Source organism: Haliotis rufescens, unplaced genomic scaffold (genome assembly GCF_023055435.1).
Source record: "Haliotis rufescens isolate VD_foot unplaced genomic scaffold, xgHalRufe1.0.p SCAF_54, whole genome shotgun sequence".
In the NCBI taxonomy this organism is placed as follows: domain Eukaryota; kingdom Metazoa; phylum Mollusca; class Gastropoda; order Lepetellida; family Haliotidae; genus Haliotis; species Haliotis rufescens.
The window spans coordinates 627,618-749,127 of NW_025964268.1; the positions used below are offsets into that span (position 1 = coordinate 627,618).

Genomic DNA, 121,510 nt, shown 5'->3' on the forward strand with positions numbered 1-121,510 from the left:
ATAAATGTATATGTTTACTTATTAATGTAAGCAAGTTATATACATGTGCATGTGCGTATGTATACTGGCTTCTCATTTTTTACCAAGAATTATTCTTGATTTACTGTCTCTTTTACGTGTTTAATGCATCATGCTCCTCTGACTTTTATCGTCTTTATGTTCAAATGGTGAGAAATGAATAAACCACTTTGTTTGTTTGATTGATTATCAGATGGGGACTTAAGCTGTTCAGCACTGGGGGAAACCCTTGCTGAACGTCACGTGCTGAAAGGAACCGTCTGATCTCGTCCATTTTATTGTGATCGCATTTTACTTATGTCTGCCTGATAACTGTGTGGGAGTGGACCATTATTTGCCAATGATGTTAGGATGACATGGAGTCGTACATTTTGTCTTGATACTGTTATATGGCAGTGTATTTTATTATTTAACAATGATTGAAACTGTGTTTGGATAGGGATCAGTCGTCAGGAAGTTAATATATTTAGATGTTAGTGTGGTGTGTAAACTTCCGTTAGGCCGTTGACTCATTTAGGTGTTTTTGTAATGTTCTAGTGCCGCTAGAGTGGTGAGAGTACTGTGTGGAACTTTTAAGTAGCTAGTTATACTATAGAGATAGTGGAACAAGAGCGTGTTTACATATCCTTCACGCATCTCATCACGTCAAGACAAGCTTTCATGTGAGGATCACTCATCATCCCTGATTCCCTGCCTAGCCTATCTCGGAAGCTTGACCACTGTCGCCGCTGGGTGAATATGTACTATTATCACTGACTTTTGCTATCACCACTGTATTTGTGTATCTGATACTGACCACTGCCATCATATTATATATTGCCATTGACTATTGTACAACCACCCTATTGTGTACTGCCATTGTAATTGCTGTGCAGTAGTTTGTATTGATTTGCACACTTAGTAGATTTTTGTAATACAATAAAATTGTTAATTATGCCACGATTTTTTTGGTTTCACACGAACATCTTTTACGTACAGATTTCTGGGTTAACATATTGTTTGCATTTGGGCAAAGACAAGTAACAATACCTCCAGTCTATGCTAAGGTCGTTTCGCTGTGAGAGGCTGCGATTGTCCAGGATGGTGTCGTGAGAAACTGTGTGTTGTAGCTTTACTCTTAATATTAGCTCCAGTCATGAACTTGATGATACTACAGGTCCCATGAACAGATCCCAAAGTGATCATAGCACCACTAGTGTAACCCTATGATAATATATATGAGAGAGAGTGAGTTTGGTTTAACGTCATGTGAACATTATTTCTGGAAGGGCCAGTATTGATATAGGTCTTTCACTTTGTGTTCACAAATGTAGGAACAGTATCAGAGAGATTAGAACCCACAAGCTTCTGGCACACCTAATGGACGTAACTTTGCTGCAAAATAAATTCCGTTTCCTTAAGCGACAGGACCATCTATTTCTCATTTCTAATAGCTCTTTTTTATAATAAAAAAATTATATTGTTGTGTCTAGTGATGTAATTTTATGTTTCCGTGCTAGTTTTAAATCATAAACTGTGATAAGCCTAGTTATTTTTCTGTCCGTTGTTGACAGGTTTTTTTATAGTTTATATGTATGGCTGAAATATTGCCGATGTGACTTTAAATTTTAACTCACTCACTCATTTCAGCCAATATAATGTAGTTGATCATACCAAAATAGTATAACCAAAATAGGAAAGTTGTCAGCCATTTGAATAATTTTCCTAACTATTGTTTTCCATAAATATTAAATTTGATATTTTCATTATGTCCAATAGGGGCCATTTTCATACCTTGTGCTCCAGAGCATGGCATTCAATATTACATAAAACGTCAACGCCAGAGAATAATCAGTCTCGATTAACTGCCGAAACAGTTGCAATTACGGTGAGTGAGTGGGGTGTTAACGCCGCTTTGGACAGTATCCTAATTATATCACGGCGTGAAGTGATGCAGGTCTTAGACGTTTACCACTTTGGTGAAACTCACAAGCGGTGCTGACAAACCTAGAAACATAATTGGGGCGAACCGGGATTCGAACCCTCAATCACGGGTTTCTGGTGTGCCCAAGGTACGCATCTCTGCACAGAGATTTGCGGCGCCTTAGACAACAGGACCACCCGTGCCGCAAATGCATTTACACATTGTCTCACACTAAGTGAAACTGTTGTCCCGCTGTGATTTAAATCAGTTTCTAACGCCAGATTAAACAATATTTCAGACATATAAAGCCGGGTCAGTTTAATTTTGAAGGAAAGCACAAACGTGGGTCTATCTTGGTCTTTTCGAATTTGATGACACTCCCGGGCACAGAGCTAATGCCACAGATTCGAACCAATAGTCATTTGATCCTAGCAAAGGGTCATAAGTTGGTGGATTTCTAGAATGCCCTTACAAGCTGTTCTGAATAGACGTGTTCTATATTGAAAGTATTAAACGTTCAGGCAGCTTGATTATGTTGGACTTGGAGTGTATGAATTCATTCGTGACCAACTCGTGTTATTCCGGGACAAGCCGTCTTGCAGGTTACGGGGCGAGTGGTGACGAATGTGTATGAATTGTGCCTTCCATGATAATGTGACATTCTAAATTGGCCTTCACAACTCTTGCCCGACACTGTGTGACGCCAGACGTTATTTAGGGCAGCTGTCTGTATTTTCGGCCAGTTTCTCACAACTCACAGCTCATTGGTTCAATATGGCTAAATATCGCGAGACGATACGTGACCAACGCCATTTTCTAGGGAGAATACCCAGACAATCTCGGGCAAGTGTCGCACTAAGTCGTTCTATCTATATCTTCTTCATAACCATAAAAATAGCTGGCTTTTGAACTGGATAGCACTTGGATGCGTTTGATGGTTCATTTCATGCCGTTTGTGATTGGTTCTTTATAAAAACAAATTGCTTTTTTAGCCTGTCTCGATTTCAAACAGTATTTTAAGACCACAGCAGTACTAAAAGTGACGTTTATGCTGCTTAGTGCTGTCTGTGTTAAAGACAGCTCGGATCAAAGAAGAGGCTGGTTGGGTAGAAGTCGGTAACCAGATAGTTTTGGCGCATCACTCAGGTATGGCTCCGGGTTGTTTTATTCAATTTAATATGTTCATAAACTGAACCATGGCCATTGTAAAACACCAACAGCAAAAAATAGCGTCATTTCAACACCAAGTAATGTCGTTTTTCATTTTTCATTTTCATATTTCTGACACTCGTTTCCTAAAGTCAGCCTTGCTCAAACTAATTTTGCAATATTTTTTGTCATCTTAATATTAACATTGTAGTTATAAGTGTTTTAGTATTTCTGACGATGAATTGACTATAATACTCTAACAATAAAATTTCCTTGAAGTGTAAAATATCACGTCCCCTCGCCTTGAAGCAAGTTTTGTAATTGAAGGGAGGCAACTCTGTGAGTACAATTCTACTCGGCTTCCGTTTGTACAGTATCTGGCTTTTGAGCTGGTAAGCACTTAGGAATTTGATCTTTATCAAATGAATTTCAAATAGTATTTCAAAACAACAATTGCAATTAACTTGTTGTTCGTTCATTTTTCTAAAATACAGCTTGGTCCAAAACAAGGTACGCATAAGTTGGTTGGTTGGTTGTTTAACGCCGCACTCAGCAATAATCCAGCTATATGACGGCGGGCTGTAAACAATCGAGTCTGGACCAGACAATCCAGTGATCAATATCATGAGCATCGATCCAAGCAATTTGGATACGATGACATGCATCAACCATGTGAGCGAGCCTGACCACCCGATCCCGTTAGTCGCCTCTTACGACAAGCACAGTCGTCTTTTACAGCAAGCATTGGCTGCTGAAGACCTATTCTACCCCGGATCTTCACGGGTCGGTACGCATAAGTAAACAAGTACTTTTGACACACCACACGAACATTATTTCTTGTTTCTATAAACAAATGCCAGGTCCACATTTCGGATATTTGTTCAATAATCAATGTGACAGTCACGCATCCTATTTTATAACGTTAAAATAAATTATCCCCCTCCTCCTTTACTTGTGGAGCAGGAGGGATGTTAATCAAAAACGTTGTTTGTGTTTCTCAACATTTCTCTAACAACTTAACAACCATAATAAAACGGTTGATAATTTGTTTGTTTGTTGGTAGGTTAACGCCGTGCTCAGCAATATTCAAGCTACATGATAGAGCCCAGTAAATAATCGAATATGGACCAGATAACCCAGTGATTGATATTGTGAACATTGGGGTATATTGTCACGCTATCAACCAAATCAGCGAGCTGACCAACAGATCCATTAGGGTCGCCTTTTACGACCCGGTCCAGTGGATCAATGTGTACTCGATTTTATTTCTCAGCTCCCCGGGGAGTCTACACCCAAAGCTGCCTGTGAGGCGCTAGACGGTTAATGGTTACAATACCATCTTCTCCCACCAGGTACCCATTCAGGGTGAACAGGCATATTTCAAACAAAGTGACTTACCTACTGAGACACCATGTGCTGCATGTGATTCAGTATTGGTCAGAACTGAAGCAGTCAAGCCGCCGAAGACAACTACTGTCCGCGATCAACGTTGCTAAACTGCACCTGATTTGTGACCTGTGCGCTGCACACGACACCACCCAAAACCAGGTACCAGAGTATATCACGACTACCCGTAAACAGGTCGATTATGGGCTACACAATCTAGTGGTTGATAGCTTAAACAACACAATCACATATTAGTCGGACCTTGTAGCCACAGGACCCTAACTTTTGTCCGTTTCTGTCACACACATATTTCTTTAAATGGTGGTACAGAGATATTTCTAAAAAGGTGATGTACTTGAAATAAATAAAATGCCAGATACGTCCAAAAGTTTAATTCGGGATATAAACTGCGTCTGTGCGTTAACATGATTATTGTGGTACAAACGGAAGGGGCGCATCCATGCATCCTCCCCGATGCCACCTCGGCATCCCCCAATCCCACCATCTGGATCAGCGTATGTCCCTACAATTGCATGAATGTCGGCAAACGCAATCCTGCCTGTTGATATTGTTTCCGTGTATCTGTCACGTGGTGTGTCTAATTAATACCTATCTTCTCACATGATCTGTCACTGGGGGTAGCCTAGTGGTAAAGCGTTCCTCGTCACGCCGAAACCCCTGTTTCGATTCCCTACATGAGTACAGTGTATGAAGCCCATTTCTAGAGTCCCCCGTCGTGATATTGCTGGAATAACTGCTAAACGCGGCGTAAAACCATCCTCGCTCGTTCAGAAAAGTAATATTAATGTCATCATCGAACCAAAATAGTTTAATCCTTATCAAGTATACTCCTACCAGTATTATATTATAATTACGCAAATCAAACCGTTCTTGTGACAGCTGTTGATGAGATTAGTGAGTGGGCGCCAGACACCGCACGTCATATTCGCAGCATCAGCAAGAATGAAGGAGATTGTGTAACCACATGGTGACGTGATGACATGCCAAGCCGCGTGTCACGTGGCCCTGAGATGTACACGGCTCAGGCATAGGAAACATTACCACTGCATCGACGAAAAGTGAAACATGTTTTATTGACAGAAAAATGTCAGCAGTTTTTTTGTAAATGGTTAAAAACTGAAATCATTTTCTGCCGGAACATATCTATTCCATGTTTTATTGCGAATGTGAGAATACACGCATGGGTCGATGACGCACAGATATTGCACCCATCTTGTTGCTAGATTTTGTAAAATGACCATGATATTAATGTATTATGAAGTTTGAGCCGATTCTGAGGTTCGAACCCTCGGTGAGAAGGTCCGGATTTATTAAGAATTAGAGACGCCATCCAAAAGTAGGTGGGTTGTTGAAAGCTAGATATTCATTTCGTAGTTATAAGAGATAAATTCCATATAATTGTTGTCATGATAACAGACTATACTTCGATTCACAAGTAGTGAAAAATGAACGATAGTTTGGAAAGGGTCCAAATTTTGAGACTTTCATTCCAGGGGTAAGTTTAAGCAAAATTAATTCATTTTAAGTACAATTTTAGTTTACCAAGTAAACTACATGTAGTTGGCTTGTGACGAATTCCTCACAAGACATGTATATGCGATAAACGTGAAGTGAGCAAAGAACTCTTGAGATTTGGCTGGTTTAGCTGATAGAACTGGGTTGTTATTTGTCTAACTTTACTTTTGTGTCCCATCTCTGTCATCGGTCAGTCATTCGTCCGTATGGAAGAATCAATGACATTTTACGTTCGCTTCAAAAGCCCAATTCCTCATTGACTCAGTGACATTAAATATTGTTTGGGTGGTGTGTCCGATGGTGCTGTATTTTAAAAAGGAACTTGTTCTAGAAAACACTTGCAAACTATAACATCATAGAAAATTACCCTACCTTCATCAAATTTCAGCATAACTCAGCACACTTCACCCACCCCACCCCACCCCACCCAAACCGTTACCCAACACTGCCCATCCCCACCCACAAATATTAAAGGATATTAACCTTATTAGCGCTGTAATAAAACCTCCATTACTGTTTATATCGCGTTGAAGTCAGTCAGCATATTTCTGTATTGTGCCAATAACCTAAGCGGTATACTCACTTCACTTCGTACTGTAAATCAAAAACTATAATTTTATATCCATTTAAGAAACTTATGAAGGGCAATCAATACATGAACACTTTCCACCAAGGTATTGTATGTACTCCTGAAAGGACAGATTAACATACTATACAAAATATCAGTAGTATCATTGCACCCATTCTTGGAATATGTATTTGGGAATATGCGGTATAACTTGTGTTTCTTGGTTTCGTTATTCGCAGGAATACGGAATATACGATGGATAATCGATGTTGTATGATGTCAAGGATAGCGTGTTTTCTTGTTTAACGACGCACTCAGCAAGTTATCATCTGTATGACGCCAGCCTGTAAATAATCCAGTCTGGACCACACAATTCGGTGATTGATGTTATGAGCAACGAACCACGCCGTCAGGGTACGATGACACGCCAGTCACCTAGTCACCACCCGATCCATTAAGTGCGACAAGCACAGATAGATTTTGACCTGTTCTAACCCTGGTTCCCACAGGGGCCTGGGTAGCTGTTATCACCCTATAGGTGGATTTGTCATTCTCTCAAACAGACAACCACAGCACGTCAGAGTGTACCGACACACATAATGTCAACAGAGACATCCGTACGCTTGTGCAACAACCGCTCTGTTTCGAGTGAGTTGGGCCTTAACACCGCTTGGAACAGTATTCCAATTACATCACCGCGTGTCAGCTTAATGTGGAAGGAAAACCCGAAGTGATGCAGGTCTCCGACGTTTACCACTTCGGTGAAACCCACGAGCAGGGTTATGGTGCTGACAAACCTAGAAACATAATCAGGGCGAACCGGGATTCGAACCCGCAATCATAGGCCTCTCGTGCCAAAGGGACGCAACTCTACACAGCGAACGACCAACCATTACGACCAATCCCAGATATGTTAAGTCTTTAGTTGGTTAGTTGGTTACTTGGTTGGTTGGTATTCTACCCCGGATCTTCACGGGTCCAAGTCTTTTGAGAATAACCTTCACGTGAAATAATGTGAAAAGTAATTCAGACGGCACCAATAATCCGCGATTCCGACTTGCGAGTAGGTTATCCTGAATATTTGGATATGATGCCAGGCTGCTATGTTGGATTTCGGAAACAGTGTAAACAATGGGACAATTGTCATCGTCCAGCCAATCAGCATAACCCAAAGATTATGACGTTCAGTGATAATTTGATATTGAGGGGTTGGGGGGTTTGTATGGAGGCTAGAAATTCTTTTACAGCTACATCTGCTGTAAATATTTTAAATTAAAACGAGCCTAAATATTTCTTTTTCTTTTTAAAAAATAGAAGCATCTCGCAACAATGTTTTTATGTGGCAACATTCTGAAGCATAATTATTTTTTTTTAATTTTCTGAAATAATAATAAAATTATTATTGTTGTTGTTGTGACAGTGATATTTTCATTGCATGTACATAATACTTGATATTTAATTGCTGTGAACATAACACTTTTACGGAACCAGTGTCATACAAGAGTTACCTCCCCTCATATGGTCTCCCTTTATCGTTTGGTCTGCCGCTACACAAATGGTTTATTTCCTTTTTACGTTAGTTTCACATTGACAAGGAAAAATAATGACCGATGGACATTTATGGAGCTAATATGCCGTTTGTTATTGTCTTGAAAATATTTCGTTTTAAACTGTAAATTTCTCATTTAACTCGTCAATCGAGACTGATCGTTTCGCAAAGCGCCATTTTTGTTACTTGACCAGCGTGCATTATTTTGCTTCCAACAGCGGTCTCGTAATTTTCAAGAATATTATTTGTTTAAGTTGATTTTCTATATAATCATGTCTATATGTATGATACAGAATGTTCGTGACCCAAAATATTATTTGATACTTTTGTTTATACTGTCTAAGATTTTGCAAACACAAAACTACTTTTATACTTAAATATAAATACAAGGGGTGGTAAACCGTCCCTGTGTCTTAGGTAGAGAGAATTTGGGTTTCAAGGTTTTACATTTGTAATGAAATAATGTAATTTTCCGGTAGACAACTACACAAAAAGTATATAATTAATAGGATATGCTATGTGTCTCGTGAAATATCCTGTTTCTCTCATCTCGTGACGGGGGAAAAGAAGGTATGGCTACACTTAAGGAAGTGTCTGGTGAGTTCTTTCCCATAGATGCAGCTTGGCAACGAAGATAAACCCAACGACCGAGCGATCGCATACAAAAGCGGGAGAGATATGACAATCGTTTGTTTGTTTGATTGTTTGTTTGTTTGTCTGTTTGTGTCACACCGCACTCACAAATATTCCAGCTATATGACGGCGATCTGTAAACAATCGAGTCTGGACCAGACAATACAGTGATTGATATCATAAGCATCGATCCACGCAATTGGGATACGATGGCATGCTTCAACCAAGTCAGCGAGCCTGATCACCCGATCCCGTTAGTCGCCTCTTACGACAAGCATAGTCGCCTTTTACGGCAAGCATGGGTTGCTGAAGACCTATTCTTCCCTAGTTCTTCACGGGCCTAAGACAATTAGGAGAAAAGGTACAGGTCATCGACGTGAGGATTGTGAGAATATGCGGGAAATACCCACCTGTGCATTAAATGGAGTTGTCCGATATTATCGAGGTCGGATCCTTTTTAGGGAGTCATCATTTATAATTTATTAAAATGCGGGTAAATATTTTTAGAGTTTGTACATTTTATCATCATCCTTATAGAGGCCGTACATAATGTCAATATCTGCTCATGGTTTATTCTCCCTGCAGTGTTTCATTGTACGATATTGTAGGTCGTTTATTTCTTAAATTAACTTCACTTCAATAGGCATGTGTTTTTTTCTCTGAATATGTCGACGTCGGGTAGGCTAGATTCAATGTAAAACAGCATATGTCCTGTTGATTGAGTACAAGGATAGGGAGCCACCTGTCACCTTTGAACTTTGCATCGGAGAAAATATGCTAACTATGCGTGTGTAGGTAAGATGTGGGAAAGTGAAAGGAGGGATAGACGCCTCTTGTGTGTACCTGTCGCAGTGTGTTTATTGTGGGGTCACTGGATTGTGCGTCTTGATTTTTCCTTGGTCATCTCAATGAAGATCTGAAACAGATCAGTAAAATATGTACATTGTATTTGTGGGTGGCGTTGGGAAAGATGTAAGTACTTTAGATTGCAGCAGTAATTGCAACACCCTTTAACATCCTACAACCCCTACACTTGTAACCCATGTTCGCAGACACGACCCCAATCCCTGTGTCAAATACCACATTTGAAACCTCACTTCTAGATGCTCACATGACAGCTACCCGCCCTACAACCCATACTTCCAAGCACACCCAATACTTACAAGGCACTCCGACACACAGAGACGCGCACACACGCACGCACGCACGTACACGCACATGGTCCCCTCACATACCTGACACCTACATGTATTATTCTCTTGCTGAGAAACCGGGTAGGTGGAATAATCCCGCAACAATAGGAAAGCGGGGTACAGTCCATTCCACATAGTGAACGGTCCGGGGTTCAACCCCCGGCCGCGTCATATCAACGAACGTTATAAGACGGTACTTGTTGTCACCCTGTCTGGCGCACGGCATTAAGGGGCTCAAACAAGATCGGCTGGTCGGCTCGGAGTCAGTATACTGTGTCTGAGTGGGGTATTCATAAAACACACACACACACACACACACACACACACACACACACACACACACACACACACACACACACACACACACACACACACAAAAAACAACCTCTACCCAGTTGGTGGTCCTGGTCCATCTGTGGAGAAATGGGGATACATGCCCCTCTACCTAGTTGGTGGTCCTAGTCCATCTGTGGAGTAGTGGTGGTACATGCCCCTCTAACTAGTTGGTGGTCCTGGTCCATCTGTGGAGTAGTGGTGATAGATGACCCTCTACCTAGTTGGTGGATCTTGTCCATCTGTGGAGAAGTGGTGACAGATGCCCCTCTACCTAGTTGGTGGTCCTGGTCCATCTGCGGAGTAGTGGTGACAGATGACCCTCTACCTAGTTGGTGGTCCTGGTCCATCTGCGGAGTAGTGGTGATAGATGACCCTCTACCTAGTTGGTGGATCTGGTCCATCTGCAGAGTAGTGGTGCTACATGCCCCTCTACCTAGTTGGTGGTCCTGGTCCATCTGTGGAGTAGTGGTGGTACATGCCCCTCTACCTAGTTGGTGATCCTGGTCCATCTGTGGAGTAGTGGTGATAGATGACCCTCTACCTAGTTGGTGGATCTGGTCCATCTGCAGAGTAGTGGTGCTACATGCCCCTCTACCTAGTTGGTGGTCCTGGTCCATCTGTGGAGTAGTGGTGGTACATGCCCCTCTACCTAGTTGGTGGTCCTAGTCCATCTGTGGAGTAGTGGTGGTACATGCCCCTCTAACTAGTTGGTGGTCCTGGTCCATCTGTGGAGTAGTGGTGATAGATGACCCTCTACCTAGTTGGTGGATCTTGTCCATCTGTGGAGAAGTGGTGACAGATGCCCCTCTACCTAGTTGGTGGTCCTGGTCCATCTGTGGAGTAGTGGTGACAGATGACCCTCTACCCAGTTAGTGGATCTGGTCCATCTGTGGAGTAGTGGTGACAGATGACCCTCTACCTAGTTGGTGGTCCTGGTCCATCTGCGGAGTAGTGGTGATGGATGACCCTCTCCCCAGTTGGTGGATCTGGTCCATCTGTGGAGTAGTGGTGATACATGCCCCTCTACCCAGTTGGCGGTCCTGGTCCATCTGTGGAGTAGTGGTGATAGATGACCCTCTACCTAGTTGGTGGTCCTGGTCCATATGTGGAGTAGTGGTGGTACATGCCCCTCTACCTAGTTGGTGATCCTGGTCCATCTGTGGAGTAGTGGTGATAGATGACCCTCTACCTAGTTGGTGGATCTGGTCCATCTGCAGAGTAGTGGTGGTACATTCCCCTCTACCTAGTTGGTGGTCCTGGTCCATCTGTGGAGTAGTGGTGATAGATGACCCTCTACCTAGTTGGTGGATCTTGTCCATCTGTGGAGAAGTGGTGACAGATGCCCCTCTACCTAGTTGGTGGTCCTGGTCCATCTGTGGAGTAGTGGTGATAGATGACCCTCTCCCCAGTTGGTGGATCTGGTCCGTCTGTGGAGTAGTGGTGACAGATGACCCTCTGCCCAGTTGGTGGATCTGGTCCGTCTGTGGAGTAGTGGTGCTACATGCCCCTCTACCTAGTTGGTGGTCCTGGTCCATCTGTGTAGTAGTGGTGCTAGATGCCCCTCTACCTAGTTGGTGGTCCTGGTCCATCTGTGGAGTAGTGGTGATAGATGACCCTCTACCCAGTTGGTGGTCCTGGTCCATCTGTGGAGTAGTGGTGATAGATGACCCTCTACCCAGTTAGTGGATCTGGTCCATCTGTGGAGTAGTGGTGACAGATGACCCTCTACCTAGTTGGTGGTCCTGGTCCATCTGCGGAGTAGTGGTGATGGATGACCCTCTCCCCAGTTGGTGGTCCTGGTCCATCTGTGGAGTAGTGGTGATACATGCCCCTCTACCCAGTTGGCGGTCCTGGTCCATCTGTGGAGTAGTGGTGATAGATGACCCTCTACCTAGTTGGTGGTCCTGGTCCATATGTGGAGTAGTGGTGCTACATGCCCCTCTACCTAGTTGGTGGTCCTGGTCCATCTGTGGAGTAGTGGTGGTACATGCCCCTCTACCTAGTTGGTGATCCTGGTCCATCTGTGGAGTAGTGGTGATAGATGACCCTCTACCTAGTTGGTGGATCTGGTCCATCTGCAGAGTAGTGGTGGTACATTCCCCTCTACCTAGTTGGTGGTCCTGGTCCATCTGTGGAGTAGTGGTGATAGATGACCCTCTACCTAGTTGGTGGATCTTGTCCATCTGTGGAGAAGTGGTGACAGATGCCCCTCTACCCAGTTGGTGGTCCTGGTCCATCTGTGGAGTAGTGGTGATAGATGACCCTCTCCCCAGTTGGTGGATCTGGTCCGTCTGTGGAGTAGTGGTGACAGATGACCCTCTGCCCAGTTGGTGGATCTGGTCCGTCTGTGGAGTAGTGGTGCTACATGCCCCTCTACCTAGTTGGTGGTCCTGGTCCATCTGTGTAGTAGTGGTGGTACATGCCCCTCTACCTAGTTGGTGGTCCTGGTCCATCTGTGGAGTAGTGGTGATAGATGACCCTCTACCCAGTTGGTGGTCCTGGTCCATCTGTGGAGTAGTGGTGATAGATGCCCCTCTACCCAGTTGGCGGTCCTGGTCCATCTGTGGAGTAGTGGTGATAGATGACCCTCTACCCAGTTGGCGGTCCTGGTCCATCTGTGGAGTAGTGGTGCTACATGTCCCTATACCTAGCTGGTGGCCCTGGTCCATCTGAGGAGTAGTGGTGATAGATGCCCCTCTACCCAGTTGGCGGTCCTGGTCCACCTGTGGAGTAGTGGTGCTACATGCCCCTCTACCCAGTTGGCGGTCCTGGTCCATCTGTGGAGTAGTGGTAATAGATGCCCCTCTACCCAGTTGGCGGTCCTGGTCCATCTGTGGAGTAGTGGTGCAACATGTCCCTCTACCCAGTTGGCGGTCCTGGTCCATCTGTGGAGTAGTGGTGATAGATGACCCTCTACCTAGTTGGTGGCCCTGGTCCATCTGTGGAGTAGTGGTGATAGATGACCCTCTACCCAGTTGGCGGTTCTGGTCCATCTGTGGAGTAGTGGTGCTACATGTCCCTCTACCTAGTTGGTGGCCCTGGTCCATCTGAGGAGTAGTGGTGATAGATGCCCCTCTACCCAGTTGGCGGTCCTGGTCCATCTGTGGAGTAGTGGTGCTACATGCCCCTCTACCTAGTTGGTGGCCCTGGTCCATCTGTGGAGTAGTGGTGATAGATGCCCCTCTACCCAGTTGGCGGTCCTGGTCCATCTGTGGAGTAGCGGTGCTACATGTCCCACTACCTAGTTGGTGGCCCTGGTCCATCTGAGGAGTAGTGGTGATAGATGCCCCTCTACCCAGTTGGCGGTCCTGGTCCATCTGTGGAGTAGTGGTGATAGATGCCCCTCTACCCAGTTGGCGGTCCTGGTCCATCTGTGGAGTAGTGGTGCTACATGCCTCTCTACCTAGTTGGTGGTCCTGGTCCATCTGTGGAGTAGTGGTGATAGATGACCCCCTCCCCAGTTGTTGGTCCTGGTCCATCTGTGGAGTAGTGGTGCCACATGTTGCGGCCTCAATGACCCTCTACCAACTTCGTGGTGACATAGCGGCTGTTGCTCACAATGTCAGCATGTTGGACGCAGGGAAGAGTTGGGATGTCTTTGGTCCCAGAGGAGTACAGTGAGGTCTGTACACTGTGGTCGACCGGAACTTCGCCTACTACGTCGCAAGGGTGGGAAGCTAAAATGAAATAGAAACATTTATTTTATTTATATTCACGGTTTGACATGCTTAAATGTGATATGTTTTCAAATAATAAAATCTTGGTTTACAAGGACATTCTCATTACTCTGCATGCAAATTATGTTATCACACATGAAAATTTCCTCTCGATAGATGGCTGTTAGCAACGAGGGTGTCTACACTCATCTAAGCTGATCTGCAGGATGGTCGTTAGTCCTGCACCATGACCGTGGAATATATTTATTTTATGAAAAAATAATAATCTAGAAATGCATACAAAAGCAAGTCTAGCCAGCTCAAGCTAGCTCTATTCTGAAATCAGCATAGGGAATTTTTTTTATTTTTAGAGTCAAGAAGGATATTGTGTAATATAAGATTTCAGAGACTAAATGTTAGTCTAGATGGTCGTTTCGCTCGTCACGCCGAAGACCCTGGTTCGATTCCCGACATGGGTACAATGTGTGAAGCTCATTTCTGGTGTCCCCCGCCGTGATATTGCTGGAATATTGCTAAAAGCGGCGTAAAACCATACTCACTCACTCACTCTAGATGGTCGTGTTTATTTCTATACCCCGACACGATGCCGTCTTGACTGTTGATAGTTGCCCGACAGGTGTGTTTGCAACATCTCCAGTGAACAGTCTGACCTCTCCTAGACTTCATGCTGAATCTGTACCAATCACTCAAGTTACTTTGCAAACTACCACACATGTTACATGAATAGATACTTAAATACATCAATCATACTTTTAAAGAAAGTAGATGTATTCAAAACATTATATTTGATCTTTTTAATTATACTCAAGGTAAAAGTACTTGTACAATAAATCTGGCCCAATTTAATGGAGTAATTTATATATTTTAAATAATTTTGGCGAGATGAAAGATTTAGTAGAAATTAAATCGAGTCAATGTTGGAGAAGAGCTTCACATCTAAAGAGATAGTGTAACTCGCCTCTAACTGCAGTAGAATTACATAACTGACAATGTTGATTATCTTCAGTAAACCACGCCATCGGCCTGTCTCAATGGGTATGTTATGATTAGATGTTTGGAACTTTAGAATGTGGATGGACATATTTTGGGGGAGAAGATAACGTCAAAATATCCCATGTTCAACAAGTGCTGACCGCCTCGACCTTTAGGAATAAATTTCATGTTAATTTGAGCGTTTGCCATGGTGCAAAGAATGTCGACTAAAGATTGATTCATGATTATGGTCATCTACATGTAACAACTGACTGGGATTAGTTCTAATCATCACTTCATATGATTTAATTCTTATTTGTTTTGTTTAACGCCGCACTCAGCAATATTACTGACTATATGACATCTAATATCTATATCATCCCAACGCATCGACACCCTCCAAGAAATACCCACAATTCCACTTGGGACCGATCATTTGAATTTGATGGGATTTTAACGAAAAATATTATTGTATTGAAAATTCGTGAAAAAAATAATTATGCTTTGGACTGTTGAAAAATAAAAACAAATTGTCTGACAATAAGTACATTGCTGAAAGGTGTTTATTTCAGAAAAAAATGTTTAGACTTATAGTTTTAATTAAAAGAGTATCAAGTTTTGAAGCTTTAGCTGAAAAAATATCTAGTCTCCATACCCACCCCACCCCGTACAACCTCAGAATATCAACTGGTCGGTCCCTTACTTATATTCCACATTCACAACCCCACGACTCGGAACACCACGACCCGGAACCCCACTCTCACATACCACGTATGTTCACATATACCACGTGACCATGATAGCTGAGGCCAGAATAGGCGTGAAATATTTCAATAGCGGGGTGTGGGGTAGTTTACAAGCTGAATGGACTGATAGCAATATCAATACCGACAGACAAATCATGATGAGAAATGATACTAATCGTTATTGGACACAAGTCAGAACGACCCCATTCAACGTGATAGCATTGCCGACCTTGGTTAACCTGTAATGCTGTATCTATGCAAAACGAATTTGAAAACAAATAGTCCAGTTTGTCGATGTTTCAGTCTACCAATTTATGTGAAAAGCATGTGTGTTAATAAAACACAATAAGCTTAAAACATTCTTAATATGGTTATTTTTACAATGTTTAAAAATATATTTTTTAAGCTGAGAAATTTAGTTCGCCATGTAATAACTGACTATTTGATAATACGTATGTGACAATACAACTGGATAATTCTGCAAAATTCATAGTTATAATTATATCAGCTAAGAAAATAATTAAAAATGCATTGATCAATTTGTACTACCGCGATGTTTATATCCGAGATGTTTTTGTGGATACCACACGGAAGAAGCACTTCATTTCTTTCTTACGTGTCCCTTAATCAGTACATTGAGGCAAATTTTGTATTATTTCGTGAAAAGCTACGATTTGAATTCACATTTAACGACTGTAACAATTCTTGAAATTTTGAAATCAGTGCACAGTGTTTTTCTATCTTCTTCCCGATTTCGAGACTTTGAGTTATTTTTGTTTTTGTGTTGTGTTTTAATGTTGGCTTTGCCATATGATACTGCGATGTTGTGCTGGATGTAAATAATAACGTAGCTGCAGTAACGAAAGATAAAACACTTACAGAACAATACTTATCTTTAATGTCATTTATGTGTTGTACGCTATTTCTCATGTCACCTTAAATACATTGTAATTTGTATATGTATCATGTTTTGGAGAGGCATTCAGATAAGCAAAATTTGCTTGCTGCCAATGGTAATAAATATGTTTATATCATATTTTCCTATCAACAAAGGGTTGAGAATACTTACATGTCTAACATGGATAATATCTTTTATTGTTCAAGTGCTTCTGGCAGTTGCCTTGAAATTGATTATTCTACCAACATCTGTTGTTAAATTCACTGTCACGCCGATATTGGGTTACGCTGTTCTCTGACATTAAGTGGAATAAAATAAAGTATTGACATAGTTTCCTTTCCCTCGTACAAACACAGTGCGCCTGTAATGAATTACAACGTATTTTAGTTTTCTGTTAAAAAATGAGTTCCTTCTCGTGACGAAGCTGTACGTGGGATAGGTGTAAGTTGTTAAACATCGTGCACGGATATAATCTCACGAAGTCGACCTTTTGTTATTTGAATATATGTGAGTCGGAACGCTTGCTGCATTATTTTAGAAGACTTGTTAATTGATGTAACTTTTTCATGTCCTTTGGCCAATATAAAGCCAGAGACGCACTCCTTCAGCTATCCTAAACACAGTCCTGTGTGTTTTATATCTTTGATCCGCATTCATGAATACCAAACATATTCAACATGTGTTACGCAACTCAGACGATGCCTCTGTGTATTACTATACGGTCCTGATCCCTTTTATTGTTAATGTGTGTCACATTTCTAATAGTCATTTAAAATTCATCAATTCAGCTTTCAACTCCTACATGTATGCGTGTCAATTTATAAAAAAAAAAAATATATCTTTTGTTGGGTTGTATACTAAATGCGCAGTTAGACACATTTTGACCTTGACCTCTACCCTGTGTCACTTCATCATACTTGTATAACAATACACCCACCCAAAGGCATCTACCCGTGTCGGATAATATCCTGTTTCACGAAACAGACAAAACAAGTTCAGTCCCAAAACACGGCCCTGCAGTAGACCAGTCTTCTTCCTTTTTTTAAATACGCGCGGGACACGGGAGATTTAACACGTACATCATCGTGTGGTGTATCTTTCACCAGCCACACACGGTTTTCTCTGACTTGTAAGCCTACCGCTACAGGTAACAGCTGTAATTCCAGGTAAAAATACGCGCGTGTGTACCTGTAATTTATTGCTAGCTTTGAGAGAGACGACTCGATCGATGCGGCTGGATATCACCACAAAGGCCGGTCCAGCGTATTGTGTATAGGACAGCTTTAGGAGACGAGCGATTTAGAGATTTGGCATGGACTTTTCACCCTCTTTCGGATATTAGCAAGGTAACCTCAGGGGACAGTCAAGGAACATTCGACAACGGTTTGTCTTCACCAGCTGTTTAAAGGTGTATGAGGGACTTGATATGCAGATCAATACGTGGCGTGATGCAGTAGATGACAGAAAGCGGATAGTGTGGTAAGCAGTGAGAGGTGAACAGAGCATTGCTGGAGCCAAGGATAATAGGATATTGTTCATCAACCACCTTGCGGATTGTGACAGGTTTTGTGGTAAACGTTCTGGGAATTCTAAAGAGGAGACCATTGTGGGGGTATTTGTTTTAATCAGAAGACAAAATACCAACCAGTGAAACTGATTTGAGATTTATTTTTTTTCAAAAAATTATGTCAGATTCTTTCCCGGAGGATGACATCCCAATAAAGGACCCATACCAGTTTTATAATAACAGGTATTTAAGGAGGCATGATGGCAGTTCTCCTCAAGTCCATTCCTATACAGGAGAGAATGGGACGGGACAATATCGGGAGAAGAGGAAAATCAAGCTTTTCCCGGTCTTGGGGGACATGGGCTCCGATGGAACCTTTGTTGCCACCGATAACAAGATGGATGGGACATATTCAAACGGGGACCAAACCTACGAGCCCAGCGATTACCTTCCTGCTCAGTTAAACGTTCAAGACTTGTTACCAGGTAAACAAGATGGCGACAAGCAACCGCTACCGAATGGAGATGTTGTCATAGTAACCGCTCATGACTCATCAGTTCTTGGAGAGATGAAAGTAAACTTGGCGGCTCAAGATAACCCGTACAATCAGATCAACCAAAAGTTCCACTCAGCGCTTTGGTTTCCGTTATGCATATTCCTGTTTTTCCTGTTCTGCATGCCAGCTATGATGCATATGAGGAGGTCAGATGAAGCTTACGCCGACCATGACTTCAAACTGGCCAGAAAGCATGGCGCCATGTCAACCGCACTATATATTAGCGGAACAATCTTTGGGTTATGTTTCTACGCTTTTGTCATATTCGTTGCAATCTATTTCACAAAATACTACTAGACTTAGACTGTTCCTTAAGGGAAATGAAACAAGGTCGTCATGATGATTTCTTTGAAATTAATTTCGAGCTATAAGCTGCCATAACCACGGCAGAAGAAGAAAACTATTTTTTTAAGGCTTCGGGACGAAATGAATGCATTGTAAATATTAAACGTCAAGCCCAGAGGATAACTAGTCTCGATTATCCGACGAACTAATCCATTAGACGTAAAAGGCAAAGGCACACGGGACATGGTCATTTTTAGAATTAGAAAAGTTTCAAATGACGCTTTTAAACAACTAATGTTTGTAGTAATAGCATGGGCTCCTCCGTCCAAGTTAGGTCCTTCTACTGTATACATTGCTGGCAATGTAAACCTGGAAGGCTATTTGATCAGCCTTAGTGAGCCCTTGAGGAAATTAATGGTACCAGGATTTTGAATTATGTATTGGGTAATTTTGGACGGTTGTGGGTTCGTATATATTTTTTTATTTGAAGTTAGCATTTTGTTTTTGTTTACTCTAATAATTATCATGTGGTAGTGAAATTGTTCCTCATACTGGCCCTGAAGACACGATATCAGACGTGATAAGGATCTGGAAATGAGCTATCGACGTGGTATCAGAGACGCTTTTCTCATTGCTGGTTTGGGAAACACCATTTCAAAATGTTTTGAAGACAAATTATCGAAGTGGTGTTGGAGACACTCCTTCAATGTGGCAATGGGGACACAATCCTCATACAGATACTTAAGACACACTTGTGGTATTGACGACACACCTTAAACGTGGTATTAAAGACACACTTTCAGTGATGCATTGGAAAGACACTGTCAACGTGGTATTAGAGACACACTTTCAATATGGAATTTGAGACACTTTCAACGTGGTATTAGAGACACACTTTCAATATGGAATTTGAGACACTTTCAACGTGGTATGGGAGACACACTTTCAATATGGAATTTGAGACACTGTCAACGTGGTATTGGAGAGACACTTTCAATATGGAATTTGAGACACTTTCAACGTAGTATTGGAGACACACTTTCAATATGGAATTTGAGACACTGTCAACGTGGTATTGGAGACACACTTTCAATATGGAAATTGAGACACTTTCAACGTGGTATTAGAGACACACTTTCAATATGGAATTTGAGACACTTTCAACGTGGTATTGGAGACACACTTTCAATATGGAATTTGAGACACTGTCAACGTGGTATTGGAGAGACACTTTCAATATGGAATTTGAGACACTTTCAACGTAGTATTGGAGACACACTTTCAATATGGAATTTGAGACACTTTCAACGTGGTATTGGAGAGACACTTTCAATATGGAATTTGAGACACTTTCAACGTAGTATTGGAGACACACTTTCAATATGGAATTTGAGACACTTTCAACGTGGTATTGGAGACACTGTCAACGTGGTAAGGAAGACAAACAGCCAAAGTGGTATAAGTGACACAGTATCAAGGTGGCACATTATGTCATATTCTTTTGGGACACACATTCTGTAATTCTGGAGAAGAGACATACTTTAAGCAAGGTTATTGGAGAAACACTTGTCAACGTGCTTTTGGAAGCAAACAAGTGAATGTGTTCTTTCATAACAGTACAGCTGTGTCCTCTAAATGCGGTGTTTCGAGTTTGGAGCTTAAAACAACGGATATGCTGCACAACTCGCCACCGTGTAAGCATTTGGTAATACTATTGTAAAATAAGTCCACTATATTTTGTTATCTATCGTCCAGCTCGGATTATGAAAAGTGTTGATGCAAAATGAAGTCGACGTCCCTTCACCGTAACACGTTGTGTTGGAAGTCATTGTATACAGGACACAAAATCCTATGCCCTATATGTCGTGTATATGTTATTGATTTGTTTACTCGATATGTATGGCTAGGACTTATATAAACTTACATGTTTAATATTAGAAAGAGAGTTTATGGATGTCAACTTCTTTATTATGAGGAACACAACGTTTCGGACCATCAATAGTACTTTTGTTGTTCTTAAATTTACATATATATGCTCTCTGCCTTACAGCATTCATTCACCTTATGAAGGAGAAAGTATATACTCTGAAACGTTGTGTTTCCTCATAATAAAGAAGCTGACATCCGTCAACTTTCTTCCTTGTGTGTATCACTTCTAAATGCCTTTCAAAGACATGTAATTTTTTTTTTAATTTCCACGAACCTTACAATAGCCATAGTCTAGTTATTTAATTTAAGTATGTCTTATCTGCCGACCGATCGTGTATTCCCTACCGATCCTGTAGTTAGTAAGATGTATATAGAATATTCATTAGATGTAAGATTAGCTTCGCCTAGAATAGATTAATTATTGAATTACGATGCATGTATAAACAACCTTTTAAGATCAACGAAATACCAGCCACGTCAATGTATTAAGGTACGAACTTTTTAAAAATACAGGTCGGGTATTTTTGGAAGATGAACGTGTGGAATTCTAAGATAATAATAAATTATAAATCTTAGGAAGACAACTGTTGTGGATATTTGACTTAAGTCCTTTAAAATATCAATATTTGCACCATTTATGACTTTATGAATTATTTGCGTTACATTGAATAAACAAGTCGACCCCTAAAGGACCGTTTAGGATGTCTGAACATTGAAATTAGGCATTCTAAAGAAACATTAATACTCCCTCGACACTAACCATACTTCCACATGTTCCACTACCATTGTTTCCACATGTTTCACCTTCTATACAGGGGGAACCCGTGGGGTTTCCGGGTAACATAGGGCACTTTCAATCTATGCTGGTCTACTAGGGAGATCGGATGGTCAGGCTCGGTGACTTGATTGATTGCATGTCTATGATGTCAATCACTGGATTGTCTGGTCCAGACTTGATCATTACAGACCGCCGATATATAGCGGGAATAGTGCAGAGTGCGGCGTTAAACAAGCAAACAATTTATACAGTGTTCCGATGAGCTTTATTTACACGTAACAATGAAAACCCGTTGAGTATTCAGACTGAATACAGTGATAAGCTTCCATTATTAAGTATTTGTAGACTAGAGATAGATCGCTTAACCTTCCAACACATATCTTCCTGTTTAAGAATTAGATGCAATAAAACATGTGTTGTAGATATTGGTGCTAAGAACTAAACGAAACGCACATTTATAGCAGAAATATACAATCGGATATAGTAACAACTCGTCAAGTCGAACTCTTTTAACTCGATATAGCGTTTGAGGCAAAGTTACTTCATATTCTCGGTAGAATCCTTTAAGACAACATTTTCTTCTATAGCACTCCGCTTGTCTCGAAGTACGGATAACTGTATTTGAGTACGGTCCACAACGATATATCGAGTTCATGGGGTTCTAATTTACGAGGCACGGTTCGCCCTATATATTGCTGGCTTTGAAACCGTGTCGACGTTATCATCATAACTGTTTCATTGTGCCTGTGACGTATTCTTCTGTTAAACACGTAACATTGTAAATATTTTCACCTTCTGTTCGTACATGTCGGCAACAATGTGTTGACACAAATATCCAAAGGAAAGCACGATACGTATCCAATATATCTCGATCACTATCTTTAAGTCGAATAGTAAGGGGAACAGGTTCGATCCTTGGTATGACAATGGTTAGATAAGGATTCAAAAATGGATGCCAACGTTAAACAATTATTGATATACGTCAATTGGATGTAAAAAAATTAATTCATCTGTGAAATACATCTAGTTCGCCATTTCTGCTGCCTCACAGACCAAGCGTATATTAAACGCGAATGTATTACAGAAAATACCGTGACAGTGAACACAGTGCTCTGTCAGCCTAAACACAATTATCCGACTATTCGCACGCTGTTAAACTTGCACCAGTCACTAAGGCAATAATGATTAGTTTAAATCATAACGTCTAGATTATATAAAGACTAAGAACAAGTGGTCCTCATAAATGACAGGCGTCCGCTTATCTAGGGTTGTTATTATAAGGATAGATTTACTATACACCCATGGACGTATTATTCAGTAGCGCAAAGCTAGTACGCTGTCCGAAACACAGCCTTGTCATACAGCCCCTGAAACAAATATATCCAATACAACCAATAAAAGTCTATAATATTTGGCAAGTCTAGATAACTGCAGTATCTGAAAATTAAGAAAGTCTCTTGGCCCCTTTTTTATTATTGTTTATAACTATAACTTATCAACTGTTTTTGCTGTAAAATATGTTCCCTTCAGAGACTAGATGTCTATGGAAGAGCGCAGTGTTATGACTGGCGAAGCGTGTGTCACAGCATTATCTTCACGGATCTTAGTTTTCTAGGTCGCGCAAGTGAGACTATAACAATCTTGGTCACAGACTTCAAGGTTCGTACATAAATCATGATATGTGAGGATAACCAGGGTAGGATTATGGAAAGCGGCACGGACTTATATAAGTTATTCAGACCCGTGATAGCGGGTAGATTAACCCCACAGGCACGTTAAGGGATGTGTTACAAAATGGAACATAAACAATCGAACACGGTTAAGTGATATTGTATGGTACGGGTGACCAAGTCGTCTTAAGACACTGCCTTTTGTTTTTCGGAGTAGCCTCCCTTGGTAGACAGTGGGTTCGAATCCTATATTCGACACGTTTATGATGCTTGATTTGTTTGCACCATACACATGCTCTTGGGTTTTAGCAAAGTGGTAAAGGTCTAAAACTTGTATCACTTGTAACTATAATACTCAAAGCTTGTATATATTGAGGAAACGTGATTCTGTAATCTGTAATAGCGGCCAGCGTTATATGTGGAAAACTTCATAATTGTGTCGACTTTTTGTTTCCTGAACAGTCAGTAATACCTATTACTATTTATAAGTAGGGATGCAATAAAGATAAACTGATTCAGATTAATTTTATAGATTTAAATGATTGAAAAAAATCTAATTCAGATTCATTTATTTGCTCAAAAAAGGCCGCGAGCAATATATTAACAGAATAAGATAAATATACATAGCATCATTCAACGGAGTAATGTCATACATTGTTAAATACCCATGTACATTGAGAAAGGGAACAACAAGTCATTATTATCTTTCTAAATTGAAATGAATATGAGGGGATAAAATTAGTGATCAGAACTCATTTGATCTTATGTTTGGTATATTTAGAAAGGTTTCTCAGATGTTTGGTACTGTTGTTTTGCAGAATATGATTACTAGTTATGAATATAGGGAAATATATAATAATATTGAGGAATATTGGGGTGTTTTTTTAAGAAAGCAAAGAATTAACATGTAAATGAATAAAGAAATTCACCAGCTACACCAGGGGAATAATAATATGGTCCTTCTACACACATTGATGTGAATCAACATCCCTAAAATCAACCTGTCAACAATCTGCCCGTGAATACAATGTACTGTTAGGTTGAAAACAGGACTGATAATGATTTACATCATTTATATTATGTTGGGTTCGGTGTCATTTTAATTCTTCTTTCAATGCACGAGAGGTTAATATTCAAACTTCATCTGGTGTTATGCCATGTCGATGCCGTATTAACACGGTGTATATGATCTTTTCTACTCAACTTTTCATAGGTATTCTTAGATTTAGATTTCACACCGTTCCGAAACTCAGGAACGGTTAATGGAAATTAGTACTTTTTTATTCAGAAATGAGGCTGAAAGGTACAAAGGTAATGTCTTTTATCAATCGTATGACATTTCCAAACCATCAGTCGCATTCAGTCCCGAAACGGAATATACCTTATCAAAAATTGAGTGGTATATGGTATTTTATCTCTTTTAGATCACTGTCACTCAGGCATTTACATCCCGTAATAGCAGTTTCGAACGTCTCTGTGTACATGTAATGTATTAAGATTAATATCTGCCGACCTATTTACAAATGATATGCCACAACCATGATATGCTATGCTATGATATGATCCCGTCCAGAAAAGACTATATACTTGATTCCGATATATACTGTGATTTAATGAATATTCTCTTCACGTGTTCATTCCAGTGCCTAAGTAATCAAAACTGTCGGCCAAAGAAAGTATACACCCATGTTTGATGGTGGAAGAAAAATAAACCAAAATGTAATGAGGAAGAGAATATACGGATGTCAACTTCTTTATTATGAGGAACACAACGTTTCGGAGTATATGCTTACTCCTTCATCCACCTGATGCCTGATGAAGGAGTAAGCACATACGTTGTGTTCCTCATAATAAAGAAGTTGACATCCATATATTCTCTTCCTTATGTGTATGACTTCTTAAAATGCCTTTCAAAGACAAAATGTAATGGTTATTCGATGGTGATGTATTTGATATGGGTATCATCGTTGTGTGTTGGACCTTAAGGTTGTCGTGTTTCGGTGACTGTTTCCACTAAAGTGACGTTTTCATAACGTTTGTAAGTCTTGGGTCGAATCCAGTTTTCAGGTGTATACTTTCTTTTGCCTTGCAGTTTATTTCAAAGAACAAGTGTTAAACTATTTTAAATGCCATTGTAAACACCAATTGTAATTCCCTAAAACATGAACTGAATGTCTATAACAAAATATATTTTTATTACGTTTTTCCTCTTTGATCTTTTACCGTCCATTGTACAATGGTGTTCATTGCTCTACGCCACTGCAATATGTTGCCTTGCCTGGCGAGCAATCAATACATTTACTGTAGGTATCGAGTACGCGCGTTGTGGTTAAGGAATATGGATCTATGTTTATTATGTATGTGTGTATATCAATATATGTTAACGAGACCTACACACAAGTGTATGCAATGTGGCTGCCATTGCGGCTGTAAGCTTGGTGGTCTGGGACAGCAGAGGTCTGTTGGCCTTACATACGAATAAAGAATACAAAATATCCTTTCGTTTTTTGTTGTTTATGTTTAGTGTGGAACAATATTAGGTGAAGTGTGATGACACTGGGTTGAATGTCGTGTTCAAGATTATTGCACATAAATAGCGGCGTGCATCCACGCGTGTCTGTCTGTCTGTCTGTCTGTACTAGTCCGAGCTACAGTTCCAGCCAACTGAGATACCAGTTTAACATGGTTACTCAACTCGTTAAACTGGCTCCGAGACGACCAGAACTTGTCTTATTCCCTTAATGCCGACGCCAGGGTAATAACAAGTGCTACTTTTAAACGCCTCTTATCACGCGGCCGGGGATCGACCCCCCGACTTCCCGCTCTCCGGGCAGATGCTCTATCCACTTCAACACGGAGGCAGTCAAACAAACTAAGGCAGATTCATGGGGGGAATGCGTCTTTGCAGTGGTACCTAGGACACAATTAGTCCGGACGCGAGTGTAAAGTACGGTTCACCCTTTCGTCTTTTTGCAAGATGGCAGCAATGATGGGAAGCGCCAGAAGCGGAAATGCCGCAATAATGACAAAAATAAACTGTTAGTCATGATATCTGTTAATCTGGACGATATCACTATGATAGACAGCATCCGGATTTGATTGGAAACACAGACGAGCGGATTACCAAATATTCTCTGTAATCGATGTTCCGTGGAAATAGTTTTGTTTTTTTATCTGTCTGCATCATCGATGTGAATGATAGCATGAACATTGCATCACGACGTCGGGAACAGATCACATACAATGAGACAAGTAGAGTCCTAATTATCGGTCAGTGATAGCATGAACAATGCATCACGAGGTCGGGAACAGACCACATACAATGAGACAAGTATAGTCCTAACTATCATAATTTGTGTAGGAGTAGTGCATTAGGTAGTTTGCAAATATGGGAAATATCTCATAGGTTTTGCCAAAAAACATGATATAAATATTCTATGAAAATATGGGAAATATCTGACAGGTATTCCCAAATACCATGATATGAATATTCTGTGAAATTATGGGGAATATCTGACAGGTATTCCCAAATACCATGATATGAATATTCTGTGAAATTATGGGGAATATCTGACAGGTATTCTATGAAAATATGGCGATTCTGCTACAAAGCAGCTGACGTCGACAGAAAGGTAACACTGCGGGATACCAACAACCTGTTACCTTGTGTTCGTCACCGTCAATCAATATATTGAGGTTATGGGGTATAGGACTGTCTGTCTGATACAGAAGCGAAATCCATACGCAATGCTCTCTTACTGCAATACCATTTCATATGACGAGATACGTATTTGTATATCTACAGGTGTCAAATGTGAATTGGTATAATTATAGGTGTCAATTGTGAAGTAGTATATTTACAGGTGTCAAATGTGAATGAGTGTATCTACAGGTGTTAAATATGAAATACTGTATCTACACGTATTAAATATGAAATACTGTAACTCATGTTTCTGGCACGCCTAAGGGACACAACCTGTAGACGACGGTGCGACATGTACCACCTCTCCCTCACAAGTATCTGTGTAAGATATGCATTTAATTTGTACACATGCGTAATATTTGCAATAGAATGTATATTTGTCATGTGAACGCATTTGCTTTCTGTCTCCCAGATCCAAGAAAATAAATTAAGAAATTAATCTAACTAAAATCTAGAATGATTTGGCAAGTATAGATTGCCTCAGATCTGAAATTAAAGCATTGTTCTAGTCTCCATTTCAATCAATTCTTTTTGTTTACAGCTATATATTGTTAAATAAGATACCTCTATTTCTGGGTCTCAATGTTAGTCCAGCATTTGCAAACGTGTGCATAGATACCACTGGGGTAAACTTATTGCTATGGAAATAGTGAATTGTTTGATAGGCATACATTTTAGAAGTTGACGGAATACAAAGTTGTTATCCATGATTGTTTTTATTTGTGCACACAGTGCCACGTGACTGGGGAGTACAATCGGTGGACAGCGGTCACCATGATGATCCATGCCCAGTGGATTATTATTATCATCTTTATTCCTCCACAGGAGAGTTACATGCAATTCAGTACGGTTATACAGATATTAACAAGAGAAATAACAAGATTAGGTTAAGGGTCAGGATATAGTGTCAAACGCAGTTGGTGTATGTTCTGGATCACAGTTCTTGCAAACAGCTCATTGTCTTCTTCACTCGCTTGTACAGGAGGTGTGCATGACAGCAGACTACACACTAGGTCAACGTCACACATGGAGTGTAAGGTAACACTCAATTCAACTGGACAACAGTTGACAATTTCACACCACATACGATCCCTGATGAATTCTGATGCTCTGCAGTGGCATATCATATGGACCAGAAGATCATTATAACCTTTGTCACAACGTTCGCAGTGACCATGTACTTTGCCTGGCCGCCAGAGCGCGCACCTGTCCACAACAAATTTGCAGGAGTCTTTTAGTAAGGGCCTTTCCATGCTTTGTGAGGTTTGATTTTGTTGTGTATTTTTGAAAAATGGTGTAGGTCCGGGTCTGTTTGTAGACGCTGTTGCCACTCCGAGTCATGATGTTCTTCGATTTGCTTCTTGACCTTTTTCTTCCAGAGTGATGGTTTGCAAAACTGCCCTGTGTCCATGAATGCTGTTAGATGCTCAAACATGTTGTACTTCTGTAGAATCTGAACAATGTTTGGTACAAAGCCACGAGACCTTTTGGAACATCCATTTCTTAGCAGGAATAAGCGTGTGGTGAACAATGTTCTGCTGAGGTAGTGTGTTGGGTTATTACACAGTTGTCCCAGAAACAGTAACTTTTTAGCATCGATGTAAGATTCAATTGGATAGAATCCTATCAAAGCGTTACAGATATCTGTTCGCCTTGTTATAGGTAGGCCTTGAACAAGTTTTACAGAGAATCTCTGAGCACGTTCTAGAGCAATTAATTCCGTTTTATTTAAATCTGACCAGAGCTCGCATCCAAACATAGATTTGGGCAAGGACACCATTTTTAACAATTTCGAACTTGTCAGCGGATTGAGGCCTTTACAGTCACAACCTAGTCGCTGAAGGGCCATGGTGCTTGCTTTCAATTTGGAACAGGCATTTATGGTTCTGTCCCAAGAATTCATATTGTGATCCAGTTCTATTCCAACATGTTTGGCACAAGGTACCTCGGGTATATCTTTGCCGTATAGTGAAAGATGACAAGGGCTCATTGATTTAGAACTTGAGAATGTCATTACACTACTTTTGGCTGCTGCACACAGTGCCACGTGACTGGGGAGTACAATCGGTGGACGGCGGTCACCATGATGATCCATGCCCAGTGGATGACACAAGCAAGGCTTGGCAGGACAAAGAGGGACGAAGTTCTTCACATAGAAAAAAACATTTTCTTTTTGTTGTGCGGAAGGTTTGAACTGATCGTGGTCAAAGATTTCCCAAACAACACGATTCCACCGTTCACGGGATCTTTCCTTCATTGATATTCTTTGTACCCTAGGCTGGCTCTTGAAAGAGGAAGACCCGTTTTCAAAAACGTAGTATGTTCTACACGACTGGTGTTGAAAGACTCGGAAGCGATAGCCCGTTCGCAAATATCATATTACACCATAACATTAATCAGATATGAACAGAAACTAAATATGCTTTTGCTTCCATGTGTATTTTTACTTCATGTGCTACAATATCCGCATCAGTAGAAGTCTGCACGTGGATGGGGCTAGGATGTGACGTTTCCAAATTTATCCAAAAGTGATGTCCGATGTAATTCCATATTTTGATGTTCCCGGTTTTTTCAGGTGAACAATTGGCTTGCCTTTGAATGACGATTGTAATGGCGGGGTTGATGACGGGGGTGGGTGGACATGATACGCTCACCTTTTCGAGTACACCCTGGTATCATCACTATCATCACTATTTGATAATGTCAGGTCTCTTCCTTATTTGAGACCGCCTCCGTGGTCTAGTGGTAGAGCGTCCGCCCGGAGAGCGGAAGGTCCGGGGTTCGATCCCCGACCGCGTCATACCAAAAGACGTTAAAAGATGGTACTTGTTGTTACCCTGTCTGGCGCTCGGCATTAAGGGGCTAAAACAAGGACTGGTCGGCTCGGAGTCAGTATACTGTGTCTGAGTGGGGTATTCATGTTAAACTGCGGCATGGTATCTCAGTGGGCTAGCACTATAAATCGGCATCAGTCCGGACTAGTACAAGCAGCCACACAAACACACACACGTACATGCACGTCGCTATATAAGTGAAATAATCTTGGACGCGACGTTAAACCCCATTTCACCTCACCTTATTTGAAGGTGATTCATAAACACATGATCAAGATCTAGTCGGAATCGTACAATCGACACAGCACAGATTTCTTATCAATATGGAAAGGTTTTGTCGCTTTTATTTAGCTTTCGGCATACATAACTTCCCTTTTCACTCAAAGGGTTAAGATGATACGATACTGATCCCATGATGTCTCCAACTAAGCCGACAATATGTACGTCCCAAGGCAGAATTAGCTATAAACTGAAGAACCAGGGGCTGAGGTCGGCTAACATATCCAAGTGGACAGCTAATGTGCTCTGATAACTGTTGACACTGCAGGTGTAAAGTACAATCGTAAATATGAAATAACCGTTAGAATGTGGCGTGTTTGCATATCCACGTTAATGCGGAGCGATACGCATCACTTATATGTAGATGCGGCCTGGAGATATTCTATATAAAGATGTACGTTGTAATAAATTGTTATCAACCTACTATATTCGAATCCACGCATGTGTAATAGTGCCTAAAGTATGAATCGTTGTCTTCAACATGGCTTAAACTGAAATGTACAGCTTATTTGTCGTTTTTATAGGTTTTTTAGATATCGCTATACATTTGTTTCTTTTAATTTGTGCCTGCGAGATATAGGTTGACACACAGTGAAACACGTATTACGTGAGGTTAGCAAGTATATGTTGCACCGCGAACACAGCAATGTTTGTAACATTAGGTTTTGTGCAAAAAGGGAAAAGAAAAATACTTACGTTTTTGTGGGACATTTATTTGTTCAGAGCTCAAATTAATGTGTGAAGAACTTTGTGACAGTCGGTTTTGTGTTTATTTAGAGCTCGACACAATGTGTGAAAATGTTCGTTCGATTTAGGAATGACAATAATATTGATTATGATGGATGTAAATTATGCAGACACAAGTTAAACATGTGCACTGTTGTTCCCCTAAAAATGCATTCCCTCCGTACGTAAAATTTAAAATGTGACTGGAAAAATTCTCAGCTCTCTTTTATGAAAAAAACACCTCCAACCCCCAACATCGATGCCCCCTCTCGGCCACCATAGGTATGGCAGTCAATGCATTTGGAATGGGCGATCGATAGCAGCCTGGGTAAAAGAATAGAGTTACGTCCCTTTGTGCGTCTGCTCGGCCTGCTTACCCGTGACAATGCCTTCCCGCCAAGGTGAACATGTATTTACGGACATACACGGAATTTAGAGATGATTTATGAATGGATACATTTTACAACTTGGTGTTATGATATATGATAAAAAGGTAATCTTATGGCACATTTAATACCATACCCCATATCAACCCTCGACCCCATATTCGCTCTCTTGTCTTCAGCCATCGGGCTGATATGTGGGTCTCGGGTTGATATGGGGTAGGATATGAAAAGTGCCATATAATAATCTCTAAATATTAACGCAACACAACGTGTGGTTACATGAGTAACACATATTTTTCCTCTGCATGACAATTAGTTTTACAGCCTGTGAAAAGATAGATGTTCATTATAATTGGGCAAAAACACACAATCCAGCTGTGTTGGGAATCGAACCCGGATCTTATGCGTTGATAACGAATGTGTTTGCCACTCCCTCGGCGTAAAACCACTCACTAACTCACTAACTCACTCACTCACTCATTCACTCACTCATTCACTCAGGCGACTAACGGGATCGGGTGGTCAGGCTTGCTGGCTTGGTTCATGATGCATGTCATCGATCCCAATTGCGTGGCTCGATGTTCATGATGTCAATCACTGGACTGTCTGGTCCAGACTCGATTAATTACAGACCGCCGTAATATAGCTGGAATAGTTTGCTGAGTGCGGCGTTAAAAACAAACGAACGAACGAACACTCACCCACTCACTCACTCCGAGTGAATAGTTATGTTTTCTAGATTAAAGAGTTTACAGAAGAAAGAACATATGGTGAATACACTCCTAGCATCAATCTTCAGGTTAACGAAGTAGCGGTGTCTCGACTAGAAAGGTGTCCGTAGTATCCTGGTCAGGGGGCCTGTTTCGGTTACACAATAACAAGTATGCCGTCCAACAGCGTTAACCCCAGGTACACAATTTACTGCCTCTGATCATTTCATTGCTATGTCAAACGAGGGTCAGCTGACACTTTATTAGTGAGTCCCCGACGCTCCTGACAGGGAGTCTTAAAGTGTAGAGACTTAGTGGGAAACAGATCCGATGTTATACAAAATCACAGCGTTTAGCTTGAGAACGGTGTTGATCATTACTGACACTGGATCTAGTGTAACCACAAAGGCAGGCATTCATGGGATGGTTCATTGAGCTTTAAGTGTACCCGTCTGACAAGATTGTAACCATTGATTTCAAACCCTGGCTTTAACCCTGGTATCTGAATTTGATACCTTGTCACAAACAGACAGGATTTGGAATATATGCAGTCACGTTAGTCCAGAACTCGTTAATCCGGAACACCCTATATTCCGGACATTTGGTTCTATAGGGACCTCTATTTGTATGAAATGACACAACGCCGAAACAGTGATTCGTTAATCCCTAACACCCTCGATTCCGGACACTTGCTTCTCTAGGGACCCTACATGTATGAAATAACACAACGCCGAAACAGTGATTCGTTAATCCGGAACACCCCGTATTACGGACACATTTCTCTAGGGACCCTACTTGTATGAAATAACACAACGCCGAAACAGTGATTCGTTCATCCGGAACACCCCGTATTCCAGACATTTGGTTCTAGGGACCTCTAATCCGGAATGATGAGAATCTTTTCGGGTCATGTGACCTGCATAATTTACGAAATTAGCAAGGACTGGGTATTCTCCTATGATGCGAAGAAACTGAGGAAGCAGCTGAAGAAATAAGCAAAGCAACTATTGTCATGGAATAGTTACAAAATATGTCTTTCCATAATCAATTTCGGATTCTGTGTTTCAATGTTAGCCACGTTATAAACAGAAACAAATGTGCTTGTCGGAAAATAAATACAGTGCGATTTATAAAAAAAACTAATATCGATAAAGTTGTTAATTATTTTCCAGGTGTGTGTATATAAAAGGACATTATCCATCATTCGTTAATCCGGAAAATGTGTTCATCCGGGTTTTGTCCTGATTAAAGACGTCTTATAGTATATATCACGTGCAATTTCTAATTTCACACCCAGCAATGACATAAATGATTTTTTTTTCAAAACCAGAAGTGTCGCAGTATGACATGAAGCATGCACATACTGTAACTTGTCACACAACGGATCTATGTGGATTCGAACTCGGAAAACTTTATACACACACCAACACAATGACGTCTGGTCTCGGTAACCGCCTCGACATATATTATGTCGTCCAAAATCGCTTGACTTAATGACGCAGAACCGTCACTTCCTGGTTGACAATGGTCATGTCAGCAGTGAATGCATTATTAACCGTTCATGGACCTGTTAACGAGCCAGGAGAAATCCATCTCTCGACAAGCCATATTTAGTTCAAAAGGAACTTCAAGATATTGTAAAGTTTTTGTGGGTTTATTTAATGGGCATTCCTGTGTGTAAGAGCTCAACACTGGGAATATACGACCCGTGAAAATCCCGAATAAGAATTGGTCTTCAGCAACTCATGCTTGTCATAAGAGGCGACTAACGGGACGGGGTGGCCATGCTCGCTGACTTGATGCATATCATCGTGTCCCGAATGCCAAGATCGATGCTCATGATTGTCTGGTCCGGACTCGATTAATTACATAGCCCCGTCATAGCAGGAATATTACTGAGTTCAGCGTTAAAGAACAAACAAACATTGGGAATATAATTATAAGAGGAAGAGGGATGTACTTGTGTTTTAATTGCACTGAGGGTTAAACAAGATGCTTGAATAATAAACTGTCGAGCAAAAAAAAGTATACACTTGAAATATGGATTTGACCCAAACATTACAAACATTATAAGGCTGAAAACAGTCGCCGAAACACTGCAAAGTTCAAAGTCGTTACTCCTACTTCATTCAGAGCGTCATTATCCCCAACTCACTCACTCAAAGCATCGTTATCCCCCAAGTCACTCACTCAAAGCATCGTTACCCCCAACTCATGCACTCAAAGCGTCGTTACCCCTAACTCATGCACTCAAAGCGTCGTTACCCCTAACTCACTCAATGCATCGTTACCCCCCAAGTCACTCACTCAAAGAATGGTTACCCCCAACTCATGCACTCAAAGCGTCGTTACCCCTAACTAACTCAATGCATCGTTACCCCCAAGTCACTCTCTCAAAGAGTCGTTACTCCGAATTCACTCAAAGCGTCGTTACCCACAACTCACTCGAAGCGTCGGTACTCCTAACTCACTCAAAGCATCGTTACCCCCCAAGTCACTCACTCAAAGCGTCGTTACTCCGAACTCACTCAAAGCGACGTGACCCCCAACTCACTTATTAGTCATTAATGTATGATAAGGTATTGCCATTTAAAGTCCCATTGGGATAATAAAGATGTATCTTATCATGGATGACACAAAGCAATTCAACAATTCCTACAATCATATAACTTTTGACAACACTTAAAAACCGCCTCCGTAGTTTAGTGGATACAGCGTCAGTCTGGTGAGTGGAATGTAGCTGGTACGATACCGGGGACCCCCACTTTTTCATAAAAAGTACTTGTGTGAACCTATCGAGTTTCGGGTTTACTTCGTGATTTGGGGAAAGTAGGTACCTGTGTGATATACACGAGTACATCCGTGGTCAAACCTACACCCACAAGCAGGAACACCACTGATCTTATATACGATATCTGACCACGCCATACCCGTAGGCAGTGGTTGGAATCCCAGGGGCCATGTACTAAGTGTTGCTGGTTTGGCGTCAATTTCAGAGATTAGCGACTGTGTCAATTTCAGAGATTAGCGAGACATTCGGGACATCCGTGTAACCACTCAGCTGATAACGAGGCTGATACGGACTTGGTGTTGCAATCCGGGTCAGCACCAGTTGAAAACCAGCATTGCAAAATATTGATATCAACAAACACCAAATGCACTGTAGGTACGATGCAAGATATGACATGACCGAGTCAAGGGTGCGTTTGTTTGTTTGTTCTTGTTCTGTCGCCGCACCACTCAACAATATTCCAGCTATATGACGGGGGTCCGTAAATAAACGAGTCTTGATCAACTAAACTATAATGTTGATATTGTTAGCAACGTCCTGCGTCGTCGAGCAATACAGATTTTGGGGGAAGATAAATAAATGCTTGAAAGAATTAGCGATAAAATGAATGATTGAAAGAGTGGGTGACTGAATGAATAAAAGAATTGAACCAAATAAATAGATGAAAGAATGGTTGAATTTTTAATGAAAGAATTCCTGAATAAATGATTGAATGAATAAATAAATGATTAAAAGCAGATAAATGCATACCAACAATGAATGAGGAATTTACGAAAATAGTGTTAAACTAATCAACGGAAGAGAGAGAAGCATTCGTATAATTCCCATAAGGCGGCCTAGAAGATATGGACGAGAAACTGTCGACAAAGCATCGTTACGTGTTCATTCTGAAAAAAAGGCAACAAAGTACCATATGACTGAGCAACTATCAACACTTATCATAATCTAAATAACCAGGTCGGGACATATCATATTACAGTATATTTGGGTTCAGCCTCGTTTCCCACCGCAGTCAGCATAACAAAATTAACCTATCACGATGGCATTTAAATAATCGAAGTTTTAAAAAACAGTAATTGCTCATTGTATTAGCTGCACGAGCAACGATCCACGCCATGGGGCATCTGTACGATCCACGCCGCGGGGGATGTTGACACGATTCGACATACCTGTTATGCAAGTACAACCAATGACCATCCTCGGTAAACCAGTGTATAATATACCACGCATCAATTATGATACTAATGGATGCAAAGGTACTGCTCCGCAAGAAACAGTTCAACATGAGGAATGTCAGTGATCTGTCAAACTAACACTTATAATTTATATATTTCTGACTATCTCGGTTAATATTCTGCTAAATTTAAAAAAACAAATCGGTGTGTGTGTGTGGGGGGGGGGGGGGGGGGGGGTTAGGGTGTATACGTAAAGTATTTTTGCTCAAGAAGCAATAACTTTACTCAAAGCCTGCTATAAATGTCATCCATACGTGGCATACAGCTGTATATAGTGTTGTCATTTTAGTACGTGTGTGTTGTGCTCGACCTGGTATTAACACATGGGTGTGGCCTTTAAGAATTATTTATGACCTAACAGAGTGTTTATATTATGGTCATTGTGAATAATGGGATTTTCCCACGAATGACTACGACATACATTTTATGACTTTGTGTTTAAAGAATTTGGAATATATGTTTAGTAACTGTTATTTAAATACAATTTACAAAATGTCACACTGCCTCCAGCAGTGACTTAAACAGGTGACCGAAGTTACAGAACCTAACAAAACCGGAATAGTCACATGACACTCAAACACAGAGTAAGAACGGACTGTTGGACTACAAAAGTATTCAACGCCTGTACATAATTAATGTTGATTCAGAGTAAGGACGAGGTGTTGTACCACAAAAGCATTCAACAGTTAATTTAAATAATTCATGTTGACTGAGAGTAAGAACTGGGTGTTGGGCTACAGAAGTATTCAACACCTGTACATAATTAATGTTGATTCAAAGTAAGGACGAGGTGTTGTACCACAAAAGCATTCAACAGTTAATTTAAATAATTCATGTTGACTGAGAGTATAAGGACGAGGTGTTGGACTACAAATATTAAACACTTGTAATGTTGATGAAGAGGCTTAATTAGCCCATGTAGTAGGTCATATAAAACTTTAAGTAAATAGATGTTGCTATATCAATTATTTTAACAAAGATAGTCTTTACAAATTGAATTGATGAAATTACTTCTTTCTAATGTCACGAGATTCCCATTAAACATTAATGTGGTTTTTCTAAAGGGAATTTCAAATTTGTTGTCAATTTAGGATTTATCCAACCACAAATATCTTTAATAATAATATAGGGAAATCCAATACTTTCACAAGACGCCTAAAAATTGTGGGAATGTCAACAGTGGTTAGAGAGAAAAGGTGATTAATGGCAGTTGAATAACAATATATAATGTCACGTCACATTCATATCAGACCGCATATTTGTGTGACGGTGAGGCATCGGATTCATTTTGTAAGAGAGCGAAGTGCTTGTGGGTCTGGCTTTCTCAAGGTGAAGGTTGCTCAGATCACGTGACAACGCCATCTTGTTGGTTAGGTTATTTCCGGCCAAATAATACATCCGAAAAATCCACTATCATCGGGGTTGTTAATAGAAATCCATCCATTTTGGCTGGAGATTTTGGTCCACTGATATCTACCAACCAAAATGTGGAAGCTTCGTGAAATAACCGACAAGGTGTAAGTATATATCGTATTAATTTTGCTGAAGGTGTTGATGGTTGTCAACCGGTATCCTAAATTTGTATCATGGCGTTGATGACCTCATATGGGGGTCCACGTAGCATATGTGAGACCGACATGTCACTCTTGTCAGCTAAACATACATTTGCAATAAAATGGTCTCTTTTTTGTCGCGTGGTTAATATAAATCGCAGCCAAATAATCGTATTTCTGATTGAATGTCAAATCAATTATTTGACAGTTTTCATAGAGGGGAGGGGCAGTTTAGGTAAAACAGAGCATCTGTCAAACTGACCAGTAGCAATGGTCACATTTTAGTCAAGGTTTTGTTTCTGTGAGCCGATCATTAAACCTTTAAACTTATAAGTAATGATTGAGATCAAGATCAAACGGCGTGTACACCTAGACAATTTGTAAACACTCTGCATCATCTCGTTACAGAACCGTTGGGTTGACGAGCAGTTTCCAATAAATTGTTTACTTTAATGTCCTAACACGTAGATCTTATGGTATACGTGTGTCATGATATAGAAAACAGTGACATGAAAAAGAGGATTGGGCACAGTTGTTGACCCACATGGATACAGATCTTTGGAGTTTCAAACCAGGAATGCAAAGATGCTGTGTTTTATTGTTGTGTTGGCAAATTGTTTTGAAAATGAAACGATGTAAATATGAATTTATCACGTTAGGGGCCTAATGTAACTATCCTAATAATCCAAATGTAACTATCCACATTTGAATGGACTATATCCTTTCTATGATAAATGTAAATACTGTCGCTGACACATATATATAGAAATAACCCTTATCTCATGACTCATGCTTTGACCGACAACCAGATGTATATTTTTGTTTTTCTTAAGTCTTTGAAATCTGCTCTTTCCATTGATATTCAACATGACTATTCCTGCTGAAAAGAGTAGACTAATTTTGTAAAGTAACAAAGTTATGCTGTTCATTAATTTTCTGAGAACATTTTTGTGATCGTAAACAAGAATAAGATAATTTAGATATGCTAAAACATGTTTCCATGATAAGCGACTATGAGCTTTGTTATCAAAATTGAGACTCTTCATGAAATGCATGTATTACCTAACCATTAATATGACTGTAAAGACTTCCTGGAATTGATACTGCTTGTGATTGTATGCAATACTTCCCATCAATACAGGGAATAACATCAGCATGGGGAGCTAACTACTATGATCATAGGTATAAGAAAAGTTCGAAATTTTAGTAACCACTTACTGGAAACAGTCTATATCAAACACTTTTGAGTCTACTAGCCCAAACGTGTCTCTAAGATCATTTTCAGTAGATTTTAGTGTTATAATATGGACTTCAATTAGCTCATCTTTGCAGACCGAAGAAACTTTATCTAGACACAGGATTCAGACAAATGGCTAACGTCACAGTCTGCTTTATCTTATGGACGCCTTAACCAAATATGAATTTTGGATGCTTAGTTTTTATCTATACACAAGAATGGACCTCATTATGAACCCATGATGTGGACTAATTCAATCTTGTAGCAAATAGTTCAAATCTGGTAATCTGAACAAATTTGCCTGATGTTAAGGTGTGGTGCGCTAGGGGATTCCTCTGTGTTATCACTAATATCGGTTAGTACTAGTTGATTTTAAAGGTTAAATTATGTGCCTGCAAAATATTATGATGCACTTATAATCAGCTAACAGCGCTCTAGGGTGTGTTATTTTTGTGAGGGGGCCAAGCGGATCCTGAAAGCAATATTTTAGTAATCAAACCTCTGTTTTTGAGAGCCAACAGATATCTTAAACAGATATTGTCGCCAGTTATGTTTACTTTTAGGTAGCCAAGTGGTGAGCAGTCAATAAATTTAGGTCGCCAATCATAGATATAAGTTGCATTTGGCCAGCAAAATTGTATCTACTTGTTTTGGTTGTTTTGTTGTTTAACACCGCACTCAGCAATATTCCAGCTATATGACGGCGGTCTGTAAATAATCGAGTGTGGACCAGACAATCCAGTGATTGACATCATGAGCATCAATCCACGCAATTGGGATACGATGGCATGTATCAACCAAGTCAGCGAGCCTGACCACCCGATCCCATTAGTCGCCTTTTACGGCAAGCATAGTCGCCTTTTACGGCAAGCATGGGTTGCTGAAGACCTATTCTTCCCCGGCTCTTCACGGGTCTGGTCTCTACTTAGAGGGCTGGTTAATGTGGACCATGTTCCAAATTGAGCATTTGTTAAGTGTTGTCCTTGAGTTTGTTTCAGTTGAATATGAATCAAGGTATTCTGTTAGACTTAGTTTTTAGCATCAGGGTCATGACAAGGAATCCATGACATGTATGTTTAATTTCAAATACTGGTTATTGTGAAAAATTAAACTCTTGAAGTACATTTTGAGTCATTGTTACTATGTCTGTACTATGGGCCTGACTGCCTTCGCTCCTGAATTAAATGCAAAATACAAACAGGGATTTCTCTAGACCTGATTAGAGTCCGATTTTCAGTCAAAAGTCTGCAGCAAATGTCACAAAAATTACCAAATTGGAATGAAACATTTCCCATTTCAAGCTGTTATAGTCAGACTCCAGTATCTTGAACCTAGCGGGGCCGTATTGTAACTTCGCAATGAACACCCAAGACAGCACAAGTAACCATAGTAATAGATGATGGCATGCACAAGAAAGTAAGAACACAGCAGATGTATTCAATGACAAATTAAAGAGTTGGTTGAAAAATGTGTTCAAATTGCACTGTACGTTTACAGCGATGTTAGGAGAGGTCTTTTTTCTGGTCCTCAAAATTCGGCTTATCTGCGGACATATACGGTACTACAGATGATGTGGAGAATTGCTCAGTGCTGTGTGAAATGCACATTTGCAGTTCTCAATTGTGGCAGTATGGCAAATACCAACTTCGAGATAAAGGTACAAAATTCTGCAGTAAAGTCGCAGATACGACTAAGTCCAAGGTTTGTGGTAGTGCTATTTATTTTTATCTCAAATTCAAGATATTAGGTCAGATTTATGTAATTTGTTACATTGAGGCTGTGGGGACTAGGGAATAGGTTCCAGATATCGGTACATTCAAGATAACAGGGTCAGACTGTATTAATAACTGATGTTATGGCTTTGTAAGGTGATTTGTATTTCACTGATAACAGGATAATCGAGCAAGAGCTTAAATGCCTAGTGTAACATTATTGCATTGAATGCATTTTTGACATTCAATGTTAAAATACCTCTGAATGTAGGAAAATGAGAACCTTAAAATTATTCCCAATTCTCAACAAAGCAATTTTTCCCAGTTTGCCTGCCAAGGGCACTTAGATTGAAATCCTGGATAAATCCCTGCCTAATAATATTTCACCAACAGGGATACAACATCCAGAAACATGTTCTTTCCCATTGTGAAAACATATATAAGGACAGTAGGACACCCACTGAAAAGCCTGAAATTCTACTAGCCCTTAGGTAACCTTTACATCAGACTGACTGACCCAGGCTAGGGGCTGGTCATAAGTTGCATCCCTGCACCAACTTTATGTCAACCAGTGATCAGCTGAACCTCTCCTGGTGTTGTCAGTAATATGTAATTCTTCATATCCTCAGTTGTGAGGTTTTGTTGAGTGATGTAGGTTCTCTAGTCTCCACTGACTGCAGCCTCAGGCTTATTGTCATGCTGATGTCAATGTTGCCCTGTGGGCTGTTACATGTGTTTGCATCAGATGTTTGCTGTGTGCAGCCAGGACCATAGATTTAATACTGATATTACTCACTGTCCTTAGTGACCCACTTTGTTTGAACACTTACCACTCTGGTCATGGCTACCTGTGTTTGGAGAATCTGAAAATGTGAGCCTGATCACCTCAATCCATTAAGAAGATCTGGGTTAGAATAGGTCTTCAGCAACCCATGTTTGCCATTAAAGGCTACTATGCTTGTCGAATGAGGTGACTTATGGGTTGGGCGGTCAGGTGCATCTCATTGTATCCCAATTGCATGATCAATGCTCATGATGTCAGTCACTGGATTGTCTAGTCCAGACACCATTATTTACAAACCAATGTCATATAGCTGGAATATTGCCTAATCCGGCATAAAATAACAAAGTTGAAAATAATTCTGCTGAAGATGCTGTTTCATGCAACTTCAAATTTGTATCTGTTCGTGTGCTCTGAGTTTGTAGCATGTCACATACGTTCACAACAGCGAAATACATGTCTTATTAATACCAAACAAAACTTTTTCATATATTATTCTCTGCAGTTGAGTTCAGGTATGTGTGATTCCTGAATTTGATCAGTAATTATAGGTCTGTAAATTGGTAAATTACGCAGAGTTGACATTCTTAATGCATAGTTGTACCCAAATAAGCCTAAATTGATCAGGTCATGGTGATTTCTGCAAACAATTAACATGCAGCTGCCTGGAGTTCTGTTGACATGTGGTTAACATATTAAAAGGTTAAAAGTAATAATTGTATGCAGAATATTTTCACTGTACCATTTTTTGAAAAATAAAGTCTTAATTTGAAAGTCCATGAGTTAAGTAGCTAATACTGATGTCGATCCCTGCTTTTCCCTTATACTATACCATCTAATTAAATAATATGCAGCTAGTTAGAAAGTCCAGCCCCCATGGGGATTGTGGATTAATACTGGTCCCTGTCAACATATCGGTATGCTTAAGAGGCTTGATGACTTGGATGATTGCATGTCATCGTACCCGAGTTGTGTCATAAGTGAATAAATCAGATGATTAGTTTTGGTAAGCCAGGACAATCAGGACAATTTGCAGAAGAGTATATGTGATGATGACATATATAATTGATGATTTTTTTGTCGGAGACCTGAAACACTTCATTTTTAACCAAAACAGCTTTTAAGACTTTTTTCAATTCTGTTTTTCTGTTAAAATGTAGTGAACAGTGTCCATACTGATAGCAATAGAAGAGGTACAGTGCAAAGTTTTATTTTGATATGTGTATTTTCTGAGAAAATATGAAGTTTTACATGTTTTGGACTTAGAATGTTTTTTACTTCAATATTTGTGAGACCTATAACTTATAACTACTTCATGAATTCTACTTCATGGGGGTACAGTTTCTAAACTACGGTAATAGGAGAGGTGCAGTGCAAAGTTTAATTTGGATAAGTGGATTTTCTGAGAATTGTCTTCTTTCTTTTTCATGTCAAGTGTGCCATATCTGGCAAAGCTTGCCGATGATTATGGCTTCATTTCCTGTGTGCTATTTGTTATTCTTGTTGTACATTTGGCTTCATCCAAGTAACTTTATGCTACTTGTTATCTATTAATTGTTGTTGTCTATGTTAATCTGCTGTTTATCACAACATCTCATCCATATGTACCTCACATCCCTTGTTTGTTGTCACACTAGCTTCATTACGGTGTAAGAACCTACGTCGAAACATTGCAATAAAGCGGAAGTTGTTATCCATAAAGTTCAGTTGTATGTTTTTTTGCTTGTCTAGATCTGCTTCAAGGCCAATATTATCAGCAGTAGAAACTAACATTTTTAGTCCACTAGTCCTAATAATGATAACAAATAGCAAAACACTTGTAAATGGCATATTTCTACTTGTCCTTATGATACCTTAACTATTGGGCAGTTTGGCAAGGACTACAGGACTTGTGCCAGTTTCTAACCCTGATATTAAGCCCCAAATCTGCAGCAAGTGCCTCTACAAAATTCCCAAATTGGAATGAAACATTTCCCAAGTCATGTTATGTGTTTTGTAGAGGTGACTTGTATTATACTGATACAGGATCAATATAGAGGAAGCGGCTTTTGTGATTAGTTCAACACTGTTGCATTGAAGTTGAATGCAATGTAAAAATTCTATGTGAAAAAAAATCTCAATTTTCAACAAAATTGCAAGTTTTCCCAATTTGCCGGGCAAGGGCACTTACTTCGAAATCCAAGATAAGTGCCTGCTGGTTTTTTAATGCCTTCATGACACGCTCTCGTAGTAGTAACACAGCACCAGCAGAAGCTCAAGGTGTAATTTGAATTGACAACCGCATCAATTCCAAGTTCGGGTTTGGTAAATGGTTTTAATTATTTATTTCAATTTGTATCTGTAATCAGACTTGATGAATTGTGACCCAAATGAGAAGAATTAGCTTCAATGTTGCCTTTGTTTTCAGCACCAATGTGGTGATGAACTACAGTGAAGTGGAGGCCAAGGTGCGGGAAGCGACCAACGATGATGCATGGGGTCCACACGGCTCCTTGATGAACGAGGTCGCCCAGTACACATTCACGTACGAGCACTTCCCTGAGGTGATGGGCATGCTATGGAAGAGGATGTTGCATGACAACAAGAAGAATTGGCGCCGTGTCTACAAGGTTGGTGACTAACTTTTAGAAAATTAAGAACATATGGATTGATCAGCCTTAGAAATTTGGTTAATTTTGAGGCTAGTCCAGAAGACTAGTGGAAACCTTACTTCATGTGTCCTTGTAGCTAGCTGGAATGAAACAGATATAGGAACTATGTTTCCATTTTCTATCAGTTTTGCTCAGTTGCAATTTGTAGCAAAATTGAAGCATTGAGAACTGGTTCAGAATTAGAGCCCTCAATGAGGACTGCCATCATTGAAGTTAACTTGTCTTCAGCCGGTGTCCGAAATAAGTGCCTGCCCACCTTCCCCGGCTGGTGACTTTTCTGTCGGGCTTCATGAAATGTTCCTTCACCTGCCCAACTGTCTGGCAGAGAATTTTAAGCCAACTTACATCTTCAGTTTTGTCATAACTCCTCGTAGATTCTCAGGAATTATATTGCATTATTTTCAACTGAATCTAGATGTGATTTGTCTCATACTGTCATCGGCATTCCATTATTATATCAACTATTAACGATTGATGAGAGGAAGTGACTAGGCTTTCATTGGTCAATCTAGTCTTAATATCAGTGTATTTGGATTGATATTAAGACAGAAATACTTTTTTAGGGGCTCGAAAACACAGTACACTATTCAATATTGTCATAATGTGGGGACGTAACCTGAAGATGGGCATGCAACATTTATGGGTCACCTGCCCAGCTGTCTTTTTTTGTGTTATGAAATTATTTCAAACACTGGCCATCCACACAGTTTAGTAGTCTTGGGCTAGCGGACAAGTGTGATTTTCAAAGACTGTTGACTCAGTCCATGGTTTTACTGCTGTGTCCTATGTATACACATACAAAACATGAAGGGACACAAGTAAGTTACATTGCAAGTCTTGGGGGACACAATAAAGTTTGGCTGTTTGAATGAAAATTGTTGATAGCATGTTACACTTATCTGACGTTTCTATTCTGGTAAGAAATAAACTAGAAGTTCAGTGTGTCATTGGTTGATTTTCTCCAATCTAACATCGAATGTATGATGAGCTAAAGGCTTCTGAGCATGTCCATGATATGACAACTGCGAAAGTTTTGGAAATTCAAGTGTGTCACATGTCACCAGACTTAGAAGCCATGTTCTGGCCTTGAACCGCACCAACTGTAACTGAGAGTCCCTTGTCAGACCAATCTACAGGAGTTCAGGACCCCGGGGGGATTCCAGTTTTTACGATTGCTGCGATTGTTGCATCACAACAAATTGTTACAAAATCCCTGATTTATCGCTTATGTTATCATATAAAACGTATGTAACAAACTCTTGCCAATTAATGTATATAGCGAACTGATATTTGATCCCGACAAGCCCAAATACCACTAATTTGTGACGTATATGTAGAGCAGAATGAAAAATCTCACTCACTCAGTGTCAATTAGTGTCACTGATAATTGACTGATAATAGTCAATCAGCGGTGAGGATTCAACCTTCTTAAAACTTGCTTTATGTTAATCTTACCTGTAATTTGACTAGTCATGTATGTAAAATAGATACTATTTGACGTATATAACAAACAACAAATATGACAAACTGATTTCTCTGAACCCTTGTAGTTTGTTATATCCATGTTCTACTGTACATGCTGTATTTATGTTATGTGACATGTTTATAGCTACAATGTGTGTATTGGCCCACAGAATGCTTCGAGGTGGAATAATATATCACAATTACTGTATTTGACGTAATAAGCGCCCAGGGCGCTCTCAAAATTAGAAATAGGGGGCCCTTATTAGAATATAATTTTGGTAAAGAGTTGAAAGATCGTATATTATGTGGTTTACGCTGACACCCTGAAATAATACAAAAGAAAAGTCTGTGCGTATTATACTCAACAGATATATTTTTCCAGAATTTAATTGCCCGTAATTAAGGGTGCATATAACACACGAGTGCATATTATACATGAATAAATATGTCTTGTGTACATTGATCAATCGGGAGGGTGCTAATTGGGATTGTTCACTAGCCGATATATTAGCAAATATCGCCGTGGGCACTTATTAGAGCGGGGCGCTTATTGCGTCGAATACAGTATTCATAATTCTTTTGAGAATTCCCCAATATAAGGCCCAGGTTGAGGTAAACTCTTGTTTGACAGACATTTGTTTCTGCTTTAAGACAAAAGAATGAAAAGAGTTGTGACAATCTTGAAACACACCTTTTCGTACTCAATTACGTCGACAACCAATCTAGACCAATTTAACATGACTCACTGCCTCTGCTGTGTCACAAGCTGAGGGATTATAAGAAGTAGTGGTGTATGTCTGTGACTTTGGCTTCTGAAACATGTTCAAGGAGCTCTGAATGTTATGTTTAGGAGTGTAACAATATATCAAACTATCACAATTGTTTGCCCTACGATAGTCCTATGACCTACCATGGTGGTTTCACAGTTAGTATACATAACAATCAATAGTTTCAATAGTTGCAATTACCGTATTCGACTTAATAAGCGCCCAGGGCTCTCTCAAAAATAGAAATAGGTGGCTCTTATTAAAATATTATTTGTGTGAAAAAATCAGAAGTTGAAAGGTAAATTTCGTGGTTTATGCTGACAGCCTGAAATGTTTATATCCGACCGATGTATTTTTCCAGAATTTAATTGCCCATAATTAAGGGTGCATATATGCGCCTTGTGTACATTGATCAATCGGAAGGGGTGCTAATTGGGATTGTTCACAAGCCAACATATTAGCAAATATCGCCGTGGGCGCTTATTAGAGTGGGGCGCTTATTACGTCGAATACAGTAGCTATAAATAATATGTATATTATGCGAATTTCAAACCTGCCTGTGGGGTTAGTTAGCAAGGATCACACAACTTCAGATTTAGATCACTTTCCTTTGGTTTGGGTAGTAACAGGAAGGAAAATTGCCATCTTTGAGATTGTCAGCAATACTTTATTCATTTCTATTACATTGATTAATATTATTATCAAGCCTTAAAGTTGGTTTACTACTATTGCAGTACTATTGCCATAGTTGACAACTATCGCCATTCTATTGCATTAGTGCAGGGTACTATTGCAACACAATTGCAATAGTGACAATTGCCCCATTAGTCACCCCTAGTCTTGTTATACATGGCTAAAACAGGGGTTTACAGGGGTTTATTTGGTCCATTACTCATTCAAATTGGGAATGGACTCAAATAATATCCATTGCATGTCCTTTGGGATGCAAAACAGTATGGCTGTTAATTGTATTGTAGATAGCATCTTACTTGTAACTGAGAATTCTATTCTGATAATATACATGTGATACCTCCTGATCTGTCCGGGAAGCTGCGTGATTAGTGGCCCTTATCAAGGTCAATCGCCAAGGGTTGACCCCGGATGAGTCTTGTAATTAACTGCTAATTAAATCCATGTGGTGAACAATTTAACAATGTAAAGAAAACTCTGATACTAGTCCTAATAGTTGTGTGAAAGGAGTACTTATCCCTTCCTGATATGATCTGTTCTCATCTTCATGTTTTAAACATGTTTATTCCTGCATAATTTAATACAAATGTACATATGAACAGCCCAGTCATACATGGCTATATTGGTTGTCAGATTTATCAGAAACTGTGTTATTAACTTGAGATACATAGAAATACACTAAAAGTTCAGCATGTCAGGGGTTGATTTCTGTTCGGGAGATATGCTGATTTATATGGCTGTCCAATGAGATTACACTTGAGGGAGAAATCCTGTGCTTCATCAATAACAAGGATATTGATTGAGATGGGCACTTCTGAAAGTTATGTAACAAGCACCAGATAATGTACTAATGGCCTTTGGTCTCATCAGTACCATGAATGAGGATTGATTGATTGAAAGCTTTGGTGACGAATGGGTTTGGAGTATTTGTCATAATAGAATGTACCGTATAGTGCGCACCCATGTATAATGCGCACCCTCCTCTTGCGGGTTGAATATTTTTTAAAAAAAGAAATTTGAATATTATGCGCAGAAAAAATTTACACCGTACCCTTTCGTCAAAGTCCGGCAAACGAACGGGTGCTGAGAAACTTCGTCAGTACAAATTGAAATTTGAGATAAAAAATCACCAGACATGTTTATTTACCGTTTAAATAGTATTTATTGTTCTGCTAGGCATTGTTTTATATCTAGGGATTAAGATTACCTTGCGTATTTTCTCGTAAACTAAGCCGGAAACAGCAATCAGCTGTACACACGTTTTCTTGGAATCGACCGGTGATTCGGTCAAGACACACCCAATGATATAACTTTATAAGATTTTTAATGCAAGGATCGGCAACAATTGTATCTGAAACTATTTTATTTATCAGGAATAATATATTCCATTATTTTCTTAATTATATGCAGCCTTTACTAAACATATTTAAAATAATAATAACCCTAAGCGAAGCAGCTGATCGCTATTCCCGGGTATTATTTTTTACATGGAACATGTCTGACCAGTCACCGTCAAGGTTCACGTGTACGTGATCACGTGATATGATACCCTTGATAATGGAGGATAATTTAGCACAGGGGCATTAAATCTGGAGTTGACTCAGATTTGTGTTCAACATTTTCAGAGTTTGATTCTGTTGACGTACCTGGTGCGGAACGGCTCAGAACGTGTGGTTACCAGTTCCAGAGAACACATCTACGACCTGAGGGCGCTGGAAAACTACACCTTCTCGGATGAAAATGGCAAGGACCAGGGACTGAATGGTGGGTAGTAGACGCAGGCATACAACATCAGATTTATCTCGGATTGCAGACTGTGCTCTCGGCATGCAAATTGTCCAAAACATCATTGTATTTTATGAAGTTCTTATTTTTCTAAATTTCAAAAGGGATTTTGACCTTACATTCAGTGCCATAATGTAAAACTAAGCATTAATCCTCTTTATTGGTCCTGTAATCAGTGGTGGCAGAGGGGTAGCCAAGTGGTAAAAAGTGATCGCTTGTCAGGCGGAAGGCCAGGATTCTCCACTTGGGCACCATTTGGGCCCACTTCTAGTGTCCACACTGTGATATTGCTGGAATAGTGCAAAAAGCAGCATAAAACCATATCACTCACATTCACTCTCACTCACTCACTCACTCACTCACTCACTCACTCATGATCGGCAGGTTGGTTGGGTTATCAGTTTTGTAAGTTTGGGATTGTATTTAAGAGTTGTGTGGGTTTAGAATCAATGTCTGATGCCACCAACATGTTTTTTTGTTAGTACGCCACAAGTGCAAGGATCTGCTAGGCTTCATCCAGGACGACGACAAGATCAGGGAGGAGAGGAAGAAGGCCAAGAAGACGAAGGACAAGTTTGTGGGCGTGTCAGGAGATACTTCAGGTTATAACTCCTACAGTAAGTGTTGTAATGTAAGCCTAGGTTGTAGTCAGCATGGCTTAGCATGATTCTCCTACTGAAGCACCTGCTGCAGTACTTCCAGAGCGATGGAAACACTCCTGATTAATACTTTGGTTGTCATGCCGATGACCAGGATTCAGTTGTCGAAGGATTAATTCTGATTTGCTGCAATTCTTGGGGTCACCAGCCCTGATATTGTTGGCACTGTTAAAACTTGGCTGGGAATACCGTAATGGAACAACATTACAGTTCTGCTTTATGTGATTCTTACATAGAGAGGCCAATAATTATGATTTTGGTGGAACCATTTCAATATTTGGAACCAATTTCCACCAATGCTATCCTGACCGCCTCCATGGTGTAGTGGGTAAAGCATCTGCTCAGAGTACACATTAAATTATTGTACTTCTTACCCTGCCTCGCGCTTGGCATTTAGGAGATAAAACAAGGACTGGTCAGCTCAGGGTCAGTGTACTATGTCTGAGTGGGGTATCCATGTTAAACTATGGGGTGCTATCTCAGTGGACTAGCACTAGTACAAGCAGCCACTAACTATGCATACATGGTTGCTATGTAAGTGCAATAATCTTGAAAGCCATGTAAACCGGTAACCCCATTTCACATCATATCACTACCTTATTGACATATGACCTTGATATTGATCCTAATCTAGTGGGACATAAATTTTGTATATATATTATCCCAGCAATTGTGGTTTCAAAATTGATTTCATGGACGGACATGATAGAAATCCGATTTATTTTTGTCGATACCACAAGTTCTGCATTATAAGGGGAATAACTCATATTTTCAGTACTTGACCCATAATATCAACATAAAAGTGAATAAAAAATGACATGATATAGGTGAAAATTTATGACTTGTGTATGACCTTGCAAGCTACAGAGCTTCATGAGATTTTGTCATGAAATATTTTTTGTTCGCCTGAGCATGCCTGCCTGATTGTTACTTGTGTATTGTTAGATGTGATTTTTGAGCAAGTTGTACTGCCTTTTTATGTCAGGTTTGCATGTGTGTTATGAATGTTGGCGTATTCTTTTACTCCAATACAAAACCTCTCTGCACAATCTCATTGAAGTCAGATCTTAGTTATCACTACTACTAAACAAAGATCTAAGGACATCCCATTATCAGTGAACTTTGTGAACCTTTGAACGACAAGAAGTCGATATTAGCTGCCGATCAGAAGGCAGCTTTCTCATGTTTTACGGCACTAGTTTCAAACTAGCGACCAATCTATGAAACATATTTTGGCAAATTCTCGATTAAAAAATTGAAAACTGAACAAAAGAACATTCTTGAATGCCTAATAGATAGGGGTGTCACGATAAATAGAAATATATATATATTTATATTGGTAAGCACTTAAAGTCAATAAATCGATTGTTAAATCAGTTTCCCATCAATAATCGATTTCAGTTAGGAATATCAATAGTTTCGATTGTATTTACCATATCAATAAAATACATGCAATGCTGTTCAAATTTGTTTTTCTTTTGATCATGAGTGGTAGTAATTTACACATGGTGATGTGGAAGTTTCTTTTTCTTAAATTATTAGGGTAAAGAAAAAACAAAGAGCTCCATGGACTCAACACCAAAATAAGAGTACCATTGAAGAAATATTTGTTATACCTGGGATAAGTTTTGTTAAAATCAAACTGTCTGAATCTAGGTGGTGAAAGAGAAGCCAAATTTGCAGTCTGTGACTTTTGCCAAAAATCTGAAGCCCAAATCTCGTAAAACTCTGTTCAGTTTAGTAACCTCAGCTAAAATAGTCCATATGATTATACTGAAATGATAGTGAGAGCCATGTTCAGACTTGTTCAAACTGAACTTGGACTTGACAGTTCACCTTCTGTTTAGGTGAGCTCAGATATTGACACAGAGAAGTATTGATCAAATGTTAATGAAATGGAGTAAGCATGTGTGTGTTTGTGGATCAGTGTGTCTACACAGGGATCTTGAAAACATTTATCTATCATGTTGTGGTCTTGATTCAAGGATTTGTCAAAAGATTTGTGTAACCCATTTAGACAGCAATTTCACTTGAAATATCAGACTATTCATCAAACTATTTTATGGGGTATCAGGGATTTACCCGGCTTATTTGTTTTGGGGTCCAGGAGACTCAAAGCCTTGGATTGAGGAGTCCCAGACAAATGATAAAACATTTGAAAATGGTACTCTGCCACGAGTGACGTAAGATTGGGCATGCACCGATGCAGAGAGGCCCATTGTTAACAATAAACATGGAGTTCACCAACTGAGACAAATCTATGTGCACTTGAAGGTTATGAAGCATTAGACTGTATGTGGTATTTTGTAAATGATTACATTCAGAATTTAAATTTTTAAGTAGAGCCAAATTATGACAAAGCATTTATTCATAAACATGCATTCATATTTTTGGCATCACAGTGGATGCACTCTGTGTTTTGTTTGCGTCTGTTTTCAATTTTGATGCATGTAGGAAGCAGGATTTCTAGCCTGGTAAATCCCTGGGGTATAAGTTGAATTTTGAAGATCAACATCCAAAAGGTTTGGTACTTGAAATAGATTCAGTCATGAAGTTTTCACAATAGGTAGCCACACAATGACTCCAGACAAATCAGCAGCAGCCATCTAGTAGACATTCTAAGGTAATTTCCATCCTGGTAATGTAACAGGCTTCATTAAACTTGGAAAGGTGCCATCTGGATTAACAAGGTTTTAGTGTAGATGCATTACCTATCTAGGTGACCGGTATGAGGAAGAGCCACGCAGGACCAAAAAGCTTGATGACATCGATGACTGGGGCGGCGGAAAGAAGTCCATCGCCATCGAAGCAGTAGACAGGGTCAAGGATGTATGGAACAAAGTCACGGGCCGACGAGGGGGAGCAGAAGCACCAGACTTCTAGTAAGTCAGCCTCTTCATCCTCACCATGGAGATTCTGAGGCAGAATAGGTCACCTTGATCTTAATATACTTCTTGTAACAACTGACAAATAAGAAGCAAGGGGATTTTAGAGGTCACAATGACAATGACAATCCACGTTATAAAATAATGCAAAGACTTCCACCATATTTATTGGCTGAGAAGTGGTCACATGTTGTTTGGCAGAAACACAAATTGACTCCAAGTGATGTCTGATAATTATGGTATTCACTTGAGCCAATCAGATGTCTCCCTTTGTTGTACCTCCTAATGTTATTTTATATATTGTTTTATAACATCGTTTGATATGTTGAGTGTGCTTTTTTCTCTTTATTATATAATAGACCAATTAGATTTTTGTTCATGTCCATAAAAACAGGTGTTGAGCTCATATAAAGTCTATAATTGTGTATTGTTCCACATGCAAAAAGCCACTGTTTTGTCAGTTCCAGATTCAATTATTTCCATGCCTCTGGAAAGTTTATTTGTGAATGTGGTATAAACATATTCCCACTTCTATGACATTTGGGGTGACAAGTATGAGTACTATTCGAATACAACAGGTAAAGGGGGGTTTGCTCTATTACATAGTAACATGGGTGGCCCAGTCGTCCCATGGCACCGCAATTCCCCGTGTTGAGTCAGTTCCTTGTAGCACGATATGGAAATCATGGGTTCACGTCACATATTTGTCTTGATTAAGATTCTGGTTTTGTCAGCGCTGTACCCTTGTTCATGGGTCTCACCAAAGTGGTACATATCTGTGGCTGGCATTACTCTTGACTTCTCTACCACATTGAACATACTCACTGTGATATGACTGTAATACTTTTCCTGCAATAGAAACTGGCATAAGTCCTATAGTCCTTGCACAACTTCTCAGTAGTTATGGTATCATTAGGACAAGTAGAAATGTGCCATTTTTGAGGGTTTTGCTGTATGTCATCATTATGAGGACTGGTGGACTAAAAGTGTCCTTTTCCTTCGCTGTTTTCAAAGCAACATGAAAACGAACTTCCTTGTTCTTCAATTTAATGAAAACAAAATATGATTTTACTTTCAGTGATGATGATGATAGGGGAAGTCGCTATGACGACAAAGTCAGTCGCTATGACGACTACAAAGAGAGGAACCGAGACCGAGAACGAGAACGAGACAGAGACCTTGATCATGATGATGATTACAGTGAGAAAGATCGAGACCGTCCAAGGGATCGTGATCGTTATGAATATAAAGATGATGATGAAAATGAATTTACATCAGTTGAAAGAACTCATACAACACGTACAGAAAAAATTACGACAAATAGACGATCAAGACAAGCAAAGAAAATTGATCTCGGAGCTGCAAGCAGTTTGGGCAAAGATTCAGATTCAGTGGTAAGTCACAATTACTTTTGTTTTGATACACTTTATACCAGATAGCTGTCAGCCATATTTGTTTGAAGCTTCTAATCCAGTCTTTTGAAAAATAGGGAGATGAAGCTTGAAATAAACAGTAACAATGACCCTGCTTGCACTTGTATGGTATGATATGATTAAACCACAAACTTGAATATCAAAGCAATTCATTAACATAAAAAATAAGACATCAACTACGAAACATAACTCTATAAAACTTCTATAATTGTATATGGCAGCCTCATCAGTTACATGCATCAGGGCCACATTTCAAGAATCATGTAGTATTTTACATTCTATTAGGATTAGAATGTGTGGCAAGCCATCCCAAACTCCCTGTTACTAGTGTTAATTTAGTACTTTTTTTTCCAAAAAACACAGCTGTGTAGAAGGGGGTGCGCATTATACACGAAATAATGAGTTTTGATGTTTATTCCCCCATGGAAAGACATTACCGTGAGCACGTAACACCGGAAATACCATGTCAACAAATCAATACTGAAGTACGCAAATTAATCATGTAATTACACTGTCTGGCTATAAAAAGTGTTCTTTGTATATCTGGACTTATGTTTGTAACTTATTTCATTAATTTTATTCAAAATTCCTTTTAATATTGTTTTAATTAATTTCAACGAAATCATGTGTGAAGCGATCAGAAGATCGCACAACTCACCGTTATTAACAGCAACCACGGTCAGATTACCGCTATTGACGCCTTGAAACAAACTTTAGTTGACAGAGAATGGATACATATATCATAAATGCCATACTTTGACTCGTTAAAAGTCATATTTGTTTTTGTTGGACGATTCTATGTCAACATGTAATTCTCGCGATCATGTGCACGGGAGCCTTGACGGTGACTGGTCAGACTGGTTCCATGTAAAAATTATACCCGGCAATAGTGATCAGCTGCTTCGCTTAGGGTTATTATTATTATCCCCCGCCACGAAATGGAAGGGGGATATAGGAATGGGTGCCGTCTGTCCGTCACATTTCGTTTCCGGAGCAGATCTTGAAAACTGTACCATATTTCTTCACCGAACTTGGCACATAGATAGATCTAGTGGTGAACTGGAGCCTTTTATTAGTTTTGGATTTAAAAAAAAGTTATTTTTCGAGTTTCTATGGCAACAACTTTGATTTAGACTGAATATGGCGGTAGTCCTCGTTTCTGGAGCAGATCTTGAAAACCGTACCATATTTCTTCACCAAACTTGGCACATAGATAGATCTAGTGGTGAACTGGTGCCTTTTGATAGTTTGGGATTTTTAAAAACAATATTTTTCGAGTTTCCATGGCAACAACTTTGATTTAGACTGAAAATGGCAGTAGCCCTCGTTTCCGGAGCAGATCTTGAAAACCGTACCATTTTTCTTCACCATGTTTTGCACATTGATAGGTCTAGTGGTGAACTGGTGCCTTTGGATAGTTTTGGATTTTTTTTTAAAGTTATTTTTCGAGTTTCCATGGCAACGACTTTGATTTAGACTGAAAATGGAGGTAGTCCTCGTTTCCGGAGCAGATCTTGAAAAACGTACTATATTTCTTTACAAAAAGGCCAAGTGAACATAGTTCACAGGAGCTAATGCATTGCACACACCTGACATGTCATATTGGCGGGGGATGTGAGTATTTCATGCTTGTTTTAAATATGTTTAGTAAAAGCTGCATCTAAATTCACAAGATATTGGAATATATTATTCCTGATAAAAAATTAGTTTCACTTTCAGATACAATTTTTGCCGATCCTTGCATTAAAATCCTTTAAAGTTATATCATTGGGTGTGTCTTGACCGAATCAACGGTCGATTCCAAGAAAACGTGTGTACAGCTGATTGCTGTGTCCGGCTTAGTTTACGAGAAAATACACAAGGTAATCTTAATCCCTGGATATAAAACAATGCCTAGCAGAACGAAAAATACAATTAAAACGGTATATAAACATGTCTGGTGATTTTTTATCTCAAATTTCGAATTTGTACTGACGAAGTTTCTCATCACCCGTTCGTTTGCCGGACTTCGCTAAAGGGGTACGGTGTAATTTTTTTTCTGCGCTTGTTATTCGAATTTTTTTTTTTTCCAAAATATTGAACCCGCTAGAGGGGGATGCGCATTATACATGGGTGCGAACTTTACTCAAGAAAATATGGTACTAAGGAAAATGGTGGAAGGTATCCGATGTACTGCAATCTGAAATACATTGTGCTTGAACTATCATAATCATGTACCATGGCTTGTTAACAATATTAAGTGTGTCTGGAATGAACACAAGTCAAGCTTAAATTCCTTGTATTCCTAATAAATTCCGAATGTTACGATAATCGATGTAGGTCCCAAGTAACCCATAAAAAATTAGAGGTAACTGACCGCCTCCGTGGTGTAATGGCTTGGAGCTCGGCATTTAGAGGATAAAATAAGGACTGGTTGGAGTAAGTAAACTATGTCTGAAGTCTCAAAATCATGAATGACCCCCTACCTACGTGCTTGGATGAATGGCATGATCCACATGCAATGGTTGGGGTTTGTTGTGGCATTCTATCTCTGGCAGTCATTTTTCAAAGTTGATCTTTCTTCTGACAACCGTTCACAACATTTATATTTCATGATGCTGTACTTCTTTTAGGAGATGATATATACTGAACAACAAAAGTTCCTGTGATATTGAATAAGATTTAATGCATAGTTATGTTTTTTACCAAATCTGAAACAATTTCGGTTCGCAACAGATAAAAGACTCCTGTAAGTGTTCAAATGGTTTAATTTGCAATACTGACTTCAGAAAATGTGTGATATCATAAAAAAACCATGAACATGCCAAAATGTCAATTTACAAATCAATAGCGTGTGTGTCCACCTCTGGTTGCGATGCAAACAACACATCTTTGTCTCATGGAATGGACCAGGCGTCCTGTGGGTTATCTGTCCATATCTGCTGGAGCATGTTTCGAAGTTCCTGGAGTGTCAGTTGGAACACGTGGTTGACGTCGAAGTCGCCGATCCATCTCATCCCATGTGTGCTCGATTGGTGAGAGATCAGGGGAGCGAGCCGGCCAGGGAATGACATTCACGTTGTTTTGTTGAAGAGAATCCTGAACAAGTCAAGCAATATGAGGCCGGGCGTTGTCATGTTGAAAGGTAATGCCTGGGCCATGATGACGCAAAATCGGTAGAACAACAGGGCTGATGATCTCGTTGCGGTAGTGCTGTCCATTGAGATTTCCCTCTACCACTATCAAACGGGTCCTCTGTCTTGCTGTAATCCCACCCCATACCATAACACTGCCGCCCCCAAATCGATCTTCTTCCATGACACAATGATTGACGTAGCGTTCACCTCGACGTCGGTACACTAAAATCCATCATGATGTGAAAACGAGACTCGTCAGTGAATAGAACTTGTCCCAATTGCATGGCCGTCAAGCGTAGACGCTGTCCACACCTGTACCTGCACCTGCACATGCTTGACGGTGGTTTCCTGTCAAAATGGGACGTCTGGCGACAATCCCGATGTACGGTTGGTGAAGATATTCGTCGAAGGCCAGGGATGCTTCTTGCAGTCACTGTTGCTGGCTGGAATCGATTTCGTAGGTGTGTTGTTCGAATCCAATTGACTTGTCGATTATTGGTTATGCGTGGCCTGCCACTCCAAGGATGGTCTCTGACTGCATTCGTCTGTTGCCAACGTTGCCATAAACACAAATTGGTGTTTCTGTGGACATTAAATTCTCTTGCAACATCACGTTGACTCGATCTTGCTTCAGGCATACGAATGGCTCGCAGTCGCTCATATTCAGACAGGCGTGGCATTTCGTAATGTTGAATAATTGCATAATTTTGTTGTTTTTCTGAGTGGTTGTTGTCAGCACGATGCTAAACAATGCATATGGAAAGCCGTTAACGCACATGCTTTTATACCCATTCTTGGGTAGTGAAATGCATGGGGCTTGCATAAAAGTCAACTTTTACATGGAATGCATGCTTTTCTGTAGCAGTTGTGTTTTTGTGACTTGATTCCATACATGTACTACAATATTGAAAACCACACTTTACTTGTTTGAAAAATACACTAAAATATTGGTGTCGCAGGAACTTTTGTTGTTGAGTATATAATTTTTATTCCAATTTTAGAATTTTTAATAACATTTTCTGCAGACTGGGGCAGAATATCAGCCTCTGAGCAGGTTTAGATAAATCCTGAAACTACAGCCCTGATCACACTTATGATGCAGATGTAAAGCTGATGTCTCCAATGCCCGTCCCACTTGGTACTGGAAATGTTGAGATAGTTCTCACAGCCTCTTTTATATCCCTGCTAATATTGATTAATCTACTTGTGAATGTTATTCATAGATAATTCATATTAGTTGCAAATGCAGTTCTGCATCGGAAATTCATGGCTTCATTTACCACTTGGCAAGTGCAGTATTGATTAATATGTCAATGTGTACCTTCCCAGCATGCCATGTGTAACTAATGACAACAGATTCTCGTTTGGTCTTTATCAACAACAGTAGAAACTCACTGATATAATTATGAATGTGTGCCTTGAGTGAAATAATGGATGATTGGCCCTAATCTTCAGATTAGGTTTCAGTGTTAATCATGTTGGTTGTGTTCCAGTTAGAGGACTTCATTGATCATCAATTGTTGATGTTGGGTGATTCCAATTGCCTTCCAAAGAATCAGTCATGAATTCTGTAATTAATAATTATTAATAATTATTAAGGTTTTAAGAATTGTTTGGCTCAAAATTCAATGCAGGTAGTCGGAAAAACCCTTTTAGTACTGCCACTGATGAATGCAGAACAAGCTTGTAGGTCACACAATCACAGGAGTATGATTATGAAAAAATACCAAAAGATAATTGATTGGGATTTTTTTTGGTTAGAACTTATTTTATTTATTTCTTATGAACAACAGTGATAAAATTTCTTGTTTTTCATTTCACCTAATTGCGAAAACAGTTATCCACGTTCATTTACTTGCGAAAGTGTCTTTTCTTCTTCTATTAACAGTTTCCCTTTGTCAGGCAGTCTAGCAACCAGCATTTTTTAAGGCCTTATGTTCAAATTATATTAGTTCATCATTTTCTAGTTTTGTGGGATAAGATTGAGTATAAAGAATCATTTTACAGGTCTTACCTGAAAGAATTGTTTATACGTTTTACCTGAAATTTGCAAATGATATGAAAAAGGATTGTTAGTATTTATCTGAATGATAGTACTAGAAATGTTTTCTGTAAATATATACATATAGCAGTTTTCAAGTAATAATGATATATATATTTATTTTTTTCTTTCAGAGTGTAAATAGTAATAATGTAGACGGTGCACCTAGTCTTATTGATATGGGACCTCAACAGAAGACGGGAGATTCTTCATTTGCTGATTTCAGTGGATACCAGTGTGCAAATGCAAATGGAAGTTTTGATGAATTTAACCCTAGGGCAGCAGCAACACCTCAGTGTAAGTGGAAGCTGATAACCCTGTGGATATTCCAGGTTGATTGGTCCCCAGCAACCTAGGGAGTAGCGGCTTCATGGATCGGGTGGTCAAACTCACTGACAGTGTGTATTGTGTATCATTGTAACCTAGAAGGCATAGGTCATTGCTCATAATATCAATCACTGGATTGTCTGGTTTAGACTTGATTATATACACGCAGTCATTATATTGCTGAGTTCAGTGTCAACATGGTTAAGCAACAAACCAACAAATCTAATGTGATCAGTAGAATGGCTGAACACTTGATCACTACTCAATCTGTGATGCTTTATGTCACAGGGTCGACACAGGGCTTGAAAACACTTTAAATTTCAACAGCTGTCTTAAAAAAACCATGAATTCAATTTTGGCATTGAAAACACTGAAAATACAAAAATCGTCCTAGAATTTCCCTCGTTGCAAGATTTTTGGGCCGTTTATGTAATCAAGCAGCTGTCAGTTTGAACTGGCAACATAACGTGAAGTCAACCCAGCTCTGTGTTAGGCTTGATGTGTCTGGTTCCATTTATATAGGAGACCCGTCTGGTGCAATCAGTTGCGCAATTTGGTATTTCAGAATTGTATGAGAAGTGTTATGTTGTTGCATTTTGGGAAAAAATATTTGACACTAAGTGACTCATGTCTCCTGTTAAGTAATTTTCTGAAAGAATTAATTAAATCAGGGTCTGATGGTCTTGTGTTATTTTGGGGGCACTGATGATTATTTTGCCATTTGGAAACAGAACCTCACGGCGCAATCTTCAACCTATACAACACTGGGGGTATATCATCTTTTTTTTCTACTACTTGTCATTGACTGGGGGTTGTCAGCTATAGGCCTGCTCTCAGTTCCACAAAGCGATGGTTGCGCTAAGATGATCGTAACTCTCATACTTCTAAATAGACTTTCGGCAGTCTTAGCACTGAGATCACTTTGTTGAACGGATCCCTGGTGTTCCATACACATCCTTCAGTTAGATTGGGTGGTCAAAATTCGTTCGGGGTTATCTTTTTCTCAGAAGGGATTGTCAGCTAATTACTCCGAGATAATGTAAGGATGTAAAAGATCTGATATCAATGTGAGGTTTCATTGCCCATGTTTTTTCTGGGCCAGACTTGCTTCTTGGAATCTTTCTGACAGCACCATGCATTCAAGTTCTCACTCACAGCTTCATTATGCATTCCCAGCCTATTCCAAACCTAACTGGTGCCTTACGCTCTTTTAATCTATTTCCAAACTATTTGTTCTTGTGTCTATGGAAACAATTTCAACATAGCCTCAAATAACTCTAATCTTCGTTTCTGAGCCTCCACTATCAAACCAATGAATATTTGTGCATGGTTCTATACATGTGCAATGACCACATGCTCAACTATTGCCTTTTCATATTTTTCTATTTTTCATGTTTATAATTTCTCTGTTTCCATGGAAACGATTTGGACTTAGTCTTAGTCAAAGAAGTAGTGATTGTTTCCCACCAAGACTCTACAGCTAATGAATATTTCTGCATGTTATCATTATCTCTCCAGGCTATAATTTGCAATTATTGTTTTGTGGATTTGCAAGGACATTTGTAGTAATGACTTGAACAATTGTATCAAAAAAAGGAGGTGGTAAAAAAACATGTTTCAGTGAGTAAAAACACATTCTACTTGTACCTGTTTTCAGCACCAGGTCAACCAGCTGATTTCGGTGACTTTGCGCAATTTCAAAATGGAGGAACAGTCTCATCTCCCACAGGGTAAGATACCATCATGAGCCATCAGTAGATCGTACATGAAAACGTGACATTTGTCTCGATCATAAAACATGTTTTGTACTAGAGTCAGCTGAATGTACAACGGCTGAAAAACTTGTATGTATACTGTTAGAAAATAAAAATGCAATGATTTTTTTCCCCCATACAGTATGTCCTATATATAAAACATTTTTGTTATTTTTGCCATCATAATTTTTTCACTCTAGATGTGACTGAAAATGAGATAATAATGGATAGTTTTGCTATTCATGTACCCACATGATTAATTTCCTGCAACAGCTGAAATCCTGAACAATCTAATAAATTGCTTCCTTAAGACTCTACACACACATTCTAACCTTGACTGGTACATAACAACGGGTGATAAAACTTGGTCTCTCAGATGTATACGGTCTCCTTGTTTCCCAGCTCTGCCAACTTCGCAGATTTTTCTCAGATGAACACTGCCAACTCTCCGACGTCACCCAACACTGGAACACCAGCAGCTTCCAACACAGCCTCCGCAACCAACGATCTCTTTGATATGTTAGGATCAACGTCCCCCAAGTCCAACCCCATACAACCTATGCAAACAGCCCCCAACCTCATGTCATCGCCGGCTGCAGCCCCTTCAACCATGATGCCAGCCCAGCCTGCAATGGGGGCGACATCACCCATGATGAGCAACCCCCCGATGGGGATGGGGATGCCAGTTAAACCAGGGATGCCCATGGGGCCGCAGATGGGGGTGAGCGGGTTCATTCTTCGGAGAGCAATGTAGGCCTTGGTGTCACAGAACAAGGATGATGGTTCCATATGGATATACAACTTCTTTATTACGATGTATACGATGTTTCGGTGTAGATACTTATACCTAATGCTTGATAATGGTGTTAGTATCTACACTGAAACATTGTGTACATTGTAATAAAGATATATCCATAGAACTATCTCCATTGTTTGTCATACCAACTTCTAAATGCCACTTAAGGATGCTTGTCATAAGAGGCGAATAATGGGATCGGGTGGTCAGGCTCACTGACTTGGTTGATGCATGTCATTGTATCTCAATTGCATGGATCGATGCTCATGATGACAATCACTGGATTGTCTGGCCCAGACTTGATTATTTACAGACCGCCGTCATATAGCTGGAATATTGCCGTGTGCACCGTTAACAACAAACAAACAAAACTTGCGGAAGTTATCCATGGCATCACAGGTTCGTGCAACATCACTACACATTCCTGCCAAAGTATGATTTTGGTGGGGATTAATCTCACACAAATGTAAGCTGTCACACATTTTCAGTTATGAAATGCAAGACCAGTGGATATCTCCAAAGATACAAAAAGGAAGCTATCAAAGCAGCCTTTGAGAGATCTTGCTACAATTTTGTATATGACAATATTACCATGGTCCAATAACAATTCACATTACAAAGTGGATTATTCCGCAGTGCATGTTAGGAAGCACCTGATGCAAGTAGGTCATTAGAACATGTTGTCTGACCCAGCCTCTAGAGGCATGATATAGCTGGATTATTGCTGACTGCAGCATACAACAACACACAAATGTATGGAGGGCAGGCATCCTCTTGGGGGTTCCAGTGCAGAATAGAACCTTGAAACCTGCTTGGCGTAAGGGTCGACTAACGGGGGGAATGAAAGTGGGACTAGAATGACTGCTTAGCATTGTCTTGCCATTATTGCATATACTATCAAACACTGTTGATCTAGCATAGGCTTAGGTAAAATAGCTGTATGTGAGGAGAAAACAACTAGTCATTCAACTGGTACAAAAGTCTTGGACCAGCTGACTTGGGGCCTTGCTCTACCCATGAAATATGATAAGTTTTGTCAATACTTAATAGTTGGGGGTCACTTGACCATGGTCCTTCTTGGAAGTTTCCCGAGTTTTGGCAATTGTGACTGGTGTTTTTCAGATGGGTGGCATGGCCCCCGGCATGGCAATGCCAGGACAGATGCCGATGGGGATGATGCCAGGGATGTCGCCGCACATGATGGGCCAGCAGGTGATTACTGTAACATATAACTTCAGCGCAGCCATTGTCCAGTGATCCACTGCCTTGTCCTGATGCTCAATATTACCACGAGACTTCCTCTAACTTTATATCAAGCATTAACAAAATAAAGAGTATTGGTTTCTTTAAAATTTTGTTTCTTACTGTTAGGTCAGATAAATCTGATTTCTTGTTTTACATACCATCTTGGTCAGTAATACATGAAATAATATAAATTATTTTTAAGACTGTCAGTGTTTATTTGAAATTGTCTCAGAAATTCAAGTTTCAAGAGAAACACAAATCTAAAAATGTTTTTAGAAATATAGGGAAATGTTGTCAGTGAAACAAAGGAGGTAATTTGATTTTGACCAGTGGGAAATAAAAATAACGATAACCTCCATGTTTGGCAGTGTGTGGAGGCTGGGAAGCTCTCTGTGGTGATGTTTGTGCATGCTTGTTTTTTTGTGTGATCACTATTGAGGCTTCTGCATCACTTCTGTTTGGCTTTCTGTGATCCTGGTTTCTAGTGTGTTGTCAAAATGGAATAGAGATTATGCTTTGTTATAGTTATTATATGCATATCTGCTTTTGTATAAGTTTAACATAAATCATGTTAGGCTTAAAAAAGTAAAAGAATTGGTTCTCAGGCAATGACTTTTGAAAATATAGTCCGGATGGGCGGTAGTTTCTTGTCGTTGTTTTTGCTTGTTCAAACTAGTATGTAACCAAATAAACAGTTGTGTACCATCAACCCGGGAAAAGGCCTCCCTACATAAACATGCATACAAACAAGCAGGAAACATGCAGCGGACTTTATGATGATGCGGACTTTATGATGATGCGGAAGGTGCCTGAGAACCAAGACTATTATGTTTTTTAGCCTTATGTTGTACATGTTACAAACGAAACAAAATAATTTCTACTGAAATATGTCTGTTAAAATTTGTAATAATTTCATAGTTTTATAGAAATTGTGAAGAGAGTTTCCTTGGGCACGACATTAACCCCTAATTTGAAGAATATTTTGTCAGTACCTGAGAGTATATCCTAATGCTTCAGAATTCCTTGATAAACCATCAGTCTGTGTGAGGTTGATTCAATAACCCACAGCAAGGAAAATATTATGCACTTCACTCTAAGCAATCTGCCCTTTGTTCACGGTAATATTCTGTGGACATTTTTAACAGCCCAAGGAAGGTCTAAATGTTGTTGGTGCTAGTAGTTAGTCATCACCCTCTCCTCCCCTCCCCAGCCCATGATGTCGCCCATGGCAACGGGTATGATGCAGCCCATGCAGATGACTGGTGCAGGGTTTGTGCACTCCTCAATGCAAAAATCCATGTCCTCTTCCATGCAGGTAAGATGGTCGGCCCTTATCATGTATATCTGTTTGATGTTTAATATTGTTCTGCAGCTGAATATTTGTGTTCGTAATTAGTTGTGTGACTATTCAAGGATTTCTGCTTTGATTGGTTGATTATATAAATGGAAAATAAACAGTTTTAGTTGGTTTCTGTTGAGGTGAGTATGGCAGGTAATATGAAGGATATTGTCTAGTATGTCCATGTCTGCTTTAAAGCTATATTTATCAGACTTTTTTGGTGTTTCAGTTTGTCAGCTTTGCACATTGAATATAAACAGTATTGTGCTTTGTGTGACGCCTGTAATATATGTGTTTTAAACTTTAGTAGTTATTGGGATAATATATGTAACATTCAATCTGTATATGTTTTGGCATTGGTGGGAGATGTGAAATTTGGATGTTTACCATGGTAACTTGGATGTGTGAATTGGGAAACTTGGATGGTTGACATGGAAAATTTGGATGTGTGAAATGGTAAACTTGGATGGTTGACATGGAAAATTTGGATGTGTGAAATGGTAAACTTGGATGGTTGACATGTGGTAACACTGAGTTTTTAAACAGGTCTGACATCTTTCTTTTTTGTCCCTCTGTCATGTGGACAGTGTGTTTGTTGCATAATGTCAATTATGTTGAACATTAACAGCAGGAAAGAATCTTGATAATTCTTTGAGTTTAATCATTCATTTTCATTTTGATGATTAAACTTTATTTTGTTCTTTGTTAGCAGTAAATCATCCTTGAGTATTAGGACCAATTCATCACCAAGCACGGTTTCTTTGGTCACGTTGAATGGATGAATATGTCCACCCCATGTGCACCCCATGTTTTTTACCCAGTCTTCGAAAGTGCCACATTTCTGTTCATAATTGTTGCTCTTGGCTGTGCCAAGATCTGTTGCTCATCTTTCTCAGTCGCCAGATTTATTTTTATCCTAACTATGATTCTTGGTTTGTCAGCACTTTACTCATGGGAATCAAAAGAGTGATAAATGCATCAATTTTCAGTTTTCGAATTCAATGGGGGTCGTGGAGTCCTTGAGGTCCTTGCCTCTGGTATTGGTAAAGTCAAGAGTGCTTGTCATAACACCAATGTTAAGATTCTGGGTGTCCTAAACTATAGCAGCAAATAATTAGGGCACCCTTAATTTTGAACACTGGTTATAACAGCCTGGGTACTCAAGGATGATCAGCTGGAAAGAAAACTTTTGATATTTGGAAAGCTATGTTCTTTGATATATCATGGGTTTTTTTCTGAAATAACTGTAGAAAAGCTATAAACTTTGAGATGATAGGCTTTTGGGTTCCAAGGTTTAAGGGGGCAGGGGTGGCCCAGTCTGCTAAGGTGCCGTAATTTGCTGTGCAGAGTTACGTCCCTTGGGCATGCCCGAAACCTATGGTCGTGTCTTCAAATCACGGTTCGCCCCGGTTATGTTTCTATTTTGTCAGCACCATACCTGTGCTTGTGGGTTTCACCAAAGTGGTAAACGTCTAAGACCTGCATCACTGCGGCTTTCTTCCACATCAAGCTGACATGCTGTGACACAACTGGAACACTGTTCAAAGCAGTGTTAAACCCAGCTCACTTGCTTCAAGCTATTATACATCCTAATGTTCTTGTTAAGCCTCAGCTCCTCTTCTTCAGCTGAGAGATGGGAGATGCAAGACCTATGTTTCAGTTACTATCCATGACATTGACAACTGTGTAAAAACAAAGTCAATAAAGGACATGAATAAGTTTGCAGCAGGACATCATTTGATAAATGTAAAATAATATCGTATGAACCAAGAATCTTCACATTTATGCATCTACTTTTCTCTTGAAATGTGGCTATACACTTCATGGTATCGCATGAATCTGAAGTTCTGACAACAAAATGTACAATATTTTATACCCTTCTTGGTCTTTACAGTAAAACACCCCTTTGCATCTTCTGGAGGGGTGTGCTCGATATTTACGAGAACATAAAGTTTGTTTTTTCAATCCAAACTGATCAATGTAGAGATCAGTTTCAAAATGGCTGAGCCTAAGCATCACCGTAAGCTGATTCTATGTCTACCCCTTCTCTCACATTGTGTTTTCTGTACACGTCACTCAGGACACCTCAACCTCTGACCCTTCGTCAGCAGGGCCACAAACACCCAAGGTTTGTTTCTCTTTTTTTCTCACCCTTTAAACCCCAGCACATTCAGCAGATCAGAATACCTTGGCTTCAAGCAGTAGCTTCAGAAGTAAGGTGTCCGTGGATAATGAGGTACTCTCCGCAGTACTGCTTTCTGATGTAAGCTCAATTTGACCTTTACAAAAACAATTTATGAGTAATTGGGAATGTTTAATGTAACATTTTAGACATATCTATAAACCAGTAATATATATTTCATAAACCATCATTGCTTAATGATTTGAGAGAACAGGTCAGTGATTTTTAAAGATATACCTGTCTAAACATGTAATGCCAACATTTATAAGACAGGTGTTATCTTGAGCCCCCAGATCTTTTCTTTGATAATATCTGTTATTTTTTTAATAAATTTAGTTTGGTTGTGTAAAAGCCAAGATATGCTGATATTACTGCTCCACTTCTCATTTTTTTATGCATTTTGATTCAGTCATGCTGGTTGGCTGTAGAGTAGTCGCTTCTCAGTCTGTCACTGTCCACGTCCCCGCCCCTTTGTTTCTCTGTATGCTTGATGAACATGACAGACATTGTGTCTCCCTTTCTAAAATTATTTGGTTTACAGATCTTTTTGTTGGTGGTTGAAATTAAATTATTTATTTTATCTTTTTACTTTATTTTTGTTGATATTGAAATCGAAATTTTGATAACTTAAAAAGAAGTGTCTGTGAAAATTAATATAATTTTATTTTATTACTTAAATGGTGAAGTAAAGTGAGAATGAAATGAAAGAAATAGCCCTTGAGAATGACCAAGTCCAAGAGTTACTCCCTTCCTCTTTCGACCTACTTTGACAAACAACACAAAATAATGTTGTTTGTGTTCTTATATTGTGAAGTTTTGGTTTGGGTATCTGTAAACCAAATAGCATCATGGATGTTTTTACATGAGATGTAGGTCCTAGAGATGCGGAAGCTGTATGTTGCTGCAGGGCTCTTGACTTCATTGATATCGTGTCATATTGAATTTTGTACTGTAGGTGACATTTCAGAGTAAGCATGTTGACTTGAAAGGCTAGAATAGTAGGATATTTGTTGCATCTACCTTTTGAGTTGTACAATCCAGTGTTTCAAGATGCATGAAAGAAGATGGTTTGACATGATTACAAATTATGGCTATCCACTGTATAGACTCATGTAGCTTGTGAAACTGTACTTCTCCAAAAAACTCATGCAACAAAGATCCCTTGGTCAAAACCCTGCTTACTGAATAGTACATTTACTAAAAGCGAGTCCCCTGTGTTGATTCAGGGTTTGAATAGATCCACAGTATAGTGTTGCATGTCAGGGACATAGATCCGGTTGTCAGGCTTGGTGACCTGGTTGATTGTGTCATTGTACACTGCCTGTGTGGAACATTGCTCGTGTTATCAACCACTTGTTACTTAGCTAAGCCCTGTGACCACAAGCGTATAATGTGTCCCCAGCACCCAATTGCTAGTTGTAAGAGGTGACTAAATTTGAAATCTGCTCCAGGATTCCTCGTTGCTCATGATATCAATCACTGGATTGTCTAGTGGTATATAGCTGACTCTGCAATAAAACAACACACTCTGGTCAAAACCAATGATTAAGTATGCATGTGCAAGGAAAAGCGGAAATCAATGGTATTACCTCGCACTCTAATAGTTGTGAAATTTGTTACGTGTTAATTTATTTTGACAGGATGGGAACTTAAAAGATTATTGATCTGGCCACAGTATTTCATGCCATGGAATAACAGGCAGGAAGGTCTCTGGAACACTGCCTTTGCATCTTGATAAGTGCTATACACTGTACAACTGTGTCGATATGCATTCTGTGATTGTTTGCATGTGGTTTGCTGTAGACATAAGGTCATTGTCTGTTTCAATGAAAGTGTGGATGCCAAGAAGGCACATGTTAGATTCAGTAGATGAAAATATCTTAACTCTTAACGAAATGTCCTGTGTTGTGGGCTGTCAATCAGTGTTTATTGTGTTGTGTTTGATTTCTGAGGCAGATATGGGTAAGATATACCTGTAATTGACTCCTTCCTGTTAAACCCCATTTCACCACACCTCAACTGTTTCAGATTCTTTCCATGCTTAGTAAAACTTAAAATTCAACAAAGATATTAGTTTGTTGTAAGCAAGTTTGAACACTTTTGAGTGTGAAGTATATGGTAGTATTAGAAAATTATGGTAATCAAACAACAATGATCAAAGTTCCTTTTATTTTCAGTGTTTCACTCTCTTTTTGTATTTGTCTTTGGTATTCGGTGACAGATTTAACCTGACACTTAGCCTCGTCTTTCACACGCTATCTTACACTGAAGCGGGAGCTGGTGGTAGTAGGGATGATCAAACCTGTTGGTCAGTTAGCTTGACCGTGCCATTGACCTCATGTATGTCATTATGATACATCATACCCCAGATGCTTGTTGTAAGAGTTGGCTGAAATGAGTATTGGGTGATCAATGTTGCCTTGGTTATTTATTGTGTGTCATTGTATCCCAATGGCATGGATCTGTGCTCATACTGTCAACCACTGGTTGACCTGAGCCAGACTTACTGTTATGTCTAAAATATTGCTGACTGCGGCATTAAACAACATTCGCTTATTCATCTGTTATTAGTGTAAATAATGTAAATATAATTGAATTTTGCATATTTTATCATGAGAAATTCAAAATAATGACAGCTGTGAGTATTAATTGATGTTATTCACTATATCTTAGAGAGACTTTGAAAGTGCAGAGAGCTTATATTAATGTAAAGATCTTAATTGTCCGAACTTGAAGACTTCTTTAGAGACCAGTTGTCTTTTTCTTTGTGCACTAGAACATGTAGAATACTAAACCGTTTCCTTTGTTCAGTTTTACAATGTGAATACCATTAGTTTTGCATCCTCATTCTTAAAGAGGAAGATTGTGTATTATGTGTCTACAATGGCGACTACCAAAGAACATGCTCATAGATTGTAGACGACCTAGAATATCAACTCTTGGCTATAGCCTGACTGTATCACAATTCCCTGGACCAGGCAGTATGTGTGGCCCTGGTAACTGGTTTGGTTGGTCCAGGCCTCTCTGATACAGCTGTCATAATGCAGATTATTGTGAAAGCTCCTCACTCATCTATATTTCCTGTATATGTGCCGGGCCGCGGCTGGCATAGCTGTCTATGTCGCGTTGTGTTCCTTAGGATGGCCAGAAAGTTATTATCATGGGTTCGAATCCCAAATTTGCCCTGATTACGTTTCTAGGTTTGTATAAGCACCATACCTGTGCTCGAGTGTTTCACCAAAGTGGTAAAAGTCTAAGTGGTAAAAGTCTAAGACGCCCATCTCTTTCCTCCCCATCAAGCTGACATGCTATGATGTAACTGAAATATTTTGTAAACTCACTCACTGTATAAGAGCTTTTCTACTTTGTCCCATTTTTAGTGGTCATCACCATGGACACTGCTAGGGTAAACATAAACTGGTGCATCATTAATGGAGTTTTGTACAATCAGAACAGACTTTTTAGGGAGTAATTGTTTCAGAAGCCGAACACCTGGTCTGAGTCAAAGGTAGACATAAGCCTGGACACCCTCAACCCAGCGAACCGGTTCCAAAAGCAGGCCCAGCCCAGCATGAACCAGCTACAGCAGCAAGGCATGATAGGATCAGGTGGGCACCATAGTAAATTACAACTTTAGTTTTGTATTCAGTTCAGTAGTAAAAATTTGGGCCCTGTTCCACAAAACGATCATTGTGCTAAGGTGATTGTAACTCCCATACTTCTACATAGACTTGTGAGTGTTGTAGCGCTATGATCGCTTTGTGGAACAGAGCCCAGGTCTTTGGTCAGTGTTCGAAACTTGTCTAAAAATCACCTTGAAACGACTGTTTGTTTAGTAAAATAGATATGGTTCTTTCACAGAAATTTTTACCAAGTCCTCATGTAAGAAATGCCAATTTCACACTTTTGACATATTCAAACACTGCTTAAGACCTGATAATTAACATCATGGAGGGTCAGGTCATGGATGTTTCTTTGAGACTTGAAATTATTATTATTTTCCCTCTGTATTAACAAAGTTGTTAGCTGTAGAGCTTTGTAAACTGAACTGGCTTACATGTGTGTATATTAGAAAATAACTTAACATGCTTGCTTATCTAACCCACTTTGACTACATTGTTGCCAATTATCTTGTTTTGGCTAAATTCGCTGTGCAGAATTCCATCTCCCAGTGATCTTAAGACGTATGATAGGCACCTATGTATGCAGAGTTTACTAACAAGGAGCAACCTGTAGTTATGCAACTTAAAGACAACAATCTCTTCTCATTGTCAATACTTCACTGGTTTTGTGTGCACTCTTCCTCCATCACCTGTGAATATATACAGACGAGTAGTGACATATGGCTATTTTTTTTCAACAAAATGAGACCGTGCATAACTCTCGGATGTCAAATAAGCCCTCCTACTTCATGCATAACTTTTTGCTGAATTTTTCGTTACTTGGTATTGAAGCAATGTGTAGAGCAGACGGTACTTGTATGAAAAATATAAACGTAATATGAACGCTCATTGGGCTGAACAATTTCAGGTATCTCTCGCTAGAACCAGGCCATGCCTTGATTCATTGGTTAAAAATACCAACTACAACACAATTTGTCCATATGCATTCATAGGTGATGGAGAAACGTAGGGTATACAAACTTGTATGGTGTTGCCAGTGTGTCCTCAGGGGGATCTAATGTTGTGACTGTCGTAAGTCTGGTTAAAATGTTGAGTTGTAGTACTAGGGCCCCCCGACTGGTTGCGTGGAGGTGTCTAACCGTCACTGTCTCGCTTCTCTCCCAAGGTGTTGTAATCTGGTACCCTGAGATAAACTACACAGGTCTGTACACAGGGTCGGCCAACGTTCATGCATGTGTTCAGTATGGCAAGCAGGGTTGATATATGTGTGTGTGTGTTACTCTATTCATGTGTCTCATTCATTGTCATCAACACAGCATTTGGAGCAAGTTCCATCTGTAAAATACACACTTTGGTCAGTCAGAGAATAGACTTATGTATACATCAATTAGTCTGTGACTTTCGCCTCTAGTATGAAGCCCTGGTCTTGTAAAATGTCTTTCAGTCAAGTAAGCTCAGCTAAACTGTATGCTCATATCCTAACAATAACATTACCTCAAGATGATGTCCAGTTCAGGCTAGTCGAAAAATGTATTTTTTGCAGAAACTGGTATTATATTTCGAAGAATTGGTACATCATACTTTTTTCCCCATTTTGAGATTATTTATTTTCCGTAACTGATGTCAGTTTGGCTGATTGTCTTACCCTTAGAGATCACCAGATATTATTAAAAGAAACTACCAGGTCATGTTAGGGTTCTTATGGACAGAAAATCCTTTTAAGATTACCCGGTAATTGTCAATGGAACAACAATTATGGAAGCATTCAGAATAAATGGAAATTCTTACATCTTGGAAGCTTAATTTTTCACTGGGAATAAAATAGTCTGCCAGAAGTTAGAGTTAGAGGTGCAGTTTGTTCATTTGGGAAAGAAGACGTTATAGAGAACATTACATAGAACAGGACCCAATCTCATTAAAATCACATTTTTCACTCCGATTCGATACCTGTCTTTGTCAAGATCTGTGGACACCGTCTTAAGTCAGAAAATAACAGAGCAAACTTTGACAGTCCAATCAAAATGAAGGATGCATGGGTTCTTGAGACAGTCAGATGTCAGCTTTCCAATCAATTTAACTTCATTTCTATTCCACGTCAATTTTGCAAATTTTGATCTTTATCAAATATAACCGCCACCGAACACAAATGTTCCCTTGATAGCACACCCTTTTGGGTGTACCATGGCGCTTATATTCTATTAAAATTGTTTTCAAGATAAAGAAATCAGATATGCTTGTCTGAATACCTCGCTCACTAGTACGGAGAATTCAGAATCCTTGACACTGATTGGCTAATTAGGAAGCTTACCTGACTTTGACCTCCCATGGAGATGTCATCAAATCTTCACGCAAAGAGGTACCGTATCAGTGTAAAAGATTTTATTTTAATAAGATTGGACATGAACAAGCTGAGAATGGATGTTTTTGCATGGAAATATGCATGCCATGGACCAACTGCTCCTGTCCTGTCCAATGCTTGGAGAGGGGACTGAATATATCCTACCTTCATCTCTCCTCACTTTAAAAATTATCCAAATTTCATTTTCTATCTTCGCTCACCAGATCCTTCAAGACTATGGATGTGATGTATCTGCACCTTGCTTGCTCTCTCCCTCCTCACATATATAACCTGCATGACATGATATTCCACAACTGGAATGTTTGTTATCTGTTCGTGTCTTCAATACTGGGTTTTCTCCATATCCTGTGAATACATACGGCTGATATCCGGTGTACCAGTGATGTGTTTATTGTTTGTACTCTTATGAAATGAGGCCATGTAAAACTCACAAGACTAAGGCTGCTTCTTGACTGGATGGCTTCATGCTAACCCTACCATTGCCTGTATTGAAACAATGTAAAGAGCAGATGGCCGCAGGGATGTTGCAATCTAAGCAATCAGTGGTTTCCCGCCTGTTTGAACCAAGCCATGGCTTGATACATTGTTTAAATGTAACAACTACACCACAAGGCTGCCCTATGTATTCACCATTGATAAAGGAGCATGTGCATACAAACCCATAAAGTATTGAGGAGGACGATATGTTTATGGTTTATGCATTATGTACCACCAGTTTTTCAAATTTATATGGGGAAAAGGCATTCACCATCAATAGTATTTGTACTGTGATCCTATACATCTGGAAAGCACCGGAATATGTTGAAAAGGCTCTCTCGTTTTACACATGCACATTGAATGCAGAAGCAAGAGCAGTATTATGTCAGTTGCTATGACTACAGCACACTCTTCTCACCAAGCACCTGCAGCAATGAAGCAGTGGAGATGTTAACACAGGACCAATTCACAAAGTGATCACGGTAGCAAGAATGCAGGGATTTAACTGCACATGCTCACAGGCCGATATTTGGCCCAAAGTCTGAAGCAAATGTCAGTAAATACCCCTAAATTGCTATTAAAAATTTCCTTGTTCAAGTTATAGTAATAACTAACATTATGGCATTTTACAGGTGATTTGTATTTCACTGACAAATCTGAGCAAAATTTGTGCAAATTTTGTTTTGTTATTATTTTTTATTTTTTCCAAAAATTGTAATAATTACATTTCCAATGTCAATACAGAGTTGTAATATTAATCAGTAAATGTGTAGGGATATTATGGTATTATCAAGTGTAAATCCATAATTCATCTGTGAATGGTGACATCCCTAGATCACAGTGTTTCTACGACTGTTTCAGTGTTAAAGTATATGAGTTGATTGGTATATGATCCTACTGCTACGATCACTTTGTGTAATGGGTCCAGGCCTGCAACACAGCTGACTGGGTTTATTTTCCCACTTGAGTGACTTTTTCATCACCCAGTTGCTCCATGCTTATGATCAATGACTGATCTTAACTTCGTGGAAGGTTGCAAGCCTGAATGGTGATACTAGGGAACACTTCAAATCAAATTTACACTGACCCAGAAATCCCATGACATGAGATGTACTGTGAGTCTCGTGTTATTCAGCCTGACACCTCTCCTGATAGTGTGGCTTGTTCTGTTGAAGGTATGGGGGGAGGAGGTTCACCCTCTGGGGGCATGTACCCCGGTCAGAGTCCGGCCATGATGGGGGGGATGTCCACACTCAACCAGGGCATGGCCAACATGAATGTCGGGGGACCTCCCCGGATGATGAGCCCACAACCCATGATGGGACAAGGTATGTAGCATATTGTGGTATGCAGGGTGATTGTTGTATGTAGCATATTGTAGTTTATTACCCATAGGGTTGAAGTTTTTTGTGTGCAAGTATCACTTCTCGCGCACCAGTGTATTGTTTCAGTCATCCAAATGGCATTGTTGACGTCATTCGGGTCTTATTGTGACGCAAGGTCAGAATGACATCACACTAGAAATGACATCATAGCTGAAGATTGTTGATGTAATTCGGCAAAATGTGTTTTTTTCTAGGACAGCGGTGGTGATCAATGGATTTTTTAAGGTCTCTCTGTCAGGAGCTACCGATCACAGATTTTAATCCCAGAGTTGTCATTATTTTTGTCAATAAACACCTTACCTAGCATGGATAGGTGTCTGCCTGGAGAGCGGAAGGTCAGTTGTTCAATACCTTGGCTGCACCATGTCAAAAAGACATTAAAAGATGGAACTTGATGGTACATGCCTGGTACTTGGCATTAAGGAGATAAAACAAAAGATATGTACGCTCCTTATCTGTATATAGTGGGGAGTCCATGTTAAACTGCAGCATGGTATCTAAGTGGACTATAAAACCGGCATTATGAGAGAAATAATCTTGACTGTAGTTAAACCCAATTTTACCTCAACTTTCCTGCACTATACTGGTGCTCATTTGTTTCACTAATCTTCTTGGGCATTCAAATAAATATTGCCATTCATAACATCAGTTTTATTCTACTGGTGAACGAAGGAGAATGCATGATTCGAAATGTCATGTATGACTTCAGACCATCTCTTGGATGGTTATCCCCATGTAAATCAATCCTCGCTTGCGGTAACAGGTGACTATGCTTGTCGTAAGATCGATCCTCGCTTGCGGTAACAGGTGACTATGCTTTTCGTAAGATCGATCCTCGCTTGCGGTAACAGGTGATTATGCTTGTCGTAAGATCGATCCACGCTTGCGGTAACAGGTGATTATGCTTGTCGTAAGATCGATCAACGCTTGCGGTAACAGGTGATTATGCTTGTCGTAAGATGCAACAAGCATGATCGGCCAGTCAGGTTTGCTGACTTGATTGATGCATGTCAACATATCCAAACTATGCTCATGATGTCCATCACTGGTCTGGTCCAGTCCAGATTCGATTATGTACAGAAAGACATCATGTGGTTTGAATATGGCTGTGTGTGGCGTTGAAACCAACAAATCTTGTATGGTTATTAATTGCATACCCTTCGGATTATAGGCTAGAATAGGTCCCCAGCACCCATTGTGTCATTGTACACCAACAATGTGGATTGTTTCTCATAATATCAATCACTTGATTGTTTTGTCCAGCCATGATTATTTTCAAGTTGCTGTCATTTAGCTGGAATATTGCTGAGTGTGACATCAGTCAACAAGCAGTATTAATGTCCCTCCATCTGTTTCCAGGAATGAGCATGCAACAAGGGATGATGGGAGGGATGCCCCAGGGCAGCATGGGGATGCAGAGCACCACCGTGTCGGGACAGTCGACGTTCCAGAAGCGCACAGACTCCGCCTTCGCATCCTTCGGCAACGTCAAATAGTGTAGCCCACCATCACCATCAGTCAAATAGTGCATCCATAGTCATACTTACATCACTTACACATATACACCCATCCAGAGATATCATTCGTATCACCCTCCTAGGCCTATTTTCTATATAATAGTACAGTGACAATTTTAAAATTTATATCTACCTGTCATATTATGAGCTCTTTAATAACACAACATCCTCGATAAACCATGATTACATCCATTCTATTATGATAAGTACCCTGGATCCCTTCATCAACGTAGCTTTGTTTCCGAAGTGATGTTTACCTCCATCTCTCTTATCACCAACTTTGCCCCAAATTTCTCTTGCTCATAAGCTTGATATCAGCAACCCAAATCCCTCTTCTGAACACAGTTTCAGCCTCAATCTACATTCAAAACCTGGTCTCATCTGAATGAGGGTATAATGTATTTGATCCATTTAGATACAGTTATAAACTAACACTTAACTTAAGGTGTTCTTCTGTTTTTATGACTGGGGAAAGAAGTCCTTATGCTACAAGACCTATTTGAGACAACTCGAAAAAATCGAGTTTAATACTGACCACGGTGATAGCACTGCTTGTTTCAGTCACACTGTAATTTGCTTTTGAATGTCTTTTTCATGTCATTTGAACCAGATCGAAAACAAAGATGGCAAATGGGTCCAGGGTAATTGTCGTTATGGAATGGAGATTTAATACACTGCATAATCGAGGATGCAGACACAGTGGTGTAGTCGTATGTGTTTTGCCTTATGGGTATGTCATTTAGCACAGCTGGAACAGTTTCTATCTAATTATATGTAGATGTATCGATATTTGATATGTGTTAGATCTTTAATCTTTATACAAGTTTTATACATTGAAGTATTTTAAGTTTAGTAAGATTATTAAGCATAACATCAAAATGTTAAATGAGTGTATGTAAAACTGTGGCTGTGGAGCTTGTTTGTATGAGCAGGGCCAAATAGTATTCTGATTTCTGATTGGTTGGTGTCATGGGGGCATATATTTCACCCACCTGTCACATTGTGACAAACATTGGCATCACATTTTGCTATATTTTTACTGGACTCTTGAAACAGAATCATTGCTTTGGTATGGTGCAGTCTGGATTTTATTAGGTTATAGGGCCTTTGGTTAGGTGCACACAGATACATTCCAGAATGTTGTCGTATCGATTCTGTCTTACATGCCATGTTTTAAATAACATTTAAGGAACAAAATAGATACATGCTAGGATAAGGCGCCGTTGCAGTTAAAAAAAGAATAATTGTAGAATAGGTCCTCAGTAACCCATGCTTGTCATAAGAGGTGACAAACGGGATTGGGTTGTCAGGCTTGTTGACTTGGCTGATGAATGTCATCGTATCCCAATTGCATGGATCGATGCTCATGATATCAATCACTGGAATGTCTGGTCCAGATTTCATTATTTACAGACAGCCTTTATATGGCAGAAATATTGCTGAGTGTGGCGTTAAACAACAAACAAACAAATATTGTTTGCTGTAAAGTTGCTCGAGGATGAGGATCTGGAAATGGCTTGTACTTGTAGAGCTCATCGTATCAAAATGCACCTTTTATCATTTGCCACAATTACATATGCTCTTTTAGCCCAATGCCAAATTATTTGTAAACCACATGACACATGCTGTAATCTGCTGAAGATTATCTTCCAGTTTTCTATTCTACCAAGATTTTGATTTATAAAAATTCCATGTTGCCATGGTAACAGATGTACAGATTAGTTATTGTGGTAGAGGGGCTGTGTATTTGTCGAAGCAAAAGAAAGCAAAGTTTTAAGATTGATTAAGCCAAATAAATTGTTTTAAATTTTTTTTGGCAAAAATGAAAAACATACAAGTTGTTGTTTGATTAAAAATATTTTTAACATTTTTTTTAAAGTTTGTTGAAACTATATTTCAAAAAGGTTTTAAGAAAGTATCCTAAATTCAAACCAGACAACATATTTGAGTTTTCTAAAGTTCGGCTCCTGTCCATTTGGTACAGGTATATTGAGACAAGAAAATCAATAACACATTTATTTTGGCCTGTCATTGATTACCATTAGAAACAGGTTCTCAAAACGTAATTTACTCTGGTTTGGTAGTAGTTAACACAGCATTTTATGAATTGTCAGCACTCAAACACCTTCATGAGAATTGGATCAGAACTTTTAACAATATGTTCTGTTACACTACAATACTGCCTGCAGTTTGGGATAATTCTGTGTTCTACACAGCCTCTGTAACTAATTCTCATTCCTTTCAACATATATTTCAATATTAATATTTGCAATATTCCTGTGTTCAGATCAGACAGCACATTTTGCATATTCTAGACATTGAAGACAAGCATTTAGTTACTCTTGGTAAATATGACAGACTTTCTTCATAGCATTGTTATTTTTTGCTCAAATGTGTGTTATCTCAATGGCCCTATTTCTCACAGAGTGTAGGGATAAAATATATTTATTGCATACTAGTGATAGGTATGAATGAACTTTGTATAATGTGATTATTGTGGGATGTGTATTAGAGGTGTTTATGTATACATGGCAAGAAGACATTTTACCCGGGAAGTCTCAACTCGGCAATTCTCCAGGCATTGGGATATTTATATCATCACTAGTAGATACATTATTTGTATAAGTAACATCGTCCAGTACTTAACTTCTAATGTTTCTTGGAATTGGGGTGACAAACTGATTTTCAGTGCTTTTAATTTGCTTTTAGCTTTAAGTAAATCTGAGGTTTCATCACCAACCACTTCATGCTGTTTGACATATTCTACACCTTTTCAAGCAATTGTTATAAGGCGACTATCGGGATCAGGTGGTCAGGCCTGTAGACTTGGATACATGTCATCGTATCCCAATTGTGTGGATCGATGCTCATTATATCAACCACTGGATTGTCTGGTCCAGACTGGATTATTTATAGACCGCTGTCATATAGCTGGAATATTTCTGAGTGCGTCATTAAACAACAAACAGACAATTGCAATCAATACTTGGTAGAGGTTCTAAAATGCATTGTATAAACCAAGGGAGATAACTCCTAGATAGACAGGCCGTGGTTTCTTTTTTAAGTTTATTGTGTAAGCAGAAGGAAAAAGAGCTTTACTCAGCTCCTATGCTGCAGTGTTAAAGTTCACCATGTCAAGTGTGTATTAGTGAGTTTAGTACCAACAGTACAACTAGAAACAGGTAGCCTATGTCACACAGCACCAAGCCTTGTGTTAGAATAATTCACCTGCAAGGCTTGTGGACTCTCGATACAATACATGATTGGGGATTGTCACAATATCCAATGATATTTACAAGTTGTGCGGTAGTATGTACATTGTCAAGTAAACTGAATTAATCCAGGTTTGGTCCAACTGACCAGATTGGCTACATCTCAAATTAAAGCAATGGCCTATATCAGTGGGCTGGATGAAAAGACTTATTCTTTTTCTAATGCTCAAATTAAGTGAATAGAAGACTTTAACTATAGACAGTGGCTTTTGGATGATGATGTTGATGCCATGTCCTCAACACTTGCTAGGACATAGTTTCAAACCGTATTGTATCGAGGGTCCTACATTGTGATTTGTATCTATAACTTCAGATATGGTAGCATCCCAGATGTAGTCAATGGTTGTTTTGTGGGTTTCTGAACTGACATAGTTTAATGTTCAATTCTGTAGTTGTGATCAGTAATGACAATTTTGCAAGGACATATCACTTAGTGTTACAGTGGGGTCTGACAGTGGAGATATGTAAACAGATTTCAATACATGGCATCTGACTCTTATTTAATGGATAATCTCCAGTACAGGGATGACATTATCTATCTACAGCACTTACAGAACAAGTGCTGGCGTACAGGGCCCTATTCCACGAAGTGATCTTAGTGTAAGGTGATCGTACCATAGCCTTACGAACGTTGTAGCACTAATATCGCTTTGTGAAACAGGGCCCAGGTCTAGAATCCTTACCCATGTTCCATGATAAACTACAATACTCAGAAATTAAAGGAGTTTCAAGATGTGGGTCATTTTTTTTAGTCCGTACGACACACTTGAACTAAGTTTTTTTTTAAATAACCTAGCATCTGGATGCTTCTATCTATTTATAGCTGTCCTGTAAATGTGTTGCTTTGTGTGTACAGACATCTGTGTAGTCAGAATGTATATTCAATCGAAATAAAAGAACGGACCGTTGTATCTTCATATAGGTAAGTGTTAAAATTTATCCCATTTACAATGAAGGGAGGTCACTCTATTTCTTGCTTCATATTGGAGCAAATAGATTTTTAGTTAATCGGTCTGTTGACATTTTCTCCCGTCTGTTGCAGATTTTAATGACAGTTGTTTCTGTACATTGTTCTTCAAGTCCACCATCCAGAATTACATATATATATTCAGCTGAAATGTGTTGGCCATTTCATATTACTTCTTGTTTCTCAGAAAGCATGCTCACTCTGTGGAGATTTTAAGTATTATCTTTCTCTTGGATAATTATTACTGTTGGAAATGTCAAATAGCAAGCATTTTCCCAATATGCAACTGACTGTAGCTAACTTAAAAACTATTCAGATGTGTTTTTTACTCCAATTTGTTACCTGTCCTGAGTGATAAAAAGTTCATCCTGAAAGCTTACACAATGATCCTCGGAGTAGAGTGGAAATGTCCATGTCATCCCATTCTTTTTATCATAATTCTAGAGCAAGGTATATCGCTTTGCTTGCTTTGATATATCAAACACAGTGGTGTACGAAAGTTGTGAATTTTCATTCCAAAATTAGTGAGATGTACATAAATCCTGATGTTAGTACATACCTAGCGACAGTTGTTTGTACATGGTTCTGTTGTTGATTATATGTTTTATATGGAAGTGTATATAGCATCACTGTTAAGACCTCAGTTGTGAGGTCTGTGTGTATATGTACTGATACAGAGTAAACATGTTATGTAAAGAGATCATGGCTTGTGTTGTTCTTGTTATGTGGGGATTCCTTTGTCACAGATGACTAAAGATATATTTGGACACCATATGATACAGGCCTGAGTGAGTGAGTGAGTTTGGTTTTACACTGCTTTTAGCAATATCACGGCAGGGGAAATCAGAAATGGGCTTCACACATTGTACCCATGTCAGGAATCGAAACGGGTCTTCGGCGTGACGAGCAAACGCTTTAACCACAAGGCAAATCGACTGCCCAACAGAGGCCTGAAAGTAATCAAGTCTGGATTACAGTGATTGATAGTGTGAGCAAGATTCTTCACCAGTAGGATATGATAGGTTCGGTGACAAAGTTAATGACATGCTATCACCCTATCCATTGTTGCTTCCTAAGACAAGCAGAAGCTGCTTAGGGCCAATTCTAACCCAGCATCGCCAGTCTATCAAAAGAGGATTGGTTGGTCAGACAATGCGACTTGACTGATTATGTGTCATTGTTCCCTTGTACAGTCCGTTTGATTCCATCTGGGACCGATGAATTGCTCACTAACTCAAAATCTAATAATTGCAACAAAACCAAAATGTGCACAGCGACATGAATTGGACAGACTAACTCTGATGGTTTGTCTCATAATTTTGGACACCCGAATAAAAAAATTGTTTAACAAACTATCATCATTTTTTTGACATTTTTCGCCATCCCATACCAGGGAGGACCAGTCCATCATGGAACTGCCAGGTAATGAACAAGCATGTGCACCGTATATGGGGGTCATCTCAAAAGCCGTTTTGGGTGTTCAATCGGAGTCACTGTTGCAGGTTTCTGAAGCCGTGACAGTGCATTCGGAATCGGTGTCGCTGTTGTCCGAATCGCTATCGCCGCTGTCCGAGTCTACCCTGATGATCACTGGCTTGATTGTGGCATGGTCCAATCCACTATGATCCCAATAATGTCTCTCTATTTCATTCTCAACTTTTTCAACACACTTTTGCCATGTTTCCTGCGTGATGGTGTCTATTGATTGTTGAAGCAGTTTCTGTACATCCCGCAGTTTGAATGTTGTATTTTGCCTGCCAACATCCGATATAATGATACCCCAAATTAGTTCTATTGGGTTTAAATCGCAATGATAGGGCGGCAATCGCAAAACTGAATGGCCATGTTCTTTAAGATACTCGTCAACTTTAAAGACAGGTGTGGTTTTATTAGACTTATAAATATCATACAGAACAGGTTTCGTTGCTTTTTGTGGATACGGTATTGCTTTGTGTGTCAACCATTCTATCATATCGCCCTTCCTACTGTTAGACGTTAGGGCTTTTGTGTTAGGTACCTGAACGCCATGATATGGAGCATTGTCCATGACAACCAGACTCTTGGGGGGCAATACCGGTACCAGTTGAGTTTTAACCCATTCTAGGAATACCGCTCCGTTCATTTCGGTATGATAGTCTCGGTTGTCCTTGGATTTTGCCTTGAAGACTAGCGAACAGCCTGGTAGGAATACCCGACTCTTGCAGCTAGCATGGAGCACAATAAGCCGCTCACCCTTGCCAAGTGGCAATTTTCTGGCACAGAAATCCGAAGAGGAGCTAGGGAACCATTGTGTTCCTGTGGTATGGGAAGCGTTTACCCACGTATTGTGCGTAAGAAATGGTTCCTTAGTCGAACAATATCAGACCTCTCGCATAATTCATGTCTATTTTCGGAGCCTTCTTTTTTGTAACGGAAACCAATTTGGTGTAGCAATTTCCGTAACTGATATTTTGAAATGGTCAAAGAATGATTTGTCTCCATATATTTTTTAGAGTACAGAGAGAGACATAGATATTTTGTTTATACAGAGTCCTAATGGCGTTTCTAACCATCTCTTGTTGAAATGAATCGACTTTAAAACATCGCTTGGGTTTTGAGATGGTCCCCTCAGGTGTGTGTCACTGCAGGTTGAATCAGTACACTTTTTTAACATAGCTTTTAACTTCCCTTCTGTTATCCCAACTGCACGTGCAGTTCGTAAACGATACTTTCTAAAAGCATATTGTGGTCTACCTCTTTCACATTCTTTTTTTAAAAATTTGAAGACGTTGCAAATAATTGACTTCGCGTCGAGTGATGTTCTCATTGTTTCAGGTATAGCAATCACGCATCTATGGTTTGCTCAGCAAGCCTTACGTCACTTTCGCGCATGAAACTCTCCCGCCTGGCTGTTCTATGAGCGACTGGTCCTCCCTGGTATGGGATGGCGAAAAATGTCAACAATATGAGGATCGTTTGTTAAACAATTTTTTTATTCGGGTGTCCAAAATTATGAGACAAACCATCAGAGTTAATCTGTCCAATTCATGTCGCTGTGCACATTTTGGTTTTGTTGCAATTATTAGATTTTGAGTTAGTGAGCAATTCATCGGTCTCAGATGGAATCAAACGGACTGTAGCATGGATTGTTGTTTTCAGTTTGGTCTGTGGGTTTCCAGGTTAGAATAGGTCCCCATCAACCCATGTTTGACGTATTAAAGAGGTGACTAAATGGATCAGGTGGTCAGGCTCAGTGAGTTGGTTGGTACTGTACTGGTGGACAATTATCAGTCACTGGATTGTCTGGTCCAGACTCCATTGTATCCAGCCTCCTCTTGTACCCATGTGTGGCATTAAACAGCAAACAAACAAAACAGTCTGGCCCAGAGCTGGTTAATTACGGGGGGCCATGATACAAGTGCAAGCAGACAGAGACACACACACGGCCATGCATGTCACTATATAAGTTCAATAATCTGGACACGACGTTAAACCCCATTTCACTTAACTTACAGATACAGCTGGAGTATTGCTGCCACATTAAACAACCTTCACTCATTTGAATCATGATGCAACATTTGTAGGCCAGGATATTTGCATCAGTTTACACTAACGTTGTCCAAGAGGATCTGGAAACAGTCCATCACAGTAGGTGAGGTGAAATTGGGTTTAACATCGCGTTCAAGATTATTGCACTTTTACATGCACGTGTGTGTAGCTGCTTGTACTAGTCCGGACTGATGCCGATTTATGGTGCTAGTTCACTGAGATACCCCACTTAGACTCCGAGCCTTGTTTTAGCCCCCTAATGCTGAGCACCAGACAGGGTGACAAGAAGTACCATCTTTTAACGTCTTTTGGTATGACGAGGCCGTGCATCGAACCCGGGCGGATGCTCTACCACTTAAGCACGGAGGTGGTCCCGTCACAGTCGTCGGAGTTTTTAGTCCAGATGAATTCACTATGAACAGTAGCATCTGTATTAAGAGAGGTTCAGTGTATTCCAGCTGTCACAGCAGTCTGTAAATAGTCTGGTCCAGGCTGTGTGACAAGTGGTTGATAACACGATCAACAATGAGTCTGTCAGGTCAGACGTTATGAACACTCAACAACCAACAAGGATGGGTGCTGGAGAGCCACCATGTCATCACAGACAACCATACATATCATTGATTATTTGTAGTGTGTAGTGGTGTTTGTAGTGGTCAGGGACCACATACAATGTATTTGATCCAAATCAGACAAATACCATGAATACAGAAATTAAGCTGATTCGGCCCTGATCCATCAAATCTGTAAGTTGCAAAATAACAAAAAATGTCACGTTAGTTGAAGCCAGAAAAGCTACAAATCCCAGGCCTATATTTGTTCCACATAATGAACGACCCTTTGCTTCTCACAATACAGAACAAACACACACAAATACATTATCTATTTTACTAGTTGCTAAATATATTACAGTCTGCTTCAAGGCAGCCACATTGCATATTAGTAACATAGCACATCCAACTTCGAAAGGTATCCACATGTTCTTCATCGATGTACAAGAATATTGCTATGAAACCAGTGATTTCTGCATCCTTTCTGCATCGACCTTCACCAGATGATCCCCCTCCAACTACTCCTACCCTGCTTCCTGCTAAACAAACTTGAGGACAATCACACCCTGACAACCATACCCAAGGACTGCATTATCCATGTAGTTGATAACAGCAGGGGTGGAAGGTTTGCTATTTGGCAACAGTGCACTGGCTCACAGACTTATACACGTAGAGCATTAACACGACGTGCACCTCCGCAGTCCCCTGTTCAATGGACATGAACTATTCCGTTGCAAGACGAAAACCTTCTGTCCCAAAACAGTTTTCACGCTTACTTTTCTGAAGTCTGTTTAGCAACAAGTTCTACTGATTTCCATTGAATCAAGACACCATATCACCATGTGTAAAAAGGTGTTCAAATATATTAAATGTATATTAGTGCTGCTTCAGAAACAAAAGCCCCCCAAAATAAGAAGTCCAAAATGAAAAAAGCACCACTTCACCACACGGATGTGTGCAAATGAATGCAAGGTGTTTCTGAAATTGAAATGATTACAGACCGATCACCATATTCCCTCCATTTACAACTTGTGGGAATAAAACTATATCCAACAATTCCTGTGTTGTTTAGAGCGTGTCATACAAGATATCTACTGTTACCTGCTAGTCAGCCACCAAAGATCTGAGACTAGTTCGTTGAAACCTTTCTTATAACCTTCTTCAAGCTGGGTAGAAGAGTTTATTTTTCATTTCATCTTTCAAGCAAGTACGGGTATTGCGCTGACAAACCTTGAAACATAATCGTGGCGAACCCAGGATGTGAACCCAAAATCTGGAGTGTCCAAGGGAGGCAACTGTGCACAGAGAATTGTGGCACCTCAGACAAATAGACCAACCATGCCTTCTACAAACCAATAAGAAAACTGATTCTAATGTACCTTTGGCCACATTCTTGCGAATCAAAGCTTGAAGAGACTGTTCCAAGGCCACAGCTAGGTCCCCTGAGAATCTGACACTCTTAATGGCATAGTGCATGCATAAAGTTGGGATCTTGTGAAAAAAATATGACTTGAAACTTTGTTAAAAAGTGCTTAAAAATGAAAAATATATTAGGGCAGGGGCAGAAAGGTTATGAAGTACACAACATTAATGTAACAAGGCTAACTACACTAATCAAAGATGGACACTGATAGCTTCATCAATGATTCACATACCCCTGGGCCTGCCAGCTGAACCGGCAGTGTACCAAAACATCCATTGATCCACCATGTCTCATGGCAGATGAAATCGTGTTGGGATTGTGCATAATGCCAGACTTGAAAGGACAAGAATCACGAGGAAGGTTTTGACTAACTGTAACATTTAGGAAAAAAAGTTTTCAGAAGTCGTTAGAAATAGACTTTGCTCTTTGCATCACTGGCATGATTTGGACTTACAACACCAAATTTAAAGGGGCTGCTATAGTGTGTCTAAAGGGCTCATCTTCCAGGTTTTCAGGAAGCATTTTTCTCATATTTGAGTCAGAACAAGTTTTGAGAGTTAAAAACAAGGTGTTAGTGTTGTTCATTGCTAGATTTTCACTTTAAAAAAAACAGCCTTTTTCACTTGTTTTAGCCATACTGATGTTCTGGATGATCTCAGTTCAACATTTTTAAGGTATACAAAGAGGAAAAGCTAGGTGTTAATCATATGAACATACCTGAACACTTTCATTAAATCTTCAAGATTTATGTAGCCATAAAATTTGATTATTCCAGTGGTCTCCCCCGAACACAGTATCGTACTATCCTTTGACCAGAAATGTTCTCCTACAGTCACTGCATAACATTCTACAGATGAAGGACACCAACTGTCCCTGTAACACTGTCTGACTTATCACAGTAGTGAAATCTACGCCCTGTGTAACCCTATCTGTTTGTGGTTACATCGACATTAATTGTCCATGCACACGACTAAACAATGACTCGCTGATCCAAATGGTAAAATCTACACCCTGTGTTACCCTATCTGTTTGTGGTTACATCGACATTACTTGGCCATGCACACGTCTAAACAATGACTTGCTGATCAAAATGGTAAAATCTACACCCTGTGTTACCCTATCTGGTAGTGATTTAAGTTATGTTCACGATAAGGAATGACTATAACACTTCATCCGTATTACAGTTATCTCACAGCAATAGTATGGTGCTGACAAACCAACTATCATAATCTGGAATTCAACAAGCATTTATGCCTCATTATAATGAAACTCTAAGAAGCATTGATATACGATTAGTTTAATTAGTTGCACTGCAATAGTAAAGAAATGCGTCAAATTCACATGTCAAGAAAAATAACCGTGTAGGTCGTAGACATTTCCTTGTGTGGAACCACGGACTTGTATAAATACCTGTCAAACCTACCAGTACAGGTACTAACACACCAAGGATCATAATCAGGATTAAAATGGGATTTGAACCAACAACCAGCAGATCCAGGCACTAAGGGACACAACTCTGCACAGCAAATTGTGGCACCCTCAACTACAGGTTCACTTATGTGCCCAAACGTCCAATGAAGGAATTTTCTATTTTATTTAAATCTTCTAAAATATGTTACAGCAACACCAATTCCATATATATTCTGACAAAAATTACTTTCTTTGTTGTGGCCCGTCAGAAGTTGATGCAAATACCTCCTTGTAGATGCTAGGAAAAGGGATGGCCAATACAAACTTCTAAGTCCACGTGAAATATTAGCTAAACATATTCTGGTTCTAACAACCTAATCTATTCTTAATAAAATAATGGATCATATATTCCATGAACATTTCTCTATCAAATATATAGTTTCAGTCGAACACATTTTCTCCTCATGCTTTTTTCAGCTATATACAGTTGTTTTAATATTTTCAAAAAATAGGCTGACAAACTGACTAAATCGCCACTGAATGTGTTTTCAGGTGATCATAGCAATAAGCATATACACTTGCACAGATGTTGTACAGCTACATAATTCTATTTGAAAACAAAACAAGCACAAAGTGTTCAACTAAAGGGATTACTTCAGTGTATGAAGCCCGATTCAACGTGGAACAATAAAATGAAATATCGTATTCGACCCAATAAGCGCCCAGGGCGCTTAAAATAAAGACAGAAGGGGTGGGCGCTTATTGGGACCAATTCAGAGTCAAATTGGCTTAAATGCATCAGTAAGCCTATCCATATTCTTCTGTTGCTGGGGGGCTAGAGATAACTGTTACTTACGTTTTACTGGTGAACATCTCCTCATTAACCGACTACAAAAGATTCTTGACCATATGTAAAAAACAGGTGAGTAAATCTTACTTGGTCATCCGGGAACAGGGGGGGGGGGGGTGGCTTATTGGGACATGGGCGCTTATTGGGTTGAATACGGTAGATGTATCAAGCATATGCAACAACATCTTGAATTAGCACAATATACTTTAAACAAAGCAATGCTTCTGTGTGGAAACCTTGAAAGCTGAAAGACATTTGTGGATGGTCATCTCTTGACTGTTAAGTGGTGTTTTAAATGATGCCTACATAATGCCTACATAATGCATACACTACACCCCTGGCAAGAGCTGTGGAGACATTCATGGACAAGAAGCAAGCTTTATCTACACCAAACACTACTCAATTCTGGGCACTTGAGACCTGATCAACCTCAGAACTGCATTGTGCATTAACGTCATTAACAAATAGCATTAAATATTTTATTTTCACTATAAAGATCAAACTGTCATGAGTTTTTTTTAGATAAAATTATTTCAAAGCATATGTTTTTTTTAAGTCTTAGGCAAAGCCTTTCCGAAACTTAGTTCATGGATCAACCAACTTACTCTGCAAGATAAATGAGACCTGTTTAACACTGCAAACAGGGGAACATATTCAGAAATGTTTGGGCACAATAACTAATACTTAAAAATGTGTCTTTAATTATTTTCCAACCTACAAACCAACATTTTTTTAAAAAGACTGTAAACACAGAAAATATTATTACAATGAAGACTTTGTTACCATGGTTACTCACACCAGCAAGACAAATCTAACTTATTCAACAATGTCTTTCGAATCGTTCAACATATTCAATCAAAATCAGGAAGGTATAACATTCAGATGCCAAATTATTTCCTTCATAGCATAATAAGTGAAAATTTCAAAATTCAAAGGCACTTATAGTAAACTGTGTACATACTAACACTCTCACACCAAGCACTGAAATATCCACATTGCAAATAATAACCTTTGATCAAAGTTCAAGAAATATATTATCATGACTAACTTTGTACACAATAAGTGACAGGAGAGGTCAAGGCCAGAGCCTTGAGCAAATCACCAATGGTAGCCACTCCTCTTACAAATTTGAACCATGTCCTTATGGACACCCCATCATTGGAGAATACACAAGATGTGATACTTCATATAACATACTACTCAAGTAGTATGGGATATGATAGGGATATCATCATTGTCCAAGTGGGAACGGAATTGGACTGAATGCTTCAAGATGTTGTCATGAGAATAGTATTCCATTTATTCATGAAGCTGGCAAATATTCTGCTTCAGATATATGAACACATGATTTAGAGTTTCATAACAGCAGGTTCTGCATGCAATGCAGTGTACCTTGCATCCAAAACACAAGCATCTTTGCAATGTTTATTAAGTTTCAGCTGTACAAATATACATGTACTTCAGAGTTAAGGGGCTGAAGGCAGAGCTGTCCCCTGCAGATATACGTCTTGTTCCGGTATCCTGCTGCATCTCTGGCATCTGGCTGCTGTATCATAACAATATTCATAAATGAAAAAAATAAAAATGCAAATGCAATCAAAATACCATAATAGGATGCAGGTTGCTCCATCAACACTCCAAGTACCATATTCGCAGTAATAAGCACCCGTGGCGCTGCAAACATTATGAGGATTATTGACAACGAGGTGTGCCTTGTAAATACTTGTAGTGACTATTCAATTACACACCCCTCTTTAAATGTGTTCTAAGCTGCTGTGTTTTCTGTAAAAACATCTGTAACACACACAAGAAAGTACTGACTGTTTCCTACATGTTTAAATGTACAGGGCGCTTATGAAGATTATTTTGAGGCTGGTCTAGAAGTTGGTCGGGGGCACTTACTGGAGTGTGGCACTAATACAACAAATATGGTAACTGAAAAAACCTTACGTTCTCATTTAGCCTTCCCAAAGGGCACCTTTACACTTGTTTCTTAGATTCTTTCACTCAAATATGTCTCTAAATTGCTTCTGATTGTCTTAAAGCTAATTTTGTTTTTTAAATGCATTTTGAATTAACACAAGGACTACGTTTTTGTCATGAATTAGAAAAGGAATTCAACATATTTTGTTCGGTAGGCAGAGAAAGAGATTAATTACTAAAAACCCAGCTGGTGGCCATTAGCAAACCCATATATTCTGATATAGCCTTTAAGATGGCCAGTACTACAGGTAATTTCAATGAACGTCTCCAAGAAACTTCCATTATCGATTTGACCAGTAAAATATAAACAAAAATATAATCATTTATTACAGGCTGAGGGTGGTTTGGGGAAATTCAAACATCAATAAGTAGTTAAACATTTACAATTTTCTGGATCTTTTACAGACATCATAATTACAAAAGAATTACTTCTTGACAATAACAATGAAACTAGCACCGACATCCAGGCCTAAAGTAGTTCTAGCACTAGGATCAGTCTTGATCTGACTGTGGGCTGACTACAACACAAATACCGGTATGCGAGCATGGTCAGTAGATGCTAATACATGTATATACAAGCATAGTGCACAGAGGTTACTCCTGAGAAATAGGTTATGGTGATTTCATAATATGTCTAGCGAGACATCATACAATGATGCCTTCTCATTCTGCTGGCAGCACTTCTCAGCAAGCTTATCACACCATTTCACATTTAATCGGCAATTTTCTTACCATCTTGCTAATAATTACACACACACCCTTCCCAAAGAATAATTGGAGCTTGCTGCACCTCTCTTGGCCCTATGGCCAATTGTTGTATAGAGAGAATAGTGATATAATAGTCATAATAATAGCCTATTCTTCAACACAGGCTTACAACAGTCATAAGTCCTACACCTTGACACAGACTTAAAACAATCAGAACTGCTATGCTTCAACACAGACTTATGACAGTCAAATATTACTTGTGAAAATATGTCTTGACATTTCAACATATCACAAATCATCATAAACTGTTGACTGAAGATGTCCCCACAGAATTAAGATTTTTTCACAACAAGACTAGGCCTCCATGAAGAAAGCCTCATATTTACAAACAAGAATAATCAAGAAGCATGGAAACCGGGGCTCGATTTAAGGAACTTGACATAACTGCACCATGTGCAGTTTATTTGGTTTATCACAATTGATACATAGCCCCGTCTGCTGCTAGTGTCACATAAATTAATGCCACATTGCTGTAAAACGTAACTTGCACATAATCTTGAAGCCTAAGAAAGCATGTTACACACAACACAGGGATTGGTGATGCAGTTTGGTAACTTGAATTTATTGGTGTGTGTTCAAAGATCCATTTGTGTGGCCAAGTAAGGGTTAGTCAGACACACATTTGAAATCTTTTTACATGCATTTGCAGACAAAAATATCTGGAAGCATTTTTCAATAATAGGTCTATTATAGCTAAATCGAGCCCTGGTAACTGTTAACCATAAAATAACAACACACTGAAAGCAACCAAAGTTTGGAATCAAAATATTCATACATATAGAAATTATGATAATTGGTGTTATGAATGGAAAATACTGGTGAGAAAATTGCTAATCGATGTAAACAGGGAGACAGCATCATCTATAAGTTGCATCAGAACTGTACACTCCATTGCTTGATGTTGGAGTCCTGCCCCGCGCTCACAAAAGTGTTGTTGTCCAACCACCGGATCTTGTTGGCGAAGCTCTTCTGGTGAGCATCTGGTGGGATAAAATCGTCGGTGAGTGAGTGAGAAGTGTTTTATGCTGCTTTTACAATACTACACCAAAATAAAAGCAGGGGACACCAGAATAGAACTCAAGCCTCAGGGATGACAAACAAATGCCCCTGTAGGCTCGTCTTGCCGGCGCCATTTCAAGTATCCCTCGTAATCACCAGATGCTAATTAGCGTTAACGGCCCAATGGGCTTCGGAACAACAATCAAGGACCTCGTTGACAGTAATGGGGTGAATCATTGAATTTGATTGGATGATGTTTACGAAAACCTTTCATCTTGCAAATTTGTCTGCGTGTGTACATGTGTATGTCCAATTATGTAGTTTTGTATACAGCAAAACTGTGTATGTATTATTTTTTCAACAATGAAGTTAAGTTCATATACTCAAAACAACATTGAGAATTTGAGAATAAAACACATGAGAAGGTCAAGGCTGGTTTGTAAGTCTAGTCCAAGCCAAGTACATACAGTAACCATAGTAACATACCTTTAACTGTAGCTACTCTATTCTGCAACGACTTCACCGGAATCCATACTGCAATGCCGCTGTCAATAGAGCAGGTTGCTAAGTGACTCGAGTCAGGTGACCAGTCTACGTCACAAACACGGGCAGCATGAGCCACAGAGCTAAACAATTCCTGCAACATTGAAACAATTCCTGCAACATTGAAACAATTCCTGCAACATTGAAACAATTCCTGCAACATTGAAACAATTCCTGCAACATTGAAACAATTAAGTGCAAGATTTTCAATCATCTTACAAGAAAGCAATCTTGTCAAATTTCCAGGCATAACTTTGGAAACAGTCTTTTTTGGTGAGGTTCAAATATTTCATTTGTTTGCTTGTTGTTTAACGCCGTACTTAGCAATTTTCAAGCAATATGATGGCAGTCTGTAAATAATCGTGTCTGGAACAGACATTCCAGTGACGGACATCATGAGCATCGATTCACGCTATTGGATACAATGACATGTATCAACCAAGTCAGCGAGCCTGTCCATCCGATCCCGTTACAACAACAATAGTCGCCTTTAACGGCAAGCATGGGTTGCTGAAGACCTATTCTTCCCCGGATACAGATCTAGGTTGAAATAAAACAAGATATTGGAGCATTTTAATATTTTTCATTAGATTTTAACATGTTTAACAACAAAGTAAGAGCTAGCTCGTTATCATATGACGTAAAGAAATTGCCAGCTCTCATCAAGAAATATGAGGGCATTATCAAGTTACAGTGGCCAGCTCATTTTTGATAACATGCGGGCGGTTTAATGATAATTCTATCCATTTTAGCTATAATGTGAAATATCAGGTCACTGCCCAAACAGCATGTCCATGTTAAACTGGCTTGTTTGTTGTCTATAGCCGCACTCAAATGACGGCAGCCTGAAAATTAAGTGTGGACCAGACAATCCAGTGATTGATATAGCAAGCAATGATCCACATCATTGTGGCACGAGGATGTGCAATCAACCAGGCTCAATGAAGTGACCTCAGGCTCCACAAACCTCTTCTTACAAGCACCACGTGTTGCTGGGAATCTATTCTAACCACAAATCACGACAGGAATAAAGTGGCCATCAGTAATAATCCGATGGGCCAGTCACTTATTACCTAACGTTTTTAAAGCCTTGCCATGTCAGCAAATTTGTTCAGAGTTACCTGCCCTTGCAATGTCCATAAATATGGAGTAAGTGAGTTGGGTTTAACGCCGCTTTCAACAGTATTCGAGTTAAATCACGGCGTGTCAGCTTAATGTGGGAGGAAAGCCCGAAGTGATGCAGATCTCAGACGTTTACCACTTCGTAGAAATCACGAGCACGGGTGTGGTGCTGACAAACCTAGAAACATAATCGGGGCAATCCGGGATTCGAACACACAATCATAGGTTTCTGGCGAGCCCAAGGGACGCAACTCTGCACAGTGAATTGCGGGACCTTAGACGACTGGGCCACCTATGCCCCTAAGTTTTGAGGAAAGTATTACTTGTTAGATCAAGTATTGAGTGACACAGCTGTGGACAGTGTTCATAAACTGATGATATGTCAACTCGTTTTTGAAGGAAAGCAAAGTGACATTGACGTCTACATTTAGTACTTGGGGAAACCCATATGCCCAGGAATGTTACTGATATATTTTTAATTTAATGTGAATATTAGTGGATCTTGACATGGCTAAGGGGCACAACTCTTCATTCCACCCCTTTTTGACCCCATAAAAAACAAGACAGAAACATCTCTCTCTTTCAGCCTCGTTGGCTTCGCTCATGATGGAGCTCCAGAGATAAAGATTACTTGATCAACACAACACACACTCACCTCATAAGTGTCAACACTGTAGCCCATGACCCTCTTGTTCGACCCTACAACGGCAAGGATGGCGCCATCTGGCGAGTACCGGACGCTATTCACTGTACACTCAGGAATTGAGATCCTCTTCACCTCAGACAGAGTACCATTACTGAGTTGGTACACCACAAACACATCACTCTGAAAATAAAATAAAGTCATGGGTGGTCTTAGATAATGTTTTCCTCATATAAGTAGTATTCCCTAGTTTTCAGGCATAAACTTTCACATCTGTGTTTATCTCATGAGAATAACTTTGTGTTGAGGGTGAGAGATGGGGGAGGGGAGGAAGGGTGGGTGGGTTTGGGTGAGGGTAGGAGGATGGGGGATTGTGAGGATGGGTGGGGTGGGGATTAGGGGGTAGGCATGGGGAGGAGAGGGTGGGGTGGGGAGGAGGGGTGGTATTGAAAGGTGGGTGTGGAATGCGATGAGGGTGTGGAATGAGATGAGGGGTTGGGATGGGCAGGGGGGATGTGATGGGGATGAGGGTGTGGAATGAGATGATGGGTTGAGATGGGGAGGGAGATGGGATGGGGGGATGGGATGGGGAGGAGGGGTGGGATGGAAAGGAGGTTGTGGAATGAGATGAGGGGTTGGGATGGGCAGGGGGGTTGGGATGGGGATGAGAGTGTGGAATAAGATGAGGGGTTGGGAGTTTGGGAGAGGGGGTGGGATGGGGATGAGAGTGTGGAATGAGATGAGGGGTCGGGATGGGCAGGGGGGATGTGATGTGCACTCAATACATTGATGCTGCTGTGACTTACCCCTCCAACTGCTACTTGTGACATGCCTGGATGTATGTCCACACACTGAGGATCAAACTTAGCAGGAATCGCAGACAGCTTGTGATTTCCCTCCAACACCATCACCTACAACACAGACAGTCAGACATCAGACATTAACTGGGTAATGGCAATTTAATTTGCATATTGTACACAAACCTGGTTTTGTATTTTGTATTTTACCCTGGTCCACAGACAGAGAGTGTGATAGGTTCATTTACCAAGTCGACAAAAGGACTGCATGTGTGTTGCCACACTTAGCAATATTCCAGCAGCCTGTAAATAATCAAGCCTGGACCAATACATTGACCGACATTGTGAGCAATGATCCCCGTCATTGGAGTTGTGATGACACACCATCACCGAGCCTGCCCACCCAATCCTGTTAGTCTTTTATGATCAGCTTAGGTAGCTGGGGACCTATTCTAACGGAGAATCCCCTCGGGACACTAGCACTGCAAGAGCATATTGTAGTATCAGTGTATCCTAATGAAGTCTCACAACAACTATCATCAAACCATTTTCACAAGTATCAGTGATAGGCAAAGTTTTCAAAGCTGCTACAAATGAATCGTCAATGTGTGTATACTCACATGGTTAATGCAAGCCACAACCGACATTCCTTGTTTCCTGCTGACGCTCTTCGGTTGGGAGTCCAGCTTATTGCTGTTCAAACTGAAACAACAATCAAACTATAAGGCTTTTTTTGTTTTTGATTTTTTTTCCCTTTTTTATTCATTTCAGAAGGATGTTGCAGTTCATGCTGTTCAGACATATGTTTTTACGTACACTGCCAGGGTTGTTTGTTCAGACATATGTTGTTAACTACATTGCAAGGGTTTGTTTGTTCAGACATATGGTGTTACCTACATTGTCAGGGTTTGTTTGTTCAGACATATGTTTTTACCTACATTGCCAGGGTTTGTTTGTTCAGACATATGTTTTTACCTACATTGTCAGGGTTTGTTTGGTCAGACATATGTTGTTACCTACATTGTCAGGGTTTGTTCAGACATGTTGTTACCTACATTGTCAGGGTTTGTTTGTTCAGACATATGTTTTTACCTACATTGCCAGGGTTTGTTTGTTCAGACATGTTGTTACCTACATTGTCAGGGTTTGTTCAGACATGTTGTTACCCACATTGTCAGGGTTTGTTCAGACATATGTTGTTACCTACATTGTCAGGGTTTGTTTGTTCAGACATATGTTGTTACCCACATTGTCAGGGTTTGTTTGTTCAGACATATGTTTTTACGTACATTGTCAGGGTTTGTTTGTTCAGATATATGTTGTCACCTACATTGCCAGGGTTTGTTTGTTCAGACATATGTTGTTACCTACATTGTCAGGATTTGTTTGGTCAGACATATGTTGTTACCTACATTGTCAGGGTTTGTTTGTTCAGACATATGTTGTTACCTACATTGTCAGGGTTTGTTTGGTCAGACATATGTTGTTACCTACATTGTCAGGGTTTGTTTGTTCAGACATATGTTTTTACGTACATTGTCAGGGTTTGTTTGTTCAGACATATGTTGTTACCTACATTGTCAGGGTTTGTTTGTTCAGACATATGTTGTTACCTACATTGTCAGGGTTTGTTTGTTCAGACATATGGTGTTACCTACATTGTCAGGGTTTGTTTGTTCAGACATATGGTGTTACCTACATTGTCAGGGTTTGTTTGTTCAGACATGTTGTTACCTACATTGTCAGGGTTTGTTTGTTCAGACATATGGTGTTACCTATATTGTCAGGGTTTGTTTGTTCAGACATGTTGTTACCTACATTGTCAGGGTTTGTTTGTTCAGACATATGGTGTTACCTATATTGTCAGGGTTTGTTTGTTTCTTTGCTATGTTCTTTGTTGAACGCCGTACTCACACATATTCCAGCTATTTGTCGAGATCGGTAAATAAACAAGTCTGGATCAGACAATCCAGTGATTGACATCATGAGCATGTGTGTGTGTTTGTGTGTGTGTGTGTGTGTTGTGTTGTGTGTGTTGTGTGTGTGTTGTGTGTTTTGTGTGTTGTGTGTTTGTGTGTCGAGTGTTTTGTGTGTTGTGTGTTTGTGTGTTTGTGTGTTGCCCTGTATATGTACGTCCTTGACAAGATAAGTAAATCAGATATTTTCATGAAATTGTGTGCCCAGTCTCCACCACAAAAGAATATCCCCAAAATATGGATGATCCCTTAATGTTCTTGTTCAGAAGTCAACAATCAGGCTAACTGAGAGGTGTGTACAGTACAGGTGAGAGAATGCTTACTGGTCGAAGGAATATCATATCATAAGAACCATCAGCCCATGAATTTACTGGTTTCAAGCCATATTTCTCAGGTCAATATTCAGTTTATACCTGAGATTGGAGACACTGTTCTACCAAACTTACCTATATTCATTACTGATTGCGCTGGTGTCCCTCAGTGTGTCGTCGAAGCCAACAGTTGTGAATGTGTCCTCGTCCATCGACATGTCCTGCACCTGGGAGGAATGACCTTTACCTTTCATCTCTTCCGACTCACCGGAGGACACGTTCCAGTAATGTGACCATGTTAAGGAAAGTCTCTACATCACTCCTACCCAGAGTTACATGCGTCTACCTCTTCCACAGGCCAGCACCATGTGACGATTTGTCACATCTTACACAGTCCATTCAAGATACAGTTAACATGTTTATAACAAACACATATATAACGAACTAACCGATAAAACGAACTTATTTTTCAGTCCCGACCATTTGTTGTATATATGCTGTATGTATGCTTATAACAAACTACAGTTATTACGAATTAAACTTAGTGGTCCCTTCAGGTTCGTTATAACCGTAGTTTACTGTGTTGCATATGTTTTTCATCTGTTTCATTTTTGACGTGTCTACACATTTAGATAAACATATGTCATGGAATGGTTAACTTTCATTGCGAAAATATCCTAAAACGTGAAAAACTATTTCCATGTGTGTAGTTTGTTTACATTGGTTGTACGGCACCATGTGCTGTCATCGAAGCCCTACAGAGAGCTTGCAATACTTTAATGTATTAAATTTCTGGTCATGCACCTCACTGTCGCAGCTTTAATGACATATCTATACAATAATGCAAAACAATACATAAAGCGCAACTAAAGACTGTATTAGGCCAGTCGGTTCCTCCTTCAGAATAAGCGTGTTTGTTTACAAGAGAAAAGTCCAGTCACGTGACATGCAAATTAGCCTGTATCAGTGATGTAATGCAAAGTCCCCACCCTGCTGTAGTGTCTTCTCTATGAACTCATTGCTGACTTCACCAAGTAACATCCTGCACATGGAAGATGAGCAAAAAGCAGATGCCAACCCAAAAGTGTAATTCCAAAAATGTAAATAGTACCATGGTGCAGGTTTCGCTTCAACGTTTTCGTTAAACCTAGACACATGTGAATCATGGTTTGATGCTAGCCGCACAGGACAGTGTCACTATTTGAAAAAGTTTGAATGGTTTAATATGCCTAAACATGCTAAACATTAAAACAAATTGATCATCAACATCAACACAAAAGTACTTGGAAATAGAAGTTCCATAACCAGGTGCAACAACCTTAGTGGTGTTTCTAGAAATATCGTTGTACATGCAATTAGTTCCCTGTCGAATGCTTCACTTTATTAGTACATTAACAATTTGATCTCCATATTTTAAGCGTGTTAATAATTCATGAAAAAAAGTGCAAAACATTTGGGGAGAACAAGCAAACTTGCATAATTTTAGGCTCAAAAGTGTAATTATCACACTAGAAGGATAATTGTTGGCATCTCTGAACAATTATTGTCACTCGCCTGGATATATTCAGCTACCTAGTTTCTAATTGTAAGGATATTAATAGCTGCCTCGCTGGTACCCGTGTATATCCTGGATCTGTCTGTCGTGACAGCAAGCGCTGTGATTGGCTTGTTGTGGCCCTGAAATATTTAATGACAATGTTTACTAAAACATATTGGTTACATAGCTTTGAACAATATTTCAGTTACCTCATACCCAGCTCAAATTGGGAGGAAACCTGATGTCATACAAGCATTATACATTTAATAATTGGCATACACTAGCATGGTGTTGACTTGGCCACACCAGCTCAGAAAAAAAACCAGACACTGCAACACTTGGCCACACCGGCCAAGACAAACCATCAGACACAACAACACTTGGCCACAGCGACCCAGACAAACCAATAGACACAGCAACACTTGGCCACACAGACCCAGACAAACCACCAGACACAGCACAGCAACACTTGGCCACACCGGCCCAGACGAACCACCAGACACAGCACAGCAACACTTGGCCACACAGACCCTGACACACCAGCAGACACAGCACAGCAACACTTGGCCACACCGGCTCAGACAAACCACCAGACACAGCACAGCAACACTTGGCCACACAGACCCAGACAAACCACCAGACACAGCACAGCAACACTTGGCCACACAGACCCAGACAAACCACCAGACACAGCACAGCAACACTTGGCCACACAGACCCAGACAAACCACCAGACACAGCACAGCAACACTTGGCCACACAGACCCAGACAAACCACCAGACACAGCACAGCAACACTTGGCCACACAGACCCAGACAAACCACCAGACACAGCACAGCAACACTTGGCCACAGCGACCCTGACAAACCACCAGACACAGCACAGCAACACTTGGCCACAGCAACACTTGGCCACACAGACCCAGACGAACCACCAGACACAGCACAGCAACACTTGGCCACACAGACCCAGACAAACCACCAGACACAGCACAGCAACACTTGGCCACACAGACCCAGACAAACCACCAGACACAGCACAGCAACACTTGGCCACAGCGACCCTGACAAACCACCAGACACAGCACAGCAACACTTGGCCACAGCGACCCTGACAAACCACCAGACACAGCACAGCAACACTTGGCCACAGCAACACTTGGCCACAGCAACACTTGGCCACACCGGCCCAGACAAACCACCAGACACAGCACAGCAACACTTGGCCACACCGGCCCAGACAAACCACCAGACACAGCACAGCAACACTTGGCCACACAGACCCAGACAAACCACCAGACACAGCACAGCAACACTTGGCCACACAGACCCTGACAAACCACCAGCAGACACAGCACAGCAACACTTGGCCACACCGGCCCAGACAAACCACCAGACACTGCACAGCAACACTTGGCCACACAGACCCAGACAAACCACCAGACACAGCAAGACTTGGCCACACAGACCCAGACGAACCACCAGACACAGCACAGCAACACTTGGCCACACAGACCCAGACAAACCACCAGACACAGCACAGCAACACTTGGCCACACAGACCCAGACAAACCACCAGACACAGCACAGCAACACTTGGCCACACAGACCCAGACAAACCACCAGACACAGCACAGCAACACTTGGCCACAGCGACCCTGACAAACCACCAGACACAGCACAGCAACACTTGGCCACAGCAACACTTGGCCACACAGACCCAGACGAACCACCAGACACAGCACAGCAACACTTGGCCACACAGACCCTGACCCACCAGCAGACACAGCACAGCAACACTTGGCCACACAGACCCTGACCCACCAGCAGACACAGCACAGCAACACTTGGCCACACAGACCCAGACAAACCACCAGACACAGCACAGCAACACTTGGCCACAGCAACACTTGGCCACACAGACCCAGACAAACCACCAGACACAGCACAGCAACACTTGGCCACACCGGCCCAGACGAACCACCAGACACAGCACAGCAACACTTGGCCACAGCGACCCGGACAAACCAATAGACACAGCAACACTTGGCCACACAGACCCAGACAAACCACCAGACACAGCACAGCAACACTTGGCCACAGCGACCCGGACAAACCAATAGACACAGCAAGACTTGGCCACACAGACCCAGACGAACCACCAGACACAGCACCTCAACACTTGGCCACAGCGACCCTGACAAACCACCAGACACAGCACAGCAACACTTGGCCACACAGACCCAGACAAACCACCAGACACAGCACAGCAACACTTGGCCACACAGACCCAGACAAACCACCAGACACAGCACCTCAACACTTGGCCACACAGACCCAGACAAACCACCAGACACAGCACAGCAACACTTGGCCACAGCGACCCTGACAAACCACCAGACACAGCACAGCAACACTTGGCCACACAGACCCAGACAAACCACCAGACACAGCACAGCAACACTTGGCCACACAGACCCTGACCCACCACCAGACACAGCACAGCAACACTTGGCCACACAGACCCAGACAAACCACCAGACACAGCACAGCAACACTTGGCCACAGCAACACTTGGCCACACAGACCCTGACCCACCACCAGACACAGCACAGCAACACTTGGCCACACCGGCCCAGACAAACCACCAGACACAGCACAGCAACACTTGGCCACACAGACCCAGACAAACCACCAGACACAGCACAGCAACACTTGGCCACACAGACCCTGACACACCAGCAGACACAGCACAGCAACACTTGGCCACAGCGACCCTGACAAACCACCAGACACTGCACAGCAACACTTGGCCACAGAGGCCCAGACAAAACACCACACACAGCAACACTTGGCCACAGCGACCCTGACAAACCACCAGACACAGCACAGCAACACTTGGCCACACCGGCCCAGACAAACCACCAGACACAGCACAGCAACACTTGGCCACAGCAACACTTGGCCACACCGGCCCAGACAAACCACCAGACACAGCACAGCAACACTTGGCCACAGCTACACTTGGCCACACAGGCCCAGACAAACCACCAGACACAGCACAGCAACACTTGGCCACACAGACCCAGACAAACCACCAGACACAGCACAGCAACACTTGGCCACACAGACCCTGACCCACCAGCAGACACAGCACAGCAACACTTGGCCACACAGACCCAGACAAACCACCAGACACAGCACAGCAACACTTAGCCACAGCAACACTTGGCCACACAGACCCAGACGAACCACCAGACACAGCACAGCAACACTTGGCCACAGCAACACTTGGCCACACAGACCCAGACGAACCACCAGACACAGCACAGCAACACTTGGCCACAGCAACACTTGGCCACACAGACCCAGACGAACCACCAGACACAGCACAGCAACACTTGGCCACACAGACCCTGACGCACCAGCAGACACAGCATAGCAACACTTGGCCACACCGGCTCAGACAAACCACCAGACACAGCACAGCAACACTTGGCCACACAGACCCTGACCCACCAGCAGACACAGCACAGCAACACTTGGCCACACAGACCCTGACAAACCACCAGCAGACACAGCACAGCAACACTTGGCCACACCGGCCCAGACAAACCACCAGACAATAAGGGTACAAGAATACACAATCAGGGTACAGTGACACACAATCAGTTCCACAATAATTGCTACAGATATGAGGTTCTCACCTTGATAATACGGAGGGGCGTAGTGGGGTTGTCCTTGTCCAAGTAGTTGATGTGTCCAGACAAGGACACGGTCAGAATGTGTGACCCCTGCCACAGACAGCCCACCTGCATGTCTCGGACCTCGGTGCCCATTCGGAACTCACTGATCCAACATAAACAGACCTTACAGACAGACTCATATTTGTACAGTCCCAGACAAATTCTGCAATTCTGCAATCGTGGAAAGATTTGCAGAAAAAGTGACCTACTGCAGAATTGCAGAAGCTTTCTACCATTATCGTATTTTTCTATCAAATTTTGTACTCAAACATTTAACATGCTTTTCAAACATACAAGTTCCAACCCTACAATAAAATGAAATAAATAATTATCACTTTTCACACTCTTGTGGTATTATGACTACATAAAGCTGACATGTTAAACCAAAATCTGAAATTCTATCACAGAGTTTTGATAATTTTACAGCAGAATTTATCTGGGACAGATTGTACACACCAAGAAATAAATTTGATGGCTTCAGGAAACACTAACCAATATGTAAATTCACCAATACATCATTACATACTGGTGAATATGTAAGTGATTGTGTATGGTTTTACGCCACTTTTAGCAATATTCCAGCAATATCACAGCGGGTGACACCAGAAATGGGCTTCACACATTGTACCCATGTCCGGAATCGAGCCCGGGTCTTCATTTTGACGAGTGAACGCTTTAACCACTAGGCTACCTGACCACCCCCAGTGAATACATCAAGTTTAATAAGTAGATTGCAACAAAACAATATGTTTATATAGTTATTTGTAAGTATAGACAATCCATTGATTGACATCATGAGCATCAATCTACGCAATTGGGAAACGATGACATGTATCAACCGAGTCAGCAAGCCCGACCACCAAAATTCTGTTAGTCGCTTCTTATGACAAGCATGCCTGCTGAAAACAGATAGTTATTAGTACGTATTGTGGCTTTGCACAGTAAATGTCACTGCAATGAGTCATTTGGGTGTTAATCATCATGTTTGTTAAATTCGCGCCAGCAATTCTCACTCACGTGACAAGCTGTCTGGAGGGAACATCCCATATCTTGGCGGTTTTGTCTCCTGACACAGTCAGCACTTGACTTCCATCCGGGCTGAAGTCAAGCTGGGAAAGAAGGGAATCAGTGGGCAACATTAATGTGATACCGTATCAACTTGGAGCGGTTCAATCAACATCGTAAATACAGACAGACACTGGTAATACTCCTACAAACACAAGGGAATCATTTATAGCATTATTTTATTTGATTGTTAAACACAGATCTCAATAATATTCCAGCTGCATGACAGTGGTATGGTGTTTGTTTGTTTGTTTAACGCCGCACTCAGCAATATTCCAGCTATATGATGGTGGTCTGTAAATAATCAAGTCTGGACCAGACAATCCAGTGATTGACATTATGAGCATCAATCTACGCAGTTGGAATACGATGACATGCACTAACCAAGTCAGCAAGCCTAACCACCCGATAACGCTAGTCGCCTTTTACTGCAAGCATGGGTTGCTGAAGACCTATTCTATGCTGGATTTTCAAGGGTCGACGGTGGTATGTAATAAGTCAGCCTGGGACAGACAAACCAGTGATTGATATTACAAGCATCGCCCCATACTGTGGGACACCCAATCAACCTAAGGCTGACCATCTGATCCATTGTCATCAGCTCTTGCAACAAGCAAGAGTCATGTGACAGCAAGGGTCATCAGTACCCCCAGCCCCTACAATAGCAAAAGGCACCACATCAGCCCCTGGTTAAAACATGTACCAAGTTTGGATGAAAGTTAATATCCGGAAATGCAACGTGAAACACGGATGACGAGATGAAGACTATATCTCCTGCATTATATGCCGGGGGGAGATAATAAAAATGCCAAACATGGTCTGTCTGACCAGCTGAAACATGCTGCTTACTGCGTAGATGCCGCCTCCGTGGGCTGGAGCACCCAGTTCACCAATCTGCTCCCCAGTCTTGCCATCAAACACATAAGCCTGGAAAACAAAGAGTCATTTCATCATGTCACGAAAGAAAAACTCTTTAGATGTATCACTGTCAAAGTTAGGCGCCGACAACTCATAAAACAATCAGGGTGAGTCTGGGATTGAAACCCATCTTCATCGGTTTCCGGTAGGGCTGAGCATCGCCTGGAATTGTATGAATTGCCCTTCGGTGTGTTAAAGAGCAGAATACTGCCATACCTTGGCTTTTCCCCTCTTGTTGGGAATGATCGATAGTTGAGAAGCTTGGCACTGTTGTAACCATAGCAACGCTTAATCAAGGGAGGTAACAAACTGACAATAGCTAACTGTGTTGCCTGAGATGACAGGGCCAACTGCGTCCCCATGTTGATTAGAAGTTGAAAGTAATCTCTTTCACTTTGAAGTTGTAATTTGCACTGGTATCTTCAGTGTATCAGATACCAAAAAATACCAAACTGAAAACACATAATCTCCAAAACGAGTGACACGAGTTACATTGTAAATGTATGAGCCTTACGACAAGCACAGGTACTGGATCATACTCTGACCTGGCATCCCTACCGTGGACCATAGCAAGGGTTGGTCACACTAGCAATATTGGACCTTGTTGGTCTTTGTTTGTTGATTAACACCACACTCGGCATATGACGTCGGACAGAAGTCCAGAACAGACAATCCAATGATTGACACCATGAGCATCGATCCACGCAATTGGGATACTGTGACATGCATCAAGTCAGCAAGCCTGTCCACCCGATCCCCTTAGTCGCCTCTTACTGCAAGCATGGGTGGCTGAAGACCAGTTCTAACCCTGATCATCATGTGGGCCTATTTCTCGTACCCTTGCATCAGCACCACCTGTGATGAACACATCCCCTGTGGGAGAGAAGCGCACGCAGTTGACAAAGTTGGTGTGGACCTGCAACAGGGGAGAGAAAGGAGCTATATTAATAATAAAAACATAAACCACAGATACGATCACAGTCTAAAATATGGGGAAATGATGGACAAAGTAATAGAAGATTGGTCTGCATCTATGTTGGAGATATGCTTATAAAACACACAGATGAGGTGAAGGTGAGGCGAAATGGGGTTTAACGTCACGTTTAAGATTGTTGAACTTCTATGATGATGTCCATGTACGTCTGTCTGTCCGTGTGCGTGTGTCTGCGTGTGCGTCTGCTTGTACTAGTCTTGACTAATGTAAATGTAAGCATTAAGCATTAAGGACTAATGCAGGATAAATTAAAAACTTGTACTTTTTAGGGTAAAAATATCCTTTATACTTATCCTGACTCATACTAATTGCTCATCTCATCTTACTCCTGTGCTGTGTTCCCAAATACAGAGACAAACATCTCACCCGAACACACCTCAGCCACGCTGACGCACCGGAAGCATGTGACCAAGCCGGTACACAATCACTCTCTCATTTCGCTTACCCTTACAGCCAAAACATGTATACTGGAAGCGGGGATGGCGGGAAGGCCACTTTAGCATTTGAGTATTAATGATATTTTTACCCTAAAAAATACATATTTTCAGTCAGGTTACCAATTCATAACTACCCCATGCTCCCCTGAGTGATTCAGAACATGTGTGATTACGATTGTGTCAAGATTATGACCTTTTCTTAACACAAGAGTCGAAGCTGGAATATAATTCTATGCGCATTTACAAATCTCTGGATTTTCTCCTACTCTCACAAGTACAGAGGTGGTTCCCCACTATAGACTGATGTCCAAGAAGATTAACAAGACGTTTCCATGGGGTTAATTGAACTGATCAGGATCTGAATCATGCATTAGTCTGAGTCAGGATAAGGTAAAATTGTCCCCATTTGGTCAATCAAATCACATTCTTCTTCATGACAAGCATACTCTTTCACAGTTCGACACAGTTAATGCAACCTGCCAATTTAACAATGCCAACTAAGATTGATGAAAGTGCTTACACCGATAGTCTTGGTGTACTTGAAGGGAGGTCCTTCCAGGAATACGACAGTTTGATCCTCAGACGCTGTCACAATCCTGAAGGGGCGTGTCGGCTTGTAGGAGCACGAGTTGGCCTCTTTCGTGTGGCCAGATATTTCTCCCACATTGTTCCCCGAGTCATATGTAATGCATGCTCCGAACCTTGAGGAAATGAATGGGCTTTAACACAGCGATCATCGATACAAACAGATAGATTCGTTTTCATCATGGTCCAACCAAACATGGACAAACCTTTTGCATGAAGATAGCTTCGGTTTAGTGAGTGACAAATATACTGTAAATCTTGATATTAACCCAAGCGTGAATTAAATGCGGTGGTCTTTGTTGGCATTAATGATTCTTCGAATTCATGTCTCCAAAATTTATATCAACAATAAGACAGCCTCACTGCACACTTTGGATAGCGGAAAAACCAACATGAATATTAACACAAACACAGTTTATTGAGCAGCAGTTGTAACAAATACATTACAAAGACATTTAAAGAATAGGAATTACACAATAGGCATCAGGTGAGTTATCACTGCTGGGGTCAAGAGTTCTACCCACTCGTGTCAAACTAGGCATCATTGACCACTCCAATCAGTGAACTGTTGTTGGTTTAATTATTTTATTGTCCTTGAACTTCCTTAATGCCACTCAACACAATACACATATAAACTGGGTGTTGTTTTTAGGAAAACACTGTTTATTATTTTTACGGAGCTTTACACTAATAAGCTGTGCTATTTGCTGTTTGATTGGATTAAGGATAGGATGGATTAAGGTAAGGATATGTATTGTTTGATAGGCACTACTTGGAAGTTGATGGATGACAAGGTAGACGCAATTTTATGGATAACAACTTCTTTGATACTGTAAAAAGTGACGTTTTGGTATAGATCCTTATACCGTTGTCAAGCAAGACTGAATGAGGGACATTGTACAGAATATATAAAGTAGGTGGAGGATTAACAGTAGAGGATTAACAGTAACAACAGTTGCATACATGAGTGGGATAACATGAGTAAGTGTTGACAACAGAAGGATAATACTGTCACAACACGATGTACAGAGAACACATAGGTGGAAGCCAATGGGACATGAAGCCAAGTAAACATCCCGTCCCATCAACACCAGAATCAAAGAGCACAGAACCTCAACCAGTAAATCAGACAGTAAATCAGCCATCTCAGACCATATCAGCAACTGTCCTAATCACAACATCAACTGGGACAACGCCCAAATCCTCTTCAACAACCTCCATGATATCACCAAAAGAAAACTAACAGAAGCAGTTCACATTCACTGCCACAAGCCATCAATCAACAGAGATCAAGGCTATTTCATCCCATCCACCTAATATGAACTCATCAAGCAATAATCACTTATCCTGTTTAATTGGCTTCATGTCCCATTGGCTTCCACCTATGTGTTCTCTGTCCATCGTGTTGTGACAGTATTATCCTCCCTTTGTTATCCATAAAATCGTGTCTACCTTGTAAGGATGTTATCATTCCTCTGGGCATGGGGTCGGGGGAGCCGCATTGATTTTGAGTCCCAATTTTAGCTAGGGGACAGCAGCCGTATTAATTTGGAGACGCATTAATTTCAAGATTTACAGCATTCCTTTGTCACTTTGTCCGGAATTGTTACCATGGTTACGGGGCAAGTGGAATTGTTTTGATGGTCACCATCACACTGTTATAATTCACATTGGGTACTGATAGTTTTTTGGGGTATTCAGTATGTATCCCCCCTGGGTCCACTCTCTCAAACCAGAGAGTAAAAAATGTTTTAAAATAATTTCTGCTTAAAATCATCCTTCAAGTGACTCTGTATCTTCATCTGTTCAAGTGCTGCCATCTGGCACATGCCATACAAGCAAAAAGTGGCACTTGTCTCAGTTGATGTGCATTATTCACTGCAGTGAAGTTCATGTACATACATGACACCTGCATTCAATCGGTAAATATAGATATGTAACAGAAACACTGGAGATAAGAGTACGTAAGCTGAAAAGTCTCCATTGGTTAATTACACAGTGTTCGTCATACTATTGTTTCTCATTCATACTCGTATGCAAGGAACACAAAATCTATTGAGATTAAGCAATGGTTTATGTTGTATATGTTACCCGAATCCACAGTAGCATGGAACGCTATATTATTGCAGTAATCTGAGTCATAATGGCGTATACATACCCGGTACTAACCTATTAAATTTGTCACGCAAAATTTCTTTCTTGTTATTTGTTCAACTTTTATGACACATTATTAAGGATTGATCGATGCTGATTTTCTTCAGCAAATCGGTTAACAAATTATCGCCATTAGTGACTCAAAGGGGGGCAACTCTATATTATTGCAGTATCACTATTTTGTGGTGTGATATGTGTGGATTATGTGCTTTACATCACTTCCTGTTAAGAATCATGCATTATCAGCATGCATATGACCTAGGTTGGTTCAACAGACATCTTCCAAACAAATGTGTTCTTTTCCAGCCAAGTCTGAATGGAGGTAGGGGTAATGCCACTTCAAAAACATTCCAGATACTATTATCAGGAAGTTTATGTTTACTTACGAGTAGCTGTGACATTACATAACAAGTCCTTTATTTGATCAAGCAATGAAATATCAGGCATATATTTGCAAACAGTCAACAGGGGGTGTGCACGAGAGTTTCTGTTACCGCAATAATACAGAGACTGCGATAATATGAAACTGTGTAAGATACATGCTCTTACTTCTCCTTGCCAGCTCCGACTAGGACGATCTTGGAGTTGTCCGGGGCCCAGTCAAGGTCCTTAATCTTGCCCCCAAGGACATGGAACTCATTCTTCAGGATGTGAGTCTTGTTCACGGTGTCCCAAATCCTCACCTTGCCTGTGATGTCTGCAAATAGAACACCGAATAAACTGCAGAACATAGCTACAGAAATCATGTGATAGATTGTTTGGTGTCCAAATTTACTACCCGAGTACCCGACCCCCCGACCCCACCTGGGTACCCACTGTACATCCAGTAGGTCTCAAGAGGTGGGTACAAAATCTCTGATTTGGAACTGAACTGTTTTACCACAGCCCTGGCAAGAACCATTTAGATACACATATAAAACGACCTGATCATGCAAGCACTGAAGTTGACTCAAACACATAAAAGTCAGATGGAACGTGTGTTTATTTTATACTTCAGTGTAAAAGACATTGCAGTGAACATAACACTTGATATTTCACTGCAGTGAACATAACACTTTGACAGAACTAGTGTCATACAAGAGTTATCTCCCCTCAAATTGTTTCCCTTTATCATGTCTAGCCTGTACACAAACTATTGACATCCTCCTTAAAATCACTTCTTGACCTTTGTTATTCTTTCGAAAATGTTTTGCTATAATTGTAATTTTCCTGTTTAACTCGTCAATCAAGACTATTCGTTTTGCAAAGCGCCATGTTTTTCACTTGACCAGCATGTATTCTTTCACTTCCAACAGCGGTCTCCAAGTTTTCAAGAATATTTTCTGTTAAAGTTGATTTTGTATATAATCATGTCTAAATGTATGATAAAGAATTTTCATGACCCCATATATTTTTGGATACTTTTGTTTAGATTTCTAAATTTTGCAAACATAAAACTACTTTTCAAGTAGCAAATACAAGGGTGGTGAACCGTCCCTGTGTAGACGACGGTAGAGAGAAATAAAGTTTCAAGGTTTTTACATTTGTAATGAAATAATTTAGTTTTCCGATAGACAACTACACACAAAGAATAAGATAGGATATTCCATGCGTCTCGTGAAATATCCTGTTTCTCTCATCGTGTGACAGGGGGGGGGGAGATATTTTCACTCGTGTGGGTAGTTGTTCTTACAGGTCGATGGTGTGGGTAGTTGTTCTTACAAGGTTGATGGTGTGGGTGGTTGTTCTTACAAGGTTGATGGTGTAGGTAGTTGTTCTTACAAGGTTGATGGTGTGGGTAGTTGTTCTTACAAGGTTGATGGTGTAGGTAGTTGTTCTTACAAGGTTGATGGTGTGGGTAGTTGTTCTTACAGGTTGTCAAGGGCTATTTTACAATCATTCATTATCATGATCATATAGCTCAACCAAAATATTGATAGCCACAGGCTAACGGGCATGTGGCTATTTTGCACACTCGGGTGCCCCGAGTTAGAGGACAGCGTGACAGAGATTGATGTGATGTGTCATCCTGTGCTGTACGTACCTGCTGATGCGATGTAGAACCCACTGGGGGAGTATTTCGCTACGGTGGTCTCCCTCGCATGTTCAGAGTAGATGTCCACTATGGCTGGGTTCTAGGAGAAATATAGGGTGTGGTCAAGAATCAAGAATGAAAATGGCAGTGAAATTCTACCGTGACTTTGGAAAATACCAAATTGTCAATCAAAGGTTTCAAATCACAACAAGGCAAAAAGTGAGCAGGGCTCACTCATACCCCCGACCTCAACATTTTCCAAGTTCAGAACATAAAAAAAAGGAATATTTTCTTAGAAAATCCAATTCTCAGAATAAAACTTTGCACTGCACCTCTCCTATTGGTAGAGAAAGTCTTCACCAAGTTTGAAAAGAATCTAAGCAGCAGTTTTCAAGTTATAGGTCGCACACAATAATGTCCTTGGAAGTACGGAACCACGGACGGAATTCCTTGATATAACTATATTCCCCTACCCTTTTAGGTCGGGAGTATGATATTCATCAGCATGATTTTGACTAATTACATGTAACACATGCACATTTGGTTCAAAATTCAACATGTTCAATTAAGCATTGTCAAATCTCCAAGTACCATAGATCGTCAGTGAAAACACAATAATAGCTGCCCTCTAACTAGCTCCACCTGCAAGGCCATAACAAGTCATACAGACCCTGAAACAAATATTTCCAATACAGCCCATGCAAGTCTATAATATTTGGCAAGTCTAGATTACTGCAGTACAGTATTTTCTTGAGTATAGTGCAAACTTTTCCCCAAAAAAACGAAGCTGTGTAGAAGGGGGTGCACATTACACACACCATAATGAGTTTTGATGTTTTATTACCCCAATGCAAACACATTATCGTGAGCATGCAACACCAGAAATAGAATGTCAACAAATCCGTACTGGAGTACACAATGTAATCTTGTAATTACACAGTCAGGTTATAAAAAGTGTTCATTGTATATTTGGACTTATGTTTGTAACTTATTTCATTAATATTATTCAAAATTCCTTTCAATGTTGTGTATCTGAAAATGAAGAGAGTCTCTCGGCTCCTTTTTATTATATTTTTATAACTATAATTAAAACAACTGATCTTATCTGATCTTAGTCTAGCACTTCCGCTGTATATTAGGGGTGAAACGATACAGGAATGTCACGATACAATAGGTATCACAATACATAGTTTGTGATACGATACATATTGTGATAAACAAGTTCCTATGATATCGAGTTGAAACTAATTGACAATAAATATTTCAGAGCAGGTTCAAATGGAAAAGTATAGCTGTTGACACATGTTCCTAGAGGCTGTTTTTGGTAGTGAACTTGAAATGCTAATTACAAAATTTTAAAGTAATAGTAATCATATTTTTAGCAAGTGTATTGTCTTGTATCATTACAGTAAAAAATGTATAGTCTTGACGCAAGAAAACACAATGCATCAGTGGACTGATGTATCGTTTCATCCTTACTGTATATGTAGCCGTCTGCCCACTTGTCAAAAGCATAAATAACTTCAAAAGCATAAATAACTTCAAAAGCCTTATCATCTGGTTAACGACCCACAGGAGTTGATGAAGAATGTTCCCACTGTCCCTGTTGGTAATCATAGCCCCTGGACACCATGTCTCCCATCATACCCTGTGGGTATGTTATGGACACTATTAAGGCTACATTAAAAAGCAGATGTTTCTCAGGCTTCGGTGCATCACTTTAACATGTTTAACCTCCTGGATGCCACAGGGACATATATGTCCCTCCCCTACAACCCTCACTTTGAAGTCAAATAAAAATACATCACCCACACAAATACACTTCACAGTTTTGAATAAGGTGGGAAATTCCCTGTTCTGTGATATCATCCACTGGCATTTTAGGCCAAGCAAAAGTACTGAAAATGACCTCTAAAAATGTCGCCATTTTTTAAATCACCAATCATCATAACCAAGACGTCGCCAATAACCCTAGAATTGTTTAAAATCTTTCGGAAAATATGCAAACACGAATGCCAAAGTGAACTTTCCGCCATATTGGATAGTGTTTACAAAATCATGAGACGCCTGTAACATCACATATATTTCAAACTTAGCTGCGATACAAACATCCTTGAATTCCTCATACATTTTAGAATCAAATGACTAACGGTCTTTTGTCACCAATACAAATTACCTGGATGAAATCAAGAAAAATAAGTGAGTGTGGAAACAAACAATGTGCTCGAAAACTGCACTTGTTTGAAATGTAAACAAAGCAAAATTCAAATTTTACACAGCGTAGCATTTTCTCCTATTTTGAGCTATTCATTCGTCTATTCGTTCAAGATATTGGCTCAACCTTTTCAGAATATGCATGGGAAGAGAATGGTAGGAAAAATTAGGGACTTTAAAAAAGATACATTGCAATGATTTGATATTTTCAACAGAAACTGTCTAATAAGCACACCCTTGACGATTTTCTAAGTGCCCAAGGCATTTATTACAGCGTATATGTTACATATCAACAGTATAATCTTAACCTGTCATTAAAATGTATTTCCAAAGTACAGACATTCATACATATTCTTCAAATACGACTCACTTACCTCGATATCACGAATGTAAACATTGGTGCCGTGACAATAGAGGAAGTTCTTTCCCTTGGGATCTTTACCCATAACTATAGGACGACCCCTCTCCGTGCGAGGCAGGGCGGCAAAACAGCTCTCTGAAAAAACAAAAGTACTGAGTAATGCTGGGTTATGGGGAAATCATAACATTTCCATAAACATAGAACTCTGAAAACAATGAAAGTGTTGATAGCCATAGTTTTCCCATCTTCCCAAGGCAAGGGAGTTAACTGACTGTAAAAGTCCAATTTCTGATTTTCACACCCAAGGGTCTTGTATCAGACTAAAACATCTGCTTTAATGCAATTGCTCATCCTTCCATCTTTGGTGTTCCAGTGTATAATATATCCACATTTACAAATACCCTGGATCCATTCACCATTAAGTTTCACTTTGAATTTGATTCGAAGACATGATGCTAAATATAATCATCCAATCAAATGAATGTCTTTTCCAGTGATATCCACAGTACTTGACAAGCTTGGTTTCATCCCATCTTAAATACAACTGGACATGTAACAAATGCTCTTTGTAAAGCACAACTTCTAGTATTTTGGGGGGCTGAGTCCTGTCCGGGATTTGAACCCACGCTCTCAGAATGAGGCACCTGATCCAACCGCACACAAAGTCAGCGACCTAATCCCAAAAAATGAAAGTCTGACAACTGTTAGTCTAGATCACATACTCTGAGAGTGTGATTTCAAAGACCAGATAGGTCTCAACCCAAAAAAGTACTAGATGTTCTACTTTACCAAGAAAGAATTATCCTAAATATAGCTTTTGTTACACTTGACCACTTTCTAAATTGCATATTCATAGCTTTCGGCCATGGGAGCAGTGCCAATTTACACTTGACAGATGGGTACAGAAAGTATATGGTCTAGACAACCAGTTGTCGGACTTTCATTCAGATCTCCAGATAAGCTGCGTATCTGCGTAAAATACGCATCAGAAATGCAGAAATACACAGTAAAATAAAATCCAAGCGTATCAAATATGCAACGAACATTACAGATAAGCTACAAAAATAAAACTTGTGCGTATCATCAAAATATTGTGACGTAACCCTGCGTATTCAATTAGCAAATCAGCAACTTATTTTGAAATTATAAACGGGCATTCCGTCAACCTTGCCAAACTCCACGATGACAGTAACATCACGATCATTTGCCATCACACTTTCTTGTGGAAGTATCGTGGTATTTTATAGTCCTTTAAAGCTCTCGAACCCATATGACACCGGTTTGCAGGGACTAGATGAATAGTGTTTTTAAATATTTAACCATGTTAACTTAAATACCCACATGTGTAAAACCTAGTAACAGAAATTTGAATACCCAGATAGAATTACTGATACCCAATGATTTTAAAATGCATGTGTAAAATACCCACAACACCAAAAGTTTATCTGGAGCTCTGTTCATTTTTGTGGAAGCTTCAGTGGCTGAGTGAGTTAGATAACTGACTTTGTGTGCTGATGATTAGGTGCCTCACTCTGAGAGTCAGTGTGGGTTTGAAAAATGGATGGGACTTGAATTGTACTTTACTGAGAAAGCGTTATCCCAAATATCACATTTGTTACATTTAACCACTTTCTAAATTAGTTAAATTTAACCACATTTCAGCCTCATTCTTCCCCTCCAACATGTGAATCTTGCACTTCATCTTACATCTGATGAGGGGGCACAGAGAAGCCCTGAAATGTTGTGATAAAAACACAAATGGAGTGCGGTATAGTTTATGAATAGGTAAAGCCAGCCTTTGATCAGTAATTATAAGCCTATCACAGTGTTCACCTATATTGCATTAGGTTTCTGACAACCTCTGGCAAACCTAGTATTCATTACCAGTTCATCTTCCAAACCTAGGTTTTGAAATGGGTCACTTCGAAGCCTGCTTTGAGGTTTTACATTTTAATTGAATTACCTAGGTTTTACAATTGACGTTTGTTTAACCGGCCTCTTGATATGAACACAATATTCATTTTTGATTAGTTAAAGGGACAGTTTTTTACATGAAAATGCCATGACATGAATCGAACCTGCAACCTCACATATCATGTTAAGTTTTGTAACGCACAGCTTTCCCACTGACTGACTAAGCCGCTGGGGCAGACAATGAAAACATGTTCAATTTTACATAATTTTTTAATTTGAAGTTTACACGATGTACAGCTTTTCCATTGGACGAGAGGTCGGTCACATGACCGCAAAAATTGTCATTTCCAGTCATACGTTTTTCATGAGATCGTGTTCTTGAAATGACGTAAACTTTGATGGACTACTTCCACCTTCTTAGGGAAACCCCTGGGAATTCCCTACCACGAATACATACAGAAGCGTTCTTCTGAACATTTAGACCCTTTAATCTTGAACTCAGCTTTTCAGTTAGTCTGTCTTACAGACCCTGATACATTTATATCAACTACAGCCCATGCAAGTCTATAATGTTTGGCAAGCCTAGATTACTGCAGTATCATCTGAAAATGAAGAGAATCACTGGGCTCCCTTTTTATTAGATTTTTATTAAGATAACTGAACAACTGTTTTTTTCTGTACGATATGTTCATTTCAGAGACTATATGTTAGTCTACTTTTCAGTATACATTGAGAAATGTCCTTGCTACGACCCCTCCTAATGAACAAACGAAGAAATGCACTTCCAAACTATCGCAGTGTCAACTCGATCCATGTCTAGGCTGACACTGAAAGTCTACAGCAATCTATGAATGTGTCTATTTGACACATCTTTAATCACCTTTCAATGATCAGCCAGGTGATCAATGATGACTAAAACATGTAACCTGCCACAGGTTCATTAACAACTTCCAAACTCGTGTCGGCCATTTTGACATCTTGTACTTGATGAAAATGTATTACGATGGCTCTCACTCTATGAACTCACACAATGTGAAAGTCAATTCTTAAATGTCATGACTCCAGCTGGTCCATATGCTGCACATGTTTTTTCTCTCTCGCCGCTTTGATCGAAGTTCTTTTTTATTCCATGACACGCTGTATTGTTTCACTATATAAGATACCTCGATGTTTTCTTATTTTTTCTTGCATTTAGGGGATAAAAGACACCTCGGTTTTGGTTGAAAAGGTAAAACATTGGTGAAAATGAAGTGACAGGTATGAGAGATGTTCAGTAATGCATGGAAATTATCAAAGTCAGATGTTTCTTGAGTGGTCAATGTAGGAGTCCTCCGCCTATGAAAGGCGAGGCCTATCTAATTAAGAGGATTACCTCTGTACATCATGTAGTAAAGTACACCTGGACACATTTACCCGTGTACAAATAAAGCTTTCAATTTAACATAACGTTTACATTTTGTTTGATACTTGACATTTCGAGTCACAACTTGAGACAGAAAAACTTCAACTTGATTCATGAGTAGGTGTGAAATCTCATGTCAAGAGCAGATAACTCTTTTGTCATTTTACATTTTATTTACCATACTAAAAAATCACAAAGAATATCCAACAGACAATGACATGTAAAACGTTATGATTATTAAATACAAAATGTTACAAGTAAACAAGTGACCTCATTGTCTGACATTGGCCCAACACGGGAGGCTTACCAACATACGGCGCACCTGCATCCTATATTGTTTGAAGTTCCTAAAAATCCACACACTGTCCAATGGTTTATTCGCGTTATGTTTTAGACATTGAATTAAACAATCGTGCCATGAAGACAGCATTATCGTTAAAAGGAAAGGAATTTAAGGATGATAATGGCTGCAGTTCAAATATCAAGTACAACTCGTTTAAAATTCACCGACTGGATGTGCCATGTAGCTAAGGGGAGGCGTGTGATACTCCCAATATTTCTGAAAAAGACAAGCAATGGACATGTTTTCTATGTCATAACAAAGTTCAGCTCTTGTACTCACTCAGAGAAGCGGACATGTTGGTTATTGCTCTATAATCTGACAGCAGATAAATGGTATATCACAAACTTTAACTCTCTTCCGTGTTTTCGACCGGTGTGCTCCCCGGAAGTGAGTCAAAAGCATTCGAACGATGTATGCGCATGCCCATCGTACGGCTTTACCATATATGGTTGTCGTCCAGGTGAGCGCGCCATTTCAGATCAAATATTGTCCGTGTTAGGATATATTTATTTATAATATTGACCACGTTGTTGTGATTGCACACAACTGATGGCAGGTTTCTGTACTGTCCCTGTTTAATCAGTCTGCAAAGGCGATCGTCGTGGAATCCCTTTGTGTTTAAAATTGAAGATTATTCAGCTGAGCTGGAATGAGGTTGTGACGACATAAAAAGTTGTTTGAAATCGTTTAACCGTAAACAAAATATAATGAGATCGGAATTCTAAATGTTCTGTTTGTCAATCGACGTTTGTGGTGTTTCAATATGGATAAGTTTAAAACAACAATAAACAATTTAAGATTGTCAAAATATAACCATACTGTAATAGGGCTGGGTTGGGTAACTCGGGTACTCGTGTCGGGTGGGTACTGAGTAGGACACGGGTACCCACAGGACTACCCGGACCCGTGGTTAGTCACTTGATTATATTGTTTAATGGCAAAAATTACCTAGAACTCTATGGTGACAAACGATCACATTTCTTTCCGACTATGCACACATTCCTTCTGACTTTATATGTTTGCATAAAGTGAGTGAGTGAGTATGGTTTTACGCCGCTTTTAGCAATATTCCAGCAATATCACGGCGGGGTTTGCATAAAGATAAAACTTCAGTCAACTTCAGTGTATACATGACCAGATTATTTTATACGTGTATCTAAATACATTTTGACAGGAGTAGGGTCAAATTTTGTACCTTTCTCTTGAGACCTACAGCGGGTACCCGGGGTGGGGGGTGGGGGGTGGGGGGGTGGGGGGGGGGGGGGGGGGGTACCCGGGTAGTTAATTTAGACTCGTCCCCGCCCTATACTGTAATATACATATATTTATTTCAGTAAATACGTATGTAGGGCCAAGTTACCAGAAACGATTTCTTCAGTTGGTCAATGAGAAAAGGTTTAATTACTTAATCTTAATGGGGTTACACTGTGTTTTAGCTTGACTTAATTATTGTCAAAGGGTAATTTCCTGTATCAAGTTTCAAGAACATCACATCACCTATTATGTAGCTATAAATGGCTCTGACGGATCAACAGAGAGACGGTGTGGGTGACGGGGTAGGAGGAGGGCTCATGCGACAAAATTCCTAGCATATGGGTCAGCACCAATTTGGACTTCAAATTCCAACTCAATTAATTAAGTTGACACACGGTGATATAGCCGAACCACAGTTCAAAGACAGCCAAGCCCAACTCAGTCACTTGAAGAGTTAAATAAACTGCCGGACAAAAGAAAGCATACACTAAAAAAATGGATTTGATAAAAAATTATAAAAGTTAGCAGGGTGAAAACAAATTGAACTCTTTGCCCTCAGATTTTACCTCTGCCTTTGTGAAATGCGCAGATCCAGAAGTGGCGTGTAGATCCGGGTGCGCACCCACCCACCCAACACCTGTTTTTTATATAAATTTATATAAAATCGAACCCGACCATGCCACTGCCGATTACCAGGGTGGGTATAAAATACTCTTATATTCACTTCCCGCCAATATATGTATTGTGAGGGGAATCTGCGTACAATTGCAGTTATAAATTATTATTTTTAATTCGTTTTTTTTAATCATTTTTCTTAATTTACTGGATCATCCCCGATTATCAAGTGTATAATATGTCTATCATATTCGGATATTGATATGGAAATATTCACTGAATAAACGCGGGTGGGGATGAATATACAATCATGTATGTATAAAAAAAATTCTATATGTTTGTTCCTTTTAACAGAACCGAAAACAACATACGCGAATAAAGAAACGAGAACAGGTGTAAAGGAGAGACACTTTCAGTTTCAAATAGTTTTCAGGAAACTCCCATTTTCGCTATTCTACAAACGTCACATATCATGAAGCATTGAATGAAACTGCTAAAAACAGCTTGTTTCCCTTGGTCATCGAGGTCACACTATTTGTGCATGCCAAAACAAACTTCACCTGGGGCTTATATTTTACATGTCACTGGCACATTCCAGTGTCCGCGCCTACTCGCTGTAGCGTGGGCGCAATAATATTCGTGGGGGAAAAGGCAAATAATTACATTTGTGGCGATCAATTAATTAAATTGTTTTTGGTTATTTATTAATGCCGGAAGGGTGGTCGACAGAGGGAAAACAGAAAAACGCAATGGGAAGAGCGGCGTGAAAAAAAATAGAATTTGTGGAAAACGCTTGAAATAATGGACTCATGTGTTCGTAATACAAAATTCCCTTTACGACTCCTCTGTAGGGTTGGGGTGGGTGTGGGCGGGGTTATTATATAGGTGCATCGGTGGGGGTATCATTTTAAGGACCCCCTAATAAATAACTTAAAGACCAGTCTCAAGTTTAATTTAGATGAGATAACCTACATTACGTCACGCAATTCTTAAAACAGAATGGTCTCTATTTATATTGGTTATTGTATTATTGTAAAAAGGCATCACGACATTAAACAAACATGCATCTATATCTGGCAGTGAGACATTGGGATGAAGTAATAGTTGAGGGAGGGTCGCAAGCCATTCCAATATGGCCGTGTCCTTGGTCTTCAGTAGCAGCATCAAAGGAGTTGAAAAACATAAACAAGCAACCAGGATGGCTGACAAATCATTTTATTCACCCTTCGCAACGTCTCAGAGCTGTGTAAAGTGATTGAAATATTATGCCATATATACTACTCAAAAGAAGTTAAAGAACACCTGCTTGTTTTATATTACTATAGATTAACTATAGTAATATGAAAAATTCAGGTGTTCTTTAACTTCTTTGAGTAGTATAGTTTGAATAGTTTGATAGGCATTACTTCGAAGATGACGGATAACAATATAGATCCTTATACCGTTGTCAAGCAAGACAGTATTGCTTGACAACGGTATAAGGATCTATACCGAAAGATCGTCTTTACGGTATAAAGAATATGTTATCCATAAATTGTGTCTACTTTGTAGTATAGATTGATTCGGACGTGATATTGACAGTCCGTGTAATATCTGTTGCCTCTTTACGATATATAAAGACTCCGAGGCCGTGACTTATCGTGCGTGGGTGCGGGCGGGCGGGCCTGCGCGCGTGAGTGTTTGTTGGTTTAAACTGCATCCAGAAATATTCCACCTATATGACTATGCACGCTGTCGGGGTACGTTGTAGGGCTGGGACGGGTGACTCGGGTACTCGGGTCGGGTGGGTACTGAGTAGGACCCGGGTACTAACAGGGCTACCCGGACCCGTGGTTAGTCACGTGATATATTGTTTCATGACAAAAAAAATATCTAAAACTCTATGGTTACACTACAAGTCACTATTGTTCGCATTTCTTTCTGACTATGCACCCATTCCTTCTGACCTTTATAGTTTTGAATAAAGATAAAACTTCAGTCAACTTCAGTGTATGCATGACCAGATCGTTTTATACGTGTATCTAAATACGTTTTACCAGGGCTACGGTCAAACGTTTCCAAATCGGACATTTTACACCCAAGTCTTGAGACATATAGCGGGTATCCGGGTAGGGTCGGGTAATAGCGTGGTGGGTACCGGGGTTGTAAATTTGGACTCGTCCCAGCCTTAGTACGTTTACACGCAGTGAAGAAGTCACCGAAATGACTTACAAACCTTTAAAGCACTAGGCATATATCAATCAAAACAGGCCTACTTGGTCGCATTTAAAAATAAAAGAACAACAAACAAGCTGCCAATAAACCCTAGAATTCTAAACCTATGAAAACACACAAAGTCCTTTTAGTCCCCCACCCCATCCCACAACACCCCCACCCCCACTCCCTCCAGCGCACGTTAAATTAGGAGGTAAGTCACCGAGCAGCAGATTCACCCAGTCGCCTCTTACGACAAGCATTGGTCCAGGGAACCTATTTCAGTCAGTTTTCAAGGAAAGAGTTGTAAAATTGAGAGATACTTAAAGGGTTGTGAATAAATATTTCATTTATGTCTAAGAATTCTATCCTACGACTCTGGTTCTTCTTTAACAATTCGTGTTCGCTATTCAACTGAGTCCAACATTTTACTGTCGTATGATTCATTGAGTCATTTCTTCAGCTCACACCTGTTATTCCACATTTTATTCGTAAAACTCCGGAAAAGAACAAAACCCATTTATTCCATATAAAGCACATGACCCATTTTCATAGTTTAATATAAGCAATATGCGGGTCTTGGATTATGCTAACACGAACATGCATTAAGTGTTTCTTTTCATACTGAATACGAGTATTGTAAGTGGCAGTATTAATGATAATGTGAAATAATAGGTTAATAAGATAAAAGTATATTTAAATATGTGTTTTACAGCTTCTTCAGGTATGTATGTATAATACTGGATAATCGAGAATGATGGTGTGTATAATTATCGTACATTAATTTCGCATCCAGTTCAAATTACGTCAATAGCTTCCGTGATGTAAAAACATCTCTTATACAGATGAGAAATGTAATTAATCTCGTACATCAGTGAAAATAAAACACG

General features: G+C 40.0%; 4 protein-coding genes across 14 annotated transcripts; 1 reads left to right on the forward strand and 3 right to left on the reverse strand.

Moving 5' to 3' along the window:
• Positions 1 to 11,140: 11,140 nt before the first annotated feature.
• LOC124138517 lies at positions 11,141 to 11,914 on the reverse strand. The gene has a single exon (XM_048385129.1). It carries the CDS (start codon positions 11,912 to 11,914, stop codon positions 11,141 to 11,143), a length of 774 nt encoding a protein of 257 aa, XP_048241086.1.
• A 36-nt stretch (positions 11,915 to 11,950) lies between these two features.
• LOC125374211 lies at positions 11,951 to 13,750 on the reverse strand. The gene has a single exon (XM_048385130.1). It carries the CDS (start codon positions 13,748 to 13,750, stop codon positions 11,951 to 11,953), a length of 1,800 nt encoding a protein of 599 aa, XP_048241087.1.
• A 23,533-nt stretch (positions 13,751 to 37,283) lies between these two features.
• LOC124138482 (clathrin interactor 1-like) lies at positions 37,284 to 80,670 on the forward strand. Of its 11 annotated transcripts, none has more exons than XM_046505139.2 (16): positions 37,284 to 37,470; positions 43,644 to 43,845; positions 48,434 to 48,572; positions 49,076 to 49,210; positions 51,972 to 52,134; positions 53,216 to 53,531; positions 58,862 to 59,024; positions 60,712 to 60,784; positions 61,211 to 61,529; positions 62,727 to 62,816; positions 64,060 to 64,164; positions 66,269 to 66,316; positions 69,852 to 69,978; positions 71,159 to 71,194; positions 74,005 to 74,157; positions 75,574 to 80,670. In XM_046505139.2, the coding sequence occupies exons 1-16, from the start codon at positions 37,439 to 37,441 to the stop codon at positions 75,708 to 75,710; spliced, it is 2,238 nt and encodes a 745-aa protein (XP_046361095.1). In that variant the 5' UTR covers positions 37,284 to 37,438; the 3' UTR covers positions 75,711 to 80,670. The 11 variants fall into 11 exon arrangements, with proteins under 11 accessions (XP_046361095.1, XP_046361096.1, XP_046361097.1 ...); XM_046505140.2 differs by having other exon boundaries at positions 69,855 to 69,978; XM_046505141.2 differs by lacking the exon at positions 71,159 to 71,194.
• Positions 80,671 to 84,370: 3,700 nt separating this feature from the next.
• On the reverse strand, positions 84,371 to 116,952 carry LOC124138481 (actin-interacting protein 1-like). Its single transcript, XM_048385158.1, has 16 exons — positions 116,838 to 116,952; positions 112,913 to 113,034; positions 110,334 to 110,424; positions 108,860 to 109,007; positions 106,092 to 106,272; positions 104,979 to 105,056; positions 104,072 to 104,149; positions 103,175 to 103,266; positions 102,119 to 102,260; positions 98,470 to 98,551; positions 97,010 to 97,163; positions 95,208 to 95,289; positions 94,597 to 94,701; positions 93,803 to 93,973; positions 91,969 to 92,119; positions 84,371 to 91,463 (listed from the first exon to the last, which is right to left on the reverse strand). Exons 1-16 carry the CDS (start codon positions 116,851 to 116,853, stop codon positions 91,357 to 91,359), a joined length of 1,800 nt encoding a protein of 599 aa, XP_048241115.1. The 5' UTR covers positions 116,854 to 116,952; the 3' UTR covers positions 84,371 to 91,356.
• Positions 116,953 to 121,510: the final 4,558 nt, after the last annotated feature.

Coding starts and splice junctions, on each gene's coding strand:
- LOC124138517 (XM_048385129.1), bottom strand. CDS start 11,914: ATGGACCAGGACCACCAACTGGGTAGAGGGTCATCTATCACCACTACT.
- LOC125374211 (XM_048385130.1), bottom strand. CDS start 13,750: ATGGACCAGGACCAACAACTGGGGAGGGGGTCATCTATCACCACTACT.
- LOC124138482 (XM_046505139.2), top strand. CDS start 37,439: ATGTGGAAGCTTCGTGAAATAACCGACAAGGT. Junction 62,817..64,059: donor CGCACATGATGGGCCAGCAG/GTGATTACTGTA, acceptor TCCCCTCCCCAG/CCCATGATGTCGCCCATGGC. Junction 71,195..74,004: donor CCCTGAGATAAACTACACAG/GTCTGTACACAG, acceptor GTTCTGTTGAAG/GTATGGGGGGAGGAGGTTCA.
- LOC124138481 (XM_048385158.1), bottom strand. Junction 109,008..110,333: donor GTTCTACATCGCATCAGCAG/GTACGTACAGCA, acceptor TTCTATTTGCAG/ACATCACAGGCAAGGTGAGG. Junction 93,974..94,596: donor CACAAGTAGCAGTTGGAGGG/GTAAGTCACAGC, acceptor TTTTATTTTCAG/AGTGATGTGTTTGTGGTGTA.